The sequence below is a fragment of the Opisthocomus hoazin genome, chromosome 7, assembly GCF_030867145.1.
Source record: "Opisthocomus hoazin isolate bOpiHoa1 chromosome 7, bOpiHoa1.hap1, whole genome shotgun sequence".
Lineage (NCBI taxonomy): Eukaryota > Metazoa > Chordata > Aves > Opisthocomiformes > Opisthocomidae > Opisthocomus > Opisthocomus hoazin.
The window spans coordinates 31093468-31237646 of NC_134420.1; the positions used below are offsets into that span (position 1 = coordinate 31093468).

Genomic DNA, 144179 nt, shown 5'->3' on the forward strand with positions numbered 1-144179 from the left:
CTTTTGTTTTAGATACGTCACTCAAATGTGTTGCAGTCCCTCAAGCTTTTTCAGCTCGTGGCTGAGGCTCACAGCTGCTGGCACTTCCAAACTTCTCACATGTGTTTATTCCTGTAACATCTCAGACATGAGATCTGTTTTAAATTAAAAATTTAAACAACATTACTTTTCTCATTTGCTATCAATTATATTGCTGGAAGGAAGAGCTGGGCTTCTCTAATCTGTCTGTGCATATTCTACCAAACCAGCTCTCACTCTTAACACTTGGTTATTTGATTCCAGACAGACACAGTGACACATAGCTAAGTACAGCAGACCACAGTGTAAATCAATTACATTAATTATACAATATATACCTCTGATTGCATATGCTAATAGCAAGTTGTCAAAGCCGGGGAAGCAAGCCTCCTTCTGCAAGGCTCATGGTGGTGTGTTTCAGAAACACATAAATCACTTGCGGTAATCGCAGCCCGTAAAAGACATCGTCATGACTTCCAGTTCCAAATCAACAGCGTGCTTAAAAACCTACTTGTACATTACAGATTCAGCACCACAACGTCAGTACGTTTTCAACTAGTCAAGAGGAATTGAGCTGAGTGGGAAATTACTAAAAAACTAGGCAGCAATATTTTTTTTATGCTAACCAGATTGAACATATCACAGTAAAATTATGACTACAAGTTACTTACAGTGACTTCTTCCGAACTCTAAACATGACAGAGAAAGGTTAAAGACTGCAGTCCCCTGGACAAACAGAAATCACGAAGCTGAATTACTGTTTCAGGAGCACTTGAAATCCAGAGATTGAAATCTACCATTATGCACCTTAGAGGTATTTCAAGATGCATTTCAAAGAAATACCATAGTACTATGGCTGCATATGAGATTAAATCAAAGAAAAATCCGGGTTAAATGTCAAGAAAAGAGAGCTCTGTGGGAATGGAGAAGTTGTTCACACAAGCGTTCACGTGAACTCTATGGAAGGAGCAGGAGCAACAAGAAGAAACGAGATGCAGAAGAGCCCTCATCCACACCCGCCAGACGCATGGAGTGACGGAAAAAAAAGGGGGGTTTGGATGTTAGTTTTCAAGAATCTCTAAAAGTTCATGCAGTCTGAACATCCCTTCTGCTGCTTCTGCTTGCAAAGGAAAACGCTGGAGCTTCGTCACAGGCAACAAAGAGGTGTTCAAGGTGTGTCTGGCCACGTACCATTGCATTTACTAGGCAGCAGCACGCTCCGCTGATCAGCAGGTAGCTAGTTGCAGTCATGTGCCAAAAGCTTAATGTAGTTTAAAAAAAATAATAGAAAGCAACATTCAGCCAACTAAGTGTGAAATTTGCTGACTCTTCTACCCTTAAAACACCTCAGCAGTCTTCTGTAGGCCGAGCGAAATACAGAGAAGCGCTCTGTGCACTGCCGTGTAAGACTGCCCGCGGGGTGGATAAGGGCTACCCGAGGTGACCGCTTCGAAGGCATCAGGTTGTTATGGACCAATGCGTCCACGCTTCTGTGAGGAAATTAGACGGGTTTTAGTGCTACTTTGATACAAGTTTAGGCTTGTCTATAGAGAAAAGTTACTTGAATCAAAGAATGATGTGAATTAGAGAATAGTTTTTCCCCAGTTAACCCTTAACGCAAATGTTCTTTTTCCGTGAAGAGCCCACCGTTGCATAGTAAGCGTCATAAAACCGCTTGTCCACACAGTAGATGTAAAATTCCAAAATGCACTCACTAGCCTGAATACAAACTCTACCATGACATCAGGGGAAAACTGCAACACCAGAATTAAAACAAACCTGAAAGACAGACACCTTCAAAACAGACACCTTCTCATGGCACAGAGAGAGGGCTCCCGCCTGTGATTCCCAGAGAAGGGCCCAGGTGGGAAGTTAAGATGGAGGGATACATCAGAGGGACTACAGCAGTAGATGAGAGGTGAGATAAACAGAAATAGCTCCTCCTAGTAGGATAGCATTTGTTAAACATGTCTTGAGAAAAAAGCCACTAATTTTTTGCTTTGAATAAGAAAATTTGAATAAATTTAACACATATTCCAATCCTACACATCAGCTTTGTGTGACAGTTCAAACCAGTAGTAAATGTCTAAATCGGTTCTAATCTCTGAGCAACAATAACAGTTTTTCTTGGTTTTGAAGAAGTTGGTGAAGGTTTATTCAGGGTAACAGTGCCCACAAACTACACATATGCTTAGCTTTATCTTAATTCACAGTTCTCACAACGCTGAGATGCAAGGCTACGCAAGTAATTTGTTTAAAACCTGACACCTTTTAACAGAAACAATTCTCCTGCCAGCCAAAAGCCCCGAGGACAACACACGGGTCTTGAGAAGAGTCAGGTCAGGCTAAGGAGAGGGGAGGAAAAAACCAGGTGCTTGCAAACAAGTGTCCCGGAGACGACATGGGTCACTTTAATCTCTGGATGCTTGGAAGCTCACATCACACTTGGCTCCTGACAAGTACGGCGGAGTTCACACAACCAGTGATACTGTCGAAGAAGGAAGAGACAGTCCCCGGGGAAACTCCAGAAGGCATGAAAGTGATGCTGCAATGTCTGCCTCCCCTACCTCATTCTATCAGTGATGCTCATTGGCTAAGGGAAGGAGGAGTCATCATTTCATACCTGAGCAATGAAACACTTCCTCATGCCTGGGATGCAAACAAATCCCCTCATGCGCTCCTAGAAGAACATTATGTAAATAGAGTTTGGTGCAAAATGCCCAAAAGGCCCATTAGCTTTGGAGTAACTTCACTTTCCTGAGGGAACACACAGGAGCTAAGAGGAGGGTGAACCTATAAGAAATCCAACTCATCTTCAGATGCGTTTCTCCATTTCAGAAGGCATTTGTTGCAGGCTTTTCAGGGGAAGAAATGCTAATCTGAGTGCTACAATGAAGACTTGTTTACAATACAGACCTGCTAGCTGAATCTGAGAGCTGGGCCATCTGTATCATCCTAACAACGACACTCCTGAGAGAAAGGATGAATTGCCCCTTCCCTTCTCTCATTCACCGCTACGCACCTAGTGCAGGCTGCAAATCATGAAAACTCCTTCGAACTCAGTGAGTGCTTATGCCTAGGGAGTGTAAGATGCAATTGCCTTATTTCAGCATTTACGTCTCAGTTATACTTCACATGCAAGCAGCAACCCTTTGGGTAGGGAGCTACAAATTGTTTTCTTCTGGCCACTCAAGCAGAAATTTCCAAAGGACAGCATGGAGCACATCACCATCCCTTCCTGAGCGGGAAAGGGAGCACCAGACATGCCTGTAAGGCTCCCTCAGAGTTAGAATGTGCGTTTCAGACTGAGTAGTCGACAAAAAGTAAAGATGGAGGCAGAAGTGAGAAGCTGTGGAGCCTGCCAGTACATCTGGGAGCAGCAGCAGGCCAGCTCGCTCAACAGAGAGCAGGAGATCAGGACTGGCAGCGCAGCAGTCACAGGGCAGCATTTCCCAGATTACACTGATCCACATCCTGCCCCCAAGTGATTTTATCAGCTGTGCTCTTCCTCCTCCCAACTGAAACTCCACTGTTCCTGAGATACGATCAGAATAGTGCAGAGATGCCCGTTCCTTCTGCACAGAGCTCTTCCCATCGAGCTCTATGTGCCTCCCCCACTGGGAAATGCTGCTAAAGGAAATGCTTTGGGAAAATGGGAATAAAGCAAAATATAGCCCAAGGCAGCCAGGCAGCTTTCCACAAACAGAGTATGAGATAGCAAAGAGCAGATCCACTGTGGCGGGGAAAGCATGCAACAGAAATGGGAGAAGGCACAGAAATAACACTACGTTTGGACAGGGCAGCATTAACATTCTGAAGTTGGGAATTTAAGCAGTTCTAGGCGAAAACCCTCCTGCAGTAACCTGTTTATCTCTTTGCAGAATAGGAAGAGGAGATCTAGTAGGTGACTAAATAAGGAGGACAACAGACTTGACCCACAACAGAAAGAGAAAATGGCTTGCAGACTAATTAATCTCCTCTTGATTTAGATGGACTCCAATTGATCACAAGATAATTAAAAAAGGAAGTTAGAAGAATTCTGAAGACACCATGAAGCCAAGGAATGAAACCACTTTTAAGAAGGTAAGAGTTTGTGTGGAAGGGACCGCGCAGTGACTGTATAGCTGAACAGAAGAATTTCTGAGGATGGTGCGATGGCAAGTCCACGTCTATCTGATACACATCATTCTGAAGAGGAGCTGAGAGGATACTGGAGCACTGTATTTATATAACATAATAATCCTACATGTTGGCTTTCACAACCTGTCTGTGGTGAGCAAGGAGCAGTTTTTCTCTCGCTTCTTTGATGCATCATTTGGCTCAGTTTTTTTTCCCGTTTTTTTGCTTGGTTTGGCCATCCTCTAGGGTGCTGATGATTGCCCACATCCAGAGAGAAGACAGAGAAAACTGCACTGGGGCTCAGAATGTCGCATTTTATCAGTGGCCTGGCTGGTTACGTCCTGTCCACGTGCTTAAGGGTTATATTCAGCATTAGAGGTCAGAAGCAAATCCCTTTCTCCTGTTTCAACTACCCTGCAATCTTTTTTGAGAGAAGGTGATGGTTTTAGTCACTCTTTCTCTCTTCCAAAAGAATACTGCAGTTGCTGTTCTTGGTCTTTAAGACTTAATTTTGGCAGTGCATGGTAAGACTCTGTTGACCATACATGGCAGTGGGAAGAATGGGTGTTCTGAGGACCCTTCTGAACTAGAGACCCCTTGCCAGGCTGAACTACGAAAATGCGTGTCAGGGTGGGACACGGCAGCACCTTTTAGTCCTGACTTCTTAGATGACTTAAGAAAATTATCACCTTTAAATGTCTTCAACAGTAGTATTAACCAGTGAACTGTATTTAACAGTTTTGTAGTAACTGGTGAGTAAAATGCTATAATCAAATACATGAGGAATACACAGAATTCCAAACATCCCCCAAAACATACTGACATCTATTTCACCATTCCAGCTTAAAGCACAAACCCAGTTCATCTAGTTATCTGTTTCTGACACCAGCAAATACCTTGATCCCTCAAAGGAAAGTGACTCTCTCTGCCATTAGTCCATAAGACAAGTGGACAACACAGTCACAATGCTCAGAGATGCTCAGACTGAAACTTCAAAGCTTCAGTGCGTGTGTCCATTTTACTCACTTCAACAGAAGCATTCCCCACAGTGTCGATCACAAAACTATGTCCAACTCCTTAAAAGAATTTCCAGTCTTTGTCTTTCCAGCACTGCTTCCTTACCCAAATCAAGAAATTAGAATAGAACAGCAGTCACATGAATTATTCCTAATTCCTTCACTAATATCACAGAATCTCACTTCTTCTATGATGCATAATACAAAGAACACATCTGTTTAACTTTTTACAGCAATTGAAATGGATACCACCTAGCAGTTGATTTACTTCACTGCCACATTAGATCTTCCTGAACTTGTTAGCCTGATGCAAGTTTCGCAAGAAGATAGGCTACCACTGTTTTCGACACGAACTGTGATGTCATTTGGTAATTCTTTTGAAGATTAAATGACTTTAAACATATTGTTATCACTTTAAAATAGCAATAATTTAATCTTCCAAAAGTATAGCACGCAATAGTACATATTACATTTTTGCAATCTTTTCAAGTTACAAATTATTTTCTCTCCACTTTGGATTAAAAATTGATGCAACTGTCTAGCAGTTTGAAAATCAAGACTGCACACAAAAAAGTCCTTTCAACTCCCACTGAAAGAAAAAAAAAGGAAGAAAAGAAAAAACTGTAGGCAATGATGTCCCAAAACGATCAACTGTATTGAATTCAACCATCATAGTTCAGGTACTATGTAATTATGCATATTACACTTGCTTCTGTTTTCTCGTGATCTGCTGCATACCTACTGCAAAACAGATTACGAGATAATTAGCGAATACAGACATGTGGTAAGTGTGCAGTTGTAACTGGAAAAAGGTTACAAACGTGATACTCGGAGGAGTGCAGACACTCTAGAGCAGTACCTTGAGCAGCATATGTCTCTAGATGAATTTCCAGAAGTGCACCCTCTTTGCTCTCTTCCCTAATCCTCTCATTCATACAACTCCATGCATTAAAAACACAAAGACACTGATTTAGATAAAATTATCTCACTCCATTTTATTTAAGATTTTCTTCTCCAGTTAGTAAAAGAAAGATGTGTCTCTCTTTATACATATGTACAAGTTCAGTTATAAAAATAGACAGCACATTCAAAGAGAAAAAAAGGCTTGGCATTTGTCTGATTCCCTCTAAATATCATATATACATGTGAATAGGAGGGGAAGGGGGAAGTCCTCATGAGTTAATTAAACGCCACCTCCCCCTCAATTATCCCCTGCAAATCTGTTTAAAAATCAATCTAACTAAGCTCAGTTCTGCTATTTTCAGGTGTGCAAATTAGAGGCAGAGCCAACAGGAAGCACTCGCTCCACACTGTAGGACGCCAGGCAAAGGATTTGGGGTTGGAAAAAAATTATAATAATAATAAAAAAAGTCATCTTCTGCTGTCACAGCCCAGACCTGCAACTCAACTTGCTTCTCTCTCAAGGGATGAAAGTGCCCCGGCAGAACAGCCTTTTAATTCCATGTGTCAGACAGAAAAACTGCCCCACACCTAAATCTCAGTGCAATGCAGACGATGCTTACAGCAAAGCAAGGGGCTACGGGGGAGGGGTGTGTGTATGTGTGCATTGAGAACGGGGAAGGAGCAACCAGAGAACGAGAACACAGATGGGCACTGGCAGCACTGCCTTCTGTCAGCATTATGGGACATGGCTACTGGTACCTGCACACTGCAGTGAACTCAACCAAGCTCGTATGTGTGATGATCACAAAGATGAAGGGAAAACACACTGGAAGAACAGTCAATGGATGGCCGGGATAGGAGACAATTTTTTCCCCAGGATTTGGCTGGAAGGGAGAATGGCACAGTTCTCTTTCTCTCAGGACTGGTTTTTGTTGCTCCCCTCTGCAAGCTGCAGAACCACACTCACGGTGGTATTGTGAGAGGAGCAGCAGCAAACTCCTCCTCGGCACTTCAGCTTTCCCTCTTCTTGAGATTTGTACAAATAGAGCCTTATTTTGTTTCTAAGCTTTCAAGAATTCTGCACACCTCAAGAGTAAGTGGAATCATTCTGAACACACTGAGTGTTCATGCTGATGAGAACTCTGAAATGCAAACAAAATCACTGGCTTGGGGCTTCTACCACTGCGTGAAGCAGAGGCAGTGCTGCTGCTCTAAACAGGCCTGCCAGCGCTCTCTGTATTCTGCGGCTCTGAACCTGCTCCTGACAGATGGTGCTGGAAAGAGTCCATTCCCTTGAAATCACCTGAGACACCTTCCTTTGCCTTTCAAACTTTTAGAGAGCCCAGAGGTCCATGCTAGAAGAATCCAAGATTTGTTTTGATCACACAACATCTTCAGCTTAGCCCCCAACTACCCCCGCGTGTACACTGACCAGCTGCCAGTACGAAAATGTCTTGTGACTTGACAGGAGGTTCAGATAATGGTTTCAAAGGATAAAACTAACGCTGGGTTCCACCTCAGGCTAGAAGAGAGCAAGTACGTTGGTGTGACTTCAAGCACACAGAGCTGCAGGATATTGCATGGAGCAGCTGGATGCTTTCTTGGGAATCTTTGTCAGATGTGTCAATAAAAGACAGGCTGACACTCTCCCAGCTACCCCAGAGTCCTTCCCTCCCCCTTCTCGCAGTGTCTGCAAACATAGTTTTTTGGAATACACATAATCAAAGTGCTCACATAAACCACCCACTCCCATTGTGCTTTGATTTTCTTTTCAGACACGCGCTGGACAGCAACAAGGCATTCGTTTGCATGCCTTCAGCTGGCAGGGTGGTCTGCTCTAAAAGCCAACGCAGTCCAGACAAGCTTTGGGGGTTCAAGATTACTACCGACTACCTGAGGTGTGGGCACCTTTGCTTTGCTTCCGAATTGGAGCTTCTGATATGAGACTGCTGGTCAGGTTTAAGCTTTTGGGGGTCCCACAAACACTGTTTCCTTTGCTCAAAGGGGAGCTCAAGGGAGAAGAGGCGCTTGAAGGTCCAAAATCTGCAAGTCCAGAAGGCCGAATAATTGCAGTTTGCAGAGGGCTACTTGCAGACATGCCTAGCAACAGAAAAAAAGGATCAAATGCCATGTAAGCATATTATTCCACTTGTGGCTCTTCAACAACAAACAATATACCAACAATCAGTCTCAAGACCACCCTGTATTCATGATTTATCAGAGTTTAATTAAGAGAGATGTCCTTAAGATACAAATCATCTTGCTAGTTATACCCTGGGCCACCTTCAGTTGGTGTAAAGCTGAAGCTCCATCACCATCAGTTTAGCAGATTTCAGAACCTGATGCTGTAACTTAAACATGACGGCAATACAGGAAAGCCACAGCCATGAACATGGGATAAACAATATTCAATTTATCTGGACACCAAAGTAAAAAACAAGAAAGAGGAAAAGTATTTGGTATGAGGTAATTCGAAGGGCATACGAAACTTCTGCAGGGCTAGCCTCTCACGGTCATCTGCAGTGGAACTGGCTATCCTCTCACACCATCACCATGTCACACTGTGTATTGCCTGGATCTCAGAATGTAACGGACAAGCAATACCAACAATACTTAACCTATTTTTTGACAGGCTGTAAAGAATCACCACCCAGACTCATGTGGCTGGTTCTGCTCTGCGCAGTCTGCTGCCTCCCCTTCCCCACGTACCTTTCGAGACGTTGTACCCGTACGCTGCGTATGCTGCTGCAGAGGCTGCCGCTGCCCCTGCTTTGGCACCTGCCATTGCAGCTGCGCTTCCTGCTATTGATTTCCGGCTTCTGCCTTTCCCAGTGCCGCCTTTTGATCCACTGCCTGAACCTTTGGGACGACCCCGACTTCGACTTGACTGACCTCTCCCAGCGAGAGGTGTGTCTTGCATTGAAACACCTGAACAAAAAAAGAATGTTAAAGCAATAACTGCTACAGTATTACTGATGACTCACAAATTAATACAGCACCATAACTACCTACCATTTACATTAATATTGTTCCTGTTAACTGACACTGTTCATCTACATTAACACTGTTAGCAAGCAGTGATCCCATGAAAAGAAATTACGTATACAAAACTTCACTCTTCTTATCAACTTCACTCAGATCTTATTAACTCCAACTACTTATTACTACTATGAATCCAATCCACAAATAGGTGGAGGATTCTGGCTTCGACTGCAGGATGAAGCATTTTCTTATTTGAAGATAGATGTGAAGTTTCTTCCATTTGCAACCTCTAAAGAAACTCGTCAAGAACTATGGCTCTACTTATTTCAGTGCAGAAAACTATGGTAGTTAAAAACATTTGCCATTATTTAATATGGCCGCTCCATACAGCGGCTCCAATCACCCTTTGGAAATACAGAACTGATTATAAGCCCAACAGCAAATTCAAGGGAAAGCTTAGAGATTAATAGTTCTGTGGTTGTCTATAATTTGGGAGTATGCACATAATGGAAGGAGAGCCCTCTACAACACAAAAACAAAGCACAAAACTTTTAAGAGCAACTAACACAGAAAAGAGGAAAAGTGTGGTGAATGAGAGACTATAAACAGATTTGCTATCAAATCCGAAGCAATTTCTCAATGAAAAGGCATTTTTTCCCCCAAATCTTGCCAACCATTCATATACTCTGGCTAAAACGCAGAAAATGTATAACCTAGCCATATAAAGTCAATGTTCAATAAACGTTAGTACTAAGTCAAGGAAAAAGTACTGACCATTCATGGTATCTGAAACTGAGCCAGTAATGGAAGCAGGAGAGTTTGTTGCCCTTGACTGAGGTGCTGAAGAAGCTGGATCATCCACAATCACAAGCATATCACTACTGCTCTCATCGGGAGGGATAGAGCCCATATGTAATTCACTGCTGATGGATATCTAAACATGACACAGAACAAAGCCGTTAGCTTCTCAGGTTAGGAAAGGGAAGGGTACAAACATAATAAGATCCTTAAGAGACATCCAATCACAAGTAATTAATTGGTACTTGTTCTGTGCTCTCTCATTTTCTCTGTGTGAGACTAGCAGCATGATACATAATCTGCCTAATCACACCACACCCTCTATTTACATGCTGAGCAGCAGTAAAGACTAGAAGCTACTGAATTTCAATTCATGAAAATAGATGTTAAGAAGTAGGAGACTACTGGGCTCAGCAGAAATTTAAGAAAACTGCTGTTCAACTGTGCATCTTCAACTGCAAGAGAGGAAACAATATGATTCTTAACATACTACTACTGTTAATACAAATCTTTGCCAATATGGAAACAATGCAACGTAGAAATCTGTAGAACAGAACATACTTGCCGCCAAAACTGGTCTGCAATTCTTTACAAAAGGACGAAAGAAAATAAGGTGTGTGCCACTGAGAACTTACTATTAAATTGCAGAGAAAAACCACACTAACAAAGGCAGGAAAAAGGGAGAAGAAATTAAGTGGGACTGCAGGCAGGAATGGAAAAATTTCTGGGGCTGAAAAGGAGGACAGTGAGGGTACGAGCCTGCTGTAAGAAAGGGGAGGCAGAGAGCAAACGCAGAGGGGAATAACAGAATGTCAAATAACATGAGGAGCTGTAAGGCAGCTTCTTAGCTGCTGTTACGTTTTCAACAAATTTCCATGGTTCACCTTTAAGACATTTCACTTCCCCACATACTCGAAGTTCTACACTAGCTAAAATAACAGAAAGCAAGAATCCTACAGGATGTAAGGCCACAACAGAAACAGTATATAGTTTCAAGCAGCAGTGAGGCTTACCTCACTGAAAGGGCTGGGCATGGCAGAGTCTACACTAATGAAGGAGTCATCCCCATCAGCAGACAGGTTGGAGTTATCAGCCGAGGGAACAAATGGGATCACAAGGTTCATGCTCTCTTTCTTTCTCTTCCCATCCAATTCATCCTCCTTCTTCTTCTGAAATAAATAAAACAATACCAGGAATGAAAAAGATGATAAAACATAAGAAAGGGAATAAGCAACCCAAAATCTCAACATCTAATGCAGCATTGTAACTCCAGAATGCCAGGTCCAGAATTTCCCAAAACAAGTTTCTGAAGGACACAGTAACAGATCCCTTAAAGGTTCCTCCTTTAGATTTAAGTAGGGTGTTTTGTTTTTTTTTTCCTTCCTAAGGTAGCTGGAATGATGGAGAATTACTGTTACAGAATTACTTTGATTTCCATTACCTTTTGGAATGAGCTTGACATGCTTTAACATACACAAAATTCCAACAATTAATGCAAAGCCTCCCTGCCTCCAAAATTCACAATTTTCATACACTAGTTTTAATGATCTTTTTTAAACAAACTGATCTTCCCTTGTTCCATGGAAGCCACATAGCTATACAGGTTTTATTTGTGTTTGGTGTTTCATTTACATTCCCTTTTGTCCTTACAGAACAAAATCTTGATTAAGTCAGCATTTTATACGCCACAGAATGATCAGTTGATCATTTATTCAAGCATGAGTCCTCAAATGGTTGTCTGTAGACTACTGGTGATTGACAGTGTTGTTTGGGTGCGCAGTACTTCCTTATTTTTCAAGTTGCTAATGATATTAAAATACAGCTAACTATGCATAATATATTTTGTAATATCCCTCTTCTGTGTAAGGAAGTGCCACAGACTGCTGTTCAATGGTGAAGGGAAAAAGGCTTTACTCATTAGACTGCCTTTGCAGAAAACATTTCCACACCACACAACACTGAGCCTGAAGCTCTTCTGGCTCTGTCACTGACACCATCAACCCCTTTGCATCAAAGTACCTTTTCAGCATATTTTTCCCTTTTACGTTTACGTTCCTTCACACGATTCGTTTCTTCTTGCTGTCGCTTCTCTTCTTGACGCTGACGCACTGTCAGAAAAGAAATACAAAGTCGTCACCACTGGAAAGACATTTCATATCCTTTTGTGAATCTTCTTGAAAGAACTTCTAGTTCTGACAGAACTGTGCAGAAAAGTCAGCTGTATTAAAACTAAAACACACTGAAAACACTACTGTATTAAAACTATTTGTATCCAAATTACTAAAAAGTCTTCCAGTGAAGTTCTTCTTTCAAGAACATAACAGCATGTACCTTTAATACAGCTTCAAAAGTATGATGAAATACAGCATTTTTACTAATACTTTTCTTGTCATGACCTACATAATTCTTGTCAAAGCTCTGTCATTCAGGAACAATGTATTGATCCTGAAGGAGTGCCAATAAAAGCTTGATCACGTCTCTCTTGTGCACCTTCATCTTTCAGCTCAGCAGTGATATGAAATCAGCTTGTACTAACAAGAGTTGGCAAGACAAAGAGAGCCAGGAAACAGAAGTTGTTATCAGCAATACATGTGTTTGTAGAGATAAAAACACAGATTTCATAAGCTAATGAAGTGGAAGACGGGGAAGATGCTGCTACACAAACTGCACATACATTTCTTTTCTAGTTCCTCATCATCCAGCAGAAGGCTGACCACCTCTTTTGGCTTCAAGGTGTCAGGTTTGAAATTGCCACCTGAAATCACCATTCGTTGGATCTAGAAGGAAAAAAACAAGAGAGAAAACAAAAGGGAAAAATTATTCGAAGCAGCCTCGAACCATTCTCACAACCCTTCACTGAAAGCCAGCCAAAAAAGATGCCAGTGCATCTGTGTAAATCAGAATTGACTCAACTTCTCTATCATACCAAAGTCAGTAGCAAAATTACAGGGAAGATTTATTAAGAGTATGATTAAGAGTATAAAATATAAGCAACTGAGCTAGAAAGCAGAAAATTGCCATCCCTTGTGCAAAGCTGCACTTCTTCTCAAGCACTATGTAATAAACAACAAATGATTAACAATAGTATTAATAGTATTAACAAATGATAACAGTATACTGCTGAACAAAAAGAAAAATATACTCCTGCTAGGTATAAATTACCAGTCCAAATTTTCAAGTCATCTGCGCAGAGGATCATGCAGATCACATTTTTACAGGGTACAACATTTTTAGTCTCCTTGGCTGGAAACTAAATCTCCATACTGAGTCAGTGTCTCAGTTTAAGCAATTCACTCAACTTCTATTAATGGCACTATATTTAAAAAAAAACACCAAGAAGAGTTGTAACTTAGCAAGAGAACAAGCTTTAGCATAAGCCAATTTTGATGATTTGGATCACCAGCAAAAAGACACACTTTATATTCAGGTTGGTATTGGGTGACTCTAGTGCAGTATCCTAGAGAAAATGGCTAAGTTTCAACAAGTTTCAACGTGAATGCATGCAGCTGGAGATGCTTCAGTTGCTGCAGCACCATGATCAGCATCTAATTCAGACAAAAGAAACCCCAAGTACACAAAACATCTGAATGTTGTATATAGTATATCTACTGCTACCAAAGAAAGCGAATCCGCTTCATTTTTTCTTGCCAATAAAGTGTCATGAGGTTTAAAGTTTCTAATACACTTACTGCTTGATGCTGCAAGACACTGAGCTCTTCTGGCAACCCTCACACCTCAAATAATTTTCACTTTATTATCTTCCAGATTTCTTGAAAAAAAAAATCAGCTGTGGTATAACAGTATAACATGAGAGAAATCTGTAGCCCTAAGAGCTTAAAGAAGCTCTAGTCTTAAAGAAGCCTGAGTAGTTTCATTGCATCGTAAGAAATAGTTCTCATGAAGTCATAGTGTAAATAATTAGTTTCTTCCGAGTTCATATAATGCAGCTGTAATGCTGCTGTGTTAGGGACGCAGATTTGTTTATTTGAACAAAGACATTCCCTTTTGGCTTCTCTTCTGTCTCCCTGCAGATATTTTTTCTGTTTCTTTACTCATTTTGATACGTTTTTCCTGATACTGTTTCTGTAATTTCTTGTTCCAGATTATTTCTTTGTTCCTACCTCACTCTTTTCCTTAGCCCTTTGTAAGATGCGCTCCTCAATGGTGCCTTTACATATCAACCGGTACACAGTGACTTGTTTTGTTTGACCCAGCCTGTGTGCCCGGTCCATGGCTTGCTGGTCTACTGTTGGGTTCCAATCACTGTCATAGAAAATTACCTGCAAAAGAACACCAGAACAGAAAGGATTAAATAAAACCATACATTTAGAGCACCTGGTGATTAAACGAACAAAAATCCAATATACTGATAAAAATAAAAGTTCTGCTAGCTATATACCCCACAGAATTATCGCCCCACTGCACGCTGTGTTAACCTAGCTTTGCCCAGTCCTACGAAGTCTTTTCCAGTGCATCCACATTAATTCAAACTAATGGACACTGTGAATGTTTCAACTTCCACAGAATGTCTTGAATATCTTCTTTAACAAATCTCCTTTGGAGGCACAAAATTCCTAAGTTTGTCACCACATTAAATCACTCATGTAATTCATTATAGGGTAACCACATCATGAACCCATTTTAGTGTTACTTACCTTCAGAAGAAAAAGCCCATCAAATTAGAATTTCACATAAAAAGTAATACTCCAATTTTTTTTTCTTTCAAACCTGGGTAAAGTCTAGTCGAACACTTCTAGTAGTTTTACTACAAAAAACTGAAATGCCACATCACATTCATATTGCATACCTTTCCAACCGTACTTTATGCACAGTAAGCATACAAAAAAAAAAAAAACCACACCTGAAAAAAATCTTAGATAGCAAAGTAAAGTATTCAGAAAGTTACAAAAACACAGAAGTCAAAAATGCTTGTGCAAGGAGCCTGCAGGAACATGCCTGTCCTTCCATCTGTTTATTTCCTCTGTTGAAGCAACTTCAATCGAGAGAACTTTTCAGTCTGAAAATCCTACAGATAGTTGCTTGCTCCCAATTTCTTTTAAGTTACAGGAAGATATGACGGGGCATTTAAAAAATAATTATGTATTATTTTTGATTCAGAGATCTTTGGGTTTTGTGTGGCTAAGGATTACAGTCTGTCTTGAGGTCAAATCTGCACGCACGCAAGGTACTGGGTTTCTAGAAGCACAAGAATAGCTGTTACTGAAGAGATTAATGGTTCATGTAGGTCAGTATTCCTTCCCTAGTGACTAGCGGCAGCTGCTCCAGAGTGCAAATCCTTGTAATTCACCTAAATCAGTATGCTTTTACACCTTGGGCGAGTAGAGGGGGAAGCAATTTATCCTTCCTGACTAGCTCACATCCAACTACAAATGACTTTGTACTTTTAGAGGCATTGCTTCATTCTTCTGTGGACAGAAAAAAGGGTAACCGATAGCTGTTCTACTGACTCTTTTGCACAAGAGCAAACAGTCGTACATGAAACAGCATTCACTGTATGAAAGTGTTATTTGCATCTGCAGACCCCTTCAATCACCCAACTCCCTTCTAGACAGTGGTACTAAAGAATGGGGGGAGAAGGAAAGTACTTCCAGCTGCAACCAAAAACTGTGTACCGTGTCCAATATTCTACAACTTTATCATCAAGATAACACTGTATTGTAAATAAAAGCAAAGTAAACAAGGTTATGCAATTTCATGATGTGAATGGCAGTACTAAAAATATTGATCAGCATGGCTAAGACAGTGCCAACTTTCATGAAGAAAGACCAATTTTCCTACATAACTTGTGAAGCTGGGAGGCAGGAGATGAGCAGCGTGGGAAAAACGGTGGTTGGAGGCCTATGAGGCAGCAAAAGCAAAGAAGTATGTATACTGAAAACTAAACACCAGTAAGCTGATTTTTTTAATTCTGTATTACTGTACCAAACTTCACCTACCGTATCTGCAGCTGTAAGGTTAATGCCCAAGCCTCCAGCTCTTGTGCTTAACAGGAACACAAAAATATCATTCCTGTAGAGGAAAGAGAATAAAAGCCCCTTATTTTGTACATGATAAAAAAGAAATAACCACAGAAGTAAATTTTTGACCCATATAAAGTGATCAGGGCTATTTCTATTACTTGAACACTTCAGAACATTCTGTGCTGTTCATTCATGGTCAGGAAAAAACCCATATGAATGAGTGAGAGAAGTGAATCTACAAATCAGGACTGTCAGAACACGCAAACATCCAGTTTGCAATAACAGCTTATTAATCTCTGTCAAAACAAACCAAGGCTTGTTTATCTTGCCCACATTGGAAATTAAGATTTCATACGGACAAAGAACAGTTTATTGTTTCACAGAACTGACTGATTTTAAAAACATCTTGCCTTAACAAAGCTCAATTGATAAAGAAAGAAAAATAAATGTTGAAATCGCGTAGACGCAAGTTTTGCTCTAAATTTGGTGCTTTGAACAGAACAAACAAGGAGACAGGTCTACAGGTAGGATGACCAAGTACTGATGAAATCTCACTCAAGTGGTAACAGTGAAATTAGGATTTCTGCTACGGTTGTGAACCTCACTAGTGCCAATGGGGGGTCAGCAGTATTTAAAAATGTTTAACACCACATCGATCTGTGAACAGGTTGACGCAAACAAAGCAGACAGTACTAGTAAGGACTCCAAAGAGGCTAACATACTGTACTTCGACAGTGACAGAGCAAGGTCCTCTGCTTCAGACAAGACACTCTGCAATGCCACGTCCTTTTGGTACCACGCTGTTTGTACACCAGTGCACGCAAAATTAGTAAAGCACCAGGAACTCTTGCTGAATGAGCAGCATGGGACATTTCCTTCTTGACTAACTGTGTGTAGGCAGTCTGTCCTTGACAGTCCACTCATCAGATCTAAAAGGTCTTTCTTGCCCATCCTGGAGGAAGTGTGGGTGTATTGCAGGCTATTACGCACATGCTAGTACAACTCAACAAATGTGAAAAACTAAGGGTTTTGGAATCCATATCCTTGAAGGTCAAGTAAAATTGACTATTTCTTCAGGACTTAAACTTCAAGACATTCACAAGTACCTGGCAAGACTGTATCGTAAAAAACAGACTCCAAACAACCTGTTCTGGTCTAAGGTAAGATTTCCCCCACTCCCCTAAAGAAATGGCCAATAGATAACAGAAATAATTATGAAAGCTATAAATTAACACACACACAAAAAGTGCCAAGAACTATAAAATTACAAATAGAAGGTTTTTGGCAGTCCAAAATCTAAGAGTACAAAAATCCACCCTGAGCTATGGACAGCTGGGAGAAACTGAAGCCGAGCTGTCAATCTCTAGACTTTATCTTGCAGGTACAAAGCCAAAGGAGTCAGCCGATGCCTGTTCACAATGTAGGCAATCCTTGGCCAGGAAGTCTTTTCACTGTTGTAACAACAGTGGAATGCGCACACAGAGAGTCACCTGAACATCCAGCTGTGAAATGCTTCTGGAAATGCCATATGGGAAGGAAAGAAAGTGGACAGTGCCACAGACTACAGGAACAGATGATCACTGCATAGCTATACACCTTCAGCACCCTGCTAGGATATCCTGCAGGACAGTTTAGTCTGTCAGGCTTTTTTTCCTGGAAATATTTCTCATAAGTAAATCATGTGTAAGAGGAACTCAACTAACATTTTAAGAGGAATTCTTGTTTAGACTGGCTGACCTCTATTTCAAAGGGATTTCCTGCCAAAATGATTATTTTTCTTCAGTTGTTCTATTCATTAATAAAAACAAATTCTGTTCATTAATAAAAACAAATTTCTTCACTTCTTCTGGTTAAAGGACCTTAAAGGAAGAAGAGTCAGGGTTCCAGAGGACAGCATAATCTGCAAGGAACCCGTTTCTGACACATGGAAACAGGCAGAAAGGTACTGCATAGTCCTCTTGCTTCAGGTATTTAGCACACCTCTGTTTCAGGTTTTATCACTCCGAGGAGTTCACTAGCAGACTCATCACTGCAACACAGTCCTTCAGGTCTTTAAGCCTCATGAACCACTGGCCTGAAAGGCTGTATATGGCTTCCCATCATATCTTCAGCTGTGACAGAACCATAGAATCACAGAATGGTTTGGGTTGGAAGGGACCTTCTCTAGATTACCTAGCTTCAACTCCCCTGCCATGGGCAGGGACCTTGGGACCGCTAACACAAGGACTATTCTCTAGTCTGGAATGTTGCTTTCACGCCACAATAAACAACAATCTATGAAGCCAATTCCTCTGAAAAAGAAAAGCGACCTTCTTACAAGCTTACCTCAACATCCAGGAAGGATAACCTTACTGTGAACTACCATACGAAAGTGACATCATATCAAGCCATATCCCATGATTAAAAGGAAACTTAATAACCATAAACTCAGTCATTATAAATAACACACCCTAGCACAAAGTTATACTAAAATATATTAACTTTTAATAAGATGATTACACGCTCTTCTTTCCTGATGTGCTTGTAAAAATTGCAAGAACCCACTTTGATTTACTAAATGAAAAGGGTTAGCATACCTTACCATCTAACAAAATCCCCATCTTACCACTTGTATATTAAAGTTTCTTAATAAAACATGCTTAAATTGTTTGTTTTGCAGAAAACTAGGTCACTTTCAAAGCTCTAGCATATGCAAGATTTTCAATCTCATCTTCACAGTGTCAACTGACACAGCATATGATTACCAACAAACATTTGCTGCCTTTCTGATGAGCTTCTTTATAAGCAACAGCATATTTGGAATGGCAAGAAGCACTAAAGGTGGGTACACTAAAATTGCTTCCAATGCTAGTTCACAGATGACAAATTCCTAAATACAGTTGGGTTCAATATCAACACCAGTGACTCCTGGTCAGCAAACTACCTAGAAACTGCTTCAGATAAATGAGGTCCATTTGATATCAGGAAAGATAGTTTAAGTGCAAATTTCTTTTATTTCCATTATATCTTATATCAACTCTCTATGTACACATAATTTAGCACAGAAACACCTTCTAAAATACATTACCTGTTCTGAAAATCTGCTACCATGTCCCTTCGTTCAGAAATCTTTGAAGAACCATCCAATCTCATGTAGGTATGTTTCCTATAAACCATGTATTCCTGCAAAGAACACACCAGAAAAATAGTTGCTCTTGAAACAGCTTAATCTTGATTTTTTTTGATAAAACAACAAAAGCAGAATCGATACTTACAAAACCAAATCAAACAAACCCAACAAAACCCAAAATACCTAAATGTCATCAACAAATACGCTGTAAGCAATACTTTATAATAACAGAAATTCAGAAATTAAAGCTATTCAATCATGTGTCAGTTTTTGCATTTAATGTAAGAGATAAATGACGATGTCAGTTCAGAGCTGGGGACGCATTTGTTGCACTGCAGACAATATTGTGGTACATGCCTTTTTCTATAAATAAATACGTAAAATGAAGTAACTAAATTAGGAAGTTTGTTTTCACAAAGTTGAAATTTTTACTAAATCCTGAACTTTCTCTGTGGAAGCGAACCTCTCTGAACAAACCAACTGCATCTGCTCCTTGTCAATTCTAACCATTTGACTAGTGGTTTTAAAAACCTGGTACTGTACATGAGTGTCTGCCCAGGCTCTATCTCGCCGGTAAAGAGCCTGTGAATCTCACTGCATACAAGAACGCTCTGAACACTACATCGGTGTGTCAGCTCACAGCTCATGCCAAGCAGCAGAACTGAAACCATTGCCTGGGACACAAATCAAATGACAGCAACCAGGAGTGCTGTAGGCAAAGGCATCTTCTAATGAGAGACATTTTTCACGCTCTAAGGTACTCAGCATTTTCTGATACTTGTGCAACTATCAATAAAATCTGAATTACATAGAAAGCTCTTCAGGCTATACAGATTTCCACAGAGCTTCTCTGGGAAGATACCCTCTGATATTTTAACAATGTGAACCTTGGCTGACGAGGTGCAACTCCGACTGGGTACATTCATTAGATTTAACCCTACAGATGCACGTGTCTTTTTGAGATGCTGTGACTGCAAATGAAGACAGAAAGGAAACAGATGGTGCTTTTGCAGCAAGAACTATTGGATTAATTTTGCTCCAAGCTGCAGTGTTCAGCAGATACAGAACTGATGTGCTGTGAGAAGACATGGCAGTGCACTCTAATGAACCTTCTGACAGTACCATGCTCAGTTCTCCTTTTCACCTATCTTTCAGGGCTCCTGATCCTTTTTTGTCCCGCTTCACTACTGCAGAAGAGGCGAAAGAGCTGCCATACTATAAGAAACCTGGGAAAAAGACTGCTGTAGTGGACAGAAGCTTCAATGTATGGCAGATTGAAGAGAAAAATAGGTAAATAAAATTAATGTGGAAATGGCTAAAGTCACACTTGGTCTAACTCTATAAAACAGAGCTCATGGCTAGTATGTTTTCTGGAGTACAATAGAAGCTTCAAGCACAGAACAGATACTTCACCACACAGATCCTCAAGCACTAATTCACTATTGATTTCTTCCACTTCTATGACAGTTTTCTGTCATCAACTAAATCCAGAGAGATACAATTGTCAATTAGGCACTATGTGACCTTTTTTCCAGATTCGACAAATCCTTTTTCTATTATCACAAAGGCCTTTTCCTTCAATTTCTTTGTTACTGTCTTTATGATGATTCAGCCTTTCAATATCTTGATTTAGTCTTCCCTCATCTTACTATTAACCATCTCTTCATTAGTGTCTTCTAAACAAACTTCAGCACAAATAGAAAATAACTTCCTTCACTCCATCAGATGCATTTATCCTTATCCCCAGACCGTAGACATTTCCACGAAGCCATAAATTACAAAAGAATAAGCTATCCTGCAACAGTGATACTGGCATTCATGAGTTGTTCCCCCTGCCTCACAAACTAGCTTAGTACAGTAGCCTTTAGCTAACAGGTTCTCATCTGCCTCCATCCACCTTCCTTTGATCAAGAAGGATACTTCACAGTAGTGTAACAGTGCTCAAACAAAACACCCTTTTTCATGAACTGTTTTTATCCAGTATTTTTGTCAATATTAATGGTACGCCCTTTCAATTCAGAAAAAAAGAAAAAAAAAATTGCCACTTCTACTATCCTCACGAGCATTTTAGTGCTTTGATCACTCACAGAAATGGCACGCTTTTAGCTAAAAGAAAAAAAAAAGAAAAAAGAGCACTCTGATGGCAAAGGAACTATTTAAGTAGTAACATGTCTGGTCTTGACTGTTTCTGTGGAAAGCACTTGATGACTGCTCATTTTCCTAGTTCCCACAAGGAGTGATGGGGTAGGGGAAGCCTCATGGGGAGGCTTTAATCTCTATATAGAGACACTTAGACTAGACCCGCTTGAAATATCTACCTGCCAATCTTGGTTAGTGTACGGGCTCACCAAGCCACCAGAAGTATCAGTCTAGGAAAAATTATGAAAGTGGCCCTAGCAACAGAGTACCTATACAGGAAACAAACAACAGACAGTGAGTCCTGTATGGTAAGAACACAGTGCCTGGCACTTTCTCAAAAACTACACGATGTTTTCCCTTCACATTATTTCATAGTCCAAACTGGGTACTCTTATGTTTTAACACAACTAACAAACTTTTGGTAGAATGTAACTATGACAGTTTACTTCATGTAGAATATAATTTGACCCCTCATCACATGAATGCAATGTGATCCCCACTGAAATCATGGACAATTGCTCTTCCACATATGAGAAAGCAATCACACTGAGAAAAACAAATATGACAACCTTAAAAAGTATAAAATAACAGTTCTGAAAATATACTTTATCCCCTCTGCTGAAAGAAAATAATTTTCCTCTTTGTATTTATATCTGCCATTTTATAATGGCTGAATTAAGCAGCAGTCGTTCAGCTGAAGCTAAATCAAAAAAAACATGGTTTTATAACTTTTAAACAACGTGTTTCGTGATCTCTGCCCTGCATAGATTAGGTTAGTACGGTATCACAGCAGTTACGCTGACATAGTCAAAATAAGCCAGCATGGTTTCACCAAGGGCAAGTCTTGCCTCACCAACCTAGTGGCTTTCTATGATGGTGTAACAACAAGGGTGGACAAGGGAAAACCTATGGATGTCATCTATCTGGATTTTTGTAAAGCCTTTGACACGGTCCCCCACAACATCCTTCTCTCTAAATTGGAGAGCCATGGATTTGATGGGTGGACCGTTCAGTGGATAAGGAATTGGTTGGATGGTCGCAACCAAAGGGTAGTGGTCAACGGCTCAATGTCCAGATGGAGACCAGTGACAAGTGGAGTCCCTCAGGGGTCTGTACTGGGACCGGTGCTGTTCAATATATTTATCAATGACATGGACAGCGACATCGAGTGTACCCTCAGCAAGTTTGCAGATGACACCAAGCTGAGTGGTACGGTTGAGACACCGGAAGGATGGGATGCCATCCAGAGGGACCTGGACAAGCTGGAGAGCTGGGCCTGTGTGAACCTCATGAGGTTCAACACGGCCAAGTGCAAGGTCCTACACCTGGGTTGGGGTAATCCCCATTATCAATACAGGCTGGAGAATGAAAGGATCAAGAGCAGCTCTGCTGAGAGGGACTTGGGGGTACTGATAGACGAAAGGCTGGACATGAGCCAGCAATGTGCGCTGGCAGCCCAGAGGGCCAACCGTGTCCTGGGCTGCATCAAGAGAAGCGTGGCCAGCAGGTTGAGAGAGGTGATTCTGCCCCTCTACTCTTGCTCTGGTGAGACCTCACCTGGAGTACTGCGTGCAGCTCTGGAGCCCTCAGCAGAAGAAGGACATGGAACTGTTGGAGCAGGTCCAAAGGAGGGCTACAAAGATGATCCGAGGGCTGGAGCACCTCTCCTATGGGGACAGGCTGAGAGAGTTGGGCTTGTTCAGCCTGGAGAAGAGAAGGCTGCGGGGAGACCTGATTGCAGCATTTCAGTACTTAAAGGGAGCCTATAGGAAGGATGGGGACAATCTTTTTAGTAGAGACAGCAGTGACAGGACGAGGGGTAATGGTTTTAAACTAAAACAGGGTAGGTTTAGGCTGGATATAAGGAAGAAATTCTTTACAATGAGGGTGGTGATACACTGGAACGGGCTGCCCAGAGAGGTGGTGGAGGCCCCATCCCTGGAAACATTCAAGACCAGGTTGGACAGGGCTCTGAGCAACCTGATCTAGTTAGCGGTGTCCCTGCTCGCTGTGGGGGGGTTGGACTAGATGACCTCTAGGGGTCCCTTCCAACCCAAAACTTTCTATGATTCTATGATTCTATAATGTTAAAGGAAATAGGACATCTCATGCTCTTTCATATTCAAGTAGGCAGAGGGTATGTATTTTCATATCTCAGGTCAGGGAAAAAAAAAGTATCTACTGCTTAACAACTTTTGCAGGATTTTCTTACAAACTGAGTCCTTACTCAATTTTTAGCTTGTTTAACTCCCGCTTCTGTTACACGGGTGAGGAGAAGCAAAAACAGAGGACCTGGTAGGTGGCTTATTTGGCTAATAAAACCCATCACGTAAAGTCAAGCATTTAAGAGGTGGAATAGCAAAATGGTGTACTCCCAAACCTTTAACGTGGAATGCTAACAGAAAAGACAGAAGCACTGAACACCTGCTTTATGAGCTTCATGGTGTAATGCAGGGTGTCAACAAACCTGCATCACGTCCATTGCTGCCAAAAAAATGAGGCATACGAAGCAATGCTGGGCAAAGCACCAAAACACAGAATTGCAACCATGGAAGTTCTGGTTTTCCTCACAGCAGCAAAAACAAAATTCAGCTTGTTATTTGTTATTGAAGTATTAACTGCTGACCTTGAATGCACTCCTGCTCATAGAGGACTCACGATTTAGACAGCTATTGATTCAGGTGTCTCACTTTTTCTCTTCGCTTTACTGTGGAGAAGACAGCATCCCATGTCAAACACTGCTGAGGAAGCCCATGTACACCTCGGACTAATGGCTGAAGGATCACAAGATCTTGATGTTTCAGCAGGACTGAAATTATACTGCCAAATGCAAACATTGTCCCACCTACTATGTATTCAGTCAGAAAACTTTATCAGAATTGCCTCTTTAACTTACATTAAGTCTCCTGTTTCCTTGCTCAGAATGAGATAGTTACAGAAGTTATTGCTACTAACCCTTCACTGATAAGGGGCGGAGGCATTGTGACAAGATACTCCTTTTTTCAGATCCAGCCAAAAACTCAAACTTTGCTGTCTTCAACAGAAGCCCAGAGAAATAAAAGTATTTCTTTCTACGCATTGTAAGTATTACCAATAGGAAACCAAATTAATAGTTCTCCTACTAATGTCTCTTCAGACTACCTCTTTGGTGGTGTGGTTGCTAATCAAATACTGATTTATTTATTTTTACTTCTGAGGCAGACTGACTGTATTTAAATAATGAGTAATGACTTAATTCCTGATTTCTTTCCTATCATATATACCAGAGAACCTCTTATTATTAAGTCTACCAAACTTCTGCATAGTAATTAGATGACAGAGAGAAACAGTAAAAGTCTGAAATTACAAGCAACATAAACAATGCAAAATTAACCACTGTTCTCCCTCTTGCTTCCAATAATAGGACACATGGGCATCAAATAAAAATCGAAGGCAGCAGTTCAAAACCAGTAAAAGAGGATAATAAAGCCATGCAAACCCCTGCCACAAGGCAGTGCAAATGACAAAAATTTACAAAGACTCCAGACGCAAATGAACAATTTAAGGAAAGAAGAATCCGTTTACGATTACTGAATATACAGAAGGCACATCTGGCTCAGAAAGCCCTTGAGCTGTGAATTACTGGACACTGAGAGACTAATTGTGAAGTATCACTATTCTTGTACATTTTCCCCACACCATCTGCTGTCGTACACTGGTGGAAGCATAATGCTACGCTGGACCTTACATATAACTTGGTATGGCAGCTCTTACATTCTCATATTAATGCATTTACTGTGTATCCTTCGGTACAATAATTTTATGTCAGGTTTGCTTCAACCAAATTATAGTATTTTCTCCAAAACGTTGTTGCTAAATATGCATCTTCAGAATTTGTCCTCTGTAGGCTATAGCTCTCCTACCTCCAGTAAGTCAATCATCCGCGTCATCTGGGAGTAGATGAGAACTCTGTGTCCTTGAGATTTCAGCCGTGTCAACAGAAGATCAAGAGCATGAAGTTTTCCACTGTCAGTGATCAGACTCTCTTTGTCTAAAAAGAAATTGAAGAAAAGCAGGTAACTAATAAAGCCAAAACAGCTACATGCAACAAGTTAACTTCTAAGTTTTCCCAGCATTTCACTGCATTATAATCCCTGAAGTAACAAGTTGTGATGGAAGAAACTGCAACATCCCTTCTGGCTGACACAATCACACTGCTAACAATTACTTTTGTTTGCTGAGACAGAAGTATATGAATATACCCTCCTGGCAAAAACTCCTCACTGATTGACCTCCTCACAAGTATGGACTCAATCCTTCTTTGGACAGCCATTTCCCTCCTCCAAGGATTCATTCTGACCAGATCAACATGCACATCATGCCTTGACAGCTGAAGAAATTTTTCTCCACTTCATGTATTACAATGCTGTCCCTTTGGACATTTGCTGCTACCTGCTGCTGAGCTTTAGACTTTCCCTCCACAGATCTAGTTTAAAGATCAACCCCCTTACCAACACAGAAAGTGAAGAACAGTTCTCTGGGTCACTGTAAAATAACAGCCTTTTCACAGCACTGCTTTAACTTTTCTTTTCCTTCCCTGCCCTCCACTTTTTCAGGGGTTTTTGTTTTGTTTTGTTTAAGCAATGTTTCCAGATAGCAATCTTTTAAGTCACTTCAGATTTTATACTTCATGTCCTCTCTGTTTCAGCACTGCTCATGAAGTATTTTTCAGGAAGGAGATCTTCCTGTTTGTACATTCTGTACATAAACTTCAGTAAACAATACATGACTGTTGAAAGAGGATGAAGAGAAATTTTCTTCCAAAAAACTTATCTGTTGGAAAGGCCACTGATGATTCTTTATTCTTTGGGATGATGAATTTAGGTTCACAGCCAAAACGGAAAGTTGACAACTGCAGATGGCGCAGGCTAGTACAGAACCCAAATATTTTTGACATGTCTAGCAGGTATCATTCTCTAATGTCTAGCAGGTAACAACTCTGCACACTTCTCGTTGCACAGAACGCATTAACTCAGAGGCTGAAAAAAATCCAGCTTTCTGTAAGACAGTTAACTGTCTTGCACAATATCCCAATTAAAAAAATGGTATATACAAAAATTAATTCATTCATCTGAGCACCATGCATTTTAATATAGCTAAAACCACGTTCATACTAGTGGAACAGAGGAGTACAGATCACACAACAGCACTCCTAAAAATATCTTACGAGCATGGCAGACAACACAGTCCACAAGTACCTAAGTTCAGTGATGAGGCACAGAGGGCTAAGTTTGATTCTTGCATGTACAACCAGGGGTTTGCTGACAAAAGCAGGAATGCAGTTGTTCTTCTATACTTAGTTCAAAAGAACATGCCTAGGTTTAGTACGCCTTTCAGAAAGGTTGTAAAAGCCAGAAAGCGTTCAGGAAAAATCTCCAAGATTTCAGTGTGTTAAAAACCTTTTCCTGTAGTGAGGGAGCTCAGAAACTTGATCCATCTCAATTTTTCGAAGAGCAATTGGCACTACTCAGAGTTCTTCTTTTGGACAAAAGTTTTAACAACAGAAGAGAACTTTATACCAGCAGACAAGGGCACATTATCCAGTGATTTGTTGAAACTGCAAAAACAAGGCATGCTTTCCTCTTATCCTTCCAATAATGAAGAAAAACAAGACAGCAACACTTATATCTAGAAACGTGGTGGATTTTTCATCACTTCAGTATTTTAATTAAGATCCCTTTAGCTTAAATATAAATAACGGACTTGATGCTGGAATTAGTGGGATCTACATTAGGACGTCAGAAGATGCAGCCAACAGTCCTGCTTGCTGAAACAAAAAAAAATGTGACTTGTCAATACTGCTTAAAATTATTAGCTATTCTGTTTGCACTATAAGCCAATGCTGTGAACGCTCTCTCCTTTGGTAAGTTTAGAGCCATGCTCCTGCAATTCACTAGCTAAGAATTCAAGACAAGAGAGCTCTGCTCTTTCTTGCATATCTGCCTAAGACAGTCACTGTTTTTCTCCAATTTGCTCCCCGTTTCGATAGTGACCTTGATGCTTTGCCAGGAGCAAGTGCTACATCATTGCTTCAATCATTAGCAACTACCTTAGAGAATCCATCAACTGGAGAGCCAGTCCAAGGAGATACTGTAAGGAAAACTCAAGCCCACTGTTCAGGCTGGCGTTTGTTCCAAGTGCAACGTAATGTATAATGACACACTCATCTCTAGAACACAACTTGGTCTCAATTACATACAAATAGTTACTAGTTTCATGCATTCTTCTAAGGAAAACCAAACAGTGAACTTAGGCAATTAGGTAAAAATGGAAATTACTTAGATATTTGGTTTTAAAATACATCTATATAAGTGAAAAACTCTGCACGGTAGGAATGTTTACTCTTTATACAAAATGTTATTCTTTCCTTTAAATCCATACAGCCATGACATTCTGCTTTTATTCTAATCGGTAAGCTTGCTATTTCAGAGTGAATTGAGTGAAGCAACATGAAAAGTCTAGATATGCATTACAAACTAGTATGATTATTAAGCTAAAGCCATCTGACTGGAAGGAAACTGAGAGAACAAACAGAGTCTGTTCAAAAGTCAGTCTCGACTGGCTCAGATTAGCACACTAGCAAGTTTCCAAAAGCAAAATGCTACTGTTTTTCTCACACAGGCATGAATAGGTAGAATTAAGTTTTGGTAACTGGAAATGATGCATGTCCTTTGCTGCTGGCTCCTTAGGTCTCCATTGTGTAAGCTACTATTTTTAAATAGCAATAAAATGCAAATTACAAGTAACTAACTTATTTGCAGACGGTGTTAGCAACTTGTTAACAGTTCATAATTTGTCCAGTATCTCAGCATCAGAGCAGAGTGCACTGGTGAGAAAGTTTTCTTTGGGGGGGTGTGAGGTTTTTTTTTTTGAAAGCAAAACAGAACAAACAAAAGAAGATTTATCATCTCTGGAAGAGAAAACCATTTGACTTTAAGATGGCATATTTAAGTGTGCTATCTTGATACCATTGTGTTTCCCAAGACGAAATGTTTTTGCATGCTTAAAGCCTGCCACCTAGTGCTCCACAGGACAAATTCTGGAAAGCAGCAACAGAAAATGTACTACTTTATTCATGCCATCTTCAGAAAACACCACAACTATTCAAGAGAGGAAAAAACCCCAGTATCTTCCACCTCTAATTTCTCTCACTTCTATTTCTCATTCCCTTTTAGGTGGTTTGCTGCTTTTTTAAACAGGATTTCCAAAATTTGCAATTCTAAATTTTCCTTTTTTTAATGATCAGTGCAAGCTTCCAATGACAGTGGTTTTGGATTTTTTTTTATTATTTTTTTTAACAGCATCAAATGAACTTTTAACATTTTAGGCCAGTCAGGAGATAGAGGTCCTGGACTTCACGCCAAACAACTCTCCCTATGATGCAAGTTTTGGGTTCTTCACCACTATATGAACTAAACAAGAGAAGAGAACCAGACCAAAAAGAAAGTAACTGTAAGATCGTACTGTGTGGCTTTCAGCCTGAAAAAAAAGAGTCCCTGCCTCCAGCCACACAGGGATATGGACATAAATTATCTAGAAGGGCATATAGTGGGATCCTATGGCCTGGGAAGAACAGTTACAAACGACTATGACTCTAAATAACCCCAGTCAGGAGTTCTGGCCGATGACTGTAGCTGGACTCACCGCTCTCTGGAGAATGAGAAAAAGTGCCTCTGGACATGCAAAAAGCAGAGGAAAGAGAGATAAAGTCTGGGTTCCAGTTGACACCCCTGGTTCCCCTCCCGACAGTCTGCACGGCACAATGGGGTCAGTGAGGAGCTAGCTGGCTCTCACAGTAAACAGCCAGTGAGGCCGGTGCTTTTTATCGATGCTAAAAGGACTCAGACACTTCCTGCCATTTAATCCAGGACCATTTTTCTTTCAAAGAACAGGAAAAGCCTCAAGAGATTCCCACAGTGATCGCAGCTAAGCCTGCTGCCAGGGTACTGGGAACACCAAGTCTGGGAGAGGATAGCTCAGGGTTAGGAGAGAGAGGTATCCCCTTTTCTTCTTGCCACCTATCTACTGCAGACCTTCACACCTACTGATCCATTCGACGCTTGCTAGATTGCAGCCTTGTAAATGGCTCCTTCAGCACATCGGTCACCTTCTGCAATGCACGGTGCCTGCTCCTGCAGGTATAAATTCTGTTGTCGGAGGTGCCCTCTCCTCTTAGAATAAGTTTAGGTTTGAATGCTACTTTCCACCTAAATACAGCTGTATGAAACTACTTTTTTAATCCACTTTTAGCTCCAACACATCCTAAATTAAGCCAGCTTTACATAACACGCTCATCCCAGCCACCTTCTCAACCGAATTCTTTGTTGTGCTTTGACAACAATTTGCCTAACATTGCACCCATCCACTCACTCCTGTAAGCTTCTTGTACCCCATCCTTATTCCTCTACAAATTTTTGCTGGTGACAAAGTCATCAGCTTAAAATAGAAGCCTTTTCGAAAGAATGCAATCCTCTCTCTATTCTACATCGGCTACTTTTCGCATTTGTCTATCCATGCCTTCTACCTGAATTAATCCCTTCACTGTTTCCCTCGTTTCTGCTACAGTGATTAATTTTCCATTTCCAAATTATTGATAAACAATTCAATGAATTCCTGAAGAAACTACAAAATCATCATCTGTCACTGAACATTAACCTAGTGCAAGCTCATGAAAAATGGCTTCTCCATTACACAGGTACAAATGTGCATGTCTTCAAAAGACTCCAAGTACTTATGAGGTACCTTCTTAAACCAGACTGCAGCAAGCAAAAGGCCATTTTCCTTTTACTGTACTAACTTCCCCTGCCAAAAATCCTTGACCCAAAAGGGTCTGGGAATAACTTAGAATCTGGCACTGTAAGCTGTTTTTCCTCTTGGCTATCTCTCAGATCTCTAGTACTTTCTGCAGAACTCTGCTCGCTGCTCAAGACCATCTTCCGACAGTTAAGAGTGCGTCTGGTCCATGAAAGTCACTGCAGTGTCGGCGATCAAATTCTAGCAAATCTTGAATTACTTTATAGTCTAATTCTAGGAAAAAATAAGCACATTTACTTTATTAGCACACTGCTACCTTTTTTCCCACTTTACCAGGAAATATGAATAAGCCTTCTTTATTCCAATTGAAACTCACTAAATCCCTCATGCTTTGTTTTTCAGGCCATTTTCCTCTAAACTTGGTCCCCAAACCCATTCTTCTCATGGTAGACTGCTACAAGTAATGTTTATCCTTTCACTAAGAAGACTAAAAAAAGATCTCTTAGGTCAATACGAAGGTCTTCCAACACACTAGAAAGCAAGGTAAGACTGTTACTTTTCCTGCAGTCTTTCTATCTCCAACCTCCATTTGGTTGTGAAAGCAGACTCTGCTTTAGTAAGCAAATCCACCTCTTCGCAGTCATTTGGTGGGCTGACGTGCTAAGAGAGGTTTGTGAGCATTAGAACAGTTTGTATTAGATTTGTCCAGTGTCCACCGACAGCTTTACTCCAGACAGAGGATGTGAAATCACCGTGTATTTTACGACACCAGGGTTAACTTTCACTCAGGAGGAAAAACAAGCACACAACCACCCCCAGCCCTTACAAAAAGCCCATAACCAAGCATAATTACCACCAAAGAGCAGATGTCCTTATTTATCTCATCTCTCCATGACAACCTCCAAACTCACCCGGTATCCTGATAAAAGACCAGCCATTTTGCGGCCTGATTCCTAACAGCCCTCCTGGATACTCTGGGAAGAACTGGGAGCATTGCTTCTGCCAGTCAGCTGCTAGCTCAGGAGCTCCATTGAGTACACACTGCTTTGCTTCAAGACATCCTCCTTCCTTTAGTGCCCGGCGCTCGTATTCTGCACTTCGGTCATTGCAGTACAATTCCAGTGCCACAGCTGTTACCTACAAGTAAAATAATAATCAATATTCTTGTTCAGATTTCCCCTCGTCCGCAAATCCCCAGTTCAGGTCTCTTCCCACAGGATCAAATTTTAAAAGTCAAATCATTACTGACCTGTACAAATGGAAAACAATCTTAGACTGGCTTAAAAGAAACAAAGATGCAACATCTCCACACACCACAAAACAATCCTATGAATGACCAGGCGTGGACTACTTGCCTTTTGATAAACAATGCCTTGTGCCAATTGCTACACAACTGATAGCAAAACAATAATATCCTTGCTGCACCTCTCATTTTGCCTAGAATTTTTTTCTAGTTCTTTAATTTTTATTTTTGCCCTTGACAATCAAGTATTTACCTAGCAGAGATAAGATTTATGTAGCATCCTTAACAGAAATTCATGTGATAATTTAAAATTCGGAAGATACATAAATTACAAAGGTAAAAAATGCACAGGAAAGCAGCCCTGCTTTGGAACAGCACATTTCTTGGGCTTTACATCCGATTTGAACAGAAGTGGCTCTCGAAGGCAGGGGGGTCCATGAGTGCTGGTCGCTCTTTAAACGACACTTCTTCCATGCACAGGAGCAATGCATCCCCCTGAGAAAGAAATCGAGCAAAGGAGGCAGGAGACCTGCATGGTTAAATAAGGAGCTTCTAGCGGAGATCAGGCAGAAGAGAAAGGTCCATGGAATGTGGAAAGAGGGGCAGGCCACTTGGGAGGAGTACAGGAATGTGGTCAGAGCGTGCAGGGATGCGACGAGGAAGGCCAAGGGCCACCTGGAATTGAAGCTGGCAAGGGATGTCAAAAACAACAAGAAGGGCTTCTTCAACTACATCAGCAGCAAAAGGAAGGCTAGGGACAACGTGGGGCCGCTGCTGAATGAGGCGGGTGTCCTGGTGACGGAGGATACGGAGAAGGCAGAGCTACTGAATGCCTTCTTTGCTTCAGTCTTCAGTGCTAAGACTGGCCCTCAGGAATCCCAGGCCCCGGAGGTAAGAGAAGAAGCCTACAAAGAGGACGACTTTCCCTTGGTCGAGGAGGACTGTGTGAGGGATCGCTTAAGCGATCTGGACGCCCACAAATCCATGGGCCCCGATGGAATGCACCCACGAGTGCTGGGGGAGCTGGCGGATGTCATTGCTGAGCCACTCTCCATCATCTTTGAGAGGTCCTGGAGGAGAGGAGAGGTGCCCGAGGACTGGAGAAAGGCCAGTGTCACTCCAATCTTCAAAAAGGGCAAGAAGGAGGACCCAGGGAACTACAGGCCGGTCAGCCTCACCTCCATCCCAGGAAAGGTGATGGAGCAGCTTATCCTGGAGGCCATCATGAAGCAAGTGGAAGAAAAGAAGGTTATCAGGAGTAGTCAGCATGGATTCACCAAGGGGAAATCATGCCTGACCAATCTGATAGCTTTCTACGATGACATGACTGGCTGGGTAGATGAAGGGAGAGCCGTGGATGTTGTCTACCTGGACTTCAGCAAGGCTTTCGACACAGTCTCCCATGATATCCTCCTAGGGAAGCTGAGGAAGTGTGGGCTGGATGAGTGGTCGGTGGGGTGGATAGAGAACTGGCTGAATGGCAGAACTCAGAGGGTTGTCATCAGCGGCTCCGAGTCTAGTTGGAGGCTGGTAACAAGTCGTGTCCCCCAGGGGTCAGTACTGGGCCCAGTCTTGTTCAACTTCTTCATCAGTGACCTGGATGAAGAGTTAGAATGTACCCTCAGCAAGTTTGCTGATGACACTAAACTGGGAGGTGTGGTAGACACACCGGAAGGCTGTGCTGCCATTCAGCGTGACCTGGATAGGCTGGAAAGCTGGGCAGAGAGGAACCTGATGAGGTTCAACAAGGGCAAGTGCAGGGTCCTGCACCTGGGGAGGAACAACCTCATGCACCAGTACAGGCTTGGGGTGGACCTGCTGGAGAGCAGCTCTGCGGAGAGGGACCTGGGTGTCCTGGTGGAGACAGGTTAACCATGAGCCAGCAGTGTGCCCTGGCTGCCAAGAAAGCCAATGGGATCCTGGGGTGCATCAAGAAGAGTGTGGCCAGCAGGACAAGGGAGGTTCTCCTTCCCCTCTACACTGCCCTGGTGAGGCCTCATCTGGAGTACTGTGTCCAGTTCTGGGCTCCCCAGTTCAAGAAGGATGAAGAGCTACTGGAGAGAGTCCAGCGGAGGGCTACAAGGATGGTGAGGGGACTGGAGCATCTCCCCTACGAGCAGAGGCTGAGGGAACTGGGCTTGTTCAGCCTGAAGAAGAGAAGGCTGCGAGGGGACCTTATAAATGCCTACAAATATCTGAAGGGTGGGTGTCAGGAGGATGGGGCCAAGCTCTTTTCAGTGGTGCCCAGTGACAGGACAAGGGGCAATGGGCACAAACTGAGGCACAGGAAGTTCCGTCTGAACATGAGGAAGAACTTCTTCCCTCTGAGGGTGACGGAGCACTGGAACAGGCTGCCCAGGGAGGTTGTGGATTCTCCTTCTCTGGAGATATTCAAGACCCGCCTGGACAAGGTCCTGTGCAGCCTGCTGTAGGTGACCCTGCTTCGGCAGGAGGGTTGGACTAGATGACCCACAGAGGTCCCTTCCAACCCCTACTATTCTGTGATTCTGTGACAGGTTGACCATGAGCCAGCAGTGTGCCCTGGCTGCCAAGAAAGCCAATGGGATCCTGGGGTGCATCAAGAAGAGTGTGGCCAGCAGGACGAGGGAGGTTCACCTTCCCCTCTACACTGCCCTGGTGAGGCCTCATCTGGAGTCCTGTGTCCAGTTCGGGGCTCCCCAGTTCAAGAAAGATGAAGAGCTACTGGAGAGAGTCCAGCGGAGGGCTACGAGGATGATGAGGGGACTGGAGCATCTCCCCTACGAGCAGAGGCTGAGGGAACTGGGCTTGTTCAGCCTGAAGAAGAGAAGGCTGAGAGGGGACCTAATATATGCTTATAAGTATCTGAAGGGTGGGTGTCAGGAGGATGGGGCCAAGGTCTTTTCAGTGGTGCCCAGTGACAGGACAAGGGGCAATGGGCACAAACTGAGGCACAGGAAGTTCCGTCTGAACATGAGGAAGAACTTCTTCCCTCTGAGGGTGACGGAGCACTGGAACAGGCTGCCCAGGGAGGTTGTGGAGTCTCCTTCTCTGGAGATATTCAAGACCCACCTGGACAAGGTCCTGTGCAGCCTGCTGTAGGTGACCCTGCTTCGGCAGGAGGGTTGGACTAGATGACCCACAGAGGTCCCTTCCAACCCCTACTATTCTGTGATTCTGTGGCTTACAGAAAGAGTGCAAATGAGCACAGGGTGCTCTTTTACTTCTGGCCGTTCTATGAATCCCTTGCCCTATTTACCTGCTTCAGTATATACAATCCAGCTGGACAGACCAGTGTTGCAAACACAGGAACTCCGATTTCACACCATGTGAGCTATTCTGGAGAGGCTCCATCACTAAGTCCCCCCGCTCTGCCCCATCCACCCAAACCTGGACAGAGAGCGGAAGGTCCATGTTAACCAAACAGCTGTATGCCTAAGAGCTGTTAAGGTCCTTGAGTAGAGTTCATTCCAGCAGACAAGGACGTCCTTGTCACAATCTACAACTTTCTCTTATCTCTCCCTTACCAGGGTAAGGGATAACTTCAAGATACTGTAGTAATGAAAACCAAGAGTGTAACTGAGTCATGGTACATACCAGGACAGCCTACTCTGCTGGGTTTTTCTTAAGATACTTCACCAAGAGTTAAACCACATGACGCAAAGCAAATACAACAATTACAACACTTTCACTCAAATGTAAATACATAACAATTCACTATCTAGCACAAGAATCTTTCCAATAAAAATGCAGACAGCCAACTTCTTCCTCCTGTCTTTTCTGAATGCAAGTCTTTGGGCCAGCCTTCTTTGATAAGCATTTACAAAAGCTATCTATAACCTAATTTACAAAAGAAAGCTAGTAGACACTTCCACATACTATCACGAGACTTAATAACATACTGTAAACTCACTTAAAAACTAAAATATAAATTAATATCAGACAATTAACCTTACAGCATGAGCTTAAAACAGAGGGAAGTTATAAATTTGCAATGCTTTGTTGGTTTCTTCACCAATATAGGAAGCAAATAAATCACTACTTTAGCAGTCATTGTTGCTTTTACGTCAGAAGTACAATTTAAAAAAGATCGTCCATGTAGATTCATGTAAGTTAAAAACATGATCATGAATCCTAACACTGTGCAAAATGAACACATTACCCAGGCGACCATGAAAAGCAATGTACCAAATGAAAAGGAACAGAGAGGAAATCAAACCAGTGAAAGTTTTCACATTTTAAAAGAGAAGACAGAGCTGCACGGGAAGAAACAGTATGGGAAGTCTGTAGGGTTTGATGGTGAACAATAAGCAGTTGAGTTTCTGGAGAACTGAGAAAGGGTGGGAACTGGTTTGATAATGGGGCAATTGAAACATTAAATGCAGTGAAAGAACTATATTCATATTGCACCTGAACAGCTTTTATGTATTTGAAGGAAGATGATTTTTTTGTCCCAGCTTACTCTGGCATGACATAATTTACTGCTACATATTGAGAACAACATCTGTAACATTGTGTCATGCAAATGAAAATATTTTAATGGATTAACTAAATGATAAGCAATAAAATAGTTTAAATACCAACTGTTTTAAATATTGTACTTTAGAACTGTAAGATGAAGGGAGCAACCCGTACCTCAGACTGCTACCTTTGAGGCCGCTCCTCTCTGAACATTTACCAGCTAACTCAATGTAAAAGGTATCAAGCCAGATCTTGGTGGAAGCCTCTGGTCCACTACTGTTTTACAGGGGCTCTTGTCATAGGAAGAAATTAATATCAAAACCAGAGACTTCTTTTTGCAAGGCTAAATCAATTGTTTAAACAGATTTGTAAGCACAATTACAGTACGTATCAAAATAAAATAAAAAAAGCATACAAAATCTTAGCAATAATGGTAAAGCTATTGTTTTGCAAGATGCCAAGAGCTATTTTTAAAACAGGTTGGCTTATAGGTCTATGCACAGACACATGAAACACCACAAACTGAAAGGGACTGTGTTAAGTAAGACTTTGTAAACATTCCCACTGCTCACTAGATACTGACAGAGCTGATGCTATCTTGTACTGCCATCTGCAGCCAAAGCACAGGCCTGCCGTTCCTGGGAGAGGGCAAAACCCCTCACAATTCAAGCCTTGTCACCTGAACGCTGACGTACACCACAACTATGGTACAGACATTGGTTGTTTCTTTTAAAGGGCACTATCAACCACCACATTTCAGTTCATCTTTCCACACTGGATAGACTGGAACTAACATTCTTCCAGGCACAAGAAACCTGTCATTTATTTCCAGGATACCTAGAACCAGCAGCTGCTACACATAAAACAGAGCAACTAATTTCTGACACAGAAACACAGCTTGTCTGCTGAAATCAATATGGAGATTCATACACTAGGATTTTCAAAATACAAATAAAGTCACTTCATAAAATTCTACAAGCTACATTTCAGTAATACCTCACTTAAAGGAAGAGCTAAGTAAGAGATATCCTCGAGACAAACTCCGTGTGTGGCTCAGTGCAATTTCTACATTAACAAGAACAAATCTTCCCATGTAGGAAGCACACCTGGGTAATACTGACTGACATCTGAAGACATAAGGCTATCTTTACTGTCAGCTCCACACTTTTTAAAATGCATACACACACGTCTAGGGCAGAGGTCTGCATCTTTTACATGGCCTTACAAGAAAACCCGACACATTTCTGACATAGATCAAAAAATTCTTTCATTCAAGCTTGTTCATGGTCCTCCTCTCCCTTTTTTGTCATGGTGCAGTTTTAAAAGTTTTTTTTCCAGGCTTGTTTTTCTGGGTTTACTCCTAACAAAAGGTAGGGTAGTCCTTAGTCCTAAATCCTCCCATATCAACACGTTCTTGTCAAACTGATTGAATATAACAGTCATGGTTCAGAAATATATCAAAAAATACAGCGACAGGGATATATGAATGCATTGGCACCTTAAGCTGAATAACTTAGTTTAGTTAGGGTAATTGTAAAATGCTTCCTGCACTTATCTCCATGCAAAGTGAACCTTTCAGATGCTGTGAGATACCCAAAACCACTTCTCATCACATCTGCTGATATGCTAAACTAAACCAAATAATATTACTCTAAACCAATTAATCAGCTTCTTGATGAATGTAAGAATACAAGATCCACCCTCCAAGTTACTTTTTTTGTTTTGTGACTGAGACCTGTCAGTATTCTGGAAAATTGCCTGCATAGAAAGAAAACGACAACACTAAAGCCCCTCCTCACCACTACCACCCCCACACTCCCCCCAGCTGCTACATAAACATACGCTCCTATTTCTGTCATTCGCTCCATTAACTTCCCAAAATTCATCACGGGTCAAACAACAACAGAAGGCTATCGTTTCTGAGAACATATGTGCTCTTTCTGCTGTTTCACATCTTCTACACTCCTGCCAAAAGTTTCTAACAAGCGTAAAATTAAGTCTTTGTATTCCTAGAAACAAAAAGCCATGCCTCCACTTAATCATTTTTATACACCAGCTAAGCCAAAACAAGCAACTTGTATTCACTAGAATATATGTCAGTTATGATCTCTCCTCGTTTTTCTCTTCCCTTTCCTGTGTAGCCTTCTGAGACCCTCTCCTCTCTTCCTAATATACAGGAAGTATTAAACATATTCATCTGCAATGCAAATTTAAGTACAAAGGGTGACAAATCAAAGGACTCTGAAGGAGAAGTGGTTTTCACAAGTTACTCTCAGAATAACTGCTTGTTCTTGAACCAGGTAATCTGTTGTGACTGGGAGGTGATGTGTGACTTTCAGAATTCAGCTGGATTCCTGGCCCCTAGGGCTCATCAGGCACAGATGAATTCAGCTCGAGGAGGAGCACGCAGGTGATAAGCAGAATCTTACTTGCCATCCTCCCTTCTCCAGATGCCAGTGTATAATTGTACACGCAGCCCCATTTGATCAAACCTACAGCAATAACATCAACAATAACTAAAGAATATAGCATCTGGATAGTCTGCTAATATAAGTACATTCTGTCCAGCTTTGTCAAGATACAACAACACGGAATGAAAATAACACCCATAGACTTCGGAAGGTCTCTCTTGTATCAGCCCAGGAAACTTCAAGTAAAGTAATTTCAAAATTCAGTTAACAGCTGATAGACAGTCCCAAGCAGTACCACTTGATACCCAAAAGACTTTGAAAATGTCAACTCGAGTAATCCTTATATATTGCAATCTGGTGTTTCCTTTTAGAAGCATAAACCAACGCAATGAGAGAAAAAGAACATCCTTTTCAAAAAAGCATTTCTCCTCAGCCTCCTTTTGTCATCAGAGTTAACCAAACAATCACCCCATTCTGTTCATATCCTACCTACACCTCCCCCTTAGATTCTGGGGAATAATCTACTCAGTCTCTTCTAGAATTTTACTGGTTTTGGTATTGGGAGAGAAAGTAAAATCTACGTATCTCAGAATAATTGCTGTTGGGTGCATCTTACAACTTTCCTTTTCCCTTCAGTACACATTACAGTCACTTCCCGTATGAAAAAAACCACTATTGAATACAGTAGCAAAAGGAAATCCTTACAACAGTTTTACCCAATCAAAAAAAACTAATAGATCATCCTGTTCCTAAGACATAATTCTAACAAGATTTAGAACACAATAGAAAATACATAATTTACAACTTAACTTGGACTTACCCGTGGACTGGCTATGCACAGGAAGGATGGCAGCTCAGTCACCTGGCAGCACCGTACACATGAGGTAGCTGATCTCCTTCGATGTATGACATGATCTGAATAGCCAGTAACTGCTTTACAGTGGCTACTGAACACGAGGTTCTGAAAAAAAAAAAAATTTAAATTAGGAAGTTACTATGTCTACAAAGAGAAACTCCTCTTAAATCTTGTAATCACCCATGAGAAAGACAAAGGACATTCACCACACATTTCTCTTCGAAAAAGGAAACTCTACACATCTTCTGCAGTGACAATGTACAGGAACTTTGTGTAATTATCAGAACATTCAAATCCTGAAACGGCTGAAACCAGAATAGCTCGTATCAATATTTGCCTTTACACTCAGCTGGAACCAGAAACAAGTTTCTCCTTCTTTGAACCTTCTGACCTTAGCTTTTCTAAAGCAGGAAGTACAGGAATATTCTAGCAGGTCTGACCATCAAGCTATTTTCTAGTTACTGCTTTAACTGTTCTAAAGCATTGGTAAAATGAAATTTAGCAGAGAAAAAAATTAAGACTCTAAATGAGACTAGACTGGTATCTTTGGACTTCTCTCTTTTCCAACCTTTTCTTTGGCTCTGAATTTTATCCTGAAAACTTTCAAGGTGCTAGCACAATCATTCACGCACATGAACACACCCACGTGTAAAACCTGGAATTTGCCACAAGTGTTATCAATGTCCATTTGGTCCAGAAAAATATATTGACTCAAAAGTGAGGGCAGGAGATAACACTGCCGTTTAAAGAAAGGAAAGTTCTTTGAAGATGCTCAACTTTATGCAGAAACATAACAGAAAACTAAATTTTATTCACTTGCATGAGTTACTATATTTCCTTTTTTATTGTAAATACCTGCATCAAATGATGAAATAAACTGCTTATAGGCTAATTTTTGCTATTGAGTTTTTATTCTGACTTTCCTATATTCACAGCAACCAACTGCTACATATTATTACATATAATTGTTTCCTATAGTATGCAGGGCATTCTTCTGCATACTATAGGAAACAAGCAACAAAAAGAAGAAACATTAAGAAATACACCTCTCACTGCCACAGGATCATAGTATGTGCCCTCCTGACAATTCTTGCATTTCACTGAAGTAAAAGGTAAACAGCGTCTAAAGCTTTGGCATTGTTCTGCCCCTGTTCCTAATGCACCAAAATGAACTGCATACTGCTTTCTATTTTACATAGCCCCCAAATTTTCTGCAGTCCTGGTGTTTGAAGTTCTAAGCGTCAGGTTACATGACAGAAGCAGACACCTTGTATATCACATCATACACTGGATATATGCATTCCTACATATGTGAAAAAAATGCTAGAAAACACCCACAGCAGTAGTCTTGTACGGATCATGCATTCTGGGCCCTTTCTATTTCCAGGTGTAGACATACTGGGCAAGATGCAGATGGCTAGTACATAATTTGGAACCTGCTGACAAGGGAGAAAAACGGTCTTACTGTGCACATGTGCTAGCACCACCTAAGCAATACAATCAGCAAATCCTAGCATGTGAATCTTTCTACTGGTGTGACTTGCGGTCTGGAGCTGGCAAAAAGAAAGTTCATACTCTCTGTCTGAACATCTGCTCCGCTACGTAAAAGGTGAGAGCAGAAAGAGCTGACGACAGTCTTTCACTGACACTCAGCTGGACTAAAAAAGCACAGGTCAAAGCCTGGGCCACACTGGATAATGTGAAGTGATCCCAAAGCCAGGCTCTTACTCAGCTGGCAAATCTTTATCAGTAATGCTAGCTTAAGCAACAATTGTTTCACAGGTTCACTCCTGTCCCTGCAGAGTCCGTTCTTGTCGGCCTAGCTGTCTGTACTCATTAAGATGCTAATCAAGATGAAAACAAACCCTCCACTCCAAGTTAGTTTTGTGATCTGTTTCACCCCCTGGTAAAACAGGCCGTGTGCTGAAACAGCAGAGTGGGCAACACAAGGCTGGGAGCACACGGCTGTGGAGAATGGATGCAAATGCTGGTTTACTCATCCGAGGACCAGAAATGGTGGCAACAAAGAACCAGCGCTGCTGCCGAAAAGGGGGGGGCCCTTCCCACGACACAGCTGTGCCACTTCTTGTGCTAGGTTTGTTAGCTGTCACACCCCTCCAGAAGCGTATTTAGCTACGCATCTAACCAGAGGACAAATTCAACGGATATGAAAATCGAAGGTTTTCTCTGGTCAACTCATGCAGGGATGTGACAGTGCAGATGCGACACGAGCAGAGGCAGGATTTAGTGGCTGGGAGTAACGAACTGGGAACTAGAGGCCTGTCAGCCTGACCTCGGTGCTGGGCAAGATTATGGAGCGATTCATCCTGAGTGCGCTTACCGGGCACGTAAAGGACAACCAGGGCATCAGGCCCAGCCAGCATGGGTTCATGAAAGGCAGGTCCTGCCTCACCAACCTGATCTCCTTCTATGACCAGGTGATCCGCCTAGTGGATGAGGGAAAGGCTGTGGATGTTGTCTACCTGGACTTTAGTAATGCCTTTGACACTGTTCACCACAGCATCCTCCTGAGAAACTGGCTGCCCATGGTTTGGATGGGTGTACTCTTCGCTGGATAAAGAGCCGTCTGAATGGCTGAGCCCAGAGAGCTGTGGTGAACAGAGTTAAATCCAGCTGACGGCCAGTCACAAGTGGGTTCCCCAGGGCTCAGTTTTGGGTCTGGTCTTCTTTAACATCTTTATCAATGATCTGGATGAGGGGATCAAGTGCTCCCTCAGTAAGTCTGTGGATGACACCAAGCTGGGTGGAAGTGTTGATCTGCTTGAGGGTAGGAAGGCCGTGCAGAGGGATCTGGACAGGCTGGATCAATGGGCGAAGGCCAGCTGAATGAGGTTCAACAAGGCCAAATGCCGGGCCCTGCACTTCAGTCACAACAACCGCATGCAACACTACAAGCTTGGGGAGGAGCGGCTGGAAAGCTGCCCGGCGGAAAAGGATCTTGGGGTGTTGGTCGACAGCTAGCTGAACATGAGCCAGCAGTGTGCCCAGGTGGCCAAGAAGGCCAACGGCATCCTGGCTTGTATCAGGAATAGTGTGGCCAGCAGGAGTAGGGAGGGGATTGTACCCCTGTACTTGGCACTGGTGAGGCCACACCTCGACTACTGTGTTCAGTTTTGGGGCCCTCACTACAAGAAGAACATGGAGGTGCTGGAGTGTGTCCAGAGAAGAGCAACGAGGCTGGTGAGCGGTCTAGAGAACAAACCTTACAACAAGCGGCTGAGGGAGCCGTGGCTGTTCAGTCCGGAGAAGACGAGGCTGAGAGGGGACCTTATTGCTCTCTACAACTACCTGAAAGGAGGCTGTAGTGAGGCAGGTGTTGGTTTCTTCTCCCAACTAAGGATAGGACGAGAGTCAATGGCCTCAAGTTGCATCAGGGGAGGTTTAGATTAGATATTAGGAAAAAATTCTTTACTGCAAGAGTGGTCAGACATCGGATTAGGCTGCCTAGGGAGGTGGTTGAGTCACCATCCCTGGAGATGTTAAAAAAAACTTGCAGATGTGGCACTTCGGGATATGGCTTAGTAGGCATGGTGGTGTTGGGTGGATGGTTGGACTTGATAATCTTCGAGGTTTTTTCCAAACTATGATTCTACGATTCTATGAAAGGACAGCAGGGGTCTGAGGAGAAGAGTGACTTCTCTCAACAACTGCAGGCTACTAGTTGGACTCAGAACAACTGCTTTAGCTCAGAGCCCCTGTCTTCCCCACTCCTGGCCCAGACACTGAGTACGGCTGATTTTACCACATTGGATCAGCACTGCATGCAGTCACAAGAGGTTTCCAGTAAGTCTTAGGACAGCAAGCACTGGCATGCTGATTGTGGCCTGGTTGTCAGAGAGGTTCGTTAACTTTATTTCCTGGAAAGTGAGAGTACAAGAAATGGATAGAGAGGAAGCTAACAAACTGTAATTCCAAACCTATGCAAGGTTTGTTACTTAATTATCTTTTGGAAGCCAATATTGAAGAGCCATCAAAGATGGCATTAGCCCAATTAGAAGTACCCAGGAAGAAACATAAAGGAAAACTCCCAAGAAGGTACCCAAAATGAGAGAAAGACATTATTTTTGTATGCACACAGTATTAGAAGTAGGTTTGTACACAGGCATTAATCCAGTTTTCAGCACCATGGTCCTGTGTACAAATAACGAGCAGGTCACATAAGAAACATCCCTCTCTGAATTCCCTGACATACACAGCCATTAAGTATTCATGAACAGAGCAGACACCAGATACAACAGCGACAGCGGAAACCAACTTCCCATCAGTCACATACATGGAAAAGACCAGGTAAGGTTACAGAACTGAACACAGCCACAGCTCTGAAACTATTACCTTAGTACAACTAAGCCAAGAACTGAAGAGAAGGATCGTTAAAAAATAAGAATGTACACATCTACTGCAACCGTGCAATCCAATGTGAGTGTTGAAAGAAGCTTTCCTATATTGCAAACAGAGCTGTACATAAATATGGGAGATTGCTACCAGTATATTAAGGTCATTAACACTCCTAATTTTTTACAGAAAGACAATCAGCAAAGCAAAGGAGAGACGGGTTCATCTCAACAGATCAGATTTTATATTAATATAAATCACATTAATACACATGTTGTGGAGGTGCTGAGTAAGGGAAGTGAGACCACACACCACAAGGGATTTCTGTGTTTACATGAAGAAACTCATACTATCTTTAGACAGATGTTACCTCAATTTCAGAAAGGTCCTTTAAAAATAAATGTGTTTTTTTGTCTACTGACTTATTTTCATAGTTTGTCTCTTACATCGGAAATGCTGATCTGAGCAGTTAAGAAAAGCCTTTCCAGATTTATACCATTTCCTTTTTCCTCCGTTTCTCCCCCTCCTCACTCCTTACATGTTACTGTCTTATGAAGCCCTAGAGGAAGCCTCCGGGAATTTTACACTGAGTTTCTCAAATTTGGGCTAAGATAAAAAAAGTGAGTTCATTTTCACTCACGACAAGGCATGCTGCTAAAAGACAGGCATGTAAAGGGCAGTTTGTTTTTCAACTCTCTTTTGGGTTTTGCACCTTTTTTGTTTCACGACATGCTATACATAAGCTATGCAAACAAAATTCTGCAACATAGCTAATCTTAAAGTGACTTCATGTGGTAATTTGTCTAACATGCAGGTTAGAAAATAGTTCTAAGAATCTGTCATAACTGCAGGGCTAAACTTCCTTTAGATTTACTGGACTTATCAACAATGCGCTGTGTCACAGACTCATGAACTCTGCTCCTCAGCTGGCTGTTTTCTGTGTAAAAGGTACTAGTTACACCAGTCATTAGTTACAGACAGTCCCAGCACTGGGGCCCCATGAGACACAAGTAATGACTTCCTCAAAGATCAGAAATTATTTGAAGAAACCAAATTATATGTTTAAGTCTTGCCAGGTTGTGCTACAGGTGGGTCTGCAGCCTATCCAAATGCTTTACATTTCATTGTTAATATTAAAACCTACATGTGCGTATTCCACATATCATATTTAATATTTACAATGTCAACTCACCTTCTGTTCTTTCAGAAAGCACAACTACATTCATTTTAATATTTATACACACTAACCCAGAAGCCATGTGAAGATCTAGATTGTCTTTCTACATATGTAAAAATGAATGCTACATTCTGTAAGTGCATACAACTTCTACTCCTTCACTGTTAGGCCACAACACGACATCACACAAGTTTTCCTTAACTATACCAATGAGAGGACAGAGCTACAGTATAGTTTCAGAGATAAGCATTACACACTCAGTATATAAATGGCTGAATGCAATCCCAGGAAAACTAACTGAAAGAAATTCCATATAGCACAGACATTCTAGCAAGCTATACATGGAAACACAGAATATTTAAACACCAGCACAGCTAGAGTTAACTGGCATACACACTCAGTTGGCTTGCTCTTTGTTTGATAACTAGGAGGACTCATTTTGTTGGCTTTGCTGTTAACGCTGCAAAACATGACACCAAGCCCAAGCCCGGTTTCCTACTGCTTATGCGTCTTCAATTTCAACTTCCTCTACACGCTATTCAATTCAATTCTGGCTATCTCCTTTCCCCTTCCATGCTCATGAGCAGAAGCAATATTCCCTAGAGAAATCTGGCACGATCTCACTGTTTCAGAAAAGATTTTTGTACTGCGTATCTGTTAACTGCCCTAGGATGCTTTCCTGACTCTATGCTAGCACTTTTGCGAACCTACTTCCCTGTGAAACGAATCAATGGAGCTACAAGCTAACTCAGGAAATCAACTGCAATTCAGTCATAAAAAGAAAAAACCTTCACACACATCCCAGGCAAAAGATTAGAGAAAAGGATCTTGCATTACACAGTAAGATAAGACATTTAGAGTCTACCAGACAGCAGCAGAAGCAAATTTCAGAGTAGAAAGACACAATTGATAATGCTTGTCCACCAACTCTGAAACACTGCTAGGCTGAAGTCTCTGCTCTCTCCAGCTGCTGCCACAATGTATTGAATTTGAGACGAAAAGAGTTGGTATCAGTCAGAAAACAAGCATCTTACATGTAGAAAAACATCACAAAACTCAAACTTACACACAGAATCCATCCCTGACAAATCATGAGTTTAGTTCTGTTGCTCCAGTAATATTTTTAAGACTTCCAATTCAACAGATTTCTGTCTATAGCAAGTTTTTAAATGTATCACCACATATGAAGAAGATAGCAGCGAAACTGTTTTTCTGTTCAGCACTCTGAACTTTACTAACTGTATCTAATGAACTCATGCTGTTTCCAAGTTTGTTTTCCTCTGTTTTATGAGGACAGAAAGGTTTTCATCACCTCTCACTCATGAGGATTTGCTACTGTCTCCACATTACAGAAGTTTTGCTTACCTGCAGCAAAGTGCAGCTGTGCAAGTTAGGGAAAGACAGTGGGAAATTTACATCAAGCAAGAAATCCCTGTTCCTCAGACAATGTGATCCCTGCTGTTTCTCCCCTTCGGTCTCCATCCAGGAGCGCATGTGATGGAGCCTGTAGGATGCTTTCAGTGACAGGAAAAGAGCTAACCATCTGAAACAAAACACAGTAGATACATTTCTTCACTGCTTGTGAAAGAAAGGCTTGAGTATGTTTACAATGTAACTCTCTGACACAGATGCTTTTTCATAATTTCAAGCTTACTGTATTCTAACTTACAGGAAATAATTTTTGCTAGACATCTTCCAATTATATTACTCTTATTTTCATCTTTTCTAAGGTGGCTTAACTGAATCTAAATGATTAAATCAGAACACACTTGGAAGCACTTCATTTAAAAGGGTCAAGCCCAAGTTAGCCACTACTACTTAAAACTGCGCTGACTTCTCTGTAAACTTCTCCATATATAAATTATACATAACAACCTGCATAACGAATGCAGAATTTATCATAAAGATCATTCAGATAGATCAAGAGAAATTTGTGTTATGTTACTGAAACATAGACAAGAAACAGTAGTCCAAAATAACCACAGCAATAAAAGAGTATTACACTTACAAAGCCCTAAGCAAAACACCTTTATTTATTAATGAAGACTTGATTTTAATCTCAGTTTCTTACAGTCACTGTCTAATTTAAGAGTACTGTCTATTGCAGAGTACACTATAACAGATCACCTCCCTTTAATACAGTTCACGGTGCTAAAAAATCCATTATCCTAAGCCTACGCCTCGGAATTCCATTCCACATTAAAAACAGGACACATGGAAAGCAGACAATATGGCTGGGAGCTGAAGAACAAATATCAACAGCACAAGCTTATTCTAGGTGTGTTAAAACACATGCTCAAGTGCAATTGATAAGCACTGCAATACACCGGCCTTCAAAAGTCTGGATTTTGCGCTTGATAATGCCAGTAACCTACTATGTGATCCTAGGTAAACTCTTCTGTTGCCCTTCGACCATTTAGCATATTCACAATGTCAAATCTTTGTAACACAGGTTTTCTTTTGACAGAGGCATAAAATTGCCTTGCATAACGGTGCCTTACACTTGGAGGAACACTCGAGAAGTTGCTATAATACTAGATAACGACAGACAAACGATAACATTAGGAGGCACAGAAAATGCAGGTTTACAGAGTTGCCTCTAGCATCACCTGTACTTTTCCTATAATTACGAAAAGAGAAACAAAAAAAAGCTGTCCTCACCTGGCTAAATGTCCCTGATTCATAAGGTTTGCCATTTCCGCTGGAGAGACATCAATAAACCGGAGGAAAGAAAAACAGCTTTCTTCATTGATGCCTATGTCATAGAAACACTGAAGTCAGGCCAACACATTTCACAGACACTCTTAGCTGAAAACCATAAATTAACTTCATCAAGATATACATTCTCTGACATATGACAAATCTAGGTGAATAAACAGGAGATCCTAATTTAACCCAGATCTTTGAGAAATACTGAAAATTTAATCTGAATGGCTGCTGCCTGACTCCAAGTCACAGTTCATTTTGCAGTCTGGGCAAGAGAAGGGCATTTACCAAGCAACACAAATACGCTCTAGGCCAGAAAACCATGCACCCAGTAAGGATGTTGATTTCGTCTACTAAGAATCAACAGGCAGCGCGCGCACGTTTGCGACTCCAAAGACATATCTGCCAGACAGCTGACCAGGACACGCATACCTCAGGATGCCTGCCAAACATGCTCCCTCACCCAGCCAGCCAAATGGGTTGGAAGGAGGTGTAAGAATTGGCAGGGGAATGTGAGTATGGGCATAAGGATGCAACAGATATGGCGAGGATGTTGGATACACTGCACTGAAGGATGGGGAGCAGAAGAGGTACGTTCCACTGTTAATGAAGAAAGCCTTTCAGGCACACCCATGTGCACTGTGTATCCCCAATACCATTCATATCTTTTTAACTTTTACACAAAAATTACATCGCCAAAATTATTGTCCTTTCATGGTATGCCAAAAAGGGTACTGCAACTGGTTCTTCTTACTTTAAAAGGGTTTTACACAGCTGAACAGGTCCATGCTAGCAGATTTCAGCATACTAATGCAGCCAGTATCTCTCTTGCTTCCCCCCCCCCCCCCAGTTTTTCCCACCCCAGCAGCTGAGCAATCTAGTTAGCTCTTTTTAGCAAAAAAAAAATCAAATCATCTATAATAATAAACTGTATTTGTCAATATAAGCAGCTTATGTGGGCTTCTTGCTCATAGATTAGATCCTGAGTCACTTGTATCTCATCTACTTTTTACTTGAAAGAGAAGCTGGCAGTTTAACATACAGTACAGAATATACTGAAATTAATCCAAGATCTTCCTGAATTGAATCTGTGAAAAAATCACATTAGACTAAAAAGCCAGCATTAAACCCTTGAAGTAAGTTAAAACAAGACAGGAGGAATGCTACCAAATGCTACAAATGCTACCAGAATTCTAACAAGTTCTAATCAGATTATCTCAGAGGACTAACTGATCTGGCCTCTTAGTCCTCCTCCTGAATAAGACACATTACAACATCACATGCAAGTGTGCAACTGAACTTGCTTCCCGGGAGTGTAAACCTACCCTTCCTATGGAAGAGAGACTGCTGGATGTGGTCTGGTGCAAATGGCGAAAGTAAAACCCGTAACCACCTGAAAACGAAAGCAACAAAACCAAACAAACTCACTAAGCAGGTGTTAACACATACAATGTTCAATCACACAATCAGCAGAAAATGCAGAGTAACCATTCAGTTCTTCACTGTAAGTATTTCAGCACTCCAGACATCTGGAATTGCATGGCAGTAAGAGACAAACATCATCAGTCCACACGCACTCCTCTTCATTTGACACAGAGACAAACCATTGTTCTGGAACTGCATTTTACACTGTAGAACAGTTAGTTTCATCTTCAAACATGGCTATCTGCCCCAAGCATATCTCATAACCGAATGCAAACAAAATTAATCAAAAATTGCCACAGTCGGGGAAAATAGCAAACTGCACTTGAGCAGCTTCTATTCATCCAAGGTAAGCATTAAAAGCTGTCAAGGCACTAGCAGATGCTCACGATCTACCATGTCACAACACACAGATAGCAACAGCTTCCTTAAACACAAAAACTCACTGAAGGGAAACCAGGGTTTTATATGTTTTTTTTAAGAGTTCTTTTAAAGCTTAATTCTATTACGCATTATCAGCAACAACTCTAATTCCTTTCCCTTTCTTACTCCATTAAAGGGATATGTGATGATCAGGATTCCACCAAGAAAGAGCATCAGGTATCAGATGTTTAACAGCTGAATGAACAAAAGAAAACTAGGAATGCATCGCTTGGCCAATGTCATTTAAGTACACCATGTATTGGATCAATTAGTACTTAAAAACCTAAAATAAGTCTAAGTAATAATACTAAATATGCTAAGCTGGAGAGGAAGTGGAGTAGGCTTGCCTGTCCCGTGAGTGGTTAAAGACCCTGATCTGTCCATGACGGTAGATGAACTTTGAAATCTGGTATGGCTTTAGGGAAATGTGAAATGGAGACCAAGTTTCTTGTCGCTCAAACAGCTCTGGATGATTGCACACCTGTGAGAAAGAGAGCATGTCAAACACTGCGAGGAATTAATTTAATCCGATGCAGCATTTACATCCCAAATCAACTATGACTATTGATCACTAAAACTTTAATATTGATTAGTATGTCACAGCTATTTTAGCATATCGTCTCAAATCTGAATACTGCATCACATCTTTTCCTATTCGTATAACAGTTATTGCCTCTCTCTCCCAAGTGAAGGATTTCCTTTAACAACTGATTTGGAACCAAATCAGTTAGCACACGCATGACACTATTTGGCTAAAGCTCTTCTACCCCAACATCCTACTACACTGCATCAGAAACACAACTGAACTGCATGCAAATCTGCATGCCTATGCCATAAATTTTCTTATATGGTGTTTTCTAGAAGCCGTATTTTAGTTCTGTGCTAATGAATGATTACACTTTTAAAAAATTATTATTTAAAATAGCCTTACCTTCCTGAACTGCATGACTAGATTCATGAGACTACTAGTGGTGGTCTGTGCTTGCTGAGTAGTGCCCATTGAGGACTGCAGGAGGTCATCAATAGAGATTTTGTTTTTCAGAGCTTGGTACAACAGTTTCTGTCGACTTGTCTGCTGGCAGTACATAAGAATTTCAATCTGCAAAATATTAATGAAGATTTAGCCTTTTCTAGCTCTGAAATAGATGACAACATCAGTACACACAAAGCAGAGAGAAACATATCTTAAGGAAACCATAACTTTCTCAACTGTAGGCAGTTGCATTCATCTGTATTTCACGATCCAACCTGGGAAGGACTTAACCAATAGGTGTGCTTTGGAAGGCTTAGGTAATGATGTAGGAGACAGACCTTTAAAGTAAGTAAACAGATTCTTAAGAAGCTCTGAAAGTATCACATCTGCAGCTGATCAGCTTAAAAATCCAATCTCAGTGCTACTATCCTACTGTTAACATGCTACCCACTTAGCACCGTCTTAAACAGGTATCAGAGTCCACGATAACGACAGGTGCATCATGCAACAACAGTGTCTGCAGGAATTTCTAGTTTTGAAATTAATAAGCATGTCAGAACAAAGTAGATGTCTCTTAGCCAGTGGTCTCAAAATCTGGGGACATGTTGACCACAAGATAATCCAGTGTTGCTAACATTCACATGAAATTAAAAAACTAACAAGAGAGAAGATTACAATGTTGCCACTATGCATTTCCTGGTCTTTATGAGCAAGCGAAAAGAACTCTAAATCCATGACAAATCCTTCACAAAGGCAACTGGAGAAGTTTATCACCCAGTCGCTGTTGTATCAATCTCCTTCACTTCATTTAGTGACATTTCTGTCAACTTAATCAGGCTTAAAGATTTTTCATTTGTTAACTGTTCACAAAATGTTTTCCCTAGAAGAAAGTTTATTAATTAGGGGTTCTTCAGTTACGTTCACACCTAATGAGATTTCTGGGACATCGTGCCAGAAACTGAAGGTCCATGAAAGGTCTACAATCAAATTTCAGATATGCAGACTGACAAATGAGTTTGCAAAATCCAGATTAGAGAACAGAGCTATGACAATAAAGTTGAAATATTCATTTGAGTAAATACTTTTTCTCACCTTATCCGACAGCTCATTTTCCACATCCTTCTTGATCCTTCTCAACATGAAAGGCTTCAGGATCATGTGCAAGCGGGACAGCTGGTCTGAAGTACAGGAAATGGGGAAGAAGGAACAATTAAGTCACCGAATAAGAAACCTACGTGGTGTTCTACAACAAATTCAGTCCCTAACTGATCAGCCATTTGCCCCCATATGAGTTCTCACAGCACACAGCTGGAATTTCTCCATTGATTTTTCTTTTTTTAAACAAATGCCAAGCTACACTGTTTAACTTACGAATCTAAAGATCTGTTCCAAAGGATGAACTTCTAAAGCGTTTTATGTGTTCTATATTCCTCTGGGCTAAACAACATGGGCTTAAATTTATCTCTATTAGCGAAGAAGAAAGTTTCAAATGAGACATTGATAATTCACAAAAAGAGATCATCACAGTTTTAAGTCTCGCCTCTCAAAATTGTAGCATCACAAAACAGGGCACACTGCATTGACAGACAACTGCAGTCTTTATGATAACCTGTAAAAACAAAGTTCTGAGTATTTGAGAACTTTTAAAGCCTTTACTTCTGTGACAAGTTCCAACTGTGCTGTGTTCTACTACAACTATAAATCAGCTACTTCACCTAGGCAGATTTTTCTACATAATTATCCCCTAAAATTTACTGTGAAGATTGGCTTTTTTAAAATGAATTTTTATGCTTTTCTTCTGAAGCTCGAAATGTGTTTAGTGCTTTGTGTCATAATTTTTATGTCTAGAGCTTGTAACACATTCTGGAGATCTCCAAGATTATGTGCTCTGCAGAAACTTACAAATATTCAAAATACTTGTTCTCCTGCGTTTGGGAAGGAGGATGACTGGAGACAAGTAGCAAATCAACATTTTCACTACATGTTTTACTGTTCCTTACACATGCTACATTACAGTCAGAAACACAAACCTTGACATAAACTATGGACAACAATCCATAACATTCCAACCCCATTATGTACCCTCTGCTTTGGATGACACTTCTCATGCAAAAAATGAGAGAAACTTTATCCACTAGTAGCTGGAAAAGGCAACATATTTTTAACATAAAAACTACTGCAGTTACACACTGCACTCACTCTCATCAATAGCGGATTTGTTCTCTGCATGGCTCTCTATGTCTTTAGAAAACCACTCATTGAACTCTTCATGGGAATCAAACAGCGTTGGCATGATAAAATGCAGCAGGGCCCACAGCTAAAAGGAGAGAACACAGTAGGATCAGCAAGAGTCACCCTGCTGTAGACAAGGTAGTTCAGGATGCCACAGCCTTGCAACTCTTCATGACCAAAATCACTTCACTAGATCACAAGACAGGGCAAAATTATCAAAAAACCCAGCCTCATCTTCTGCCCACCCTCTACCCCCCCAACAAATGTCATATATCTCAATTTACAAAAAAAAAACACTAGAAAGCAGCAAGAAACACAGCACAATGACTTCAGCCAACAGAAGCTAAAGCCGCAAGAATTAGATTTTATCCTGCAATCTACGTATTACCAACCATCAGGTATCCTCAAGTTTTATTTTCACTTGAACACGTGGCACATTTCCAAATTATCGCCTCCCGGAGCTGATTCGATGTTTGTTTGCCAGTGGTTTGCTACAAGCATGATCCCACAACCATGCAAATACAACAGGTTTCTCAACTGTTCACATATATTTAGTATGTATTCTTGTTGTCAAGAAAAGCCCACTATTGTGAGCTCCTGAATACCTCAGCCATCGTGTTCTGGATTGGGGTCCCAGTCAACAACAACCTATTTCGACACTGGAACTGCAGCAGGATCTTCCAACGAACACTGACGAAAAAAATTTTAAAAAAATAATTTAAACTGTTTTTTGCAGAAGGATATGAAACACAAGGTATTTTAAGACTAATTGCTTCCAGTGACCTTCCCAAATTACTTTCGGAGGTCACTGGCTAAAACTATCACAGCTACTCCCTTCTTTCAATTACAGGAAGAAGTAGCCTTTTACAAATTACAATGAAACGTGCATAATTTCTTTAATTTTTCTAAGTATCTTTTTACTCATTTTTCATACCAATGCTTGGATGCTAATAAAATCTCATTATCAGAATAACTAATTTCCCAAAAGAAACAGTTATTATGAATCAGAATGTCGTGTATTTTTCAGACTTGACAACACTAAGTGTACGGGCTGCTGCAGCAGGAGTGCCAAGCTATACATTACAATTCTCTTAAGAGAGGCAGTTTCCAAAGAATGCTGAAGAGACAGCCTTCAATCAAAATGAGTCTGCATCCAAAGCAGTCTTTAACTTACTGTGTACAGTGGCAACTTGGGCAAGGGTTATGGGAAAGCAATTACAGAAGTAAAGACGGACACATCTATTACTTGAAAACAACCTGAAAACTTTCTGGCACAGTCTTATGACAAAGATTGGGCTTTATTGCAGCCAACAGTATTCACAGGGTTCTGACCTTTATTTTTGTCTGGAAGCCACTGAAGGAGGAATCAAAATAATGCATTTAACGGAGCCAATATAAGCAATACACACTACAGACTATTCACTCGGCAGAATTCTTTAAGTAGTCAGGAAAGAAGGTGAACAGCATTTCACACGGTTTTGTTTAAATGTCCTGTACTCCATCTAAGTTTCTGCTCCAGGATTACTTTGTAATTACATTTTACATATTTGGAGAACGAAAACCTAAATGTAAAAAGCTAGTGGATCAATCCAGTGACATACAGTTATACAGATACTTAACTAGGATAAACACTTAAAGGCTCTTATTGTGTGTCAATTTTGACATCTATCAATTTGTGTAATCTTGATGTTTTCTCGATATTCCTTCAAAAGGTTGATACAGAGGGAAGATTTTGTTTCCAGTTAATTTATTACCTGGAGCTACTTTTGAGTGCTTGCGCTTCATCCAGCACCATATATTGCCACTTCACTCGCTGGAAATACTTCACATCCTGTACTACTAGCTGATAACTGGTAATCACCACATGGAAAGGAGCATCCTGAGTATACAATGTCTTCTATAACCACAAAACAAGAAACATGTGTCCACATAACTTAAAAACATTGTGAAGAGTTCACTGTACTTTCAGACTTTTGTTTCATAATCTTTTCTCATTATTACTGCATTTTTCCCCAGCTGACTTCTTCAATTAATTACAACACGATTATTCAACTGGTGGATCTGGACTTCAGCCCATTAGTCCTTGAACAATTTCAGGTGCTTCTTAATGTGCCAGATGAGACCCAGTCATTGAACCCTACAAAACGCTGTTGTTAAATCAGGAACAATCTGACTGGCCTGCAGGGATGGTAGACTTGGGCATCCTGAGTTAGGTTACTTAAACAGAATAAACAGTCCTTGACACTGAAACTTCCTGCTTTATTTACAGAGCTCTAGTTTCTTCAATCAAACTCCATACCGCCCTGAATTGCCCTGTATTGTACTGGTCTCCAGCACAAGAGAAACCTTCCACTTCATTATCTTAATGAAACTGCTACTACGTAGATGAAGAAACAGAACTCTACATCTACACACCATTTAGCTTGGTGGGGGGTAGCAACAGTTTCTGCTTTACTCTTCACAAATAACAAAAAAGGTCAAAGCACATGGGCATGCCGGTATTACCTGACTCCAGAACTTCCTGATCACCTTTCTATCATGGGGATTTCCCCAATAAGGTAGCACCTGGAACAGTACAAAAGTAGAAAGACATTATTTTCAAATAAAGATGTACCTACTCTAGATTTTTATACTACGTATTCTACAAAATGAGAAAGACAGACCTCTTTCTCCAGAACAACGAAAGCGGAAATTATCTTAACACAGAGGAAAAAAAAAATCAGAAAGCACCTAAAAATACTTAGAAACAGAGCATTCCAGGCAAAGGTATCACGTAACTTCTGCCTAGTACAAAGACTAGATCAAGCTATGGTAAGAATCTCAAAATGCCCACTAGTATCTTATGCCTTCTAGTCAGGTTTTTCTAAAAACTAAAAAATTATACTTTGCTTACAGCAGAAAGAGGTCCACCCTCAACCACTGCAGCTAACCCTACAGAACTAATAGGCTTGTTCTCCTGTTTCATGTTCCCAGTTGTCCCACTGGTTTTGTATTTCAGAACTGTTCCCAAAAAATCTGAAATAAAGTTAAAACATCTGGCCTGGAAACATTTAATATAAGAATTTTAAAAAGTAAGCACTACTGCCAGAGAAACCTGTTAATCCATTTATGGCTCAGAGTTTCATGGGTCTCATTACTCAGATCTCTGCAGCGCTGAAGCCAGAGTTCCTGGTTAATGACATTGTACTGCCGTCTGCTGCCTGGCGAGAGCACTACACTCAACTAAGGCAAACTGAGGAATGCTGGCTTCTGGCGTTGCCAGAGCTCAAGTATCTCCATCCCTCAATTGACAAGCTCCAAATTTCAAAGGGCCTTTAGCTGAATATTCTTCCAACTGTTCTGAAATAAGGACGCTAGTTAAAAAAAAAATCAGACTAACAAAAAAGTGATTTCCCTTTTAGCTTATGTATTCTGCCATGGGCCTAATTCACTGTGATTTACTACAAGCATATGATTACAAGCGCTTGTGTATGATTAGAAGCACGAACAAAACTGGCTGAAAAAGACTGATCAAAGTTGTAAACATGTAACAGTCATAAGTTTAGAAAGCTTAGTTTTAAAAAAATGTTCAGTTCCACAGATGAGGCAAACTTTACAATGCAATAAACCCAAAGAACAGCTATATAACAGATAGAAACAGAATTTTTTTTTTAATCAAAAAAGGGATAATTATCTTCTCACAAGCATCCTGACTGCATTTTTTAAACATTTTCTGTATTTCATTCATGAGAAGGAGAAAGCATAAACAGTTGCTCACCTGTTCTACACAATGAACTGATCAAAGGAAACGAGAGAGTAAGTAGACTGGCCAACTGCTCTAATGTTTTCTATTCTGGAGTTTTTAATCAGGGTCCCTATTGCTATGGGCTATGCAAATACACAAATGGATTATTTTTAGGTTTTAAAGTAACTCCTCACTAACTTAAGCATTCCTATTTCTTCTTCAGTTTCTTTAAAGTCTCAGTAATCCCAGTTTATCCCAAAATATAAGCCACTGAAATCATACAGTATTGAGCTACGTTCTAGCACAATGTCTCCTCATATAGATACCTCAAACTATACACCACCATAACCAACATACGGTCTCATCAGGGATCTGCAGAGCAGGCTATCTGATAAAAGGCAAGTCCTTTAATACTGCCCTACCTCAGATCAAGAAATCAAATATTACTTATAGTAGTACTTTCAAGTCTTTTCCTACACCTTATTAAGTAGCCAAGAGAATCCAACAATTAGCCTGGATGTTACTGGTATACTGGTTACTTATAACTACGTCTTTTACTGTTCTTACATACTCTCTGTAAAAAAGAAAATCACATTTAAAAAAGCCTGATCAAGACCTCTTCATAACAAAGGTTACGAAGTTAACAACTCAAATATTTCAACTATGATCTATTCTTCTTTGCAGATGTAATGGTAAGCTTCTGAGACTTTCACCCATCTTTAATTCTGAAATTTCAGCACTGTTTCAGCACTACACATTCTTTTCAAATCTTTCTTTGAAACACTCCAATGTTTTCCACTGGAGAATATGTAAGCAGCTTGTTTTTCAGTAACTGATCGTTCCTGGCTTTCTACCTTACTATGTTTTCCCATTCACAGTATACCCGAGGAACTCCATTTATTTTCGTCTGTTCTTTGTGCCTCACTTCTCTTCTTTTTGTTGATTACTGGTTGTATGTCTACAGTTCTTCCATTCGTCTGTGGTAACAACTGTATTCTCACTCCCTTTAATCTGCTTAGATTTAAGTTTTGTAATCATCCAATCTTGTATCTCATCCAAATAGACATGAATCACTGAAAACACTGCTCTAGCCCTGAAGACAGTACAGAAGACTGAATTATTGTTCTTGTATCTGCTGCCAGGCCCACACATTAGAACTGAACAGCCACTCCCTGCCCCACTTCAATTCCTCACTAAGAAGGTGTCTCCAAGCTGTTACAAAAGGAAAATCATATAATTCAAGTATGAACATATTAAACACTAGATAATTGAATGCTCCAGAGAACCAGGATGACAGAAAAAAGTATCAGGATCAGGCCCGCTACAGAGTTTTAAATTCCAAGGTAATTAGGCATGCAAATGTGGCAAAGAACTCAGGAGAGCAAAACAGTTTGCTTTCGAGAAAAAAGAAACAACTTTCTTGCACATGCTTATTACCTTAAATTTAGGTACAAATCTGGCAAACTCCTGGTGCCAGTTGTTAAGAGTAGAGGCAGGTGAAATTATTAAAAAAGGTCCCCAGATGTTCTCTCTCTGGAATAAAAGGATTAGGGGGAAAAAAAAAAAAAAAGACACCCAGAAATTAATTAGGGGCAAGGGACATAGAGACAGTTTGATACAGCTTTCAACCGCTAAATGACAGTGGCTACAGAAGAGAAGGAACTATACACAACACAACAAAACTTCCCCCCAGCACAGCAGGGTGATACAGAATCAAACAGAGCAGATCTAATGTTTAACTAAGACTTATTTCATAACAGCAAACCAGAACAACCACCACTGTGTTAACCTTGCCCGCTCCTTTGTTTCTGAAAGTTGCCACCTTCACATTACTAACTGCCCCTGTCATTTTGGGGAGGGAAAGAACTTCAGGTGGCACTGGCAAACTTTGACTCCATCACATCACATCAGAACGCAGTCTGGTGAATAACAAAGTTGGGCCATTAGTGCATTAGTAGTTACAAGCAGGCCTGCAGAAGCGAAAGACAGAAAAAGTAAAGGCCCTGTGAAGGCTTCCAAAAATCTCCAGCTGCAGTGCAACAGGGATACAAGCCTATCTGTTATCCCTTCCATACAGATGAGCTCAAGAGCCTCTGGCTCTGCACACTCTTCCATTACTGTGGTCGACTGTGCCAGTGAACTGGTACCAAAAGGAACATAAGCAAGTGCACGTAATTGTCATTTGGTCACTACTGTAGCTAGTTCTGCTTGTAGAATCACTTGGTTGGTATCTCTTATTTAAGGCAAGTGACTGGATGTCAATCAAGGCTTTATTTTTAAAATAAAGACACCTATTTCTGCATAAAGTAGTAAGCTCCTGTTGCTTTTTCTATTTTGCTTGTCTGCCCTGGCACAGAATAACAACTGCGCTTCCTGAAAAAAACCCACAAATACGGAAATCCATGCTGATGGCCATGAAGCTCAGAATTTGGGCTTCATTTCTGATTTGTCTCAGTCTCTGATTTGTGAAAGTCAGTGAACCATGAAGTCTACAACTTGTTCTCTTGTCAGTCTTTCACACTACGTGCAAGTTCAAAGATATTACTCTGAATAAATAAAAAATCCATTTATATATATATTTACCTACACACACACACAGAGGTATCTACATACACACCCCCCCTTTTAAAGCCATAGCTTTAAAACAAAGGGAAATGCCATAGCTAAAATGCCTTTTAAGACATTAAAGCTTTATAATCTATAATTCATTTCAAAGGTGAAAAGTATGAATCTTCTATCAAGCATACTGACCAGGAATAAGCTATAATTGACCTACCTCAGCCAGATGTGCAAGGAGAGCAATACTTTGTACTGTTTTACCCAGACCCATTTCATCTGCCAGGATTCCATTGATGCCCTGCAAAAGATCCATCAATGAACGCTTTTGACCTTACTGTTTTTTAATCCATACAGGACTAGCAGAACGGCTGCCACTGAAATTAGGCAGAGCAGCCCCAGTGTAACAACTCTGAAACATCTGATTGACTCTTATGTCTTCTGCTAATAGATAATCTATCTCAATTGTACTTTCATTCATTTCTCAGACTGATTTTTTTCCCTCAGCCTGTCTGCACTTTGCGGTCACATTGCCAGCTGGGTACACACAGAAGGACAAGGCTGCCTGCAGTTTACTAGCTGATCAAAGCCTGAAACAGTATGCTGCTCCAAGCAGCTGAAGTTTCCTCGGTGTATAATCTAAGTGATAAACAGCTGTATAAACATCCACAAACAGTTGTATAAACAGCAACAAAGACTCTTGAACTTAATGCCCCATTCAAAGTTGTTATTTCCTAAATAATCAAAAACAATGATAGGTGGCTTACATAATATTTTCCTTTCTTCTGCAGACATTACAGATTTAGTGTATGTGGTCTATTTTTAAAATGACTACATTTTTTTTGTCCAAGTTTACTCTAATGACTTAAGAAATCCTAAAAGTTTTAAAAATCTGCAAGGTGTACTAAGATACCTGCTCATATAGGTTGGCCAGCCAATTCATGCCTTTCAGTTGGTAACCTTTCAGTTTTCCATTGAAAATAGTAGGCTGCGGAATATCTTCTCCTGCCCGGATAGATGGGTTTGCTAAACTGTAGCTTTCTCCAAAGCCAGTACCAGACTTGTTAGCAGCCCGTAAAGCAGCTGCCCGACTTTCCTTTGCATCTTCATCAAATGATCTGGTCTAAACAGGAAGAGGAAAGTACGTGTAAGATGACGAGCATGGTAATTGATCAAGAAACTGTATAGTATTAGGCTTTACACTTCACATTGAGACACTGGATGTCTGCCAAAATCTAACAGAAAACAAGTCTGTTCCTACAGCCCCCATCTTTATATTCTGGTTTGCTATCTGTTTAGCACAGAAAGTGGCAATGGAATTGAATTCATATCTGGTGCCCAGAATTAAACAAACCTCCTACTTCACTTGGCTGCTACGAAAGATCCTGGTTCTGTGGTCTTTACCAATTACTCTGCTTTCTTTTCTAGTCCATGGATCCAAAAAATACATACCCGGGCCTGATGAATCTGGTAAGCATCTTCAGCATTCTTCAGAGCTTGGGCCTTGTAATAGTTACTATCTGAAAACAACATCTCTATGTTAGAGCTCTGCAGCAGTAACCACCCAAATTAAGACACAGGTAAACTCTAGTAATTATAAAAGTGCTTCTTACATAGTAAGATTTTGTGCTTGAAATAGTAAGTTTGCACAATAAGTTGCAGAGTACAGTAAATTTCAAGACAGGGCACACGAAGGATTGTACACGAATCGCTTACCATAATCTTCTTGGGTGATATTGACCACTACTCCTCCGCCAATATCAATCTGCCTTTGGGTAGAGCTGTCTTCCAGTTTGCGTAGGATTTCCTCCTGTATTCCATCATGTCCAATATCTCGTTTACGACTCATAAAATGGGCATATAATTCAGTTTGTGTGATCAGGAAGTTAAGTTTTCGCTGCTGCCTCTTAGCCTAAAAGAAGAGTATTTACAAAAAACAGAGGCGGGGGGGGAAAAAACAGGACAAAAGTTTAATGTTTATAATTCAAGAAAAAATGATCATCTAATATCAACAGTTATATATTATATTATGCACATCACTGTGACAGCAAAATGCTAGAGTACTAGTTGCACATAAAAACAGACCACCACCATAAACATGTATATTAAAATATAAAATTGTTATAAATGAGAAGTTCTTTTAAATTCTGTAATCATGGCAAAGAACACCATAATCTAATACAATAAAGTTTTTGTTTACACTGAAAAATTAAAAGACTGACAAAAATAAACAGGATTTTAGTGATCTACAGTAAAAGAACTGAACGGTTAAAAAAACCTCTCATAACAACTCCAACATTTTGTTATTTACTAGAAAAAGAATTACGGTATAATACATTAAATGCATCACTATGTAACATAGTTGAGATTTTATCATGGCTCAGGGTTCAGCAAGACTTGTACAAACTGTTCATTCTTAGGTTCTGGCTAAAAAATGCTATAGATTAATAGACAACTTCTAAATCAGCTGAAACCTTCACAAAATGCTTATGAACTTGCAAGAATGAGAGGAATGCAATAAACAAAAGCATAATTTGAGCATAAAACTAAACATAAGGTATTTTAAAGATTCAACCTTAGCTCATCACCACACATGTAAGGTAACAACCATAAATCCACTAGTGAGCTTTGGCAAGAAAGCTTATTCTTAAATTCAGCACCTATTACTCTGTAAGGGAGTCCATGAAGCTGTCACATGGCCAACAAAAAAAGCAATCACAGAAAAATTCCGTGTCTCATACATGAATTATGATATCAATTTACAGCAAGGGGGAAAAAGACAAAAAAAAAAAAAAAAATTCAGTGTGAATGAAAATGTGGCTTGCCTTCTGAAGCCAGAATGATGTACAAAGCATCACAAAAGCCTGGCCTTTAGTAACTCTGAGTTATGTATGTCTGTGAGACAAGCTGCTTGTCTAATCCCTTCATTCGTTTGTAAAGAATTTACACAGTCTAAAGGCTTTTATTATCAGCTCTAGCTAACATTAGAAGAATTATGTCAAGAACTTTAAGATAGCAGTAGAAATCATGGAATACCGCTGAAACAGAACAAATAAGTGAATTTCATGGCCTGGATTTAGAATCTCAAATTATCCAGACACTTCTGCGACAGATTAATTATCAGCATTTCGTGGTTTTGCTGTACCTCTCTCATCTCCTCATCCAGCTTGCGTTGCTCCAGAGCCTCTTTCTCAGCTCTTTTGCGATGTTCTTTTTCCACCTTTTCATACTTTTTCCAATAGAGAAGCATCTCTTTGGTAAGACGACGTGCTCGTGGTAGAGTTTCCTTGCAGTTTTTCTGGGCCTGGATAGCAGCTCGACGTACCTCCCTCATGCACTGATGGGCAAGCTGGAGTGAAATAACGTTTTGGAAACAGTGGTAAAATCAGCAGATTTTAAAGAAATCCAGCAATAAACAACATCAAATTTGCTTACAACCAAATCTGAGCCTTCAGAGAGAAAAACTGTGATATTTCACTCAGCAGTATCGCTTTTGAAACAGCATGAAAGTGCATCAACTTCCAAAACCTCCTGACATGAAGACAAAACCTGAAGACAGTTTCAGTGTGGCATGGTGCTTAAAGGATTCACCTGGTGGTTAGGTCCTTGAAGGGGACTCAGAAGACCTCAGTTCAAGGCTTGCCTGCAATTCTGACTCATCTCTTCTACATGCTTTTCTGTGGTACCCACGCTTTCTCACTGTTTTACTAAGGCTGATACAATAGCAGTACTGGAGGAATACAATCTCACTCACATGTTCATACACTGAAAAGCGGTGACTATCCTACTATTTTCCTACCACCTCATGAAAAAGCATAACAATGTAATTTTTCATTCTACTATAAATTAATGCCATTGTCATAATGGTCAAAATTGCTGGGTTTAATACTTGTGACAGGGTTTTTTTCCTCCACTAAAATTTGCACATCAACAATTCTAACACACAGATTTCAAATGATCAAACAAAATGAAAACAAAGAACAAAGAAGTGGGATTTCAAAACCGCTAAGTGTGTCACATCACTCACTTGCTAAAATGCAGTTTGTGATATCTAGAAATACAATAATCGCGGGTTATTTGCCCAGACATGACAAAGCAGCCCACTCTCTGCTAGCTAAGGGGGAGCATAGGAGAGAACCCATCCACAACAAAGTTTCGCAAATATACACATGCAGGTCCTGTTTTCCGCATCCCTTACACAGAAAGTGCTCCCCTTCTTGATAAGGTACGTACAGAATGGAAAATCTCCTACATCATCTTCTCTCTCGTAATTCTCAGCCCTATATTTATACGTTTTCATTCACCACGTAAGTCAATCAGACAATTGAGTGTAACACTTGAAAAATGCTCAGAAAGCCATTATCAAGTGTTTCTGCAGTAAAGCCTTCTAGGTAGAAACAACGACACTTCTCAGCGAAGACTCTGATGAGAAGATAAATTCCTCTTGCAATCACTTAAGCAGAAAATTGTTCTATTCTTAATCTCAGCTCCTATATATATTTATGTAATTTAACACATTCAAGATTCCAAGAGCCCCTTTGATTTAAACAAGAATCCTTCCATCAGCAAATTCTAGCTAGTGGATAGATGGGCAGTTCAAAAGCCCATCATTAACCTATTGTTCAAAGATCAGTAAATTAAAAATGTACAAACTAAATCTTATGAAAGCCAAAAAGATCTCACAAAAGAAATTCATGTTGCTCATTTCATCTGTTGCTTATGAAACAGGCCAAAATGACACATCTAAAAAATGAAAAGCCTTCTACTAAGTAACAAATTACTTCTATACAGTGCTTTCTCCTATACTGCCCTGCTAGTACAGTCAGCATTATAAGAAACAGAAGAAACATACAGAGGTTACAGTTTGCCTATTACACCCAGTACAAGTACTTGCATAAAGCTAAACAACACTTACCTTTTTGCTGTTGGTTAGAAAAAGGTTGCGGGCTGAGGCTTTTTGTTTGTATGCCTACAAAATAATAACATCTTAAAATTAGTTAAAGGGTAATGGCTTCACAGTATTTCAAAAGATCACTTTCCAGTCTTCAGCAGATTTATGTGCCAACCTCAGCGACGCACACTGCTGTATAATCAGGTACAGGTACTGTAAGTATTTTTTATTTTGACTGAAACAGCTTTTCATCCTTAGTTATTGAAGGCATGTAGAAATGTATTCCAACTCCCAAAGCATGGACGTAAAAAACCTCCTTCTTCAGGATCATTTCCTTTAATTACTACTATTGCAAAGCAGGGTTCCACTATTCCACTGTTATCACTGACGTAAACAACAAAAATTGCCACTGTTTCCCAAAGATGTTAAGAATTAATGTAGATCTATGTTCTTCACATGATCAAAATCAGTCTTTTGAAAAAACAAGGTCTATCACACTGCATGTACCCTTCTTGCCTGCCTTTTAAGTTCATGTAGGATGCTATAGTCATCACTCACATTCAACTTCCTAGAATTTAAAGTCTGTTAACTGTGAACTCCAAAATGCACGCTGTAAGATTCACTCTGATCATACCTCAGAAAACTAGCGACAGTGAACCCAGCTTTCTATTTCTAATGTGCCTGAAGCTCCTCCCGCAAATGATACAAACACTTTTCCCTAGACTGTTTCTGAAATGTTTCAAAAAAGACGCACATTACAATGATGAAAACACTCCCTCCCTGAACTTTATGTAAAACCTAGATATTGGTTTGCTCTACATTGCTATTCTGTAGATTAAAAGGACTAATGGCTACAGTTTACTGTACTATTCGTAGAAAAGGGTTGGATAGACAAGTGAAAGCAGTGGCAAAAGCACTGCATGATCCACTCAGATACCACTGGTGATAACAAATCTGAACTATAGTTTGCTTGTGGATTACAGAGTATCACTTTGGTCATTAATGATCACCAGAAAAATCAGGTCTTGCTTCACTCTGTTCTTCCAAGTGTCAACTCCCCACTAAGTTAATTTTCTACTTCACTTTCTTGCCACGATCACTGATTTAGTGCCATTAGCGAAGCTCACCTTTGGCAACTCCTTTTTAACAATGCTAAGCCACACTTTCCGCCGACGTGCATTAAGTTGCTCAACAGTCAAATGCTTTTTCTTGGATCCAGGTGGTGGCGTATCATGAGAAAACTTGGCAAAAACTTTGGTCTGGTGATGGTGGCGTCGTGGTGACTCCTCTGAAGAGAGTTCTTCATCTCGTCTCCTCTTTTTCTTTACTTTTTTCAACTTGCCTACATGGCAACAATGACCACAAAAATCAATTTCTTTCTCTATTTTTGGGATACATTTAGTGAGGTATCTTTCCTGAGCAAACTATCTTAGTCAATTTATGCGTGGAATCAAGAAAAAAAGCCAGACTGATCCATGTTTGCCAACTCTGGTACCATCCATTTATCATATTACGTATTTCCTCATCACTTTATAATAGAAACATTTGCCTAATAGAGTGATGAAATGCAATTTTTCCACCTAGGGAAACACGCCTTGGGAGCTAAAATCTCTGGGACCTGGTGCAATGTTTCTTGCTTTGTGATAAAATTCTACTTAAAGACGGGTAAAGGTAAGTCATTTAAAGGCAACAACATTAGCATTTGGTAGGATCAGTCTCAAAGCAAGCTTCTCAGCAGTTGATAGAGATTGGCATGTTATCACCTATTACAGATACCAGTTTTCAGAGGAAACTGATACTGGTATCAGGTGTTAAAAATACTCTTTTTGAGTATGCAAAATCATGGACGCTGCAAGATTAGTGCAGAAAAAAAAACCACCAGAGTTAAAGAAGGAGGGAGGGAGGGAGGGAGAGAGGGAGCCCAAAATAGCCCCTTTAAAACGCAGCTCAAACTTAAGTACTTGCACTAGAGAGAATTCACCTTACGCTGACAGTTCATAGCCTTCCCTTCCTGCTTCCTTACAGATTTACAGCTGCTGCCAGCTCAATCAAAAAAGGAAACTGTACTTCCTAGCAAACATGCATCTGAGAAACTCCAGCTGAGAGGTTACAGAAGTAATTCTGTTTTAACTCACATTGGACATCAACTCTGAGTTCCCTCTAATTTCCAGAAAACACTCTCACTCCTTATCGTTTCTTGTTCACTAGAATTACATATTCAGGAATAACTGCAACAGGTACTGGCTACGTTCTTACATTTTTCAAGGAACTATTGTGTTTCTAAAAAACTCTGAGTAAATGGACCATGATACACAATGGTATTTACAGATTCTCAAGCAATGAATGTAGCTATCAGGTACTGCATAACTCTTTCATTTCAGATTCAGAGGTCCACAAAGAAAACTGAAAGCCATGAACTCTCAATTCACATTCCTTTTTTTCACTCTAGCTTTCTAGAAGCCAGAAGATAAAGCGCAGTACTTTCTACAGATTTTTTTCTGACAGAACTGGGTATTTCCATGCAAAACCCAGAAGTTTTGAATATTTATGTTTACTCAAAGAAAATAACATAGGAAAGCAGATTAACAACAGCAGCCATTTAAAAATTTAAAGGGTAATGACTTTACCTTTTAATTTTTTCTCTTCTTTGAACTTCTTTTTCTTGGGCCCTAGCAGGTGGCGCTGCTGCTCGTAGTAAGGATCATGTGTAGACAGCAGTCCTGCACTGTAGTATTGATATTGCTGCAACTGAAGTGGATGTAAGTGAGCACAGTACCGGAAAACAGATACAGCGGATAACAGAGATACCAGGTAAATAAATTGAGATCTTGATCATAAATAAGAGATCAGAAGCATGCACTTCTCCATTTAGCATTGTTATCAAGGATCATACCATGTCCGAAGTGAAACCACTGCTCCCAGAGGTGGCCTCCAAGTTCTACACAGAGACCCAAGCCCACTTAGTTAAGCAGGATGAGAAGGGCAGGCAGTGAAGCTTACAATTTCAAAACACACTGCTCTATCTTTTCCACACAGGTGCTGCCCAGCAAGACAGCACTTCACATGAAGTGGTCCAACCACGGACCTCCTATTTGTTTTGACTGCATTCCCAAATTACATATATGTTCTACTTTATCATTCCAAAGGATGCAAAAGGACAGGTTTACATAAAAGACTTCCACAAGGACAAACAACTCGAACACTCACATTGCCAAGTAAAAATATAGCTGCCTCGGCATTTTTTTCCCCAAAATTATCAAAAAAGTCAGTATATTCCAAGGACTATTCAACTAAAATATTAAAGAACTATACACAGGTTACACATAAACAGGCAAATTAAAGACAACACAGGCTAGAAATTAACAATTTAAAACCTAAGCATACTAATAAGTTCATAAAAGATTTTTGAAAGGTGAGAAGATCAGCATAAACTAACTTTTTTGGACAGGTGTGTTTGCCCCCCCTCATAACTACCCTGGTTATTTGCACTGGATATTATTTGTTACTAGTCTGGAAATATGTATTTGTGTAAAATCTAACAAAGGCTATGACCTGTGTAAAAATTGGGTGTATTTGCATAGTTCTATAATATTTCAAGAAGCTAATACAATCTTGGCTTAGAAGTTAACAAGTAAACAAAGGAAAGAAGTGGACAGAAGCAAAGGCCTGGGTGGGAAAATATTTCCTCACTCTTTGGAGAAATTTCAAAATAATATTAAACAAGACAACAAATTTTCATTTCAGACACATCCTCTGACAGCAGAATAGGATGACTTCCTTCATCCGAGACTACCTTCTGGTGCAATTCAAAATGGTGATGAAAATAACTGCTGCAAAAGCCCTCATAATTTGAAGAAATATATTATTAGAATCAAAACAGTCATAGAAATTGGCCTAATATTAAGAAAAATGCAGAAATACCGCAGACTATTTTCTTACAAGAAGGGAAAGAATATGAGAAGAAAATCCAAAATAAAAAAGGTGAGAAAGAAAAAAAAAGAAAGTCAAGTAAAACCCCAAAGAATGACAGAAAACAGTAAGAAAGAAAACTAGGAACTCCTTTTCAAGCAGGTAAACATCGCCTTAATACTCATCACCTCAGTGATGATGCAAGTATCCTGCTTTAGGTTTAAATATACAGTTTTAGTCTTGAACAGCAGCTACCACCTATATTAGAATTCAACCCACAGCACATCAGTTTTAATATATATCACCCAAACGCACCCTGTATTTGCTCTAGTGACTAGAACACAGCACTGTGGAAGCCATATATAACACATATGCCAGTACTAGCTACATAAATTATTGACAGATTCTCAGCATAAGGCTTTTCAGTCTCTATGTAATTGATTAACCCTTGTCTAAAACTGATGTTAGATTGTTCTCGTCTACCAAACAACAGGATATTTTCCAGTCCCCAAAATATTATGGGTTTTGGTAAAAATGTAAGCGCAGTTAAAATAACACAGTTAAAGGAAAGAATAAAAATCAAGGAAATTTAAAACTTTTTACCTCTTTGTCTTTGCTGTATTTACTTTGATGCAGTTTCTTATATTTGTGTAATCGCAGCATATTGTGAAGTTCTTCCCTCGAAAGTGAAAATTCTTCTTCCTCCTCTCCATCTTCATCACTTGGTGAATCTGTGTCACTGGAGTCATCACTCAGAAGGATACTCTAACGAGAGTGAACGGAAACTAATTTAACAATCGCAAGCCCCTATACTGAACTGTTTATTTATTCAAAGCAGTCTTGAGCCTTTACCTAATAAAGGGCTGCGGGTCTGGCCCAACAATGCCACTTAGCATTTACAAAGTGTCTTCCATTTGAAACGCCTCAAATGGAAAACAGTTTTCTGAGGTACAGTACTGCATAGCAGTGAATCCAATAAACATTTTCTGATTGGGGGGAGGTAGTCTTCTATTAGTTTGGTGATAGTTAAGTCACTTTAGAATCCACTTTGTCTACAGTCTCAGAAAAGCAGCAGTGAGAAAATCCAGGATACCGCTAGGGGCATTCTGTGATATACGATTGCAGGTACTTCCCTATCCCATCTGTAGTTTGTTGGGCTATTCTACCACTTCCACCTGCATCAGTTGCAGCAGGTTTGGCTCGTCTGGAGTCTTGGCATTCTGTTCTTGCAAACTAGAGAAGGCTACAGTACAATGAAAAGGCAAAGATGGTATAAAGTCACAATTCCACTCTCTCCTTTCATCCTCACTTCGACCTTGTACCGAGTTCATCTTAGAACCAAATTGTCAGGCAAGTCTCAAATGTTCATTTAATATATTTCGTAACAGCTCATTTAATTTTGGACAGTGTACTAAAATTATTTCAAGTTTCTGAATGTATACTGTGAAATTTAACTAAAATGCTGCTGCTCACCAAAACTGAAATGCCTACTGGACGTTTTGGTACACAATGAAAATGAAAGCCTCTAATCTAGAGATACTATAACTCTACTTTGTTCTACCCAAAGTCTAATACAATATACATTATCAACTGTCACTCTTCTTTCTTTCCATTTCCAAGATGAGAAGCCTCTGTAGAATGTATTTTTTGCTTTGTGTTTTTTTTTTAATGTAAAAAAACCCCAAACCTCATTTCCTTCTTAGCAAGGGACACTAGCTCCAGTTACCTCCAAAAAAAAAAAAAAAAAACACCACCAGTGCAGCAAACAACAAGCCAATATAGAACAAAACTAAAGAATTCACCTGGAGCTCTCTTCAGCAACACAAAATATTACCCCATCTCTATATCACCCTATGCCTCTTTTTCAGTGTGAGATTTTGCATGAATCAAATTGCATCACATAATTTAGAGCAGCTCTTAAAATGTTAGTTTAGCTTTCTGAGCTCTCAGTAGTACAGGTAAATTAAAATTAAACAAACTACTGAGCTGAGAACAAACTTACTGTAAACCTACTGTATTTGGAATTGTATTTGTGATAATTTGTGATAACGCTCTGACCATTGCTCAACTTATTTTCTTGCTGCCGTCTGCTTGCTTACACGTTTCTACACCATGATCTACATCGGATGACAAGACGGAATCACTCACCACTGCTACAAGGTGTTGACTGGAACTCTACTCACAGATTTCATAATGGCTGCATTTCTTTCCAATATTCTTACCTTCAGCCACTTTCTGCTTTTCTTCAGTTTGGAAAAATTATACAAGCTCCCTTTTTCAGACTTTTGTTCTGTTTAGCAAAAAAATAAAAATAAAGTTCTTGAGAAATAATGCTTTTCCCAGCTTATCCCAAAGAAAGCAGAGATTCAGCCTAGTGCATGCCTACCTGGCTGCAGTACTCCATTCAGAGAATGTGCATTCAGCATCCCAGAATTCCCTGCTCCAGAAGATTCCCCAAGCAAAGAGTTTGGAGGCTCTTCCTTAACTTGCATCAGGGGATCCCCAGACTGAGGCAGCAAAGGATTGTCATCCAATCCATCTTCACTTTCATCACTGCAAGAAAATATGTAACACGGTGACAACAAAAGGAAAATATTCAGAAGAGGAGTTAGCCATGCAGCTTTCTTACACATGGCCATTTGTCTAGAGGTTTGAAAATTGAGACAACTTCAGATGTAATTTTATACATTAGAAATACTGCTGTTAATTTCCTGTTAACCCCTTGTACTGTCCCAGACCAAAGTGAAAAAGATCACCTTCCCTCACCCACCGAGTGGGATGGGACACCCCTTGGCAGTAGTTAACCACCAGACCAGCCTGGCTATGCTATCAACCTGCACCTTCAGTCTTTAACTAGGTATCTAATCTGAGAAGCACAAGTTAAGCAAGAAACGAATATCAAGTCAAACCAAAGCACAATATTGTTATCCTCAGCCCTACCGTACATGTGAGAAATATAAAGCTATACTCCACTCCTTGTGTGGATCTAACATGCTTGTAAATGTACCTGTTGTCTATCATGCATACAGCTATGAGTTCTGTAACTCTACAATTCCAAAACACTGAGGAAATTAAATGTACATTGTTTTGGGACAGAAACGTACCCTGATGACTCAACTCATTGCTACAACTTACATATAAATTCTGCACCTGACAACTGTGTTTGCATTTCACTTATGGCTACAGGCCATCTCCCTGAAAAATCATTTTAGTATTTGTTCATCCTACTTTTTGCAGACAAAGAAAGTTTTGGCCACCCAGCTACAAAAAATAGCTTTAAAATGTCATGCTAATTTGTACATGTGCTGGCAACAGACCGAATTATCAGTGTGAGCTAAGAGAAGCACACTGCAAAATCTCTGAAGGAGAAGAGTTCATAATGAACAAGTCACCACTAAACACTTAATATGGTGTTGCCTGGGAACAATGTAATAAAAATGCTTGTCTTTCCTTTGGTATTCCCAAAGGAAAATTGAAATGGTTTTGGTACCTGGATATACTCCTGTTAAAGATGGCAGATGTCTGTTGTAGAAACTGATCCAGTTGCAGAGCTTTCTCCAGATATTGCAGATAGAGGGGTTTTGCCAGCTCTGAGCAGCTGCCATCCTCCCTGGCACCCAGCTCTGAGGCCATAGAACAAACTTCTCATGCACAGGTGCCTCTGAACACACAGCTGTTAAGAAGAAACAACAGCCATCATCACCACCACCACCACCTCTGGAAGGAACAAACTCGGTGAGCAGGCAAATCTACTGCATGCTACACCAAATGCTAGTATTTCACAGAACACATAACCGAGGCAGTTCTGGGCAAAAAACTTAGGTTGCAGTTAATAGGTATATTAAACAGAAATTCACACAAAACTTTCCACCACAATATTACTATAGCCAAAAAGCAGATTCTTAGTTTTCTGTTTTATGACTTCATAGACGCCGTTTGATAGGAATGAGCACTACAGTGACCTGTATGATAATCCAAGTGGTGACACAGAAATGCAAAGTACAATGAAGCCAGTCCTTGAACATCTAAAGCAGACTTTCATCACTATTGAAGATATTAAAGATAACCTGCTGATAAACAAGTTATAAATACTTGACCAAAAACACCTCCATTCTAAAATCTGTTATTTTTATTAAAGAAAAAGTAACACTTAATTAGCAATTTATTACATGCTTTTTATATTTACTTATTTAGAACATACTCTAGATTCATGTTTTATCAACTAGTAAAAACAGCCATCCTGATTTTCATTTTTTATTTGTTTTCAGGATTTTAGATTCTTAAAAAACCAAACACATCCCTCCTGCAATATTTGCATAATATATACTTTAAGAACAAAACTATCAACACATTTTATTTCTCTATCAACTGCAGTTTTATTTTCCTTCAACTACAAGAGATGCTGTAACAACTGTTACAGTAACAGGCCTGTCAAATAGAATTTTATTTTTCTTCCATTACAAAAGATGCCATCATTGTTATAATAATAGTGAGAAAGATAATTTTAAATTATTTCCAAAGTCACAGCGCTCACTGTATAAATGAAGGTGCTGTCAATACCCTAAATATGATAGTATTTGCTAATAAATGCTTTAAGCTTTTGCTTCTGGTGGAGGCCAAAAATAAAACCAATCAGCTTTTGAAATACTTAGATTAATTGTTCTTCTGAGGGATTCTTCCAGTTTTTATCACTTTTTAAAAATACTACAAAACCTGAAGCATGCTTCACATCAATTTACTGCAATACATTTTATATTTGTTCAATTATTAACTTGTTAATGACTAAATTGTTTTAAGCTTATGTAAGTGAAAACACAGATTGAGTATCTGGTCTTCCAATTGTTCTCTCTTCACGTACACAGACCAAAAACCAGCAGCGAACTTTTTCCAAGTCTTCTATCCTCAAAAATTACAGCACAGATTCAGAACTTCCTAAGTTACAAAAACACTAGGATAAGTGATCACCACCTTGACAGTAATGGCTGTGGTTGAACAAAAGCAAATTGTATTATTTCTTAATCAATGCCTAGCCTTGAGTTAACATCTTTACCCATACAGAATATACAACAGCATGCCAGAAATTGTTAGACGGGATAACAGCCCTCATTTTAAAATTATTTTTAGACTGAAGCTGTGTACGTTCAGCTTTCTATACGGATCTTCGCTCACCTGACAGCAATGAAATGATTGCCCCGTTACCAAACACCCATTTGCAGCAGAAGTTAGAAGACAGAACAAAGCACCTGAAGGCCTTCCCTATCATAACTGTATTAAGATTCATGTTTTGCAAGAAACTTTCAAGGTACATATGCCAAACTGCTTAACAGCCATCTGAAAAAAACCACCCTAAAATCAAAAACTGTCTTCCAAGAGACAGGGCCATGAAGAAGGTAAAGAGGTTATAAAACAACAGGAAACATGAAACTGGTGTCTCTGATGGAAGAAATCATTCAGGAGGAGACAGAAAAGGACACCAAGAAGGTGAAAGATATTTTCTCTCAGATCACCATTAAAAATGATATATACTGTACGAGAAAGATCAATCCCTAGTATCATACCAGAAAAAAGTATGGTGATCCTTTTATCACTCCATTTCAAAATGCATCCGTTAAAACCAGCATGTGTTGTGTGAAGAGGGTATTATTTTACTTGTTTACATGTGCAACCATCATTTAATGATTTCACTCAGAACCACAATGCATCTTTCACTTGTCTGTCCTTTACAGAAAATCACCTTCCCGAAACTCAACATTTGGTAGCATTGCCTGTCCTCGAGGCACTGCAGGAAAGAAACGTGTCCTGGGGGGCACACAGCACACAGGACCCCATTTGGCTTCACCAGCTCCGGGGAAGCCAACAAATCAAATGTGCTCGCCTGCACCCCAACGAGCCTTGCCCTCACAAAACCATACAAGCCTAACAGCAAAATAAGGGGAAAGAAGATAGATTTGAGGTCAAGTTTTTAACTGCAGGACAGCAAACAGGCCTGAGGCAAAACAAACACGCTCATATTCCTGATCTAAAATGAGTAACTGGATGCGTTTCTAGCTGCCCAGACGCACTTGCCTAGGCGCTGGTCTAAGCGGATCCACCAGACGGGATCACCGCCTCTTCTCCACACAGGCAGCCGTGTTCATCCGGCTCCATGCTCACACAGCTTAGGAGATAACCCACCAGAAGACTATTTCTTTGCTTGTAAGACATAAACAACCCTATGAAAATATGCTATCAGATATGTTTAGTAACTAGAAAACTAAGATATTTTCTCAGGAGTAGCTAATGCACAGAGTTCCCAGGCAAATACGAAAGCAAGGGACTGCCCTCTGCCTGCAAGGACTGCAGTAACTGCAAAGAGTAGGTTTCATTCCACATTTTAAGACATTAATCCCCTTGTGTATACTATGTTAAACATATATCTGTCTCCTCCGTGTTTTTTTTCAGATACCTAAATATTTAAATATTACTTCCCAGATCAGTAAACCTTGCATTTCTGCATTGAATAAAGTCCTCCTTGTGCTGACATAGTATAAGTACTCTACATTTCACCCATCGAAAGAGACAAGCTTTTTCTTGTCTTCCTATTTTAATTGTCCTGTGAGGCTCCTGCATATACAAAGTTAATTACTCTTGTCCTCAAAACAGTTACTCGCCTGTATCCCGCCTATCGAATGAACAAATAAACAGAGGAGACCTTAATGATATTCTTAAATGTACTAACAATGTCCAAAACAAATTTTGAAAGTGTTACACAGGCACAATGGATAGAGAATAGCTCAGACATTGAATTCAGCCTTTCATTTATTTACATGCTGACAGCCACACAGAGCTTATCTGCTGATCAAAGTAATAATAAAGGAAGCTAATTGACAGATACTTCTTTATCCTCTGTTCTTTTGTTCCCATTCTAGGTTTTAAGAAACAAAGATTTCCAATGGCAAAAATTGCTTGAATACTGAGGTGGGAGAAGATGGGAACAAGCGAGAGGCACACAACAGCCTGACCCACTACAGCAGGTAACAGCAGTGCTCAGGACATCGTAAGACATTGCTTCAGTTGATTTACACAGTGATGACATTCATTCCACTTCACCATTTTTGAAACAGATCTATCTTTTGCCTACTCATTTTAAGGAAGATAGCAGAAATAGAGATTTTTCTAAATGTTTTCATTACTCATGGTAACATTTAGGTAGAGACATTACAGTTGGCAAAATGACTGGATGCTGCAGAGTAATCCTTCTGCCACCATGACTTTCTTACTGATATATGCCAATTTTATGTTAAGTTTCAGTATCAAATTCAGTAGTTATTTGCTTTCGCCCTCAACTCCCCTAGAGTTATCACAGTTTAGAAAATCAGCATTTGGAAATACATAGCTGCTGCACCGCCTGGCTGGCACTTCAAATCCTCTAACATTCTTAATCAGAAGCTCACACTGAAACCTTTTAATTGTACCACCTGGCCCTTTGAGTTACTAAAGCACAAGTGAAATATCACCAGCAGGATCTGAGTTTAGTTATATATATACACCAACTTCATACAAATAACCTTCATAATCATATATATCTTTTTAAAGATCTAAGTTCAGTTCTGAAGAAGCCTTCCTTATCCTGTTTTAAATTACATTGCCTAGTTCAATGCTAATGTAGGCGCATTTCTTCACTCACTTTGTTTTTTCAAGTCTGCCCATTACAACGTCTGGTCAGTAAGTAAACACCCAGCATTGGACAAGAATCCTCCAAGGAAGTCCTCAACGAGCAGAGTGGTATTTTATAACAAGGTTTCTAAGTTTTATGCCCACCGACCCACACCAACCAAACAGCAAAAACACCGCTCTCATGAAGCAACTCAGCTTTAAAGGTAAATTCTCCCAGTTTAAACAAATGTCCACCAGCTATTTCTGAACGTAGTCCCAACAAGTTTTTGCTACCGCTATCAATTTAAAGCAGGAGCCCCACGAGTGGCAAGCGCGCAGTTCGGCACTTGTGCCTGGCTGCAAGCTGGAAAGGATTTGCTTTGTACAACTGTTTGAAACAGTACTTCTTCCTCCAGGAGTCTCTTGCTTTTCTTTTTTTTTTTTCCTTCAGTTGCTGGCACCTCCACACCTTAGGTAAGACCAGAGGATTACTTTTTCTTCTCTTTATGCCTAACACTAACATAAAACATTGAAGTAAAACGGTAACAACTTCGCTCCGAGCTGAGGGCACACACACAAACACAAGCTGCCATGGAGGTACGAGGTACAACAGAGCAGCTAATCCACAGCACCCTTTCTTAGCCTACAACAAACGCACAGCAAATCAGGGAAGTAAAACTAACCCATAGGGTCTCACCCGCCACACGCTAACTGCACGTACACGAAGTGTTACCGGCCTGCAGCAGAACATGCTTATTTGTTCAAATATTTAGCCCCCAAAAGTGAAGTTTCTTACCTGTCCTCTGTCCAACCTGTCAGCACGCTGACAAAACATTCAAGTGGACAAAAACCTGAAATCCCAGTCTATACATGGACATTGTGCATTCCTCATATCCTTACTGACAGCATTGAATGTTTTATCCATAAAGCAGGATTAAAAACTGGGAGCAAGAATACAACCTTCTACGGTATTTTAGTTCCTTCACAATGTTAGAAGTTTTCTGGTTTTTTTCCACACGTGGATCTTTTCGTACTTTGCATTTTGACACCAACTCATTAAGAGACCTAGAATACTCTTCTTTCTTGAAGAAACTTACAACTGAGACATACAACTCTCATTAGAGTAGCAAAATACTGTAATGATTTCCTGTAGCAACATCTCCAGCATAACCCCTCACACAAACATACACATCCACACAGAAGATTAAGTCAAGATCCATATGGAAAACTTACATTAGTACAGTTAATACCAGTTAGGTATGTTTTGTCACATTTCTTTATAAGCACATAATCTCTAACTGCGGACAACTATGGTAGCATAAAAAAAGCTTGAAGAGGTACTTTGCTTGGAGGAGGATTACAGGCTCTTCTTTCCCCCTCACATTTTAGCTTGCTTTGACAAATGTATAGTTGCACTGATAACCATTTTCCAGAGTACACTATATGCCAGGCCTTAAAGCAAAACATAATCCCTACACAGTCTTTATTTTTATGGCAGTGTCTTCAATAGAACTTTAATACATAAGATATTATCGCTTTAAAAGAAAGCAGATAGGAGGATATTTCATATGAACCCTAAGCTCCCAGTGTCCACTAAAGCTGAATGAATAAAAGACATGTACATGCAACTGAAGTGTGAGTTAACACCATTTCAGTTTGAAATTAGAAAGAAGCCAATTTAATTGCTTTTCTGAGTAATGAAATCTAGTTAAAACTAGATGCTGTCCTATACACAGTACTTCACTGATTTGCTTCTATGGTAAGGTTTTATATTGTCTTCCAACGAACGAGAGTATTTCATCGATCTCCGTTCCATCTTTTAATTGCTTTTAAATACGAAAAAGAAGAGCCAGTGGGGCACAGGCTTTTAATTTTCTAATTGCCGAAATAACAGTCACAGATAAGGCCTAATTTATTATTATTAAAAAAAAAAAAGCTGTACAGCTTTACAAAAATTATATCAGAAGCATATACATAAGTGAATGACCAAATACCTTAAAACCTACCAAATGCAAAAGTTAGCATGTCACAGCTCTGCTTCCATGTTTAAACTAGCAGAAAAAGAAACCTATTTAATTGCTCAATTAGAGTAAGTCTTGTCCCAGAAGGGCAGTTAACAACATTTATGGAGACCTCTGACGATGCATCCATACCCTCTGCACTGCGTAACAGCACTGTTACCCTCACACATTGCTATTGCTTCACTCCTCCTCTCTCTGTGTACACAAAATATAAACTGCATGGATGATTTTGGTTTTGTTTTGGCTTTTACTCCCCCCACCCCAGACCATGAAAGGGGAAACCATGTCCAAGAAAGCTCTAAGAGGACCATTTTCTTCCTGCCATCTAAATCAATCCCTAGCATGTGATTTAGCTTGTCAAATAGCAAGCTTATTACAGAATCTGCAGCTTATTACATTATACCCCAACGGAACAAAACTTGCTCATTTGAACAGTCAAGAAATGCAAGGCAGTATTTTAAGCAACTTGAACAATACACATGTGAGAGACGGACTAAAAGTGAATTACAGGGAAATATCCTTAAACATTGGGAACAGGTTCAAGCTACAGTCCTGTTCCTTGTACTTCTCCCTCACTACCTCACCAACCTCCAGATGGCAAGGCCTACTCTTATACACACACACTGCAGGAATGACAACCCAAACACTTCATTTCCGAGTCATGTAAATTAAAAAAAGATGACCATTGGTCACATAGGGGCGTATCAGATCTACACAGTAGACTTGCTCATATGAAATTATAACAATGCACATAAGGGCATTTCACTATCAAAAAGGAATATGCACCGTTTTCTACAGGCGAAGTGGAAAATAATCTAAAGGAATTGATGGTTATCACCCACGGCACTGCTGGGAGGGAAACCTGGCACGGGCGACCAGCACCCGGTTAACAACAGCAGCGTGTAACGCCCAGCAGCGCTGACCGCGGAGCAGCCGCGTCAGGTGAGGCGCCCGCAGTGACACAGGGCCAGGCTTCACACCCCGGCGCCAGCAAGGCACAGCGGCATTTTCTGGCGCGCCCGTAACACCAAACCATGTCTTCCGGGCACCCGGCAGGCCCCGCGCACCCGCAGGGGCACCCGCCCGGCACGCAGCGCCCGCCCGCAGCCGCCGGTCGCTCCCCGGGCGGAGCTCGGGCCTTCGCTGAGCCCGGCGCTGCCGGGCAGCACCTCGCACGGACGAGCAGTCCCGGTGCTCGGCCGGTCCGCTCGCAGGGCTGCCCGGCCCGGCAGCGCCCCGGCGCCCGCCCTCCCTCCGCTTGGCAGCCGGGGGCGGTCGCAGGCCGCAGGCCCTACGCGGAGGCCCCCGCGCCCCGAGAGGAGCCGGCGGGGCGGGCGGTGCCCGCAACCTCGCGCGGCGCCGCTCCCAGGCGGGCGGCGGGGGCTGGGGGGGACCCGGCACCCCGTGACGTGACGCGGCGCTGGCGGCCGCAACGGCCCGGCCCGGCCCGGCCTCGCCGCCGCCCTCGCCGCGCGGCCCCCGCGCCTTAGCCCGCCCCCCCTCACCGCGCACGTGCGCCCGCAGGTGCACGACGCTGCCCCGCTCCGCTCCCCTCCCCCCCCCCCCCCCGCGTGCGGCGGCTCCATGCGGGGGAGGGGCGGCTCCCGCGCCAGTATATCGGGGCGCATCCGGCGGGCAGGGCGGGGAAGGGGCCTGTCCCTTTAAGAAGAGGCCCGGGCGCTGCGACCGGCGCTTAGCAGCGGGGGGGGGGGGGGGGCGCGAGGCCCCGCTACCGCCTCTCGTAGCCCCCCGCCTGGCGTGCCCCAGCTCGGGCGCCGCGGTGCCTCACCTGGGTGGCGGCGGCGGGGGGCTGGGGGTGTCTCCCGGGCTTGCTCCCCCGCTCGCTCCTCCCGGCCTCTCGCCCCGCGCTGCCGGGGCTGGCGCTGCCCGTCTCCTGCCGCGAGGCGCTCTCGACTCCTGCCTCGCCAAGATGGCGCCCGCGCTGCTGCTGAGGAGGAGGCGGCGGCTGCGGGCGCTGGGACGGCGGCGGCGGCCACTTTCGCTCACTGAGAGGAGAGGAGCAGGGACACGGGGAGCCATGGCGGGGGGGAGGAGAGGCGCCATGGCCAGGCCTGAACAATCGAGCCCCGCATACCTCCCCGCCGCACCGGCCCCGCGCCTCGGCCCCGCCGCCCCGCGCGCGCCGCCGCAGACGCCGCGCGGTCCCCGCGCCCGCGCTGCGGGCGCCGTCCCCGCGCGCGGCCCGCGGGGGGCCCGCTCCCATCGATGAGCTCCCGCAGCCGATTGGTAGAGTCTGGCGGTGACGGAAATTGCCGAAGGGACTCGGGCGAAGCGGCCGGGTGACCTAGCGAGTCTCGCGCGAGTCGGGGCGGGCTCTCGCGATGCTGGCGCGGGGAGGTGGCTGTGTGCCGGAAGTGGCGTGCACTCGCCCTTGAGCCGCCGGAAGGGTGGCGGGGGGGGGGGGGGGGGGGAGGCGGGGAGGCTGCGGCCGGGCCCCTGACGGTCCCCCCTCCCCAGGAGCGGAGCGAGTCTTCGTCTTCAAACGGCGCAGAAGGCAGCAGGCGCCGTGCTCGGCCGCCCCCCCCCCGCGCTGAGGAGCGGCGGCGCAGGCGCTCGGGACCCAGCGGGCCTGGAAGTTCCTTGCGAGGCCCCGGGCCGGGCCCGGAGTGGCGGGGCGCCGCTGCCCCCCAAAGCCCACGGGAGGAGCACGTAACAGTCAGTCGAGGGGTGGGTGGCCCCTCCGGAGCACTGTACGTTACAGTTCCAGCCGGAGATTTACTCCTTACTGGAACAGGCTGAGAAGGTAGCACAGTCCCCTAGCAGAGAGCTTCTGCCCTGCACAGAGACACTCGGGGCTGCGCTGCCCCAGCCCAGACTTGATGCCCATCTGTGCTCCCGAGCTGTCTCTGGCTTAGAAGAGCCTCCACGTTCCACACTGCCTCACTGATCTGTGGTAACCTGTCACTGCTCCAGCTGAGCTCCCGTGCAGGAGAGGGGTCCAGTCCACCACCAGCGTCTCCCAGCAGACCAAATAAAACATTTTATTGGAAACTGAGTCTTAAGACAAACCTCTTTCAAGCCTGTTTTATTTTTCTCAAGTGAACAGAGGGAAAGGAACTATACAGTTTGATTGCAGAATACTGTTAAGCACTTTTTAAAAAAAAGGTGTAGAAAGTACTGACAAGGAGCAAGCCTTTTAAGTTTTTCTGCCACTCCCAGAAGTGAGCAGGTTTCATCTACAGTTTCAAAGAAGAGACCTATTTAAATAAAGTTGACTTCAATACTTTAAAGTATAGTACTCTGTGGAGAGAGAAAACACCACTACCAAAAAAAAAAAAAACAAACCCACAACACACACTTCCCCTAACAGTATTTAAAAGAAACACGCAGATACATCGTAAGCATCAAGTCACACCAATTTACATCCGAAGAAAAACAGCTCAAACAGGTACTGGTACACAGACATTGTGTCCCCTGCAACCTGGCATCACTACTGTTAAACCCTTTGCAGCCTGATGCCCAGATTGTTCCTGGGGCGCAGTCTGGCTGCAACAGTGACCATTACCTCTTCCATTCTTCCCTATCTCGCGTTGTTCATCAGCATTCATTGATACTCAGAGCCACAACTCTGAGAACAAAACCCTTCTTATACTTAAGGTGTTCCCCACACTTTCTGAAGCATTTAAATGGCAAGAGGTGCAGTACATTTTATGTATTTAAATACATGAATGTGTATAAATTCAGAATTCAATATCAAAGAATTTTCAACAGTCCTGTGCTTGCAAGTGAAATATAGTGGTATGCCAAAAAAAAAAGTTCCAAGACTCAGGCATGGCCTGCATTAATTTTCTCACATGGTGGAATAGTACCATCAGTTGGAAGAGCTTTACTTTCAGTGGATACCAGCCAAAGCAAGTATACCAGAAATAAACTGGTTTTACCTTTGCTTATCTTACTTTGCTTGGGAGGGGAATGCTATACACCTTTTAAACTAATTTAACTGCTTCCCCCCCCTTTATACACACTTGCCTAAACAGCCCCCCCCATCAGTGTTACAGCCTGATCTACACGAGTTGGATACAGCCGTGCTGACAAACAATGGTGGCATGCAGCCTTCAGCAGGAAGCTTCATTTCTCAGCCTAAAATAACTCTTGACAAAAAAACCCTTTTGATTTGTACACCTCTTCACTGGTTTTGCCAGCATAGTGGTTCATTAGGGTATGACCTTTTTCACTCTCCTATGGAAAACTTGTATAGCTATGCCAAAAGACTTATCTGTATATAAATCAAGCCCCCATGGGTTGGCCAGAAAGTTTTGTTAATTTTTCCAAGCTAACCCTTTCTAATCTCAATCAACAGGCATCTTAAAAAGCTCCCCTGTTTACATAGCTGGATTGAATGAGAGTTTTACATACCTGCAGCAGGTAACAAAAGAACCAATACAATTTAAGACATTGGTCTGATAACAATGCAAGAAAAACAAAAGTCACTTTTTTAAAATCAAAAAGAGTCTTAAAAAAAATGGATCTCAAACAGACCTCAAGAGGAACAGTCAGACACAGAAGGAATTTCCTTCAAAAGAAAGGCCATCATTATTTCCATTCAACAATGGGTTTACCTGTCCATTGTACAGAAAGGAGCTTTTGTTTGACACCTCTGCATGGGGAATAGCCCCCTTTTTCATTTGGATGTTTTCAAATACCTAGTGTAAGCTCATCAAGTCACCTGTATCAGAAATTAGATTCGTACAGCCAGCTTGAGGTCAGTTTAAGGTTCTTCCACAGATTTATCACTTGATTTTGATTTTCAAGTTTTTCTTGACAAAGTACATCCTGATTGTAGAAGGATGTAATCTGAGATACCACTTTATTTGTGGGAAAGCAATCCCCATCATCTCTGTAGTTTCCATCCTTCTGTGGATCCTTTCTCTCTTTTAATTCCATGGCTGGTCTAATCAAAAGACCATCCTCATTCATTCTGTAGTTTTTCATTGCTTTCTCCCTTCGCAGCTTCTGGATGTCTGCCAGCTGACGAAGCTTCTCTGGAAGCTCCATGCAAGTGGGCTAATAAGGAAAAAAGAAAAGAAACAGAAAAGAAATCAAATCAATACATATGCATACATATGCTCTACTTTTGTTAGTACCAGATAAGAGCTCCCACTGTAATTAGCCAATGGAACAGAACAATCATCTCACTACATCTCTGGAATATATCAACTGCCTGCAACACAAATACCTCAGGGGGAAAAAAGTGTGCATCCCCCCCTTCTTTTAAAGGCAACCCAAGGGAAAAATATTAGACTTGCATTTATTGTTTACTCCTTTATTATTGAAATCTTCAAGATTTAAGTAATACTTCACATATGGGATTTAGATGTCTCCTGAGAAACCTTTTGCACAATGAAATTGTTGTAAATCCCCAGAAGAGGCATAACCAGTTCATGTTTGCTTGTAGTAGCCACTGCACATGCAGCTTTCTCGGCTTTTCATTTAAAACCATGGTATTCTATCCTATAGGTAAAAACACCCCAAAACAACCTTATATGGGAAAAGCCAACACAGATTACAAATCAACAAAACAACTGCTTAGGAAGTACATGAAAGGAGATACACTCCTTGACTTGGTCCTGAGCAGTGTGTGGGACACTGTTTGAAATGTTACACTGAAGGATCTGCTCCTTAAGGAGTGCAATGCTCACCGTCTTTGTAGAAACAACAAAAAAATCCAGTTGCATTCAGCTGTAGAAGGGGCAGTTACACAAATAGGGAAGCTTGACTAAAAAGTAGTAACAGACAGCCAAGCAAATTCAATCCTAGCCAGTAGCACAGAGAACTTCAAGACAACATACAAGCAGCACAGAGTAAATGTCACGTAACAGCAAAAGATCACAGAAAGAGTGAAAGGGAATTGGCAGGACTACAGGTTAGAGGAATGGAGACTGAAGTAAGCATACCTCAGGCAAAGCAAAGCAACATCCAAATGAAGAAAATGGTAAGGATAAACTTAGAGGAAAAAAAATAAAGGGCAGGCCAGAATAATTTTATTGCTATTTAACAAAAATATAACAGAATTAATACAAACATGTATTTAAACATGAGGAGCACAACATGTCAGCCATGCTGCAGGGCCAAGTGATGATTAGAATACAAATGCAGCCCAGTAAAAAACCACAACATTTTCTCTTCTATATTCACCATGAAAAAAATGTGGAGATTACCCTATCAAAAACATTCACTGTATATCCAGAATCCGTTTCAAATTGTCGCATAAATACTTGATATCAATACTTGAAATATAAACAGCAAGGTGGATTTCACCCAAAATTCCTGAACAGTGAAAGATGAAAAGGCTGAACTTGTAACTATAGTGTATCTTGTGTAAAACCTGCCTTGATACCCAGGGACTGGAAGATGGTAAATGTTTAAAGAAGGTCCCAAGAAAGATACAGGAAGCAACATGCTGCTAAGTCAGATGTCTGCATGAGCATATGGGTAGAAACCCCAAGAACAGAATGAGCGAACATACAGATGGGATCCACTGGCAAGGAGTTACCACAGGGTTTGTAAAGTGAAGCCACACCTCGCAAAACCTACGTCTAGAAGTTTGCACAGATCAGAGAAAGGCTAAATAATTCAGACAGGATTACAGGAAAAAGGCAGAGCAAGCACTTACTTGAAAACACCCCACCTTCAGTTCTGTTTAACTAGAAAAACATAAATCCAGCTTCCCAACTGCTATAGTATTCTACAGTGAGAGGTAATCCACACCCTCAACCATTTAAAGCTAAGTTGCATGAAAATTCAGGCTGTATGTTCATAGTGATTAATATGCATTGTGTGCAGTCCCAACTCACCTGCCAATTAGGAAAACTTCTGGCTCGGGCAAGCAATTCTACTTAGAGAGAGAACAGAGTTTATGCCATCGTGTGCCATGAATGGGTTATCTGGTATTACATACTGCACTGCACCTTATCTACTGCAGCTTTACCTTCAGTGCATTGGGAAATCAGCTCTGCCGCACAGGGGTGTGCAGCTCCCCTACAGTACCAGAGCTCTGCTTGTGAACTATCAGCACTAAACCAACAAAGCACTGCACTTCTAGAAGAACATTTGCTTCTTGACACGATGGGTTCCCAGGCTGCGTTTGCTTCTTTGAATCTAAGTCCTAAACATCAAAAAGCAGATGCATTTCCAAGTACCTAACAACACACAATATGAATTTACAAGGAGAGTTAGAAATGTAGCACACACAGCTCCTTTACTAGCTCTTTTCTAGTGACAGAGTTGCAGAAGCACAGAAACCCATTTTACTTTATGTTTGCATCCACAAGAACAATTACTCCTGGCAGACAGTTATGCTGAAAACACAGGAGACTGCAGAGACCTTCAGGGTGCCAAGTTTGTGTTGAGTTCTCCCCCTCAGCAGTAAGGAAGATTATCAGTTTGAGAAAGATGCTGAAGAGGGAAGCTGAGGGTTTTGATAATCAAGCGCTGGGGATCAGAGGTTACTGTTCTGCATCTGGTTTGTGGGTAAAACGTCAGTTGCTTAGGAGGGAGTGTCCACTATTCAGAAGACTCAAGTACTACTTGCAGGTGATGACAAGAAACCACAGAACGTGTCAACATACATTTCAAGAACTCTCAGGATCAATGAGATGCCGTTCTCTTTATTTCCTGCCCCCCCTCCCCCCATTTTCTTCTTCATTCTCTTCTGTCAGTACTACATCAACAAGGGTGTTGCATTATTGGTTTTGGCTGCTGTGGACCAGTGGCAATACTTTACTGTTGCTAGCAACTGCTAGGATATGGGACACCCATCTTTTCCACATCCCTTTCCTGAAGGAAGCTCTAATCCATAGAGTTGCATCCTGCCACCTTGATAGAGTGGATCTCCCACCTGGCATAGCAGCTCATGGGCCAGCTCCTCAGTACGTCTTCTGTTACTGCTGAAACAACTATCAAGTGATAAAAGAATGTGTTTGGCTGTCCAGAAGCAAGGTGGAAGTCTTGCTGGAAGGGCTGCTCACTGGCTGATCATAAGTACTCTGTTTCTTTGCCATTTCCAGCAAGACATCTGAAAGACCAAGGGGAAGAAAAGATGGCTGAAACATCAGGTGAAATCAGGACTACCACCAGTGCTGCCATTGCTCACGAGAATTATGACATCTAAGTTAAAGACTCAAACATACCATTTGCACAAAACACGTAACTGCTGCTTGCTTTGCTCTTACCAGTTTATTGCTCTAAAAGCAATAAACTGTCATTAATCTCCATTCTACCAGCTTATCCATGGCCTCTGATAACCTAGGACTTTGTTCCCATCAAATTATTTACGAAAACTTGTCTTAAGAGAAAGTACAAGCTTCTGTTGAAATAACCTGGAACAAAACAAAATCCCCACCAGTCATGCATGTTCAAGAAACAAGACAAGATTAGACACAGGTTCATACAATTCTGCACAAGTCAGAAATCAAGCACTCCCAAATATGTTGAAGGCCACAAGGATGATCTGACCCTAGCAGAAGCTGTGCATTTAGCCAGCAAGCAATTCTTATATTCCGCCACAAATGGGGGCCTGTTAGAGCATACAGAAATTTCTCACTGAGTAACAAGAGATGCATGTGGAAAACTGACTGCAGAGATTGTGTGTACCGAGCCCAAGGAAGGATGGTGACAATTACATTCAGCCACCTTATTCACACTTCCTCAACTCTTAGCAGATTCAGTGATCCCTAAGGGTGAGTGAACAGGCTTGGCTTTTACTCCATGATTATGTATATTCACTTTTTCTTGCTGCTATTTCCAAGAGGAGAAAAAACAGGGTCTGGTCCAGATCTGCTCCCAGTGGCTGAACCCCCTGATTTAACAAGAGGAGAGAGTAGGTAACTGCCCCAGTAGTCATTATTCAACATTGTTGGTCATTACTCAGCATTATCCAATTCACAGGCAACTGGAAAGCCAAAGCATCTTTTTCACAAGGTGTACCCTTATACTGTTATTACACACAAAAGTCGTTGGCATTATGAACTTCTGGATGTGGCAGTGGCCCAGGAAAGATTAGGAGGATGCTGCCGTGCTAGTCCAAGCTGAAGTTCAGTGCTGTAAATCCTGATCCAGAAGCTGAGATTCAACATGTGACATGGGAAAGAATGTGGCTATGTACCCCATCCAGCTTCAGTACTTCATTTTTAATGAAGTCTTATGATTGAAACTGCAGTATCTATGTACTTGTTTTGCCAGTCTAGTTTCCATGGGAGTGCCATAATTTTGGGGAATGGGAGAAGGGAAAAAAAAAAAAAAAATCATTCTTCTGTGCAGCATGATGTGACTCAGTAAGATCAGAGGAAACAAGAGCAGGCCAGGGAAGCATGGCTCTGTTCATTGCTCTAGTCTGGGACATACTCTAACACCTTTGTAGCCCAGAGGCACAACAGAAGGCACGTCTACATAACTAATTTTCCCTTTGTCAAAATGCTGAAGACCTGGTGGTTCTGTTCAGAGAGCACAATTCAAGAACTAAAACAGATCAGAAGGCCCAGAAGAGGCTTCCTTACCTGGAGTGACAGAAGTTAAGTCTGTTTCCAGATCTGGTCATCTTCTCCAAGTGCCTGTAAATCAAAGAGGTGATGGTAACTTGCAGACTCCCTTGCCTAGTGGCATTTACTCCCACAACTTTCGAGTAAAGGCTTTATTCCTGTTCACTCATGAATTATGTCCACCTTCCAATTTAGAAGCTGCAGTACTTCAAGTATCTTTACAGCCCTGGAGCATTTATTGTCTTTGGCTTTGCTGCAGTCCTGCTTCAGCGACAGAGGCCTCTCAGTTCTCCAGCATGGAGAACGCATAGTAGATAGCATATTTCACATTTCCAAAATGTTTCCCTGGCAAAGGTATTTACGTCAGAATCCAAGAAGATCCATTACTTCTGCTGAAGTAGTGTTGGAACTGCACCAGATCACGTCTGCAGAACACAGTCATCAAGCAACACTGGAGTCAGTCTCCAAGATTAAGTGAAGCTCATTGTACCAGACTGCCGTTGACCAAGGGTCCAAGGTGGAGCACAAGTGTAAATCATAACTGGTCAGTGTGAAAAGTAAAATAGTCCAGTAAAAGCATTTTTCAGGTAGCTTTCAACTGTAGCTCAAAGTGCACAGAAGATATAACACACACCTTAGTGATGGATAAACTTTACTTCTATGTATCCATGAAAAAGCACTAGAATAAATGGGGGTGTGTGTGTAAGTATCTTGACTATTAGTTCATTCTGAGAATCAGATCCGAATAAAGGCTTTTTGATTCAGGGAATTAATACAGACTTAGCCAGAAAACCTAGAGGTTGCACAAACAAGGCTTCCCCACCCCCCTTTCCCCCCCCCCCTCAAAAACAGATCTGGCTGAACTCATGAACTTGCAAAGGATTCCCTTAAAGTTCACTTTGTTTACTTAGGGAAGAAACTGAAGTAACAGACCAGCTTTAACTAAACCAAACTCTATATCTGGAGTTTAAGTATGTATTGCAAGCAGATTTTAAATAAAGTAGAAGCAGCTTTCATTTGTGTGATCCTCTCTCAAGATATAGAAACAACACAAAAATGACTAACAGGGATGGTGAAAAAGGCTACTTTTACTATCCATACAAGATTTCTAAATCTTCTGCAAGAAATATGATTATCAGATGTGATATTAAATAGATCTTCAAACCGTCATTTCAAATTCTCAGGATCACATTAATTCCTTGGCTAATCTTATGGAATAAATGGATTTACAAAAGGATTGGCTTCAACAACCTAAGTACCACTTTAAAAAACTCTACAAACAAATAGCCCAATGCAAAACAGAATTTGTACTCTTTTCACTTTAACAGACTGTTCTTTTCCCTTGTGTCATGCCTACTTTCGCATACATTTCACACTGACAATTCAGATTCAAGCTAATTTTTTTTTTTCCATGAACTATGAACAACCTTCTTTTTTTGGCAGCTCTCCTCCAAAAAGAAGTTTTCAGATTTGACCTCTTCTCTTCCATCTATGAAACAAATATGACCTCCTGTGGTTATCTAAACTAATCTCCTCCTAAATCCTCAATAATGGGATTTACTGCTCTGAGCCCTTTAGTAATTCCCAAAGGATTCAAGTCTGTGCTTTGTTAAATCAGGGCAAAGAAAAAGACAGTTTCTTCCATGAAGACACACCAGCATTCTCTTTTCCTAATAAATATTTCAAGACCTTTACAACTGAAAAAATGAGATGGTAACCAGATTGAATCATGTTAGTTCAGTGTCTTTGTGATGAATGAGGGATGTTTGACCATTCACTTTTCACCCAAGTTTAATATCAGCAGTATCTTACATAGTTATTGCAAGCCCTCCTAAGTGCAAGCCCTCCTAAGACTACTTCATTGAGAAGACAGAAGACCACCACACAGATACCACCTGCTTGTTTGCTTTGGATGACCTGTTCTTTCCATTAGTGCAGGAAGTCAAGCTCCTTAACCAGAAATCTCATTTTTCCCTTGCTTTAAAAATTGACAAGCAATTACAGAAGTGGCCACTATACAAAAAAACACTCCAAAGTATCTGGGCATGCAATACTACTGGTTCTATGTAATCAAAGATGAAAAGTGTTACTTTTTTTTTTTAGATAACAGGTAAGAATAAATCAGGAATACAAGATAACTCAGACACTTTTATAGAAATAAAAATCTTTGGCCCACAAGAGACAACATTTCTCAGAAACAGCCAGTATATGCAAAACAGCTCAGCGGTAAAGATGACAGAATAGGAGAAAAATAGAACAAGATTCAGGGACTAAATGCTCTTACTAAAACAAAGCAACTCTGGCAGCTGCAAGTACCAACACTTCACAACTGCATGTCCCTCTTCATGCCCTAGCACATACATAGCCCCTGTTGAGCCCACAGATTCTCAGTCTCAGACAAGGGTGAACAGAAGGCACATGTGCCTGTGCCCATAACTTAACAGCTGCAGCTCACCATCCACAATACTAACTTGAAGTGGATTTGTGCTAATGGACTAACATGAAATGCTGCTAGGTAGATACAGACACCATCACTTCTGCTGTTGCACACAGGAAACATGGTATGTGGCATGAAGTAGGGCATACAGTTGCAGAAAAGGAAGCTGCTGTAGCTAGGTCCTCCAGAGTTTATCCATCAGAGCCTTAGATCCAATCACTAACCAGAGAAACAAGCAAAGACATACCTACCTTTGTGTTCCCAAGGTGATCTCTAGACCCAGTCCAGTAAGTGTTTAAATAATTATGTACTACATCTGTTAGGTCAGACATCAAGTTATCCATCAGAGAGGAGTGGAGCAGCAGAAGGTACACAGCCTTCAGAGCAAGTGCTTTAAGCAGAGGTGGAAAGGGTCTCAAGAACCATATGTCAGTATTCTCCTGTGTATCCCAATGCAAATGAAAACAGTTATTTAAGTAGCAAAAAATATAACAAAGCTTTTAATCACATTCTTCTGCACTTTACAACATATGTCCCAATGCTGATCTGTATTGTCAGTGCTACTGAATGCTTGCAGCTTCTAAGGCCATCTCTGTACAAGCCTGTGGGTGTTAGAGAAGATGGAGTTTGGGAGGAAGGATTGCTTCTTTAAAAAAAAAGAAAACACCACCACACAAACCAAAAAACCCAACAGGCACCTATTCCAGCATTTAATGCTAGGTTCTCTCACCCTTCTCTGAAACTAGGCTGGATTCTTAAGAGCTGAGCTGAAAGATCTAAAGGCAAAAAACCCCTCTGATTAAGGGAGCTGGGGAAGCAGCTGGTGATAGTAAGATCGTCAGCCATCACAACTGGAACCAGAACAACATAAAAATAAGCCCCAGTTAAGCAGCATGACCATGACACCCTGAGCAAAACTGTCACTGCAGAACAACTTACACCGGTATACTTACTACATACGCATTATGCAGTCATTTTCCACTTTTAGTCTTTAGACCAATAGGAGGATTTGATCTGGTAAACTAAGGAAGGCATGTTGTCATTTGGCTTAGATTTGCCATACAGAATTCTCTAAATTTAAATTTTGAGAGACACTATTAGAATTCCAGAACTTATATAAAAATAAGGATATGTTCAAATTAGAGGTTTCACTGAGTAGCTGTTCTAGCAGTATCAAGTAACATGTAATCCAGGCTTTTGAGAAAGATTTAAGTCTATGAACATGCAGTGCAGAAACACTCACATTGACTCAGGAAGTTAGAATACCAGTATGAAGGGAGAAAAAATGCTCAGGTAGGAAGGAGATTGTTCCTATTCAGTAAAGAAATCCTGCCTATATAATGAGGTCCCATTAAGTATCCAGTTCTCATATTTAATAGCTTCTATTTATAGAATAGCCCCCCCCCCCCCAGACAAAGCAAGGGCAAGTGATTAAAAACCCAGCAAAAAGATACCTCAACAGGCACTAGCATATTTATATACTATTTGTTTAACTTGTTTGATACTGTTCTATAACGTGACCTGCCTAGCAGATGAAGGGAAGGCAGCAGATACAGTTTTTCTGAATTTTAGTTAGGCTTTTGATACTGTCCCTCGCAGCATCCTTCTGGACAATTTGTCCAGCTGTGGGCTGAGGGGGTTCACAGTGCTCTGGGTGAAGAACTGGCTGAAGGGCAGAGCCCAAGGGGTAGCACTGAATGGGGCTACAGCTGGCTGGTGACTGGTCATCAGCGGTGTTCCTCAGGGTTTAATTCTAAGACCAGTTCTGTTCAATGTATTTATGAACAATCTGGGTGCAGGAGTTGCAAGCACCATTAGCAAGTTCACTGGGGATACCAAACTGGGAGGTGCTGTTGACTCTCTGAAGGGACAGCGGGCCTTGCAGAGGGATCTCAGCAGATTGGAGCCTTGGGCTACGATTAATGGGATGAAGTTTATTAAGTCCAAATGCCAGATTCTGCACCTAGGGCAGACTAATGCCGGGCACAAGTACAAATTGGGAGAGGAGTGGCTGGAAAGCAGTCCTGCAGAAAGCGGTCTTGGGGTGCCGGCTGACAGCAGGCTCAATCCGAGTCAGCAGCGTGCCCTGGCAGCCAAGAGGGCAAACCGCATCCTGCGATGCATCAAACACAGCCTCACCAGCTGGTCAAGAGAGGCGATTGTCTTGCTGTATTCAGCACTGGTGTGGCCTCACCTTGAGTACTGTGCACAGTTCTGGGCCCCACAATTTAAGAAGGATGTGAAGTCCCTTGAATGCGTCCAGAGGAGGGCAACAACGCTGGTGGAAGGGCTGGAAGGCATGGCCTATGAGGAGCGGCTGAGGACTTTGGGCTTGTCTAGTTCAGAGAAAAGGAGGCTGAGGGGTGACCTCATTGCTCTCTGCAGCTTCTTGAGGAGGGGAAGTGGAGAGAGAGGTGCTGATCTCTTCTCCCTGGGATCCAGGGATAGGATGCATGGGAACTGTTCAAAGTTGCACCAGGGGAGGTTTAGACTGGACATTAGGAAGTATTTCTTTACTGAGAGGGTGGTCAGATGCTGGAACAGGCTTCCTAGAGAGGTGGTCGATGACCCAAGCCTGTCAGTGTTTAATAGGCATTTGGGCAATGCACTTAATACGCTTTAACTTGGTCAGCCCTGAATTAGTCAGGCAGTTGGACTAGATGATCATTGTAGGTCCCTTCCAACTGAAATAGTCTATTCTATTTATCAAGCTTACATTCCCCAAATCTTAGGAGCTCATGGCCCATTAAGTTTTCCCTTGCTTGTCCCCATCTGAAAGATTAACAAAACCAAGAACAATAGAGAATAATGATTTGGCAACTGCTGCTGAACCACACAAGCAAGAAAAAAAAATCACTACTCTCATTTTTTCATTCTAAGAGTGCTGGCAATAAAAGTTTCCTCTTTCCCTACTTGACTCAGAATTCATTTTAACCAACTTGTTCTGCTGGAACTAGGTTTCAGAATTAGTCTCATATATTAAGATATCCGGAACATTTTTTTACCCAAGTTATATATATCCCCTATTGTACAAGCTTTGTGGTTCTTCAAAACCTCAATTTCAAAAGAGCTATTAGGAAACACCAGCACAAGCACTGATGCCAACTAAAGCTTGCATCTGTTTCCCGAGTCATTGCTACAAAATGTCCTTAACTACACCAGTTTGACCACTGCATAGTGCCATGCCTTAAATTGACAGAAATATCTGAATATGGGCAAAGCACAGCTCACAACTGAGTCTTCAGAAGGTGCCTCACTGAATCACTCACTGAAGCCATCTGCTGCCTGTACTTCATGATGGCATCCCATTTGGAAGGTATCTTCAAGTGCTGCATCAAACACTCTTGTAATGTGCAGACACGGTCTGGAAAGAAGCCACCTGTTGCCATTGAAAACTGCAGAGCATCAGCAACCTGTGATGGAAGGGATCAATATTCCATGACCAGCGTCTGTTAATCCAAGGGCAAGAATGTGGAGGTTTGACAGTGGGGATGCATATTAGAAGTAAAGTACGCTCCAAACAAATTAATCCTCATTTTGACTGCATACAGTTCCAGAGCTAGTAATCTGATTGCTTAAAGTTACTAAGTTACACAATAGGGTAAACTAATTTATAAGACTTCATTTATAAGAATGACTTAAGTTATATTTTCTATTAGCCTAAGGCTTCTTCTAGCACTGTACTCTTGTATCCAGACAGCAAGTGGTTAAGAGTAGTACCCAAAGAGAGTAAACATACTTCCTTAGAATACTTATGACTTTGCCTTTTATCTAAAACCTGAAATAGTGATGCAATGTAAGAAAAACATAAAAAATCTAAGTTGTCAAAAACCTTTTGCCTAAAAACTGATTTTTGCCAGTAAGAGTCACCTTTGACAGCATGCAGAGCCAGAAGGGAAGGAGGCAGCAGTGCCCAGCAGTGACTGCATGGCATGGTGTTTGCTTGTTTCTCATCCTTGTTTCATCCCTTTTACCCTTCTGGAGTAAGAGCAGGAACAGCATGACTTGTCCCTAACCTGGCAACAAAGATAAGTGAGACTACTGCAACAGGTGCAGAGAGGTGACAATGGAAAAGGGAAGCCTGGAAGAGAGTCCAGCGAAGAAGAAAAAATAAAAAGCCTGCACCCACACTCAATTAGAACATCATTCTAATTGAAAATCTGTTCTAATTGTCATTAGAACAACCTACCCTTCAGACTTCCTCTGCTACTCAAAAGCCCAGATTCCCACTAAAGTCCCCTGAAATCCCCACTGACCACTCATAGCCCTTTTCCCCCAAGAAACCTTGACCCACTCTCAACACAAGCATCCCCAGTCCTGCCAACAAAACCATGAGTTTACAGACCAGCCCAGTTTTACTGCAAGGGTTAGAGCTGAAGCCACTGTCCAAGCTCTTCTACCACACGCTGGCTGCCCATGTGCTGCCTACACCAGTCCACATACTGCTTGCCAGCACCAGTTCGGCCCCTGCAGTGGTGACCACAGAATTGTAACTGACCTCTTCTGGCCTCTTATAGTGGGGGTAAATTGCAAGATCAAACACCCATTCCTAACACCTATAAAAGTTTTTTGGCCATCAACTAAATAGCTAACTGCTGCCTGCTCTGGGAGAGAAGTTGTGTATTTGCTAAGCTTACCAGAAGAAACTGCTAAGCCAATCCACTTACTGAATTCCCAAGTAATAAAAGATCATGTGAAGGTATTATGAAGAAAATGAAAAACTAATTTAGAATACCACAACTAGAACAAGCAATCTTGGGCTAAAGAAATTAAGTCAGACCTCCTATGCTCTGTGGTAGGACAGAGAATCTAGGACTGCCTGTATGTCTGCTAGGCTGAGTACACTGCTGCAGTCCAAAGATGTCTACAAACACCAGCTGAAAAGTGGCAGGAAACATACCTGGACAAAGGAACCACAACAATTCAAAGTGATGAGCTCACTGAAGAGAGGATAGTGGAGAAGACCCAGGTGAAGCTGACCTTCACTGGATTGTAAGCACAAATCAACAGGTAAAGAGGAATTTTCCATCACTTATTACTGAGCAGTCCTTTATATTGTACTCCTGACCACTAAAACCTTCTCTGCCTTTTCACCCTCAGTGGCCAAACACAGATGAAGAACTGTCTCAGGAAAGACCTTCTCAACCAATCAGTTACTTTTAATCAAAGTCGAGACAAAGACAATGTTCAAATCTACAGAAATATACTCCATTCCTCTAGAAGGTTAGCAAGAGAGTTTCTAGTAAAGGATTTCAATGCTTTCCAAACAAGGAGAGCATCAAACAAATGTTTAAACAAAAAAGAAAGCATCTTTGCAATCAATATTCATACGAAGTCTAACATGAATGAACAAGGTTATAGAATACACTTGCCCACAATGAAAATGATGTTTTAGCTTTCACTGTGAAAATCTTTGTCCAATGTCACTGCACACTAATGGCTTGGATTCAAGGGCAGAAGAAACTACGACACGCTAAAGAGTAGTGTATATGCTTTGATTTGTGGAACCAGGCAGCAACAATGACTTCTTCACTTGTACATTTTATGATCAAACTTTACATGGACCTCTGTCTTATGGAAAGTCTCCAGCTGTCAAATTGTTTATTCTTTCAGCATACACCTCTAGGAAGAGCTGTATTATTTCTTTCAGTAGTACATAGATATGCAACCAACAACATTTTAAAATAGGCAGGGATTTCAAAATATGAGAATGCTCTAGCCTCATGATGCAGCGTGGAAATGTCCCAGAAGGCAATATTAATGATGTAAGCACTGACAACAGCCAGTTGCCTGCTCACTATGTAGCTTTTTAGGTTGCTATAGCCCAACAGAGACACCTCTCCCTCCAAGGCAATCAAGTGTGAAATAGCAGTATCAGACTTCCACAGACATTATCATTAAAAGTTACTTCAACAAGTGATACTTAAGTATTCTAAGAACATCAGCATAGAAGACAGTCGGTGAACATCAGAAAGCTTTCACTGCCATCCTCTACATGTCGTGTTAATTATATTAGGTTACTTATTGCAAGGAATACACAGTTGCAGCAACTGGCAAAATACAGGGATAAATAACACTTTTCAAATTATGCAGATGGGATCCTATCTAAACCAGAGTTCTTCATTCCATTGCTGTATTCTGTCAGCAGAGTCTCACCTGTCTCATACAGCCTGTTCCAATTTAACAACAGTGGGAAGCTGTCCCTAAGAAGTGCTTCACAAAAAGCATCTATGAGAGTTTGCTCAGAGCTATCTCCCAGTTATTTGCTCCAGTAGTACAGAGTAGAAGACAAGACAGCTTAATTTCACAATATCGGGTACACTGCAGGGTAGCCAAAACCAGACTACTTCATAGCTTACTAATGAAGTAGGATTCAGGCCAACGAATCAGAGTAATTGAATCTAAGCCTAGAAATCTATTCGTGCAAGAAAAGCATGCACGTCAGCTCATACCAAGACAACAGAACAATGAGTGCAATTCTCTGTACTTCAGACACTAGGGTGGATAGTTCTGGTTAGTTATTTCCACTGTATCAGTCACATGTTCTAGCCAGTACAGTTGAGAGCACTGGTGTGAATTTTCTCCCCTACCTTTTTCATGCAGTCAAGACGTAACACTAACTGGTATTTGACCTGTAATGGAATAACATAATTTTTAGGGGCAGAAGGCCAAACTAAGATCAGAGAGAGACAGAGAGAAACCTCTGCTGTATAAAGCATACTACATAGCCCAGATTAGGGCTTTGAAGAGTTATTACATGTCAGATACGACTGCCTATAAAGTCAGTATATAGGCAAGGACAAGTCATACATAACTATGCATAACATATCCATACCCATTATGAAAGATCATAGACATTATGTTATTTTCTTCTCTCAAAACGCTCCAGTTCTCCTGTTAGTCACCCAACGTTAACTACAACAACTACCAGGGCCAGCACGAGCAAAAACAGATTTTTGTGGTAACCTGGCCTGTTCTCTCACTTCCACCACTGCCCTCATCAGGTGCTTCCGAGTGCTGGATACCTGTAACGTGAATCTGTTTTTACACTTGTGAAAGGGGCAAAAAGAACAACAAAGCATATAATGCAAAAGCTGACCTAGCACTTGTTTAAGTCACAGTAGCCTCAGGTTGTGCCATGCTTCATCAAGACCAGTTAATACATCTTAACAAAAAAGTTAAGCTTGCTGCTAATATTAGATATTAACTACCTTTTAAAATGGTTCTACACAAGACTAAATGATAGTATCAGCCTTGCGTGCTGGTTCTTTTTACCTACGACAAAACTGATACATTTACATGGTTCAATAACCGTCACATTCTAGTAATGTTAAAACTTCTCTGAGAGAGTGCCTTCAACAAGGCTGAAGTTTGTCCTTGAAATTTTTGTTCCCAATCAGAATATTTGAAGGGTACCTGTGTATCAAAGACATTGAAGAGAAGGACACCATATTGGTGAAAGAGGCAGTCTGAGATCCAGCGACAGTCATGCATGACCTGAAGCAAGAAAGAGCTGTCAGACAAACTTGTGTCCAACTGCAACTTTTCTGGTGCAACTTGATCACCATATATGTATATGACCTCTGCCACCACAAATGTCCTCACATACCCTGTACCCTTACCTTTAAGATCTTTTTATCTTCCAGCACCATTTGTAATCCATTTTTGAAAGCCTGAGGTCCCAGAAGGAAGATATCAAATAGAAAAATATGGCTCTTTGTTGCTATCTACAACAAATTCAGTTGCAGAGAAAATGAGTGAGGGAGAGAAGAACACAGGATTTAAAAGTAGGAAAGAGTGCACTGTTGCCCACAAGCCATAATCTCCTATGTACAGGCTTATGTTGAGGAGAGCAGGTTTAGTTTCTTTAATGCTAATTCATAAACACGTCTTGTTTTTCCCAGAGATGCTCAGAGAATCTCATAATAATTAGAAAGAATGACCCAGTAGTCTACTATACATTGTTAAATACAGCGTTTTGAGACATTATCAAGAGCAAATCCTATGCACAATATTTAAAACAAATTCCTGTACCTACTGTGGCAACGTTTTTAAAGAACCACTTCAAATAAAATTCTCATGCCCATGACACTCCTTTCATTGTCAAAAACCACCACCAAAGAAATAAAGGACATTGTTTTCCATCCCAGCATTTCAAACAGGATATAAAATTGAGGTTTTGCCTATGTTCAAATTCATAACAGCTTAACAAAAGTTGTTACATGAATACAAATTAGCCATACCAAAGCAAACATTTTGTGGACACTTACATCTGCATAAATGAGTTAAATCTGAAGCACGAACTCCCATGTAAGTTTTTGCTTTGGATAAACACACTCACTTTTAAACCTATTTAAAAATAAATTAAGACAATTTTGAACTAACATATCACAGAATCACAGAATAGTAGGGGTTGGAAGGGACCTCTGTGGGTCATCTAGTCCAACACCCCTGCCGAAGCAGGGTCACCTACAGCAGGCTGCACAGGACCTTGTCCAGGCGGGTCTTGAATATCTCCAGAGAAGGAGACTCCACAACCTCCCTGGGCAGCCTGTTCCAGTGCTCCGTCACCCTCAGAGGGAAGAAGTTCTTCCTCATGTTCAGACGGAACTTCCTGTGCCTCAGTTTGTGCCCACTGCCCCTTGTCCTGTCACTGGGCACCACTGAAAAGAGCTTGGCCCCATCCTCCTGACACCCACCCTTCAGATATTTGTAGGCATTTATAAGGTCCCCTCGCAGCCTTCTCTTCTTCAGGCTGAACAAGCCCAGTTCCCTCAACCTCTCCTCGTAGGGGAGATGCTCCAGTCCCCTCACCATCCTCGTAGCCCTCCGCTGGACTCTCTCCAGTAGCTCTTCATCTTTCTTGAACTGGGGAGCCCCGAACTGGACACAGGACTCCAGATGAGGCCTCACCAGGTCAGTGTAGAGGGGAAGGAGAACCTCCCTCGTCCTGCTGGCCACACTCTTCTTGATGCACCCCAGGATCCCATTGGCTTTCTTGGCAGCCAGGGCACACTGCTGGCTCATGGTTAACCTGTCGTCCACCAGGACACCCAGGTCCCTCTCCGCAGAGCTGCTCTCCAGCAGGTCCACCCCAAGCCTGTACTGGTGCATGAGGTTGTTCCTCCCCAGGTGCAGGACCCTGCACTTGCCCTTGTTGAACCTCATCAGGTTCCTCTCTGCCCAGCTTTCCAGCCTATCCAGGTCACGCTGAATGGCAGCACAGCCTTCCGGTGTGTCTACCACACCTCCCAGTTTGGTGTCGTCAGCAAACTTGCTGAGGGTACATTCTAACTCTTCATCCAGGTCATTGATGAAGAAGTTAAACAAGACTGGGCCCAGTACTGACCCCTGGGGGACACCACTTGTCACCAGCCTCCAACTAGACTCAGCGCCGCTGATGACAACCCTCTGAGTTCTGCCATTCAGCCAGTTCTCTATCCACTTCACCGACCACTCATCCAGCCCACACTTCCTCAGCTTCCCTAGGAGGATATCATGGGAGACTGTGTCGAAAGCCTTGCTGAAGTCAAGGTAGACAACATCCACGGCTCTCCCTTCATCTACCCAGCCAGTCATGTCATCGTAGAAAGCTATCAGATTGGTCAGGCATGATTTCCCCTCGGTGAATCCATGCTGACTACTCCTGATAACCTTCTTTTCTTCCACTTGCTTCATGATGGCCTCCAGGATAAGCTGCTCCATCACCTTTCCTGGGATGGAGGTGAGGCTGACCGGCCTGTAGTTCCCTGGGTCCTCCTTCTTGCCCTTTTTGAAGATTGGAGTGACATTGGCCTTTCTCCAGTCCTCGGGCACCTCTCCTGTCCTCCAGGACCTCTCAAAGATGATGGAGAGTGGCTCAGCAATGACATCCGCCAGCTTCCTCAGCACTCGTGGGTGCATTCCATCGGGGCCCATGGATTTGTGGACATCCAGATCACTTAAGCGATCCCTCACACAGTCCTCCTCGACCAAGGGAAAATCGTCCTCTTTGTAGGCTTCTTCTCTTACCTCCGGGGCCTGGGATTCCTGAGGGCCAGTCTTAGCACTGAAGACTGAAGCAAAGAAGGCATTCAGTAGCTCTGCCTTCTCTGTATCCTCTGTCACCAGGACACCCGCCTCATTCAGCAGCGGCCCCACGTTGTCCCTGGCCTTCCTTTTGCTGCTGATGTAGTTGAAGAAGCCCTTCTTGTTGTCCTTTTCAGATGTCGATAATATCACAACTAATTAAGATACTGCATCATCTTCAGATGGATTTTACTCCTTCAACTGCACTGGCATTGTGATTAGGTCTTGCAGTTTTTCAATAGGTAACAGCTGTAGTAGTGTAATACTTCTACCTGTATACAACTATATAAAGATGACAAACCAAACATGTTACATTGTTATATACATTTGTATATATTACATACAAGTTAATTATTATATTGCCTTATAATGGAAATATCTGCCTCTTACCTCAAGCCATGAGAGTTTTCCATGACGACACAAATTAACACCTTCTCCTGCTATACTGAGAACACCTTGCTGTTTTAGGTGCAGCACCTAATGAAAAACATAGGGATAAAACAAATAGCACCAGAGAATGATAGGTAGAGAAACAAATAGTAAACTGGGATTTTTCCAGTCATGATCCATATTTAAAAAGGTAAACACAGATCAAAACCACAATGAATCTCGGATATATAGTGATCCAAGAGAAACAGACACAGTATCAGTCCAGCTACAGATAGGCAGCTGGAAATTCTACAATCAGAAACTTAATGATTGATTTAGCAGAGACAATGCATAACTGAAGAGTATAGACTCCCCTGATCTCCCAAGGAATTCTCCTAAGTAGGTTTTAGGAACTTCCTTAAGATCACATAAAGAAAGTGTTCCTTTCAGATAAAAAGGAGGACTCATTTTCTAAGGTGTAAAAGAAAAACCTGTTACTCACAGACTTGAAAAGTTTTCAGACAAGTAAGATAAAGCAACCTGTAGCACACATGTAAGACAGGACTAAAAGGCATAAACAGAAATCAAAAAGTCAGCTTCTTATTCAAGCAACAGTTGAGATTCCTCTGTAAGCAGGAAAATGTCTTCGTGTGGGGAAGAGCTTTTTCCTCTGTACATGCAATAGATTTACCATAGTAAGAGCCCAAATCGCAACCAATACTACTGCAAGACAAAATAGCATGGATGACCTGTAGCATTGCTGGTCTAATTCAGGATCTAAAAATGCTATTAAATTTAGTAATACATCTATCTTTGGCTCCGAGTTCTGAAACAAACCCTTTCCACCAAGTCTGCTTATGTTATTATACATGTTCTGAGCGAAAAAGGTCCAGGTATGTCTGGAGTTCCAAACAACTACAAAACTAACACAATCAATTCCCTTTCCAAATGCCAACAAATCCTCACATTGTTCCCTTCCTAAACAAAATAATTCTTCAGTAAATAATAAATACTGACCCTTCACCTCAGTTACTGGCGACGCAGAATCTGAAAACAGCAACCAACACACACTAATGCAGATAGATTCACATCCACCCACTGCACACTCACACGCACTGCACTCTTCCCCTGCATGTACGTATACTTTAAATATGCGTTGATGCCACCAGAGACACCATTTCTACTTGACTTAAAGCCAGTTATTACCTGTTATTCAAATTTCACTGCAAAAGTGCTTCCCAGCACAAGAAAGCACAAGAAGCAGGGCTCACAACCCTGCCACCTAATGGATCTACCGACAATTAGCACAGAACAGGCTTCGAAGTCACACGTGCTGCATAAGGGCTTTCATCAGTACTTACTGCTGGGCCATACGTCTGCTGGAAACGATCAACAACTGTGTACTCCAGATTCTCTTCTTCCTTTGTCTCTAAAAGGAAGTAAAAAAAAAAATCATTAGACCCTTCCTCTACTTGAATAAGGTTTGCACAAGGTATGTATTTTAGTTGTATAATCACTCTGTGTTTCTGGTTTACCTGTTCAGTTCTTCCCTCTATATCTCCTGAACACACCCAAACATACTACTGAACTGTCTGATTCAGATGTGTACCATCCAGGGCATGAGCCAAAATTCTGGTTTTTGACAGAAAACCTATTGGTTTAAAAGTGAGTGGCAGCATTACTTTGTTTTTATGATGCCAAAAGGAAACAAAATGGTTTCAGTTTAAAAAAAAAAAAAAAAAATCACACCAATTAAAAAAAAACTCACCCTAATTCCCAGCCTTGTCCAGGGAAGCAAAAAGATTGTAGCAAAAACAAAATAGACAGCAACGCCACAGACCATGGACGGCTCAGAGATCAAGCGGGCAAAGAGAATTTAAGCCAGATTTTAATATTTTTTTAACACCTGCTTAATAATGTCTGATGAACAGGTAAAAAATGGTTCTCAAAGATTCTCCCTTCTGTTTAGCTAAGATGCAATTAATAATATGCATCCATGACAACAGAAGGACAATCTTCTAAACTCTAAAATAACAGTCAGTTGAAAGATCATGAGAACAAATTTTTTAAAGACTCTCCCAGATCACAACCACCCTTGCTCATTTTCTCCCCCCACTACCCAGGTAAATGCAGCTAACCTTCCTTTAGCCTATACAGTGTCACACTCTTGTCACAGCTCCACGAGAACAGAACAAGCTGATCACATTTTGGACCTGTACCTGTATATGTGTACACCACAGGAACCATACAACCAAACCAATGCAAGCACGTGACAGCCAGCACAGAACCAAAGAGCAATAGTCTTACTGAGCTTTGAGTTATCTATCACGCCACATACATTTCAGGAACAAATATAAGATTAAAACAATCACCAGAGAGGAATGCTCACTGGTTGAAGCACTTTAATTTGTCCAAAAGATCAGTTGTGCTGCTCAGCCACTTCTACAGTTGGCAAGAGCTACAGGATAAACATTCTGGAAAGCAGATGAGTTTCCTTCAAATGTTGTGAATGTATCTGCAGGCAAAGAGCATGTCTGCAGATAGCAAGCTCTGTACCGATCTTCCTGCAATCATTGTTCTTTCAGGATACGCCCTGTCCCTATACAGGCAAACCAAGGGATCACAGCCTCTGGGAAAGATGTTGTCTGACACAGACAAACTAACTACATTGCTTGATTAATAGCTACATTACCTGACAGGGAATATTTTAAGCTATTTGAGGCTCTGAGCTGGCTGTCCAGAGAAACGCAAGGAGAAGTCCATGGGCCACAATCTGCTGGTCTTGTCTCTGCTCGTTTGTTCCCTTCAACAGCTGAAGTGCACCTGCACAAGCAAGGCAACCATACACAGCACAGAAGTCAAAACATCACACATTCCACCAGCATGGACATTTTAATAAAGAAAATTATTTCATCCAATGCCATCTACCGGCATCCAGACAACAAACTACTGTATGTGAAGCAACTTCCCAATCCAATGTGCACGGTTCTTACAGAAGATCTTGAAGCCACCCCAATAATAAGCTTATTTTGCACAAAAGGGCCTTTATTTCAGATAAAATTTCATATTCTGAAAGTAAAAGGTGAAAGCAGAACCTGAACAGACGTTCACTGCAAAGGTTTCAAAGGAAGAGAGTTCAAAGAATGAAGTACTTGACCTGAGCCCAAGAACCACGCAATTTAAGTATCTGCAAGTCTTTACACTGAATCAATAACATTTGATCCATTAGTTACTTACTGTAATTGGAGGGTGATTTTACAAGTTCACCAATACGTAATACAGTCATATCCACTGAAACTTTACTGTAACCAAATGGAAGTTATTAAATCATATAAAACAGTAGCATGTCAGTACCAAACAAAAACATGTTAGTAAACATTCACCTGAAAGATGTCACATATAAGATGCTTAATTTCTATGATGGGTTAGTCTGAGGTCAAGAACACTTCACTGGTAAATATGACTTACTAGTTTAAATTTCCTTGTATTGATATAAAACATCCCATTATGATTATAGAGCTCAAATCATGTACATCTCTATCTCAATACAATAAAACACAAAAACCCATTCTGATTAGCCTTTAGATGTAGCTGAAGAACCTTGTATCTAAAATTGTGTATTTAAAAGGATTAATACTAGAATCTGCTACTGAGGTGAGCATACTCACCTATGTGTGAACACATGCTTACTTAACAGGGAGAAAGAAGACAAGACAGCCACGAGCAAGAAGACTGCTGCTAATCACAGTTCTAGGTGCTTTTTAACTATATTTTAAGGATTATTCAGTAGACCCCACTTCATTCCTACTTCTCTTGAGAGTTAGAATAAACTGTTCAAATGTGGTCTTGTGAGAAGACTCAAAGCAAAGCCATCTAGGAGCATGGGTCTGAAACCTATTTTTATCAGCTTCCCAAGATTCCGAAAGTCGTATTTATATACGTTTTGAGAACATCTGTATAAACCTAACCTTCCCTGTGCGATTGTCCTGGAACTATTTCAACACAGAAGAAATGTTCGTGGAAAATCCTGCCTGAAACCACAAGCTGACAAGGAAACAAAATAAGTGCATTCTTCTACCTAAGAACACTAGTGGGAAGAAGAAAAAAAAAAAAAACAACACAAAAAATAAAGAGTGAGAGAGAAAAAGAAAAAACCTTTCATACAGTGGAGGTCTTCCACTCACTACCTTGTTCACCTCAATACAAACATGGCGCAGCTGAGTCTGAACATCAGCATTATACTAAATGCAAGTGGTGACTTCCCTAGCAAGCACACCCCACCACGCCTTCTCCTACCATGAGTGGAAGGAAACATTTTAACGTACTCAGAGAGCATTGCTGCTCCCTTCCCTGAATCTGGTTCATCCAGCAATTCCACTGCAATAGAAACAAACAATTTATACTCTAGTGATGACAAGCAACTTTTTGACATTTGTTATCTCCCAAAAAAGCGGAGCCATAACCCATACTAACCCACCATAGGACACAGCCATATGTGCAAAAAAAGTAAATTTACTCTCAAGTATAGTTTAAATAATTTTAAATTCACTCTGATATACAAATCTATATAAAATAACTTACATCCGTATCCTAGATAAGGTATATTTCAGAACTCCAGTATTTAAACAAAACTAATAGCTTAGCATCACACCAAAATCAAAGTCAGTATCAACCTACAACTAATTATTTTACAGACTATTACATATACAATAAAAGCAGGTACAAGCAAAAAGGCAGAACAGAGTCAGCTAATCACTTGATAAACCAAATAGCTGCCTTCTAGCTATTTCCCCCTCAGCACTTAGCTCCTTGTCCCCAAAGCAAAGCAGACGTCAATATAAATGCACAGGATCTTCATATACTAGAAATGTTTTTCTTAAATAATCCCACATTCTTATCAGTAGCAAATCATGGAAAGGGGCTCAGATAAACAGCTCATTTAATAGAGATGCATTTGCCTAGGCAAGTAAAAGCAAAACCCAAGTTAACTAGAACTTTAGGCAATTTAACTTCTCAGAAGAGTCCATTAGTGAAAGTCTTGCATATATAAGAACATACACAATCAATGCAGCTTGCCTTCAGGACATAAACAGGGGACACGCTTCTCTCAACCAATTACCTTCAGAGTGGCTACTGAAGTCTTAGACTTTATTATTTAACTAATAAGCTTTAATGCAGTTCAGTCACAAGACCTTCACAAAGTGGGGAATGATGATTATCATTTCACTGATAAATAATTAGGGAACAAAAGTTGTGCAATTTATACAACGTTCTAATTCCTACTCAGAAGAAAGACAATTCGGTGACCAAAAAACAGAAAGTGCTGAAATAAGAGTGGGCATCACCCCTGTGTCCAAAAACGCAGTAAGAAAAGCCTCACCATTGACTATTTCATGGCCAAAAAACATCTTTACTCCTAGAGTGCTCCTGCCAGTTTCCAAGTTCGTCACTGAAATGAGGGAAGGGAGAAAAATACAGGCATATGATCAGTTCCAGGAAATTTTACCTCAGCCTGGGGTGAAAGCTGATCATGTGCAGCACGAAGCAAGACCCGGGTAGTACTATTAACGAGGAAAGAAAAAAAAAAATAAAATCAACAAATGGGTTGTTTTAAGCGACAGCTCTTGAAACCTACCGAGGCGGGTGTCCACGGGAGCGCGACCCCCTCCGCTCCGCAGCCATCTCCAGCTATGAGGGGGGTGTTTCCGCCACCCCCGCGCCCATGCCGCCTGCGAGGCGGCGCCCTCCCCCCCTCTCCCCCCGCAACCCGATGAGGCGGCGCGCGGCGCTCTGAGGGCCGGCGGGGCGCGGACCCCTCCCCCCCCCGCGGCGGTCTCCGACCTGTTCGCAGGAGGAGGCTCCGGTCGGGGTTCACGCGCTGCAGCACCCCCCGGAAGGCGCCGCATTTTAAGGTGACCGTAACGGTTCTCCCCAGAGCGACCCCAAGGCGCTCGCTGCTGAGGGCCATGCGGCAGCGCGGGGCGGCGGCGGGACACCTGCGGTACGGAGCAGCTGAGAGCCTGCGGAGGGACACCGACGCCCCACCCACGCCCCGGGGGCGGGACCTTCAGAGCCCGCACCCAATCACGGAGGGGAAACCCACCGCGGGGTCGCTACAGGCAGAGGGCGGCAGTAGCCGCCTTGCGCGCCTCCGCCTCGACTTTAACAGCCGCCAGGGATGACGCCTGTGTCTCGGCAGGGCGCGTTGCGCGCATGTGCGAGGGTGTCCGTCGGCGGGGCGGGGCGGCTGAGGGGCGGGGCGAGCGGCGAGGGCCGGCCTAACGGGGAGGGGCGGTAGGAGTCGGTGCGGGTTGGCCTTCCGCCTCAGTGCAGGTGGGCGGACACGGTCGGGGTCGTGGCGGGGGTGGCTGCGACACCGCCATCGCTGTTCGGCTGCGTACTTCGCCCCGGTGTGCAGCGCGGCCTTTCCCTTCTCAGGCCCAGCGGCGGCGATGGGTTCCCGGGCGTCCACACTGCTGCGGGACGAGGAGATCGAGGAGATCAAGAAGGAGACGGGCTGTGAGTGCGGGGGGGAGCGAGGCGAGGCGGGCCGGGCCGGGGAGCGCTGCGGGGGCCGGAAGCCCGCAGCGGGGGCAGCGCCGTCCCTCGAGCCGGGGAGGCGCCTGGGCCGGCCTCGTCGCCGTCCGTCCCTTCGCGGCTGCGCGCCGAGCCGTGCCCGGGGCGGGCGGCCCGGCCCGGCGGCGGGAGGCGAGCGCAGCCGCTGCGTTCGGGGCTGGGCAGTGCCCGGTCCGAGCTGGCCCCGGGCCGGGACCCCGCTGACCCCAGCGATGGGGGGCGGACGTGTCTCGTAGGCCTGGGGAACGCCCCTGGGTGGGCTCCCCCCGCTGCCGGCCGCGGCGCAGGAGCGGCCACGGGGGGACGGCGCCGGCGGAACCCCGCGGGCCGCGCGTCTCCTATGGCGCTCTGCGGGCTCCCGCTCACTGGGGGCCGGCAGCGGCCGCCGGCTGCGAACGCGGCTGGTGGCTGAGGTGCTGCCCGGGGCTGGCCTGGACGCGGCGGGGCGGCCGCGGGGGCCGGCGGTTTCGTGGCGCGCTGGAAGGCGAAAGCTGTCATCCGGCCGGCCGGGATCTGCGGGTCCCGCCGGCTCCTGGCTGTGCCCGGGCTGCGGGTGAGACCTGGCGCGGGAGCCGTCGCTGTGGGTTAAGCAGGCGCGGATCGGCTGCGAGAACCGAGTGGGAGGGGAGAGAAGCGGTGCTCTTGGCACCTGCGGTACCCCGTTCGGTCAGAGGTAGCTCGGTGGATTTTGAAGAGCTTTCTGTTTCTGGTGCTGGAGTTTCTCTCCAGCAGCTGCTTTTTAGCCTGAAAAAGCTCTCATTGTATAGTAAATCTTTTACAAATGTTATTTGTTTCATAGGCTGTCACTAAAGTTGCCTTAAGGGCATCCAGAATGAATGCCGAGTGGCCTTTAAAACATAAAGGAGGTAACATAACTTGTGGAAGTTGGATATGATTAATTAAAAATGAAAATTCTTGCACTAGACAGCAGTTGGGAGAGCATTTTTCAAGCTGGACTGTAGTGTATAGGTGGTTTACCTTGTAGTATTTGATTGAGTTGTTGTCCATAAATACAGAATACCTTAGAAAAGGTAAAAGTTGGTGTTGTTAATTTGAGTGATAGAATAGTTGCCTATCTGAGAATCCTATCAAATACTGAATGATAGTAATTGATTGGAGAAGGGAGGTCCTAACATCATAGGTATCACCATGCTGTTTGCTTCCCTCCTCCTGGCTTCGGGTAAACAAGGTCTTCCCAGATCATGTTTTTTTCCTGCTTATGCTTGCTGATCTGTTCTTGCTACATGAAAATACTTTCCTTGGTTTTCTTTCCAATAGAAATGTTATCATATATTCATCGTAGGTGATACTTAATTTGTGTCAGGAAAATGAGTGGCTACAGAAAAGGAGTGGAAGGAAATTAAGATGATGCTGGCTAGTGTAATGGACAGCTGAGTGAGTTAATATAGTTTCCGTGATCCTTTTTCCATCTGTCAAGGTCCTTTTTCCATCTGTCAAGGTACCTTCTACAGGAAGTCTATGATAAGTGAGTAGGAATGTCAGGAAGAATTTACTGTTTGTTTGTTTTTAAACACAAAGATCATAGAGTAAAGGTAGCCTCACCTCATTCATAAAGATGCTTTAAAAACCAAAGCCCAAATCTGGAATGTTCTTTCATATGGTTTTACTGTTTTCCTCATGCCAATATTTGATTTGTAGTCAGTGGTGTTTTATTCCTAGAGTTGTACTCACATGATAGTTAAATAAATGCCATTAAGTTGGCTATGTAGTCATTCTAAGAAATAAAACCATTCAGTTCTAGTTAGCCTCTAAATGCTTTACTTGTATCTGCAAAGTGGGGAGCTTAAAGTTGTGATCAACAGGTTTAAGCTCTGTGGGCTGAGTTTGGTTTATTTTCTTGTGTTTTTACTATTAAATTTTATAAGTAATACCACTTTGTTCATCAAGCATTGCGAATCTGCTCTGACTTATACTTGCTTGTAAGTCATCACAGTGTGTCTCATTGACTTTATCAAATTTTTTTTTTTTTTTTCCTCCAGCCTGTAACCACAGTTTAGGAATGTGATTTTCCTCTGCCGTTTATACTTCTCTACGTAGATGGAAAATTCCTCCAAGCTCTTAGCACTGTTACACACTTCATATAGGTGCAAATATTTATGCAAGGTGCAAGGTAGGGACAAAAAGAAAACCCAGGACACTGGTTTATCTGGAACAAAGTTCACAGGGAGAATGCTAAGTTAGTGTTACTGAATAGTGTGTCTTGTAGTTTGTTAGAAACTTGGTGCTAATGATACTTCACCTACTGAAGAGTTTGAGAAAGGGACTTTGTAGAAGTGAAACAATTTGGCAATACTACATGTCCATCTTGAGCTGATGTTCTGTTATATGCTCCTAAGGATTCCTTTTTTGGCCTCCTTTCTGTGAAACATGACTTCAGTTCATTTGGGATAAGTATGAAGGACTGAACAGAACACTTAACCAATACAATTGAGTTCAACTATTGAGTTATACAACTTTTCTGTTGTTCAGATTTATGTAGCACAAAACTGAATAGTTAATAATACTAACATGAGTGATAAACCAGAAGTTAATGTTCTTTAGCTGAACAGATGACAAAGATACCTTTTAGGGGACTTGAAGCACAGTCTTTCAAAAGCCATACAATGACACTTGATCTCTTGAATGAATTCCAAGTTTGGATTCAAGTTCTATAGTAATTTTTTCATATTGTGGTGAAAAAAAGCCTCTTAGCATAAGAAGTTGAGAAACATCTGCGAGGGCAGTGTTTCCAAAAACTGGGGTTCTCAGTAACAGGTGTCAAGCTTGCGACTGACAGTCCTAAATATTATATGATGTTGTGTGGAAATTGTTTGCTTTGCAGATAAACATTTTGAAATTTGAGTTTGAAAAAAACTTCAAGTTGTCCTAATTGCTTTTGTGTTTCAGTACCAACTACAAGAAGCAGATGAGAGGTCCATGATGTTGCTTGTCTGTGTTCTATTGCAAGCTATTCAAACTATTTGGTTCACACCCTTTGTTACCATGCTTTGAAGCAGTCTACCTAAGGATTAATGATAAACTTAAGCTTGTATCAGAGCTTAGGAGAAGAAATATTTTAGTGGTAACAGGTGATGGATTTTCTGATGGATATTTGTGCATATTTTTCTAAGTATATGAATATCATATAGACATATGAGTTTGTTATGTTTTAGACAAGAGTTTCAGAGTGTCTAATTGCAAAAAACTTCCTAATGATTTCACAGAACTAAAGTAGAGGCTACAGCTCCTATTCTAGGGGTCTTGACTTAAATTTTTAGAAGGACCATAGTGGGGTAGAAGTATAGATAAAATCGTGATTCAGATAGCTTTCAGCCTTAACCTTTAAGAAGCAGTCATAAATTACAAATGTTGTTTCTGCTTCTCCTAGGGTCAGCAGGGAATGTCAAAATCTTTATTTTGTGTGAGAAGGCTCTGAAAAGTGCCTAGTGATGCAGCTTTCATGAGGGATGAGAGCCGAAAAGGAAATTATGAAAGAATACAATGGTGGACCTGAGTTGTCTTCCTTTCTCGTATAGCTATGATATGCTTTTTGTCTAGTATGATGTTAACAAAAGCACCTCTTCTTCTGTCCATAGCTACATACTATTTATCACATACTAGCTGTTATGGAGGTGTTCCAAAAATGGAGTTGCTGACATTAGTTTGGAAATGGTAGCTGAGTAGAATTATCATCACCCTCTCTCTTTCCAGGGAGGAGTGGGAGTACAGGGCTTCTTGTTGGAGATGTAACTCCAGGCTATTCTTTTTTCATCATCAGTTGTTGTTATTGCATGTCACATCTAAAACACTAAATCAGAAATGCGTAAATTCAAAGTCTTTAAAATACTGGTGCCTGCTTTCTGAGTGTGTGTTGCTTAACCTGAGATTGAGCAAGCTACCCATTCTGATTGTAAAGAAGTTGCCTTAGGTGGAACTGAGCAAATTGCCCAACCCTATGCAAAGAATGAAAGTTGCTCAGGAGACAAGGAAAAAAAAACCCAGTTGCTGGCAGGTCATCCAAAAGGAGGGAACAGTTGAACCTAAACAAATAGCCTGGAGAAAGAACAAACCTGGAAAAAAAACAAAACACCTCACTTGTCACAGATCAGACAACTGCTGTGCAACCTGTTCCCAAAGAAGTTTTAGCAAGTAACAAAAGCATTGTATGTGTGCTGGTGAAAGCTTTTAAATCAACTGAATCTGAAAATGGCACTAAGTCCTAGTTTAGCATTGTAGAAAATCACACCTTTACTGAGTAAACATTAAAATTCAATTCAGTCTTACTTCATGTAGTTACTAACTTCATCTGCAGAGGCTCTGTAAAGCCAAGATCTTCTGTAGGGCATTCTTTCAGTGTTAAAGGAATTGCTATTCTAGATGGGTTTAGCCCGCCCCCGTCATGGACTAATCTAAAGATCTCAATGTCTAGTATCTTGGATTGTCTAATATCTTGCTAATGTTGACACCATTATGCTAAACTTAATACTGTCTTTAGAATTGCTGTTTCAAAGTGCAGATTTAAAAAGTCTGCAATAACTTTCTGCTTGCTTTGTGTCCCAACTCCTTCCCGCACTTCTTAAGAAACAGGCTTTTTAATTTTTAACTCAGATGTCCTAGAAGCCCGGAAGTGACTTCAGTGAACCCCCAAATGAGCAAACTATGGATTCAGGCAGTCATGTAAAGGAAGAAAAGTGATTGGGTGTGAAGTCTCTCTGACCACTTTCCAGATGCAGAGGAACTGAGTACACTTTCTGTCTTTAGATGGAAGAAGACAACAACAGTAGAGATGAGCAAAAGAGAAGGAAAAAATACTAAGGATAGGTCTGCAGTGTCATGAATGATGTAGAGGTCACCAGTGGAGGCTGTGTCCAGGTTATTTCTAGCCATAAAGGAAATAAGGGAAATACAGTGGAACTGTGAATTAAATAGTTTTTTTCTTTTTGATTGCCATTTACTGAACCAGATAACGAAATAAGGTTTTAGAGACCAATAATATAAACAGGTAGAAGACAGAGTTAGACTATTTTTTGCTTGTGGATTCTTGAATATTAAGATGCAATTTACAACTCAAGAAGTCCCTAAACTGCTGATTGCTATGTGCTTCCAGTGTAACTTGTTTTGTGTAATTTTTTTTGAACACAGCTTCTGGCAATGGAGTGGATCAGTTTAATGAGGTCTGTTCCTATGAGGAATCACTGACTTGCTAATTTGTGTTTCTTCTTTCTTTTTTTTTTATTCAGTCTCTCACAGTCAAATCACCCGCTTGTACAGTCGCTTCACCAGCCTAGACAAAGGAGAAAATGGCACTCTTAGGTGGGTATTGTCACTAATACAGCTGTCCTTGCATTTATGTCTGTAATGGTGGCTTCCTGTTGTGGGATGCCCACATGCTTTCCTCATATGGTGAATCAGTGAGGCTGTTATAACAGGTTCCTTCATACCTACTGTCTGCATGGACATTCCAGTGTGTTCTCTTTTGTGAAAGGTCAGAAGAAATCCGATTGTTGAACTGAGGTGCTCTAAATACCAATTGTTTTTACTGCTGAAGGCTTGTAGCAGTTAATACAAGAAAGGTCAGATTTGGTATTCAAGGTCTTCCAACAAATGTTCGGAAATATTAAACCACATTTTGAGATTGTTATTTCTTACCTTTCTTGATATGTTGCTTCTAATATTACAAGAACAGTTCCACTATGTTTTCTTCATGCTGGCTTTCGTAACAGAAAGATCATTTATGTTTTTGGGAGCATGGGCTCTTAATTGTTTCTGATCCCTGGTGTCTTTTAACATACTGAGATCTGCAAGCCATTTACTATTCTTAACTTTGCACCTGTTGTTGAACACCCATGTCTATCCGTATGCTAAATAATAAAAAGAAAGAGCTGGAACCAAGTCATTGTGACTAAACAAATATGCATTTTATTCTTTAAAGTAGTAGTGCAGAATATTCCAAGACCTTTAAAGTGTTTGCTTTCTGTCTATAATTTGCAAACTACAGAAGTTTAAGTTAGTTTACAGAGGTTTCTTACAGCTTAATTGATTAATTACTAATGAGGCTTAAACTTTATCTGCAAAACATTTTTTCACTTTGATGGATCGAGTCTGCTGGAAAGAGTATTCTCAAATGAAAGGAGAACTCTAGTGGGATGATTGCCTGTTAAAATAAGTCTCTGCCTGCTGTCTTTGTTCTCTAGCCTTCCCCGCTTTGGTTATTGTATTGCATGTTGGTATTGGTTTGCTCTTTATTTATTGAACTAATATGAATTTTGATTGTATTAATTTATTATTCTTCTCTTTTGATGTTGCCTACAGATTACATTAATGTTATGGAAATGTATGACAAATAAGAGCTATCGATGATTGTACCAGGGGTGTGATTTTGCAACCAACATAGTTGGTCTAAGACCATGCTGCCACTGGAAGTCTGTTGCATTTCTGTGTTGATGATGGTATTGAAGGCTTATCTTCTGGCAACTGACCTACAGTTTTGAAAACTTGCCAAGCAAAACAATAAAAAAGAAATCTGATCAGTTTTCAGGTGGATTTTGTTTCCCATTCACCATACAGCCTCATATGCCAGAACCAGTGCACAGGGAAGCTGGAGAGAATGTAGGAGAGAGTAGGAAGGGGAAAAGGACCTTGTTGTAGCATAGTATATGGGGTCTCGCTGGGATGGAGTTACTTTTTTTCATGGCAACTCCATCCCAGTCAAACCCAGTAAACATGGACTCGGGGATCACCTGGGGTTTTGTGTATGATCTCGCAAAATGTGATTGTAGGCTGCACTGTAAGCCTATAAAATCTAGACCTACCTATAGATCAACCTAACTGTAAAGCTGGAGTCTCTGCTGCTGAAGGTGAAGGTGACCAGCTGTAACATATACTGTCTTTAGCAGTACTGCCGGCTTACTGCAGTTTCCTTTCCTGAAGGAGATATGCAGTTCCTTTTGGTGCCACAGATTGCTGACTTGTCAGTTAACATTTAAGTAATTGGTTGTGGAGTTGTACTGTGAACAGGACTACTGAGTGATTATTTTTTTGTTAAAAATACTTTCCCTGCCCTTTTGGTTTGTATAGATATTTTTAAGCTGACTGACTTTAGTGATGTGGACTGTGGCTGTACTGTAAATATCTGGGCTTGCATACCTGAAGGGATGACAAAATGGATTGTGGGTGTGGAAACAATTGGCTTGGGATGGGATGGGCAGGAACTTCTTAAGTCCACTCTGACACTGAAGCCGATGTATCACATCAGTTGTAGCATTGGCTCATTGGCAACTGTGGCATACAGATCAGCTGATGATTTTGTAGGTAAGGTTAATAGTACTTATGTCTCAAAGTATGTGGAAAAGAAGAACACTAACAGCCCCTTCACACTTTGCTGGTGGGTTTAGTCTTCGCTGATCAATAAATGTGATGGCTACCGAACTAGTCTAGCACAATTTGAACCTAGCACACATCTTTCCTCAACTCTTCCCTCCAACTTTAAATTTGGGTATTGAGTCCATAAAGTTTGTATAAACTTCAAAGTGATTGTACTCAGTTTACGTAAGAGGAGTAATTAATTAAGAATGTTATGAATGTCTGTTGCACAATGCTTAGTTTCATAGTGTTACGTATCAGGAGGAGTTTGACTTTCATTGTTGATAATCATGTGGTACTTGGGAAAGGCAGTCAAGTTCATTTGGAAAATCCCAGTAACTGTGCAAACTGTGATCCATTAACTTGCAGTCTTGGCTTTGTAAGCATAACCTGCTCCCAAACATGGCCGACTTAGAACAGCATTCAAATTTTGAAACCTGTCCCGGCACCCACAATATGTGGCAACCATTAAGTTTAAGTAATGGAAAACTACTTCCTGCAAAAAAACATCGAAGAGAGAGTAAGAAGTACAGTTCGGAAGGTCGTACATGTTGGTTTCTGAAATACTGATCAAAGAGAACTTGCTACTTTGAGACAAGTGAGATGAAATTATCACTTACGATCACCAAACAGTTTAGAAGGCATGTCTTCTGTTTTGTTTCCTGTGAGCAAGAATGATTGTTTCCAGAAGGATGACTTATACCTTTGAGTTACAAATTGGATATGACAGAAATCACTCGTGTGACTATGATCGGGAAAAGAAGTGTTAGACAGTTCTTTATGGCATGAAATTAATCTTTAAATGTGTACCACCCATCTGAAGAAGGGGAAAAGCGATGTTGTCCTTCTTATCTGTGTATTAAAAATGGTCAAGGTAGAGAGTGCTTTGTACAGAAGATCTGCTAGATCATGATTAATCCTGGTGGTTAGAGATGACAAGTAGTTCATTCTGGAACTATAATCAGAAGTTGAAATCTTTTGTAGCCAGAGGTTTCTATCCAGTGTACCTATGTACAGTTTCAAGGCACTTTCTTTTTACAGACTTACGTAAATTAAACTTAAGGAAGGATATTGATGGAGACAAAACTTCACGTGCCTAGTTTTGCAATTTTTTTTTCCCCACTTCCTCCTTGTCCCCTAAATGACTACAGCCATGGTTACTGATTAATTTGTATTAATTCTTTAAAGGTGTAGAAAAATTTTAGATTTTTCCTTAGCTTCATGTTTTCTAGCCAAGATGAGTAAGCTCCCTCAGGTTTGCACCATCTTAATGGAGTAGGTTGTAAAAGCCAGGACATAACTGTTGCTTTGAAAATTCTTTTGTCACCTTTGATTTTGATATTTTGATGTGTTGAGTTGCCAAAATAAAAGGTTAGTACCCTTGGGTGTCCATAACTACATCTAAATTGTGAAATCTGAAATATACTTGTTCTGCCTACATCCTAACTGTAGATTGGGAGGAAACCAGTGCGCATGTTTTCTTTACATTCTGATTTCCAAGATGAGGACAATTAAGCGTATGACAGGATAAATGTGTGCTTGCTTTGCTGAGTCTCCGTTGTTGGGCTGGTACTGAAGTGTACGCCACAAGAATACATCTGCTCCAAAACTTACCTGCTAGTAAGTAGCTCTAGACAGACACGTCTAGAGCTATAAAAAGGAGATACTTGTCTGAACTGCTACTTTTGCGTGTAACTTTTGCATGGAGCCTCCCGCTTATAGTAGTTCCTTCTGCACTGGGGAAATGCAGGTTAAGCACTTCAAAAGTAATTTTTTTACTGTACAGCAATGGGAATAGCCTGGTGAGTGTGGAAGAAGGAAGGGAGGGCAAGTATTCTGAAAACTGATAAATGAGGAGAATAGACACACTGAACTGTTCATGCAGATCGCATGCTTATGAAAGCTGTTCACAAGATTGTGTCTTCTGGTGAACTCAGAAAGCCTCTGGTCCTGAGAGAAGGGTAATGAGGTAGCTGGGCCATCCTGTTAATCTTTGTTAGTGAATTGAATCGTATAACTCTGGAAGGGTGTCAGGCTTGTTCTTGATAGTTTCAAAGTAAGATGTAAAAGCTTGCTCTCTGAATGTGGACTTCTTCACCTTTGCTTAAGAAAATGCAAAGGATTTTTAGCTTTATCTAAAACAGACAAGAAGGGCAGGATATGGGATTGAATTAGAGAATGATAGGGTACTAGGACAGACAATACTTCTGTCCTCAAGCATGCTTTATTCACACTGTTTTGGTTTTTTTTCCCCCCTCCCCTGCCCATTGCTCACCTGTTAATCACCTTTAGTTTTAGCATACCTTTTGGCCTAATGTTTATAAACCAATTACTCCTCCAATAGTTAAGCGACTTTTTAAATTTGTGTAGAGCGTGTGTAAGGATGAAGTTAGGTGAGATGGCTGACACGGCTGTGAAAGAGGAGGATATCCATTCTCTTTCCCTGTCATTTCTCCAGGCTCCCAGCACCTCTTTGTCAGCCATGGTGCTGTTAGATTTTTGAATTTTTTGAACTGCTTCAAGTTACTAATTCAAAATAATTGGGAGGATGGAGAGGAGGAAGGTGGGGAGCTTTTTTGGGGGTTGGTGAGATACATTAGACCACCAAAAGATTTGATGAATGATAAATCTAACATTAGCAAGGGAAAGGAACAACAAAACTTATTCAGCAGTAACCTGTTAAATCTGTTTGACCATCTTGCATGATATGCCTTACTTCTTTTAGTTATTTTCCTTTTTCAAGTAATTTCTGGTTACCTGTATCCTCTGGACTTTTTTCCTTTCCTCTGCCACTTCTGTTTCACATGTGGTTTGTTTTCTCTCCATTGTTGTACTTTCCCTCAGCTCTAGATAGCCCTACCCTCCTCATCCCTGTTGAGGGAACAGTGCTCTTCTACTATATGGAAGAAGGAATAACAATCAGAAATAATGGAAGAAAAAAGGGTTCTAGTAGGTTTCGTGCAGCCTTTGGGGTGAGGCAGAGCCACCTTTACTGTAAGGATCTGCCATGTGTCTTGGAGGGTATACTTATGCTTAGAAGTACTCATCTGTCTAAAAATCTACAAATTCCTTACTGCAAAGTATGTCTAAGTGTGAATGTGCTGGCATATAAAATGGTTGGCCTGTGTAATGATAGCATACAGTTGAAGGTTGCTTTGCACATTACGTTTAAGCAAGTATTTAATAGAAGCCAGGTTCCTGGAAAGATATGTTAAAAGAGCCTTGTTGCTATGGTATGGGAACACAAAAGAAGTAGAGGGCATCAAATTTGCTGTAAGCTCCAGCCTCAGCCAGGTGAAGTTGGTCTCTAATGACTGGAGGAAGCCTTAGTTTGTAAAGTGGAGAATAACTTACTTCATGCATTCATTTACTTTTATGGCTGTTACAGCTATTTCAATTATAAGACTCACTCAGTCATGTGCTCTTAATAAGCAAAAATGGTCTACAGCAATCCTGATAATGACAGGACAAATAGATTTTGAAACCTGGGGAGTTATTTGTGGTTAATTGTTAATCTCCTGTTAGAAAGCAGAACAGCTGGAGGCTGAAGTGCCAAGTGTAAATTGAGGCTGAATACTAAGTAGTGATACACAAGTGAAAAATTCTGAAGCATTAGGATTTTGCTCTAAATGGATGAGAGGGCAGTTGCTGCTTTTACCTTGTAAATGTTAGCATTGACACAGAAGTCCTGTTGTTAAAGTATTGTTACTAGGACATAGATTTTCCACATCAGTGCATCTCTTGCCTAAATTGCTAATGCATACTTTGCCCTTCAGCTATAACTTAAAATGCGGCAGTCCTGAAGGGTCAGGTAACAAGTTGATCATGTTATAGAGATGTTAACTTTGCCTATTAAAAGTAATTCAGACCTGGTTGGAGCAGAAGTTTGCTGGGATAGCTTAAAAATATGGTCAGGTCACTCTGTTAGAAGGTCAAACACTTTAACCGTGTTGTAACAGATATATTATAGTTTGGACTTTTAACAGTGCTGTGGTGCAGCTGGGTGCAAGGAGTGCGTTAGAATGCATTTAAAACTACAGTGTCTTGCTTCTGTGCCTTTTCCAGGCTAGACTAGTAATAAGGTTAGCCAATTCCTTTTTTCCCCTGTCTTTAAGCACTACTATAAAAGGCCAGTATACTTAAATAATCTCAAAATCTGTTTGTGTTTACTTTGCTCTGCTGGGTTTTTTGGTGTAATGAGATCATGAATGCTCACTAAATGAATCGGCAACAAGTTTTCGAAAATGGCAAGCATTTAGTCACCAGGTTTGAGATTTTGACCCAAACTTCAAAAACAGCAGGACTGCATTTGACTTGAAGTGAATCGCCAATATTTCTGGAGATTGGGCAGGAAATGTCTAGTTGTGCATGCAGACAGAATAAATTTTTTTTTTACAGCCTTACCCCATTGCTGTTATCTTTCCAATTTAAAACCTAAATGATTATGGAGTACACCTTGTACTAACTGATAATGTGCTGTGCTCGGTTGGGGGGGGGAACACACGACGGACATGAGGGGGATGACACACAAACAAACAAAAAAAACCCCCAAAACCAAACTTGTTGACCGAAGTATTCGCTAAGACACATTTGGTGTGTCTGCATTGGTCACGCCAAGATTATTCCACTTTCCTGTCAGTGACATTCCATTAGGTTGAAAGAAAAGTTATTAGTGCAACTCCAATAATAGAATGAATGCTATGTTCGAGTCATACTGATCTGTGTTCACATCAGTACAGCTCATGATATCTTCCAGATCAGAAAAAGCTGTAACAATGTAAGCATAGCTATGCTTATACTATACTGTGTACATATAATCATGAGCAGAAAGGAGAATGGCTGGCAAGAGTAGTGAGTATTTGTAATGTACTTTGAAGTTACATCTGGTGTGCAGGCCCCTGTCAAAGTCCAAATTTACTACTTTATAAAGTAGCTGCCTGGTTGAAGCTAAAATAATCTGAAATTTGGTGTTTATAGTAAGATACAAAATTGCTGCATAAGCAAAAAGTGTCTATTAGAATATGCAGATTACCTGTGGTATGTTTGGAGGAGGGTGGTATCATCCCAGCATCTGGAATGGGGTAGTCTGGAAAACTCATGCCAACTCAAATGATTCAGTACCTAAATAATTATTTAAAAAATAAGTTCATTTTAATTTTGAAGTCGTATTTTCCTTCAAAGCCATTCCAAAAGCTTTCCTTTCCTTAAATTGCAAACTAGCCAGCATCATTACAGGATGGTTTCTAGCACAACCAATGTTAGCATCTGAGAAGTGCTGTTAACGTGATAAATGAACACTGCTAGTCCGTAATGTAATACAGGCTTAGCATTGTGTTTTGCTTTGTTTTGTGCTATTGGTCATAGAGAAAACATGATTTAAAGAGTTACACTTTAAAAACCACGAAGGGTCTTGCTGCAGAAATGGAACCCAATGGATATTTTACTGTGAATTCTTTTTAAGCAACAACTTCTCCTCTGACTTTATGCAGACTATTTGTGTTCTTGCTTTATTTAGCCGTGAAGACTTCCAGCGGATCCCAGAGCTTGCCATCAATCCACTGGGAGACAGAATTATCAATGCCTTCTTTCCAGAAGGGTGAGTTCCAACGGACTGAATTCACAAGCAGGCACAAAATTTGTAGCTTGTCAGAAGTTTTGATAGGAGTGAAATGCTGATAATTAGAGCACAGAATTTGAAGTTACTAATAATTGAACACCTCAAATTTGTCATGAAATGTGTGTTGGTACATTGTTTCCTCAGCATATTTTCATTTGGTAGTGAGAAATACTTCACAACCTTAGAAGAGTTTTGTGTGCTTTATTCGTTGACAAACTCAGGCTTTGTGTCATGGTTTTCCACTCTTGTTGCTATGCTGCTGAACACTTCTAAACAAAGTCAAGGGCATGTATGGACTTTGGTTCTCAATGCAAACTTGTAGCAATACTATTTTATGCTATTATGCATAAAATGCATTAATTGCCATTATGCAATTAACTAATTCAGTCTTGGTTTTCACATTTTATCCTCTAAATGTACCTTTGTTATTAGATTAGCTTTTTTTGTTTGTTTGTTTTTAGTTTTTGATCACATTTAAGACATAGCTTATGGCACTTCTAATGCAAATCCAAAGAGATGATCAAATTTGCAGTACTGTCTCTCTTCATTGTAGCTCTCTAGAGTGTTCTATGGAATCTGCTGCTGTTCCGGAACACCTTCATCATTACTGATTGATGAAGACCATATCGTCTAATCAAGTCATCATATCAGCTAATACCAGGCAGGCTTTCCTGAATAGAAAGCAGAAGTCATGAAAAGTACTTACGTAGCCGGTTCCCCCAGAAACTCTAGAGAATTGAGCTATTTGTCAGGGAACAGTGAACAATGGCTGCCCCACAAGCAGGAAGCAAGGGTGACAGCAAAGCTGGCAGGGGCGATGTACTCACTGACAAAGGGCACAGCACCTGAACAAGAAAAGCAGAGCAGGTCCAGCAACTGTCATGTCATCCAACAGTTCAAGTGGTGGCCGGACAGGTTGACAGTGATGAAGCAAATCTCAGGTCAGTGCAGGGAGTCAGAGTCCAGATCAGCAAGATACATTGCCAGACTCAGACATAGCTGCAGGATAGCTCAATCAAGGGCTCAGGGTGAGGGCTTGAGCTTACATAGAGCTTGCAGGCAATGGGGGCGGGGCAGCCCTCAACAAGACTTCTCACAACTTCTTTTCTTGCACATCATACTTCACAACAGTGTGATCCCAGGTTGCAACTGCACTGTATTGGAGCTGGGTTTGAGCATAGGCAGACAGACCCTGGGGAGGTGGGAGTGGAAGAGTCTGCATGGTCCTGATGCCTTAGACGTTCATACTCTCTTTTTTACTGAAATAACATGTATAAGCTATGCTAAAACTGATCTGCTGAAATGCTTATGCAGAGAGGACCAGGTGAATTTCCGTGGATTCATGAGGACACTAGCCCACTTCCGACCCATAGAAGATAATGAAAAGAACAAAGACCAGAATGGACCAGAACCACTGAACAGCCGAAGTAACAAACTCCACTGTAAGAAATGTGAAATTTCCTATAGAAGCAATTTTCTTTTTTTTGTGTTTCTGGGAAGGGAGTGAAGGGGCTTTTGGGATCTTCTGTACAGTCATTCCCTGTGGAATGATATCCTCTAATACTATACTAAATACTAATACTAAAGTTAACTTTTTAAAATTAACTTGCAAGCTTATCCATTCAGGATGTCAACAATTGACCCATCCTTGTACTGGAATTTGGTGGAATTGATTGAATCTTGAGTAAGATCTATGGTTTTCCAAGCGTATCAACAGAAGTGTTTTGAAATGGTTTGCATCCAAAGTTGTTTCAGATTTAGGAGGGACATCCCATATGTGAATGGGCTTTTCTGCTGCTTTCTCCAGTCTTCCATATAATATAGTGCTTTTTTCTCGCCTTCGGCTGAGTACTTCCTTGAATATTTGGACATCTGCCTACAATATATAAGCAGAATGCTCTTGCTCGCTAATCAAAGTTGGCAACAGTCCTCAGAGCACTTAAAACTTCTGTCATATCTCATCCAGAATATAGTCAAAATGAGTGAATGGTAATGTAAAAATGGTTCGCTCTGAAGTTAAAGGATTGAATGTATTCTGGTGGTAATTACACTTCCATGACTTGGGGCTTTGAAGAAATACCACTGCAAGCAGAGTGATTCTGAAAGTACTCATACTGAGTACTTAATTCACTTCTTGATGATAATGTTATTTCTGTATGCGGTAATAACACTTTACGGAACTAAACATGAATTGTATGGTGAATTAAAATTCTAAGCTAATTCTCTTAAAATGATTTATGAATACTCACTAGGGTTTTTTTTAGGTAAATGTATTGTTATGAAGAAAAATAATGACACATGAATTAAACTGCTCATTCTTTTCTTCCCTGTAGTTGCTTTTCGGTTATATGATCTAGATAAAGATGACAAGATTTCCAGGGATGAGCTGCTTCAGGTAAATGGCACAGAGCTGCTTTGAATGACTCCATCATGACCTTCTCTCTGACTTCACAACCATTTAGAATGAAGATGGGAGTTACAACAGTCTTCTCAAAAGAACTCCTGAAGGAATTTGGTGGCTAATTGCTTATCTCTAGTTTAAAGCTTTAGATACGGTATGAGACTTTAATCTCATTTGGTAGTCCAGGCTGTTCTATCAGACTGGGAATGCTAAGTTCAAATTTAAACCAGAGTGTTAGGCTAAGTAGTTCCTGTTGGAAATTATACCTAAATACCCAACAAATGCTTAAGAACTACCTTCTATAACTTTCAAAGGTGCTTTTAAAAGGACTTCACAGGGACAAGCCTTGAGGTGGATTAGGTTGTTTGCCTGATCCTTCTCTGCATCTTCTCAATAGAATAGAACCTCTTGAAATTGCAGCAAAGGTAATCAAAGTTCACCAGTGCTGCATATATATGAAACTAGGCTTGAGCTAGGAGTAATTACATACTGCTAATCCTGGGAAGTAGACACAGCAATTTGTGGTTCCTGATGCAGGACAAGGATTTGCTTTTCACTGAAACTGCCCTCTTTTATCTGCATGGAAAATGCTTTGCTAACAGTAGAGAGTAACGGCAGTTACCATTTGACCACATACAAGATTCCCGTAGGCAACTGTCTCAAACAGTGGATATTTAATCACATGTTGGTATGTTTTGTGGGAAAAATATAGACAAAAGCATTGGAACAAAACTTCCTCATTCCTAGTTCCAAAAGCTTTCTCACGCTTCTGCCTCTTTCTGCTTCCTAGTGAAAAAGCAGGATTCTTTGTCAAAGGTGGCTACAAAAGGAAGTTGTCTTTCCTGAAAGCCTTGATGTACAAAGGACAAATAGAAGTCTGTCTAGAAATACTTCCATGGAAATCCTCCAGGGTTGTTCCTGTATGGTGTTATTTTGACAGTGTACATGAGAAAAACAGCACTAAGAATACTTCTGTTCCTATATCAATAATGGTTATTTTGTTTTTCTATTAAAAAAAAAAAATCTGGGGGCTTCTGTATGTTACAGGTATTACGGATGATGGTTGGTGTAAACATTTCAGATGAGCAGCTGGGCAGCATTGCTGACAGGACAATCCAGGAAGCTGATCAAGATGGGGATAGTGCCATCTCCTTTGCAGAGTTTGTAAAGGTTGGTAAACTACATTTTTAACAACTAAATGAACCTGCTCAGTAATGGGCAAGTCATTCAGATTTTAATGAGAGGAAGTTGTTCAAATAGGCCAGCCTGCCTGCCTGCATTTAGGCAAAGGAAGCCTCCTGCTAGCTCTTTTTGTTCCCTTTTTCATCAGGACATTTTTTTTTATATATATACTGTCAGGGTACTAATAAGTAGTCCGTATGTTTCTTCATGCTCTTACATAAGACACAGCACTGAATATACTGCAGAGTTTTCACTTTTTTCTCTTGCAACCACTTCTTTCTACACAAGTAGCCTGACTAGCACACTTACAACAGAGTAATTATTCTGCTATAATTGTGCTGGTCAGTTTTCACTTGTATATTTTTATCCATTAGCCACACAACTACTATTAGTATTCAAGTTCTTAGCTCTGATCCTTTGAATTACATCTTCTGTTAGTCAGAAATAGGTAATAGTAAGGAGCCATTACATAGTGGAGAAAGCTGTCCTATAGTAGAACAATTTCAGCTACCTAATGGGATGGCATTGACAAGAGGAACCAGACTCACCTTGGAGGTGGACAAAGACAGGGCAACAGGTAACAGAAACAAGCTGCAACGTGGCAAATTCCAATTAGCTATAAGAAAAACTTTTTACCAGGAGGATGATCATAGGTGCTGAAGATGTAGAACATCCGTTCTTGGAAATACTTAAAATTTAACTGGACATGGCCCTGATCTAGCTGGCCCTGCTTTAAGCAGGAGTTGAGGGAGTTGGACTAAAAGACCTCCAGAGGTCTCTTCAAAGTTAAGTTACTCTGATCTTGGAACACTGAAGTCTGCTGCCTTAAACAGCCTGGAGCTGTTTGTCTTCGTACCTTGGTGTTAATAGCAATTCAATGAAAGAAGTTGCCACCCCAGATTTACAATGGTCTGCGTTAGTGATGCTGTGGTCTTGATTTTAACTCTTCAGTGACGGCTCATGCCCCTTCCTCTACTCTGTTCTCCCTTCCGTTTCCTGGCCATGCATTCCCACACAGTCTAATTTTGGGAATCCAAGCCTTTCTGGGCAATTGGCAGACTGAAACTGCAACATTTTGGTTGACAGCCTGCTTCCAGCTTTAATGACTGAAGTTTCTTTCATTGGAAGGACCTTAGTCCAGAATGAAAAATAGCAGTCTCTAGATGAAAGACTGGCATGCCAAATTGAAGACATCCCTGCCCATTTCCTCTATAATAGAGTAAGAAACCTTGTAGGAGAAAAGTGTGTACAGTGACTTAAGTAGTTATTTTTGAATTTTATTGCAGGTTTTGGAGAAGGTGGATGTAGAACAGAAAATGAGCATTCGATTTCTTCACTGATGGATGGAGAACCTGTTCCTTTCTACCCCTACTATATAATGAATAGAACTTCATTTTCTCCTTAGCACCTTCCCCCAGAGCATTGCTACTGGTGCATATACATCTCCAACCCCTCCCCAATTTGTTCTACCAGTGTGAACATTCCCTGTGCATCAGGAACAAAGGGAAATGGCTGCCATGCAACTTGGAAAGGAGTTGGTTTTGGTTTTTTTAATCTTTTCCTTCCATTTTTTTTACCCTTTCTCCCTTGTCTCCTTCTGCACTACGGTTTCAACAAAAAGTGTCTCTCCTTACGTACTGCTGTTTAATCTACAAACTAATTCTTCTGAGCTCTGAATCTGAGACTGGAAAAACGAGAACACACCACAGAAGTGCCCTCTGAAACACTGCAGAAACAAGCATCTACTCAAATACTAGGTGCAGTGATAATGATTCACTTTTGCTTCCAGTAGCAGCACCACATTACAGCTGCCTTCCCCCCCCCCCCCCCCCCCCCCCCGCCATTTGGCTCTTCACATGCAGATTTGTTTCTTCCCTGCTTCCAAATCTGCCTTTTACTTGAGGACTTCTGAATTTCTGTGGCTTCATTGTACAACTAGCACTGAATGCATAATGGCAGCCTAAAGTACTGTGAATAGATTTTATTCTTTGTGAGAAGAACTCACAAAGACAGTAGGAGAATCTGTGGTGGAGAGAGGCTGTGGTGTCCACAGAAGGAATAGGAATTCTGCACTAAGTCACTTAAATTGTTTCAGTAGCAGATGCAGAAACTCGTTTCTTTCCTTTGAGTAGCTTGCAGGCTTGACAGCCAGTGGACCGTGAAGTGCCCGCTCCATGTTGCTTTGCTCTAGGGTCCCTCCTCTCATCAGGGTGGTTTTGCCTCTGAAAGTGTAAACTTGTTTACTGGTGTACATAATGCAAAAAAAAGTCATGCCAAAATCTGGATTTGTAGTTCTGTCACTGCCCCCTGGCAATGGTGTCATGAAAATTAGTATTGATCTTTTTTAATTTTTCTTTTCATCTTCTAAATTGTAGTGGCCTGGATAATCGGTAATTATTTACATTTTCCAGTATGGAAGCTGTGGTCTGTTAGGTTTGTGTTGAGGGTGGTAGCTGTATTTATGAAAGCTCTGGCATAAGAATATAATTTGGGGAAATGCATCTTATCCCAAGTATTTCAGAATATATTTCTACACAAATGTCTTTTGCAAGTGTAAGATGATTAATACCATTAATTTAATGCTGATAAATTAAAAAGATCAAAATTATTTCGGGTTCAATATAACGTAATTTTCTGTGGCTAGACCGGCGAATGATCTCATCTAGTTCTGCTGGAGCATCCTACAGTCTGGGAGGTCCTTCTAATAAAACCAAAAATCCCTGGGAGCTTCTTTATTGACAAATCAGTGTTATAACTGCTTCTCTATGTCATATGTTAACATTTCTATAAATACTTACCAGTCTCAAACTACCCTCAAACGTGCATTTCTTTTTTTCTCAGTTTCTTTAATCATCACTTGTGTTAAAGAGTAACGTGCAAGTCTCTGAAGGATTTTTGCTTTGTTTTAAATTAAGGAATTGCAAAGTGTAATGTTGCACTTTATTGTTTTGCAGAGTGTAGCACAATTACAGAAAGAAATGTGAATTAAAAACCTCTGCTCTGTATGAGAAAGAAACATTATAGTTTCATGGCCATGTAATGTAAAATAAGAATGTAACAATGTTAACAGGTTGAGAAGTAGAAAAGTGTTTGTAGGCTTTGTGATCTGCTTAAAAGTAGGTGTTGCTCTCTGCTGACTATATAGTTGTAACCTACAGTTGTGCCTTATTGTCCCTGTGAGACTGGATATTGTATTTATCAATCCATAAATAAACCCTCCAGTGTATATGTAAAACAAAAACCAAAACCCCTAAACTATTCCTGTATGGTAATTGACTATCCTTTAATGACTGGAAAAGTTAAATACCAGTAACATGGTGCTAGCAGGCCTTACAGATTAATTTTTTATAACTAAGCTTGTTTTCAGAGTATTAGTAACCCTTCATTCTGCTGGGCAAGTGGAGGAAACTAGCACAAAACATGAGCTCCCGACGACAACGTGCTCTCATAATACCGCACTGTGGATCCCGTAGCAACATGAGCTTTACACCTCTCCATCGTTCCAAGCTAGGCTGCTTTTTTTTTTCCCCCTCTGCATAGCGTTGTAGCGTTGTTCTAATGAAAGGGTGTCTAATACCAGGGCTAGTTTGTGACATCTGTCCTTAGAAGTCCCCACCTTAGAAATCACGTATTTTTGCTAATGTGCTTTAAGGTGAACACAAATACTCTAATGGATGCACAGCGTGCAAAAAAAAAAAAAACCCAAACCAAAACAAAAAAAAAAGCCCCCAACCCCACAACCAACCCAAAACCTAACTAACTCTCATGCGATAAACAAACAAAAAAAAACCCCAACTATCAGAAGCTGTCTTTGCTGTTAGCTGCACAAATCATATAGAAGCCACTCAGGTCTTATTCAGTGTCTGAAATCAACATATTTAACATGTAACTTAGAAGGTGGTAGACAGTAAGACAAGGAGGTTTACAGAGCTGAGATATTAAATTTATGTTAAATTCAAAATTGTTCAAAACTGAGCTGTACAGATACAAGCAGATCTCCACAAAAGTAGTATTTTTAGCATACATGATTGCTTGTAGAAATTATCTTAAGTCTTCTTCAGAACAAAGGTCAGCTGTGAAGGTTAAAGTCTGGAGGAGGGATAAAATCTGCTCAAAGGCAGAACTACTTAATATTTCATCTTTGTCTTTTGAAAAAGGAGTGTAAAAAAAAAATGCAGATGAGCAATTTTCCAGTCTACTGGCAAATAGGAAGTAAAGTCTTTTTTCAAATGCAGACTCAAGTTTGTGATACTGAGAATCTCTGGATGCTTGGCTGCATAAGCGGTGGTTACAGTTAGTTTTCATTAACCGTTAGTGTTGTGAAGGCTACAGAAAGCAGAAATAGGTTTGATAGCTAGTCAATACTGAAAGGCAGCAAATGAGTCGACTCCAGTAGCTGTGGGCCTGTTAGCTCGGCCTCAAGGCTGGGCAGAGCAAACGCAGCGGAGCACAGGGTTTGACTCGTGAGGAGCAGAAGTAAAAATAACGTTAGTCTCCACAGCTTTACCAGGGAACACTTATTGGAAGGGCTGCGTGCAGTTCTTTGAAGCTACAGCTTGAGCTGTAGGTAGCGTGTGGAGGTAACATCTAAGCCGGCAGAAGCGTTTCATTTCAGCCGGCGATCGGCATTAACGCACCAGGCAGCGCAGCAGCGCGCGTGGAATGGGTGGGGGCTCCCGCGAAAGGGCTCGTGGGGGCTGGCTGCGAGGAGTCGCGCCGGGGGGTGGGGGCGCTTCCCGGGAGTTTGCCGAGTGGGCGAGCGCTCCTCCTCACGCCGCTCCGGGCCTTCACCCCTCACCCTCAAGTGTAAAATTACCGCCGCTAAGAAAAATAGATAAATACATACATACAGCTTTTTGCAGCTGGCACGGCAGCCGGCAGAGCGAGTGCCGGCGGGTGCCGGGAGCAGCCAGGACCGCTGGGCAGCGGCGGGGTTCCGCGCCCGCGGCGGGGCCGTCGCTGCGCGGTGGAATGGAGGACGGGGGAGAGGCGGCAGCGCCGCAAGCGGCCACCCACGGCCGCTAACGGTCACGGCCTGGGGCTCCGCAGAGGAATCCCCGCCCGGGCGGGCCGTGCCGGTGAGGCGCGAGCGAAGGGGGTGGCCCGGAGCCCCCGTGACGGCGGCACGGACCCGCGCCCGGGCCGGCTCCCCACATCGCGGGTACCGGCCTGCGCGGCGGGGGCGGGGCGGGGCGGGCGCTGGCACAACTGCCGTTCACCGCCGCCCCGTTCGCGAGCGGCTCCTTTAAATTCCTGTGGAGGTCACCGGAGGATTAGCCCCAGGCCAGCCCTGCTCGCGCGGCTTGAGCCAATCCTTTTCCAGGCGTGTGCCCTCCCCAGGGCCAATCAGAAAGGGGAGCCTTGGAGGCGGGAGGCCAGCCTTCGTGATGGACGACGCTGGTGACCAATCATCGCCAAGTCTGGACGGCCGATTCATAGCAGCGGCACCCAATAGGCTTGCGGTCGAGTGGGCGGGCCCGGCGCCGCCGGGCGCTCCGAGCCCCCCGCCGGGTGGCCGAGGTAAGGAGGGGAAGATGGCGGAGTGAGAGGAAGAGACGGAGAGGCCGGGGCCGGCCGCGGCCCGGCGGCCTCGGCCGCGCTCAGGTGAGTGCGGCGGGGAACAACGACCTCCGGGGCCGGACCGCACCCAGCCCGGTGCCTGGTGCCCCGCTCCCTGATTGGGCTGGGCCCGGGCGCCCGCGCACCCGCCTCCCCGTCCTGCTCCGTGATTGGGCTGGGCCCGGGCATGTTCGCGCCTGCCGCTTCCTGGGGCGCGCGCCGCCTGCCGCCGCGGGCCGGACCGGGCGCGTGAGCGCGCCCGCCCGGCCGCCTCACCCGGCACCGCGGCCTCCGCGCTGGGGTGGCCCCGAGCGGCGTGGGGGGTGAGGGGTGTATCCGTGTGGTGACGGACGGCGGCGCCGGGGACACCTGCCGGGGCGCGGGGGGGGCACCGGGCCGGTTTGAGCCGCCCGCCGCCCTGAAAACTCCGCGTAACTTCAGAGCCGGCGGCGGGGGCGTGCTGCGGCGGGCGGGCGGGCGGGCGGGCAGCGGTACCGGGCTGCGGCGGATGGTTGGGAGGCAGAGCCTGTTCGCTGCGCGGCGAGCCCCTGTAGCTGGGGTAGGAACAGCTGCCCCGGGCAGCGGGCGGGGAGAGGAGAAAGCAAGAGGAACCGTCCGGAGTGACTCGGCCCGGCGGCGAGCACAACGGCAGCGCTGGCTGTGGTCACTCTCGTGGAGTCTCTGCTGGATGGCTCTTGCTAACCCGCTGATCTGAGCGGTTGTGTCCTCTTCTAACGTCTTTATGTCATACTGACAGAGGAGCGCGTGAAGGAGGTGGCTTCCAGGTCGTTTGACAAAACCAGAACGTGCGAGCAATCTATAGTGCAAAATAAGTTTTATGGAGAGTTGGGAGAAAGTAGTGGAATTGGTTGTAGCCTGTAGGAATTCATGTGATTGTTGAAAATAAGGTGGAAAGGACTTTACACATGGTGAAGCATGTGAAACTATTACAAAAAACGCTCTCTCTCCTTTCCATGTTAGCAGCATGCAAGTTGGGTATGCCCTAATTTTTTCAAAATTATTGGAGGTATTTTGTACTATAGAGTGGTACTTTGTTTAAATTAAAAAAAATAAAAAATAAAAAAGAGGGGACTCCTTACTGAAAGCAAAAGGATTAGTGTGACCAGCATGAGATTCCTTATGTTCTGTATTTGCTAACAACTCTTTAAATCCCCTGTTTGTCTTAGAATTCTAAGTGACTGCATTTTCAGTGTGCATGTCAGGTAAAAGTAAAAAATTGAGGTGGTTAAATGAGAAGCAGGGCTTTAGATCTTGTGGAGAAGTGCCGTGTTATCTTACGTGATCTAGTAATGAAGTACTTGTTTGTAACTGGTGAAACAACTTGCAAGAAACATGGTAAGTCTGTTTGTCACAACTGATTCTGAAAGCAGTAGCTGCTTATGAAAAAGATTTCCTAAGGAACATTTTACCAATTTCATGTGTTATGGTATTCATGTAGTAACAGTAACAACAGCTTGTGAGCAACATAACATTACGGCATAGTATGCTGTTACTGATGAATATTCCTACTTATACACGTATGAATTGTTAAAAATATGCCAGGGGTTTGCCTTTGGCATATTACATATAAAGATAATTCTGCTTTATATTATCATTAAAAGAATAATAAGCATGAACTTCCTTTCACATGAAGTTGTACATTATTGTCGCAATAAGTAAATTTATTTGTATTAATATTTATTCATAATTGTTTTGAATGCACAAAAGCTGTGAGAAGAAGTATGTGAAGAAAAAATCAAAAAAATTAGAGTTTTCTGTTACCCTGGTGTATATGTCAAGTCAGCTATATGCACTGCTTTACAGTCTTGCCCACAGTGCTGTGAGTCTGCGGTGTGAAGATTTGCATGAACAGGCTATGCACCTTACAGTGGTGACCTGTCATTCAAGGGTGTCAAAAATCGTGGGCCAACTAAGGCTAAAAATGCTGAGTCTGTGAAGAGTCTGGAGTATCTCTTGAACACCTCCCACGTTCATTCTTAAAAACTAGAAAAGGAACAGTTCTGACATGCTGGAGGTTGTGTGAATGCAAGATGTGAAGGCCCGTGTAGTCTTTGGGGGATTAAAAAAAAAAAAAAAAGGATGATTTCTCTAAAATGGGATGTGGAGGAGGAGATGTTTCTTTGCCTAAACAGTATTCAAGGAGCACAGTACTATGCTGTGTGTATCATGGAATACAAAGCTCAGCTGTAAAACAGTCTTCCCTATTTTCTCTGCTGCTGTAGGAAGTACTGTTACAACGTTGTACCAGCAATGTAGCAAATATCCATTGGAAACCTCCTACGAGAGGAAGGTGGTTTTATTTAAAATATGAAGTGAAACAAAGCAATCGCTCAGCCTTCCGGTCTCACAGGCGGCAGAATGTGTGCAGTGCCCGAGATGTCTGTCCAGTATCCAAGCACCATAGCAGCGGTGTTTAGGCTGTGTGTGCAGCGATCTGGTGCTATGTGGCTTGTGTCCAGATACTAAGTCCAGGATCCCTTGATGAGGACAAGTGACATCAGCTGGCATGTCTTCTGGCCTCTTCCTAGATGGGCGACCATTCTAGGTTTCAAATATGCCTTTGTGTACCCTTTTGGAGGTAGCAGTGATCTGTGTCTCTACCCTGTCCCACTCTGTGACTTATCACTGTTCTTTGTCCCCAGATCTGAGTGTCTTCTGAAATTGCAGGGGGATGCGCTGAGGTCTGGACCTGCTAACCTGTGTGGTGTTAGCACAAGCCCTTCTGAGAGCCCTATTCCTTTTCTTTGTTCCTTTTGGTGCCTCCGCAGTCAGGAACTCCCTTTCTTTCTCCAATCACACCAGTCTTAGCCTTTCTAATTACAGTTCTCTGCATTGCCTCATAGGTTGGATTGAGATGCCTTTTTAAAAGTTACCTAGAAAGTGAAAGGAGCACAAAGGCAGATAATTTTTTGCAGGGTATTGAGCTACTTCTTTTGTATTTTGTGTTTATGATTTAAGATTTTGTCATTATCAGCTTTCCAGGTTAAACCTGACACTTTTTAAGCCACTGGAAAGACATCAGTGGACTTGCAATCTGTAGTGCTAATTTTGCTTTCTCTATCTTCATGCACCTCCACCACATTCAACTTCAAGTTTTTGTGTTTTGGTCTTTTTACATAAGCCTGTTTCTAGATCTTTCCTTCTTCATCTGCTTCTCAGGCGCTAGGGAAGAGGAGAGGAATCGTCTTCTTTGTCCCTGTTAATTCTGCTCATCTCCTGGAGCATTTGTGTGTGAGAGAGAGAAAGGCAGTATTTTGGAAAGCCATATCTGATGGATCTGAGGTTTTGCTGACCAATCTAATGAAAACTCAGGATACCTTAAAACAGAGTGTGAGAGGTGGAGTGAAACTTGGTAGCATAGCTGTACACTATTCATTTTAGTATAGTGTCCAGTTCCAGTGTGCCGATTATGTCAGAGCACTTTTTTTTTCACTGTTGGTCCATTGCTAATAGGGCATGTTGATCTATACGAGAAGACAAATACAACAATTTTGCTGGCAGATTTATTTATGAGATGTTTCTTCATCTCTTTTTGGCTTTGCAATTCCTGAACTTGCCTGCAGCCTATTGTCTATCTGAATGTGAGATTTAAAGTTCATGGAAACTAACATTTAGTCACAGTAGGGAAAAAAAAATTTGAATGGGCAATAGGTCAAAACCTAATAAAAATAATATTTTTGGAATTTTTATCAGAAAATGATTACTATATAGAATGTTGAGTTTTCACAACTATTTCTTGTTCCAGATCAATTGATCTTATGCTCAGTAAGTAAGGTATGAAACAAGAAAAATAGTCTTTTTTTTTTTTTTTTCCTTCTTCTTCCTTATGATTTACACTAGATTTTAACTGCAGGGTTGATACTGTCACCATCAATTTCACTGCCTGCAAATTTTTAATAGCCTTGACTTATATCCAGTTACATTTGCAGGTTCTGTTGGTACTAGTGTGAATGCTGCTCCCACATAATCTGTGAGTCAGATAGAAAGTATATCAAGCAGAGCAGTTAAAAACTGGGGCATCCAAAGGTGGTGAAATTGTTAAAACAAAATTTAAAAAATTGGTTCAAGCAAACTGAATTTCAGTATTGGATGAAACAGTCCTTTGTATGAGTTGTGTCACCTGCTGTAAAAGTGTCACCTGCTGCTTTTCTATAATAAGACTTAGTTTAGCATTCAGTTTAGTTCATTTGTAGTTTTAGGATAACTGAAGGAAAACCCAGCTTTTCAAAGATTGGCATTGGTAATTGTTTCCACTATGATAAGTAAGTTGGGAGAGTTCCTGATAACTGTTCCTTATCAAATTAATTGTTTTGTGAATCATTTGCTGTTGGTTCCTTGATTTCTTGAAGTCACATAGTGCTTGGCAGGTTCTTGAGGGAGGACTTGAATAGGAAGGGTCAGAATTGGCAACACAAGAATGGAATAACTGCCCTGAAATACAGGGCTAGGGATTGTCTGCTGACAACAGTTGTTTTGAAGGTGCAGGTCCCTGGTGCTTGCAGAAATTCTGTGTTGTGCAGGAGGGTGGAAGCTAGTAATACTTTGGTGTGGATACTGGGACGTTTTAAGAATGTAAGTTCTGTATGATGAGATAGTTCTGCTTATAGCAATCCATTATTCTTCCAGTTATGTTGTCAGCTCGGCATCCTTAAGAAAGTCATTGTGCTTCCTTGCTGCAGTGGTTTGTTATTAACATGAAAGAGTTTCTTGCCTTACCGGAGGCTGAAATTGTGTCCATCTCTGTTCCTATGAAACTGAAACATGTGTCTGTTGATGGTAGCTTACCATAATAAGGTCATTTATCTTCAAAATATCCACAGTTAAAAAGTAGTTTCGGTAGTGGTAGATACTTAATGCTCCAGGTGTAGCTGGTCAAGCATGGGCTGTAGGCTGTTCTCAGTGAAAACCAACAAATTCCAGGGGAAAAGGGAGTTCGGTACTGTGTAAACTGCATTCTGTGGAATGAATGACAGACGTGATTGTACTCCAGGAAACAGAATGGCTGCCGAACAAAAGCCTTTCAGACATGTTTTGGGTATATGCTTCTCCTCTCCAGTCTATTCTTAGTTAAAGGTTGCCTGTCCTGGGTCTTCCATACTTGGGCCCAGTTCACTTGACTGACCTTTCACTTAAACTGAAGGAAGGGAGTGGCTATGATAATTTGAAAAGTAACATCAATATGTTTCAATGTAGAATGTCTGAAAATGTTATCTAGTTCTCAGAAGGTGTAGCTAATCTTTTGCATCTTGTGCAGATAATCATGTATGATCTGAATAGCTTCCTAGATGCAAATTTAATTTCATTTGTTTATCTCTTTCTCTCTAGGCTGACTGAAGAGAATGTGGATTGATCAAAAATAATGGTGAGTAAAACCATAAGGTTAGTACCTGATATTTAGAACCTAAATAAACTTACCAGTTTTGTTGGTTGAGTAGGTTTTTACTTTTTTTTTCTATCCAAAGAAATCAGTCGCCAAGATTTTAATTTTTTGTAGCTTGCAGCTTAGGCTTTGCTTGAAAGAAACTCTGATTTAATTATGTATTCTAACAAGAATGAATGCTTGTAAAGTTATAAAATTCCTGTCCCATGTTGTCATGTTGCTCTGCTATGAGACACTAACTGTGTAATTGTATTAACTTGCAGTAGTTACCTTAAAAGTTGTATTTATGAAACGGTAGTATTGGAAGAATGATAACATAATCAGCTGTCAGTTATGAAATAGCAAAAAGTACATTCAAAATTTCTAAGGATGACCATCAGCTTCTGGAGTTTTGATTTCCCCCTTCAGTGAATGAAATAAAGATATTCTGGTAGTTAAGATGTGTAAAGAGTGCTATATTCTGTTCTCAGCTCTGCCACAAACCTTTGGCATCTTTTGTTGCAGCTCTCCAGGTCTGTTATTCCCCATCTTCATAACAAGAAAAAGACTTTCCCAACAGTGTGAGCATGGATGGTCAAGCTCATAAGCAGCTGAAACATTTGAGTGCCTCAGAGAGAAAGTGATGGTGAAGTGTGCTGTATTTCGATTTTCATGATCTACTCGCTACTTCTAACACAGGAGTTGAAAATTGTCACTGGAAGATTATTTCTGAACTTGATCAACTAAAGGTTAAAGGTAATTAGAATAGGATGAGAAATACAGAGAGAGAAAAGACAGGAAGGGGTTAGAAGATACAGTGTATCCGCATGTTCTTGTATGTAAAAAAGAGAAACCAAAGAAGTAAAACGTCTCTTTTGCATCTCTTGTCCTAGTACAGGAGTACGGTAATAAATGTTTCTGGCACTAGCTATGCAGGAGCTCACCTGCATTACCTTCCAGTCCAGGCTGGCGTCAAACTTAAAGCAAAAAAATCGTGTCTTAACAACTAATGTGACTAGGTGATTCCAGGTGAGTGTCACTGATGAAAGTCCAGGAGATCAGGGACAAGATCACAGTTATTGAAGTATGTCTGCACTTTGGGTAAGTGGAGAGAAATGAGTGAAAGTATGTACCTAATTTGTGTGATCTTATAACTGTCGTGCTTTTTTTCTCTACAGTGTCAGTGCTGAAGAGGAAAAAAGCATGACTGACAGTTTTGTGGTTAATTAGGTGATGAAGTATGGTGTCTCTTTGAATTGGGACCTGCTATAGCAGAACATACTCTCTCTGCATGCAGTGTACATTCTGGTGCTGACTCAACATTGTCATGCTGTATGTTGAAGCCACAGTTAAGAAGCACCATAGCTAATTAACACTGGTATATTTTGGGATGCATTGCTTCTGCGTAAGTGTATAGTTCAGCATTTCTGTGTTATTTCCTCAGTCAGTTTATGGACATCTACAGTTAGATATGAAATCTTACAGATTATTGCAGTTTGTAAAGCCAGCTAATTTTGTCCATTAGAGTCAGGCTTTTAAAGTAATGAACCAGTGGGCATTTTAATGTTGAGTGTATTTTATTCCGATCCCTAAACTACCTCTCCTGTTCTTTTTTTTTTTATTTTGGGATTCCAGATCCTCTCCTGACATTTGTGAAGAAGGTGATCCTGTTGCTTGCTCATAGGCTCTGAGATGTGGGTGTTTCTCTTGTAGCAAGCAAATACCTGTCCTTCACTTCCATGGAGCTGAAAGAACAAAGATCTCTCCACTTTGTTTCAACCATCTCACCCAACATTTGATTCACCAGATGACTTCTCCCACAGAAGTACCCCACCGTTTTATCAAAACTTAAAAGTTGAGTAACAGAAATCAGCATTTGTTTCCTTGAAGTCTTCTGCGCCAGCTCTTCATCCAGCTTTCTGCATTCTGTTTTATAATGAGAAGTACTTTGTACTCAGATACAAGTGGAAGCTGGTGTTCTTCACTGATATCTCCTTCTTCATTTTAGGAAGGTTAAGTACTTCACTGTGTCATGCTGGAATTCCTAGCAGATAAAAGACATAGCATGCACTGCTATGTCAGACTGTCTTGACATGTATGAAAAGTTGCGGCAGGAAAACCAGAACATATTTTCTGCTCTGATATGAGGAAGAAACTTACCAAACAACTGGGGACATCCCATACAGGTATTTTCTAGTCCAGGATCCAGGCTTGACTTTGTAGATAGATGTCTTGATGTCAGCTCACATAAAGCAGCTAGGGCACAGGAACAAATGCAGGATCACCTTGTCTATAGCGTGTAAATGCACCGTCCCAGTCTGGGATCAAAATGTATATTTGCATGTGTGAACTGTGTAAAAGCTGGATATGAAGAGCTTTCACCAGAAGGAGAAATTACTCTGCACCATTTCATTTTTAGCAAAGAAAAATGAAGCTTTAAAGGCCTCTGGGGTAACAGGATAATGATTAGGTTTACGTTAAATCATTCCCTCCCTCTGGCTTTTTATGAATGCTTAGCAGCACAAGGAACAAAAACATTCTATGGTAGAAGAGATGGGGCAGAACTTTCTTTGGTAAAGAGATTAACTTCAAGTGGGATGGAAGAGACCAGCGGAGCAGAGTTGCAGTTTATTCACTCAGCTTCCATGGCACAGTTTCAGCTTTTCATACTGCTGATGGAATCAGTTTTTTGATTCTTCTGTGACTGAGAACTGAGATGACCTGTGCGTTTCCATGATCTAGGCAGAAATAGGCCCAGGAGAATGGACTGTTAGCCATGTAAGAGGGGGTGACTTAAGAGAGAGCAGAAATACTTCGGTAAGACCTTTTTCTGGTTCCTCTTACTCCTTCCCAAACAAAGGCGCAATCTGTTGTTCTTATGTTTACACAAGATTCTTTGTCTCCATCGTCTGTGATTATATAGGATGTTTTCTGTCATTCTGAGGTGGGAGTGTATATTCTTCACATGCTCCCTCCTATGGTATTGCATATGGCAAGTAAGATTTCTTGGCAAAAAAACCCGGAACTGGGATATGAATTCTATTCCAGTTCAAATCTGGAGCTCTTAGTGCACCTTATTCCAAGCTTGTGATTTAGAAAATGTGATGTACTAGCTTAAAAGAATGTTTTCAAATCTGGATCAAATAAAGGTATATAGGTTCTGTTAATAGGTTTTGGGAGATAGTAGCATGGTTGAAGGGGTGGTTTAGATTTTTTTGTTGGTCTTTTTCCTGTTTTTCCTTTTAGGAAATTGCTGGAGAGAGCCAGACAGCCTGAAAATGGCTGAAAAAGCCAACAGTTGAAACCCTTCTTAAATCTTAATGATGGATTGCAAGGGCAGCATTCTGATATTTAAAATGTGGTGATGTTTTATGGGACCAAGTTCCATAGCAAAGTGAGGATGAGTGTTGATGTTGATCCTAGTCTTCAGAGCAGAGTTAAGTCTGTGTTTAGAGTTGTGTTGTAACAATAAGATTTAATGACAGCTTTACCTGTTTTTTGTTTCCATGAAGAAAAGATCAGACATGTAAGCTAAAGAGTGGTGGGCAAGACAATGCGTGGCAAAATAATGCCAACTATAAGGAGCAGAGGTGCACTAAAATTGTGTGTAACATTGTGATGAGCTGCATTTCTTTTACTAGTTTAGATAAGAGTCACGTTGATCTTGATGAGGCAATCACCAGCTTGGCCTGACTTCTTTTAAGAACGTAGGATTTCTTTGCTGAATATGGTCTGAATTTTCTGGCATTGGAGGCAACTAGAAAAGCACACTTCCTTTTAGGGCCTCCTTATGTTGAAACCAATGGGATTTAATGTAGATGTCTGTAGAAGCAGGATCCATCTCTAAGTGATGGAAAACACTGTCAATATCATAGGATTATAAGTGGTTGGGAAGTATCTGGTGTATGAAACATCTGGGAATTTCCTTTTCTTCCTTCTGCCCATACTTTTCCTTCTGACGTTAGAGCTAGCAGTTATTTCTTGCATAGCTTGATGACAAAATACTTGGGGGGCAGGAAGGTATTTTTGTTTTTGTTGGACGTATACAAAAATGAGGAATTTGTCTCACTGGAAAGTAGACACTTCAAGCTCTTTGATTTCTTTTTCATAGGTATAACCCTCAACACTTTGTAACCCTGCATTGTAACGAAAAAAATAGAATTGCTGATTTTTCCTGACTCCTGTTCATGACAATGTAACGACGTTAGTTTTCAAGTTTAATTTTAGAACGTAATATTTTTAGCAGGGCTAAGGATCTTGGCTTTCACAGAAGTAATACTCCAATAGTGCATGCCCAGAAAGACCCCCGCTGCTGTACCTTTCCAGCCAGCACCTTTATAAAACTGCTGTGTTAGGAAATGCTGCCTCAGCCTACTTACTTTTTCTTGCTCCACTTTTTCTCTGTGTTGGTTGGAAATCTTCCCATGTGAAAGATTACAAAAACAAGGGATATGTGCAATAGATCATATATATATACATATATATATATTTTAATACTTGTGGACAAAATAATGTTACAAGTTGTTTGAAAACAACAAAATCACCAATGTCTTCCATTTTGAGATGTGTATAGTTCCGTAAGCATTAGTGCTTTGTAGCAAACTGTAGTGCCATGGTAGGATCAGTGCATGAGCCTAGTAGTATTTTTACAATTTCAGAGTGACAAATTTATTAATAAACCATGATAATAATGTAATTAACAATAGAAAGGATACAATAGAAATGTCACAAACATGGTCTAAACATGCAGTATCCTCCCTTTGACAATGGCAACGCTATCTTTAGAAGTGTAATGCATTCACTCAATGGGCTTCATAGAATCATAGTAGACCTTTTGTTTTTAGTCTGTCTGTCCAACTGCAATAGTAAGCTGGTGTATGTAAGCGTCCAGAATTCCGATCACTGTCAGTGGGATTCTTTTCTTTTTAGTCTTTGTTGAAGGTGTTTTCTTCCATGTGCAGCGTTTTCAATTTTATTATTACCCGTCCTGTGATAGATAAGTATGAATATGCTAAGGAGTTTGTGTGCATTTTGTACACATCTCTACTACCTTAAGATCATTTACAAAATCTGTTAATTATGTAACTTTTTTTTCAGATCTGACTGTTACAACTAATTAACTCATTAGATAATAAGTTAATGGTTGCAAAAAGCTATCTGCCAATTGTGCGTAGAAGACTTCTATCCATTATTGCAGGAATGGGGAACCTTTTTTGGCTGAAGTCCTACTGAATCTTTTAACACCTTTGGTGGATCCTGCGTTTACATACATCTTAATGTTGGTAATAATAAGAGAGAATATAATAAGGTTAAGGGCTGTTGAAAAACAACATTGCAGACTGTATCTGTGCAGCAGGCTATCTCTAGCCTATGGATCAGAGATTTTCTCCCTTCCCCCCCCCCCCCCATCCCCCCATTATTGAGAATTCAACATCCTGTATTTTAGGTAACTTCCAGTATTGCTTTCCAGCTCTAAGCTCAATTTTAACAATTTCTGTCTCTCCCTCTGCTTTTTTCAGAAGGAAAGTTTAGACCAGGGGAAGTCCAAATGGTTTGGCACTCAATGGGCAGCTTGGACTGGTCAAATAAGAGACTGGTATGATTCCCGAGATGTTCAATGCTGTGTGGATGGCATCCTCTGATTTCCTAGGAAAAAGTCTTTTATTTGGTGCCAGTGTTGCTCTTCACCCATTTCTCTCTTTTACAAGAACAAAATTCTCTTTCAGCTTAGAGAGGATACTGCATCTTTTTTTCCTGAGACCTGCCTGTAAATGGCCACTGGGGGGAGGGAGGGAATGGGTAGCTAGGTTTTGTAATTTTGGTATGATATATCTCTAAAGTAATTAACCAAGAAGCATGTACTTTGGTGCAAAACCAGTAATCCGTGCAGAGTTAATATATGGGGGGGGAGAGGGGGAGACAAAACCAAACAAACCCTCTGCATGTAATACATTTCCAAGAAAATTGGTCAGGTAGGCCATTTACAGCAGAGCTCTGGGGGACCTGTGCTGAGAGTTAGGTTCAATTCTAAATGGAAGTAGCTGTACCATTGAATAAAGTAGTTTAGTGCTTGGGAGAATCAAATAATAAATACCTCTGAAACTGGAATGCAAAATAGCACAGTATGTAGGGGGAAGAATCCCCGACGCAAACAAAGCCATAAGATGATTTAATAAGAAAATAGAACTTTAGTAGCAATAACTGTTTTGCATGTGATAGTAAATAACTTGCATTAGCAAGACTGTACAGTAGAGTAAGTGGGTAATAACCAAATAAGTTTGTGGCGCTCTGTGCTGCAGGGAGTTGCGTGAAGAGTCTCTTCCTGAGAAGATGGGTGAATTCCTCTTATGTTCCTCTCATTGGAGGGCATTTGGCACTTGAATACTTAGCTAATGAACTTGATATTAAAAAAAATTAGCTTTGTCACGTGTCTGAAGCACTGTCAATGAGTGCTGGGGGAAGGGCAGACAGTTCTTTCTGAAAGGATAGCTGAAATTTCCCTATATTTTTTTTTTCTTCTTTGTAGTTTAGCACTTGCTCTGTTATTCTGAGAAGAAACTAAACCCTTCCAAATACTGGACTGTGAAGAGAACCTGATTCTGAAGTTAGAAGCTTTTATTGTGGGAAATACTTTTTTTCTTTATTTAAAAAGATCAGTCTGAGATGGTCTTTAAATGAAAAATTAGAGAATACTTGACACTCAAAACATTTGGACATCCAAAGCACAATTGTAGAATCCTAAAAATGTTATTTTACAGCAAAAAAATAATTTTAGCCTCGCTAAACGCTCTGTTTCAGACCATAATTGATTTCTTTTGGTGCCTGAAGTTTTGCAGAGGCAAGTACTGTGAAGCCTCTGGTAACATGAAGGGTTATTGATCTATAGCTGTAGCCTCTGCAAGCAGCAAAGTATTTACTATCGAAGAGTTACATAAAAGAGCCACAGGAGTTCTAAAATGTCCATAGTTGACATTGTTTCCAGTGCAGATATGTAGTCTATAGAGCCAGTATGGCCGAACAGATAACACTGTGTTCTGAACAGAATTATTACATCAGAGGTTTAGATCTATCTGGATTTCTTCTAGAAAGCTGAAGTAATTTGGACTGTAAGCTGAAGGTACAGCTGAAGGGAGGCTTCTGATATTCCAAAGTTACAGAGCCTGGAGCCTTTTGGCTCTGCATAAGTTGATAATGGGACTGTGAGGGCTGCGAGCATTTTTACAGTATCAAGTGACCAAAATAAGCATAAGGATGTCTAAATTTAAAGTGTTGGCTAATATGTAATATGCATATGAAAAGCTAATTGATCTGGAAGGTTGAAATCAGCTTGAATTCCAGCTACTGAATTATTGATAAAATTGGAAGCTGGCCATAGGGGACCTTAATTTGATTGTTATCTGATTACATTAGAGAAATTAGAAATTTATTCTGGTCTGTGGTCAGCAAGTGCATTTACGTAATAATGAAATAATGATGAAAACACGGTCATGTTTATACTTCAGAAATATGAACTTCGTGGCTGAACAGAATTCTTCTCAAGGGTTTATTCATTCAGAGAAGGGGGGTGGAAATCAAGACTGATGTACCCAGACAAGCTATCTGAATATTCTTCCCAGCTCAGACTTTTCATAATTATCTGTATCCTATGGGCTACTAAACTAGAAATTACTATTCACAGCAACAAAAGGAATCCCTTTGCCTTTCAGCTCTTGTACTATGGCATGACTTTTGCTCTAACCCCCTTGATGTTACCGCTTTAAAACAAAGCGGAAATGTTAGATGCTACCACATTTCTGGGTGGGATATCAAAGGTGTGGTGACCAGTACTGACGTGCCTCATTTGGCAGTACTAAACCCAGATGACACAAGTATATGCTGTTTCCATACCTGGTAGTGCTGCTGCAGAAGGTCTAGCCAGTACTTGTGTTGGGTATTGCACCTTCAGGAACTGCACCTTCTGCAGCTGAGGATAATTGTCAAATTTAGGACAACAAAGAAAATCTTGCAAAGACTCCTTGATAGTGAGTGAGAACAAATTGTACCAGGCTTCAGGACACTGACATTTTATGTAAGGATTACATTGTCAAGAGCTGGCAGTGCATTTTTTGGGCACAGAAGGGAAAAATATGGAAGAGAAGAACAGTTTTTGATGGAAAACCAATCTTGGAAATAACTGCTTCCTGCATCCCTAGGAAACTGTCTGGTCTTCCTCCAAAACTAAAAATCCTGCTTGCTGTTCAGGTACAGAGCTGCGTCATGGCAGTTCAGGTTAGATTCCATTGGATTTCTTTTACTGAATGATCCAGAATTTTGCTCCTGTAGTGCTTTGACTGGCACACAAAAGCCAGCAGTTGAACCAGGGTGTCTCGTTTAACAGTGCAGAATAGGAACCGTGGATTCCAATGTCTATTCCCTTTCAGTCACCTCTACGCTTTCTCTCCCGAGTTTTAGAGAAAGTGGCAGTGTTCATGATGTAAACAGAGCGTGTTTCTGTCTCTGAGCCTCTGTACCAGGTTATAAAATAGACAGATTCCCTAACAGTTTAAAGCATCTGAGGTTAAATATAAAAAGTAACTTACTGTTATAACTTACTGTTCAGTGTGTCCTATGTAAATCCTGTCGTCTTCTCTCCACTTCCCCTCCAAAGGAGTGTGTTTGCAGGTCAAATAAAAGACTGCAAGTCTGTAATGCCTTAGGCATGAAGGACTGCATGGAGAAACTGAAGGAAAGCGGCACAGGCCCACAAACCAAATCTTAGAGCTAGTATTCTAATGATGCATGATTCAAAACGTCTCGTGTAATGTAGTTATTACCAGTAAATTGAGATATGCATTTATACATAATGAAGCAATAGGAATTAATATACCAATAGCTTGAACTTCCTGCTTTGACTCTCAAATGTTGTTTCTTTAGAGAATGTGCTGCCTCTGTAGAGAAAGGGGCAGAATGTATAGATAGGGACAGAAGCATGGCACCAAAACTGTAAATCAGGAACCAGGATCAGCAGAACTCGCCTTTATAAGCTCTTGTCTGGTTCGTATTAGTGCCCTGAGCATGTGAAAAGCAGGGCATGAACTAAGCATGTTTAGGGGCGAGATGGGGTTTCTCACCTGCTGCAGCTGTAGCAAGGAAAAGGGTGCAGAGTTTCTTACAAGGTGCAGGGGGGAGCAACGGGTTAAAAAAAAAAAAAAAAAAAAAAGACAAACACAAGACAAGAAAAAATCCACAAGTAACAGAAACAACAGACTCAAATTGAGTGTAGTGTTTGCCAGACAGTAGGTAATAAGCTTGAGTGTGGTGAGAGAAATTATTTGGAGAAGACTGAAATTCATAAGCACAGTACATATATTTCAGGTGTTGAATAGCTTTTTAATAAGGCAGTATTTTCAGGTAACTCTCTAGCCACATAGGCAGCTGTACTGAAGCATACTGATACCAGCCAGCAATAATGGCACCTGCAGGAATGAACCTGAAAATACTGGTAATCTTGTATATTTTTTAAGTTCTTTAAAGAGATTTTTAAAAACAGAAAATGAGATTTGATCACTGAAGGTCTTTATCTTCTGCAACACAGGTTGCAATAGTCTTTTTTCTTTATTTCACTTATTAACTAAAAGGGAATTTGGGTGTCATCTTTCTGTAAACATTCAGTGTGTTCTCTGTAATATTTCCCAAGTCTTTTAGTGGATAATGCAGTGAATTTCTGCTGGCAGTTTGAAAATAACATAGAACGTGTGCATAGCCTACGCCACTAATACTTTTCCAAGTTTAAACTTGTATTCAAACGTGTAGAATACTAGCTTGTTACTGCAGAATTCCATACTTAGAGCTTGGCTTAATTTTGTAGATGGGCTTAACTTGTGCAGAACACTTCTCCATGTACAGAGGCTCAGTCCTCTTAAATAGAAAGAGGAGGTGTCTTGGAGGCAGAAATTGTGTGTCAAGTTAACTCCTGTTCATATTTCATAGCCAACCATCCATAAAGCACCGTGATTTGGGTTTAGAACGGGCGTGTTGTTTTTCTCATGCGTGCCCTTTCTAGATATACAAGAATTGCCAGATGAAGATAGGAATATTGTAAGAGAAGGTAACTATTTTATGGTATCAGAAGTTAGACTAAATGAAATCCTTTGAGCCAACTTCTTCAAGCAAAAAGGGAATTTGTAGAAGAAGTTTAGCCTAGCGATTAACCATGGTCACACAATTCTTAGTGGGTATTCTTTAGAACACTTTGCATGGTTTTAAACCCTGTTAATATATTTTCTTCGGTGTGGTGAGTAAGCAGTTTTATCTGTTGTTAATGCTTATTACCTTTAGTATACAACCAGGGGAATAAGCTATGCTAGGATGTCAGTGAAGATATCCTTTTGAAAAGTGTGATACAACAGCAAAGAAGTATTAGTTATAAATTCTTTAAAATTACCTTAGTACTTAAAAAACGGGTTAGAAAATACTTCATATACTGAACTTCTGATGGCATGCTCACGTGGATTAGTGGAGGAAATTATTGGTGTCACTAGCAAGTATGTACTCCCATTGCACACGTTTTACATGGTAACAGTGAAAGAATGTCTCCCTGCAAATTCTGATGTCTTTCCAAAAGGCAGCTTGCTTTTATATCTATGCATCTTTGAGGATTTCAAGATAAGATTTTATTCTTTTGACACTATAAAGAGGAACTGTTTAAAAATGAACTTGGAAACTCTGCACCTGTATACAAATTTTTTTAGCAATAAAGCAGCACAGGCTGAGAATGCACTAAAACTGGATGTGTCATTTGTTCAGAAAACAAATTAATCAACTGACTATACGCTACACTCCATTTCTGAGATGGATTTATACTTGCTGCACCTTTGTCAAAGCTTAACAATTTGATCTAAACTGACATACGCTGGGTATCT

General features: G+C 41.3%; 3 protein-coding genes and 1 long non-coding RNA gene across 4 annotated transcripts; 2 read left to right on the top strand and 2 right to left on the bottom strand.

The window, feature by feature from the left end:
- Window positions 1-6059: 6059 nt before the first annotated feature.
- On the bottom strand, window positions 6060-78881 carry INO80 (INO80 complex ATPase subunit). The gene is made up of 36 exons (XM_075426107.1): window positions 78620-78881; window positions 70665-70847; window positions 69561-69727; window positions 69397-69464; window positions 67778-67939; window positions 65893-66013; window positions 64393-64607; window positions 63290-63343; window positions 61520-61723; window positions 60091-60286; window positions 59827-59894; window positions 59288-59497; window positions 58595-58675; window positions 57256-57351; window positions 54600-54659; window positions 53849-53991; window positions 52700-52784; window positions 52062-52179; window positions 50955-51040; window positions 49821-49988; window positions 49237-49370; window positions 48370-48437; window positions 47000-47093; window positions 45704-45881; window positions 38773-38913; window positions 30770-30995; window positions 24968-25095; window positions 18885-18979; window positions 15794-15866; window positions 13958-14116; window positions 12511-12613; window positions 11856-11944; window positions 10850-11005; window positions 9813-9972; window positions 8766-8984; window positions 6060-8156 (listed from the first exon to the last, which is right to left on the bottom strand). The coding sequence occupies exons 2-36, from the start codon at window positions 70805-70807 to the stop codon at window positions 7939-7941; spliced, it is 4686 nt and encodes a 1561-aa protein (XP_075282222.1). The 5' UTR covers window positions 70808-70847; window positions 78620-78881; the 3' UTR covers window positions 6060-7938.
- Window positions 78882-79875: 994 nt separating this feature from the next.
- Window positions 79876-105385, bottom strand: EXD1 (exonuclease 3'-5' domain containing 1). The gene is made up of 11 exons (XM_075425182.1): window positions 105043-105385; window positions 104582-104650; window positions 103527-103578; window positions 101894-102024; window positions 100563-100630; window positions 99223-99309; window positions 96387-96491; window positions 96181-96261; window positions 92034-92177; window positions 89016-89204; window positions 79876-81855 (listed from the first exon to the last, which is right to left on the bottom strand). Exons 1-11 carry the CDS (start codon window positions 105167-105169, stop codon window positions 81523-81525), a joined length of 1386 nt encoding a protein of 461 aa, XP_075281297.1. The 5' UTR covers window positions 105170-105385; the 3' UTR covers window positions 79876-81522.
- Window positions 105386-105485: 100 nt separating this feature from the next.
- On the top strand, window positions 105486-125428 carry CHP1 (calcineurin like EF-hand protein 1). Its single transcript, XM_075426231.1, has 7 exons — window positions 105486-105720; window positions 111018-111090; window positions 118655-118735; window positions 120071-120198; window positions 121090-121151; window positions 122205-122327; window positions 123626-125428. The coding sequence occupies exons 1-7, from the start codon at window positions 105654-105656 to the stop codon at window positions 123677-123679; spliced, it is 588 nt and encodes a 195-aa protein (XP_075282346.1). The 5' UTR covers window positions 105486-105653; the 3' UTR covers window positions 123680-125428.
- A 2382-nt stretch (window positions 125429-127810) lies between these two features.
- LOC142361873 (uncharacterized) lies at window positions 127811-143850 on the top strand. The gene is made up of 4 exons (XR_012764486.1): window positions 127811-127943; window positions 133245-133281; window positions 133804-134034; window positions 134914-143850. It is a non-coding gene; the product is annotated as an uncharacterized LOC142361873 (long non-coding RNA).
- Window positions 143851-144179: the final 329 nt, after the last annotated feature.

Bases quoted from the DNA above. Each gene is read 5' to 3' on its own strand.
- EXD1 (XM_075425182.1), bottom strand. From the start codon at position 105,169: ATGGCCCTCAGCAGCGAGCGCCTTGGGGTCGCTCTGGGGAGAACCGTT. The intron at 103,579-104,581 runs GTGAGGCTTTTC...TTTCTATTGCAG, and splicing joins TGGCCATGAAATAGTCAATG to TGGAATTGCTGGATGAACCA. The intron at 96,262-96,386 runs GTAAGGGTACAG...TTCTTGCTTCAG, and splicing joins AAGATAAAAAGATCTTAAAG to GTCATGCATGACTGTCGCTG.
- INO80 (XM_075426107.1), bottom strand. From the start codon at position 70,807: ATGGCCTCAGAGCTGGGTGCCAGGGAGGATGGCAGCTGCTCAGAGCTG. The intron at 15,867-18,884 runs GTAATGTATTTT...TTTCCTCTACAG, and splicing joins GTAGCAGATTTTCAGAACAG to GAATGATATTTTTGTGTTCC. The intron at 11,006-11,855 runs GTACTTTGATGC...TATTTATTTCAG, and splicing joins GGGAAAAATATGCTGAAAAG to AAGAAGAAGGAGGATGAATT.
- CHP1 (XM_075426231.1), top strand. From the start codon at position 105,654: ATGGGTTCCCGGGCGTCCACACTGCTGCGGGACGAGGAGATCGAGGAG. The intron at 118,736-120,070 runs GTGAGTTCCAAC...ATGCTTATGCAG, and splicing joins AATGCCTTCTTTCCAGAAGG to AGAGGACCAGGTGAATTTCC. The intron at 120,199-121,089 runs GTAAGAAATGTG...TCTTCCCTGTAG, and splicing joins CCGAAGTAACAAACTCCACT to TTGCTTTTCGGTTATATGAT.